Consider the following 126,933-nt stretch of genomic DNA (forward strand, 5'->3'; position numbering starts at 1 on the left):
GGAAGTCCCTAAAATAGACAGCAATCCTGAAAAGCAACCAGCATAGCCTAGGGTAAGGAAAGAGAGATCCCAGAGGAACGTCTAAGAAAGAAGAAGGAGGAGGAGGACTTGGGAGGAAGGGAGGGAAAGCAACAAAACAGCTGCTACGTTACCTGCTTGGAGAAAAGTCCCAGAGATCTGTGGTGAGTCTGAGGGATAAATTATGTTCAGTCAGAAGTCTTACACAAGCACCACTTCACTACAACAAGCTGAAATGATACATTACCAGCAATGGAGGGAAGAGGATGTCAGGCTGCTTGGGGGTGGGGGGGCCCCTTAAGTCTCCATGTCCTCACAGGTGTTCTCAAGGTGATGAAGACATTCTGCTCTGAAGTAACATCCTCCAAGTTGTAAGAAGCTTAAACTGGGCACTCACCATGTCTCTCCTGCCTCCAGCTTGGTCACACTGAAACTCCAACATCATTACTATACCTGATTGCAAAACCACTGTGCAAAAGCCACAGGATCTAACATCCCAGGTGCAGGTACAGTTTCATCATATTACACCACTAGCTCCATCTTGTCCAGAGTTATATTGAAAATGACTCCTTATTACCCAGGTGCAGGTATATTGCAACACTATTGTTACAACACTAACAATATTGTAATAATAGTAGGTACAATTATCTCCAACAGTATATGGCCTGGGTGGTTGTCTTGCCTGAGGGTTTTGCCCCAGGCAAGTTCACAATGGATTCAGTGAAACAGAAATGCTAATGGAACATCCTTGGGGTAAAAGGGCTTATACCCAGCTTTATTCTCACGGCGGTAGGTCAAACACTAGAATCACATCTGTATCCAGCAATCTGCAGGTCTGTAATCCACCTCCATCTCTGCATCTGCGCGGAGCACTGAGAAAAGCCCTTTATATAGCGATTCAGTCAATAATAGCTTACTGCCTATGGGTGTGGGAGCATTACCCTAGCAGCTGGCCAATTATAACATCAAGTAGTTTAGGGTCACGTGAGGATTCTGGGCACAGGAACTTCCATTTTCCCCACAGCGGTTCTGAAGTTCTGTAGGATCTGCCAAAAAGCACAAAGACAATTAAGCAGGAAAAAAAAGGGCAATTACTACCTTCAGGAAAAACAAATGTTGGGCAAAACAGGAAATGTAGTTATAGTACACTACATGGTTTAGCAGTGAGCAATAACTGTATGATCACAATGATATAAATACTGAATATTAGTTTAACCAAAAATTGTGATAACTATATTGAAAGAATGAGAGGAGAGGAGGTAGGGAGGAAAGAGTGTAAGAGAACTAAAATTTCATTCCATTGCAAGAAATTAACAGGTAATGTCTAAAATTGATAAATCAAGAAACAACATAGTATTCCTTTTTTCTTTTCATTTTCTTTCTTCCTTTCTCCCTTCCTTTTTTCTCTCTTTCTTTATCTATGCAGATAAATATCAGAAGACATAACTAATAATTTAAAGTGGTTGCCTCTAGGGAGCAGCAGTGAGACAGGGAAAGAATAGGAGAATGCTATACTTTACTAAAACTTCTAGGATTATTTGTTATTTTAATCATGAGCATTTAAAGCAAGGAGGAGGTGGTAGAAACAAATCAGTGTACCATAAGCCGGAGCGAATCCTCTAAAACAGGGATTGGCAAACGATGGCCTAGGAAAAACGGGTCTACCCTCTGTTGTTATACAGCCCATAAGACAAGAATGTTTTTTTTAATTTTTTAGTATTTCAACGAATATCAAATGAAGAATTATACTTTGTGACACATAAAAAAATTGTATAAAATCCAAACTTTATTTTTTAAACTTAATATATTAAGTCTCATTACAGATCAGTATTAATAGATGAACATTGGCTATCAGTTTTGATGATAGTGGAAACTAAATTTGATCCCCAGTAAGAGAAATGTTACCACCACCAAAATAGAATTCCATCTTCTCATTAGTAGACCTGTATTGACAGAAAAAAAAATGTATTCTATTATTATCATATTCAGAATTCTATTTAAAAAGTTGTGGAAATTTGTTTTCTTTCTTATTACATAAGTACCTACATACTATACTCCATTTCGCCCCTTGGCCCACAAGCCTAAAATATTTACTATCTGGCCCATTACAGAAAAAGTTTTTCAATCTTTACTAATCAAAGTAACAAATGAGGTTTTCTCAGCGCACGTGACAGAGGAACAAGAGCTCAACTGCTTAGGATGAGAGCTTGGAGCAAGACGGGCAGAACGAGTTGGCGTTAGCTATCTTTTGTGGCAGGAATCCTTTTGAGAACCTGCCAACATCAGATGGATTTTCTCAACAGAAATGCACATACACACAAGATGTTCCAGTACCCTGTAGTTTCCAAGTGCCCTAACTGTTCTCAGTGGACCTATAAGTGCCCAAGAAACCAAGGTAAGAAATTCAAAGGAGAAGGAAGGGAGGGAGGGAGGGAGATGAAAACTGCTAGAAATAGCAAAGGTGTCTAAGTGCTTGAGGCTCCTCTGACATGAACTCTCTCCCCTCTAGGCTTGAATGCTCTTCCCCAACCCAAATGAAATGGAAGGAATAATTAGGTGAGGCAGAGAGTGGTATGTTGAGGCCTGGGAGTGGACAAAGGAGTTACTCTATAAAGAGTTGGGTAGACAGGAAGCCCTCCCACCAGGCCCTTCCTGCAGCCCCAGCCTCCTCTGATTGCAGACTTGCAAGGGGCCCCGGAGAGCAGTTAGTCCCCTCTGAGGCTATGGATGGGACAACTGAGTCTCCAACAAGGGGTGTGACATGGGGAGCTCACAATTAATCTGGGCCTGAATCCCTAGAAAAAAAATTAAAAAGAGTTGGGTAGAAGGGCAAGCAAGAGGGTTGCTGAGAACCAGTCCTGAGGAGGCCATAGCTGAATGGCAGTAGGAAGCCAAGAGCTTCCCCCACTGCCACTATTCCTAAAGCCCATATTCCTACAGTGCCTTGGCTGTATCAGTCTCCTGCCCACACAGCAGGTTCTATGCCCTGGTCCACTAACCTCGGATCCCCCAAAGGCCTCTTGATGGGAAGCTTGGCATCCCAAACCAGAGAGCAGCAGCCCCAGCTAAAGGCAACCATGCCCCTGGACCCCAGCTACAGAGATCCCAAGCAGACATGCCCTTGGATGTGATTCCAACCTACAACCACCTCATCACTTCTTTTGCCCTTTGCAGAATGGACTTGGGGCCAAACACATTCAGTCCAACTGTCTTAAGATATTTTTCTACATAATCGGGGTCCAGGGCAATGCCAACTTCATCTATAGCCCCACTACTGGCAGGTGTTTGTGGAAATAAAGCCCAATGGCATCTGGGCATCTCCAAGGATCTACCCAGATGTAAAGAGAGGATCCTCTTCTCTTCAGACCTGTGACTCTGGGCTGTCAGCCAGAGAGTCAGAAAGTATTTCAGCTGTGTCCCTGGGCTTTGACTTACATGAGGGCTTTCCTAGATATGGAGATGGGGCCCTTTCACTTTGCAGCAGCATTAGATCCTGCATCAATACCGTCACCAATGTCTGGCTCTGAGCCTCTGCGTCCACTCTTCTGCCTGGGACCTAAATATACTCTGGGAATAAATATACTCTCTTATAACCTGTCCCCTGAGGGATTTGAATGTTAAGACTCCTTCAGAGTCCCAGAGAAGACAAATAAGCCCTCTGTCCACAAAGAGAAACATAGGAGAAAAGTATGTGCTCAGAAGGACACAGAAGAAACTTGGCCTTGGAGAGGCCACCTGGCTGCCCAGGCACACAGGTGAAAGGATCCCCCGAACTGTCAACCTTTATGCCTTTTGATTTGTGTTTCATATTCAAGTATTAGTAATTTGTCTTTAATGTTTGAAGAACAAAAGTAAATAAAAATTAAATAGAATATTTTGGGGGGAAAACCTGGTTTAGTTCACTTTAAGAATGGAAAACCAAAACCTGAGAATCAGTATTAACTTAAGAAAAGTGTTCAGTGATAACTTCTGACTCTTGTAAACTATTTTTCATTGATAGTTTCAAGGTGATTTCTGCACCCATCTCCATGCCCTGAGTTATCAGATAGATTGCAAGCTTCCTGTGAGAAGACAAGCCTTTTTGTACTTCTAATGTGACCTAGCCTAGTTTCTTGAATAGAGTAGGTATTAAGAACTATTAGATTCTATTCTGAAATAAGTCTTTTAAAATAACTAATACTCGATTGTCACCTTTGTTTATAGGACAGATAGAGACAGGGCTCTTCCCTTCTCTTCCATTTGTTTCTCCCAACCTAGAGTCGTTTTCTTATTTTAGTATTAACAATAAGATCTAACTTTCAATAAGGGCCATCAATGGTACCTAATGATCAAGTAACCAGGTCATCAGTAGTGATCTGTCCTCTAAAAATGAATCTGGGGCTTCAGTGCAAGCCCATGGTTCTATTCCCACCCATCAGAGCAGCAAGCTACTATGTACCAAAGCTCTCTGAATGCATTTATTTGGATATTTATTTTTTCCCAAAAGAAATATGTTTCTCATGCAGCAATCTTAATAAATGCAACTGGGCTCCATTTCTTGGCTTGGAGGTAATGAAAAATTAATTACCATACTTTACAAGTAATAGTTTCCACTCACAGCACTATGGTAGAAGTAAATATATCATAAATAGTTACTATTATACCAATGGCTGGTGGATTGGGCAGCCTGTCCTCCATAAATCCTTTTTCAACAGACATGTTATTTCTTCTGGGGAACAAACAGATTTGTTTTAGATCAGAGAGTCAACTGACAGATGGCCTTTGTAAAAACACACCATTTGTATAAATAAATTATAGTTTTACTCTGGCATTCTGCTATTGTGAATTTGGGAAAATCTATGTCCCCATTCTCTAGAACGGGTCTAAATTGTAAAGAGCAATTTTGTTTGGGTGTGAGGCCACATTGCACAGAGCTCTCAACACAGATGCTAAGGTCCAAACTCTCCAGATGCATGCTGCCACTTCCCATCACAATTGCCACAAAGAGCTCTGCCTGGAGGTAACGGGATGATCTCCCAGAGGGCTCTAGCACCAAACAGAGCGAAATACCAACTGGCACGCTACCCTTAGCTTTGGGTTCTCTTTCCACTAAATTTAATGACACCACGTGCCTTATTTTCCCAACCACAACTTTGCATTATTGGGGCTGACAATGTGTTCTTTTAAAAAACCTGAAACATTTCATTTTCCCTTACAATATAGTTCATCAGTTAAATGTTAAACATTTGGTAGATTCCTTTAAAATCCAAACCAGCGTTAATTCTGAACCTATTGCATTCGCAGTCACTACCCATCTTATAACATATACACATGTACCATATGCATCAAAGACTTGATTATTCATATATAGATGTACATACATAATCATCTATGCACACAACATACCCATTCATGTAAATCTCCTTTCCCAGAACCAAAGGGTCAGGACTTAAGTACCAAAAAGAACATATTTTGTTGTTGTTTTTAAGAACCAGGGGTATTAAAATGTTTCTTTTGTTAGGAGATGAAGATGCTCATTTCATCCAGACATGTTAAAAGAATGGCTTTACTGACATAATGATCGCCTATGTGTCCTTCCTTTAAGGATATTATTCCCTTCCATAAATGATTAAGACCCTAAAGTCACCAGTTCTGATCAAGGAAATAAGTGCTTAACACTAATCATGTTCACTATTCAAAACGTAACAACAGGAAAGACTGCATATTTGTAGCTAATAAAAAATTTTAAGTCAGATTGCCAGGTTATAAGGTACATTTAGAAGCTGTATTTATTTTTTAGAATATGGGTTAGTGTATAGCTTGGTACTTTGTCTGCATTCATTACCTCAGGCCCCAAAGTTGCTCTTTTGAGTTATGCCAGGTGGTGCCTTGATAGAACTCATACAGCATCTAGAACTGCCTAACTTACATTCCAAGAAGAGCTTAAATCAATGATTTCCGTCTATTTTAATGACACTCCCAAGGAATCTCAGGTTACTTCAAAGGATATCAGAAATTCTCAAATGAAATTAATCTGGATATATCTTATACTCATGCTTACATGTGTCTGATATAAATATACACCTACATGACGTGGTTCTCCTGGAAGCGGTGAGGGTCAGGAAATGAACAGGGTAATTGCATACCAAGATCTCAAAAGGGTAAAATGATCACAGATTATCATGTGTCATAAACCAGATTAGAATTAATCATGGAAAATAACCCACTCAATTCACACATCATAAATTAGGCTGAGAAAATAAAAAGAGTTTGGGGGCAAAACTGATGAAGCTATTTTTACAGTGGATGATTTTTGTGGGTGATTTTGTAGACTTAAAAGAATACAAATCCAGTTGCATGGAGACTTTTTTTTTCCATCTCTAAATCATGCTACATTAAATGCGTGTCTGTAGGTGGAGAAGCAATTTATCCTGCATCTCAATAAAACATTTTCTAGACATACTTGTCGTTAATGGAGTCAACTCACAATCAATACATTAATTCATAATACTATGCACACATACAGGTCAAAGGTTAAGAAAATATTTTCAGTGCAATGGTAATCAACTAAACCATCTGAAGGCTTTTCACTGACTCCTTAAGGATATGTATTGGAAATGGTCAGAGACTTTTGATTATGTGACCAATTGCAAAATTCTTTTGCTAAAGCAAATTCATACATCCATACTACCAGATTACGGCAGGGATTAAGAGCATGAGCCTGCTGCTTCTGAACTCTGTAACTGTGGGCAAGTTTCTCATTCACTCTCTGCCTCATTTTCTCCACCAGTAAAAAGGAGAAAATAGTGCCCACCCCACAGAGGTTGTGAGAATTAAATGAGTAAAGGTAAAGAGTAGTGCACATAGTAAGCATTCAATAAGTGCAAACACTTATTATCACTATTTACTATTCACCTTATTAGAGGTTTCCTGAGCTGGAGGCGACTGCAGAACTCAAGATTACTGATGAATTTATAATCATGTTGACTAATCTAAATATATTTTAGCTACATGATATTCTCTGGGTTTCGTTCATGTGTTAAATGTCCTATATTAAATATATGTAATTTAGTTATATCTGCTTCAGAGGTTGCCTATTTGTCCCCTGTACATTCTGAGAAGCTTGGTGTTGTTGGAGACCACGTTAGCTGGGTATTTGGAAATGCACTGGAGTCTCGGCCTCTAAAGAACCCCGTGACCTTAGCTGAGTCACTTCACCCACCGGAATACCAAATTTCTTCCTATAACAAAAAGCTTGATCAGTTGAACTCTATGAACCATTTTCTTTTAAGAACAAGAGTATTATGAATCTGACATTCCTCTTGATTCTCTGAGTTGCACCTGCCCCGTCTATTTGAAGAAACCACCCAGTAGGAAATGGGAGAAGGCTGACTAGTCAATTTCTTAGCCCCTGCCTTTCTTAGGATACCCATAACAAAAAGCTAGGATGAACCACTTACATTAAATGCACATAAGAATGAACACACATAACATTTTATGGGGAAGTTACAGGGAGAATGTGAATCTAATATATATTGATGAATTATTCAACTATATCTCAGTGAGCCTGGCTGATTGGGTCACAGGGTAGGAGTATTTTTCAAGCACTCCCAGAAGGCTCCTGAACTTTCTTGAATATTGGCCTGGAGGTTATTTCTGATCAAGAATGGACACCAGAAATCTATATAAGAAGGGAGAGAGGTGCTTCCTTTAAGAAAGGGAAATCGAAACCATTATGAGATGCCCCAGGAGATCATTTGAAAACTTTTAAATGTATGTCTTGGTAAAAGAGGACTTGATCCCAACTAGATTTCTGACCTGGAAAGTACCTTCAAAGACCGAGAACAGGGAGGTCACACAAAGAGAAAGTAAAAGAATTAGGAAAAGTGAAGGAAGTCCCAATAAACTGAGACTATTGGGTCCAGGAGAGTTTGAGAAACCCTATGAAATTTAAACAAAGAGGTTTATCTATACCTTTATGGTACATGCATGATCTTTTGGAAAGTCAACTGATTTCTCAGCAAAATACTTGTTTAAAATGCACATGGTCTAAAGCACAATCTACTAACTCCACCAACAGCCCTGGCTAACCAGTACAAAATTCAGAAGGCAGTGGGCATTTGGGTTCTTCCCACTCTGGCCAACTGGGCTCTCAGTCACCCCAAAGTTCCCATTGATTAAATATTTTCAAGTTTATAGGGGTTATATAAAGAAGGTTATCAAATGGGAAAGGCTTTGAAAAGTATCCATTTGAAGAATGCAGAAGGACTGTGTTTTCCTACGAGTTTCTCTTTTTTGAAGAGATCAAAATTTTGCCTCACAGTCCTTTGACTCATCAGGGAGAAATCAAAGGAAGCATGGATGGCTCATATCAAGTTGGCGTTTCCCACTTAAATAAACAAATTCCTTTGACTCAAGCCCGCCCTATAGCCATGGAGCCCTGGCCAACATCTTGGGTTACAAAGGACAGCACTGACTTCCAGTAGAACAGACCAATTTATGAATCCCATTTTCACACGTGATAATGTCCACCACATCCCTAAAAAATTGTATTTTCTAGAAACTAATAAAATGTGGTCAAGACAATGGCCTCGTGCTAATCTTAATATCTGCTGCAATATTACAAATTAACACACTGTAAGGCAATCAAATTAAAATATTATGTCAACGCACAGTCTTACCCACCAAAACGTACATCTGCTACTCCAAACATAATGCAATTTTGGATTCTAAATCGGCCTTAATTTATAAAAAGCCAACAGGCATGGATATATACATTCTTAGTTCTTGTGGCTGTGGCCACCCCGTGTTATCGTGCCAGTGGTGGACACAGCCATTAATGTAACACTTAAGAACACGAGACCATCGAAGGTGGCATTTTTCGCGTTCACCTTCCAAGCCTTGCCCGAGAACTGGCCGATGAACGCCCACGCCGTCCTCTTCCACCAAAGGTGGATCCTGCTAACAGGAGACTGTGGATCGTGACCGTAGCGCCTCTGTACCCAGCTCTGGGAAGCCTCATCTTAGCCAGTGGCCCTCGGTGCATCCTGCAGATCCGCCAGCGACGCGGAGGCCGCGCGGTCTCATCATTAATGGTCCTGAAGGACAATAGCTCATCAAGCCCCACCGAAAGCCCCCGGACCCGTCGCGGAGCCTGGGCTGGCGGGGGATGAGGCTGAGCGACTCCTCCTAGAGGTGGTTATGTGGAGAAGGAGCAACCCCTTCTCCCTCCTCCTCCTCCTCCCCCCGCTACTATCCGCGGCCCGGAGAACTGCCGCTTGCCGCCATTGACAAGCACAGATAGAACCCAAAGAAAGGCAAAGAGTCCTGCCCGGCACCGGAGCCGCGCGGGCCGAACCTGTGCCCGGGGAGCGGCGCGCGGAGGGCACCAGGCGCCCGGAGCAGGCGGCGCAGCACCAGGTGAGCCCGCCATGGCGATGGCATTATTGTTCAGGGGGCTTCGGGGTCTGGAAACAAAACGCGCCGCTGGGGCAGTGCAGGGGCCGGAGAGAACCCCCTGCCTCTATCCGCCGCCCAACCCCTACGGGCGCACCCCCACTAGCCTACCCTCCCCTCAAAAAAAAGGGAGAGAATTTCATAAATCCAGCTGCCCAACTTGCTTCCTCGGGAAATAAAGGGGGGTGCTAAAGAAGCGGTAAAATTCCTGCGGCCGGCGAGGAGCCGAGGGCATCTTGGCGATGAGGGAGGGAGGAGGAGGGACGCGGGGTCCGGCGGCCGCCCGCGGGCTAGGCTAGCCCAGGAGGGAGCGGCGGGCTCCTGGGGATGCGGAGTTTGGGGCGCAGAGGAGGGAGGAGGGAGGCGCCCGGCCGCCGAGGGGTCTGGCCCGGGGGCGGTGGGCTGCGCGGGGCCGGGGCTGGGCGCCGGCTGCTCGGGCTGACAATGGAAGGGTGCGGAGGCGCCGGGCGGAGGGAAGGGACCAGGGTCCGGGGGCGGGCCGCGCCGGCGAAGGTCAGGCCGGGGACGCGGGCGGCGGAGGCGAGGGCCGGGGGCTGCTGCGCGGCGGGCCGGGCGCCGCGGACGACCGTGAGCCCCGGGCCGGCGCGGAGGAGGGCTCGGGGCCGGGCACTCCCCTCCGGTTCCCTTTCCGGGGCGCTCGGTGCCGACGCGCGCTGCGCTTCCCCCGAGAAATGGCGGCCCCTACGCGGCTCGCTTGGGCAGTCCCGGGTGCCCGCTTTGCGCGGGAAAAAATAATAATAATAAGGAAAAAGGGAATAAAAGTAAAGTGGCTGAGACGAAGGAAAGGGCTGTGCCGAGAGCCAGGCGCGGTACGAATCGCGCGCGGGGCGCGGCGCCGGGGACCGGCCCTGCCTTCCCGCCCGCTCTCCCGGAGCACCCTGATTCCAGCCTCGCCCGCCTCCTGAAGCTCGCCTGTGGTGCCTTTCCCCGCCTTTCCTCGCGGGGGCGCCCTCCGCTCTTGCCCTCTTTGTTCTCACGACAATGGCCAAAAGGGCCAAATGTGATTCCTCCGTGCCCTTCCGTCGCTGACTGTTCCTGGCGTGAAATGGGCCACCGCGGGCCTGATTTCGGCCAGGTCACTGATTGGGTTATTGGCAGTGGCCCCAGGGTGGGCGAAAGGATGACGTGGGTGAGAAGAAATGTGCTGAGAAACCAAAGCGCGGGTCCGTGTGTTTGAAGGCTGCAGTGTGAACCACGACCCCACTACCCAGATGGCAAAGGCAGTTTACGCATTCCAGCGGCGCTGATGAACTGAGGTATCTGTCCAGCCTGTGTCCAGCTCCAGGGAATTCAAAACAGGGCCTAGGTCAAAGCCCCCCAGACTTCAGGGGCCCATTCCCCTAGAGGCAATCAGTCCACCGTGGCAAATGGCTTCCTCACTTTCTTCATTTGTGTTCGTGTAGAAATAGAATTGTACCCTCACCGGGCTGCGCAGTTGCTATTGAGACGGTTCACTAGGTGAGAGGAAAAGAAACATTAAGAGCAAAATGCGTCTTCGTTTATGGTGTTTCTTATTTAGGGTCAGTTTCTCTTTGAAACACAAATTAAGCTATGCGTAATTCTCAACTCTATAGTACTTAACTGAAAGTTCTCTTTTACCCCTTTAGAAAACTCTTTTCAAATAAATGTTCAGCCCACAAGATCTGGAACCATTCTCTTGGATTTTTAGAATTGCTTTAGTCCAAGATTATCATATAAACAAATACAGGCTCTGCCTGGAGGAAAAATTTACCTTCTTTCGAATAATTCACACCTTTATAACCTCTTTTCTGTATCCAAAATTCCTTTAAAAACATGCCCAGTTCCCCACTCCACTCTTCCTATCCTGTCACAGTTTCTCCTCACCTGGATCCATTTATTGCCATGCTTTAGACATTATTAATGGTTTCCTCTATTTCAAAACTCTGTAGAAGAATTTACCCCTTGGATCCAGAATGTTCCAAAGAGTTTGACCCATTCCATCTTGTATGTAGTTCCCAGGGAAGTTGAGGCACCTTTGGTTGGCTGTCTTCTAGTGGGTGGAACACCCTGGTAGCTATTGTCTGAGACAACTATGTCTGTGTTCACTACCTCCTGCCAGCAAAGCAGGAAGGAATCCTGTCTCAAGCAACTTTAAATGCAAGATAGCTGTAATTTGTTCAGGGGAAAGGATGTGCAAAAATTCAAACCACCTTCTTAAGAATGTTTTTCATTCTTAAGAATTAAACTCAAAGTTAGAGGCGATCTTGGGAAATACTTTTTGCACAGAAACGAACAAAGAACTTATGGTTAGAGATCATTCAAGAAGCATTCATTGAGCTCCATTATTAAACACCTCTGAATGGGGGAAGAAACTCAAATATAAACAAGTCATAGGCCCTGCTCTCAGACAGCTTGCAACCCTAAGCCTAGGAGTAAAATATATGGGCAAGTAAAACAAGGTAAGAAGTGATTAACATTGGTAAGCTCGTGGGAAGTAGGTACTTTCTTATTTTACTGACCAGTGTGTAAATTAACATAGCCAATACAGAGAGCAGTTTGACACTGTTGAAATGAATAATGTGTACATTCTGTGACCCAGCAATTCCATTTCTTGGTATGTATCTTGGAGAGGCAGGCACATTATGTTAATTCCCTTCCATTGTGGAGTTTTGGTAGTTCTAAATTGCAAATACCTAATAACCATCATAGGGAACAGCTAAATAAAATCTGGTACATCTGTCTTCTGGAAAATTAGGTAGTAGTTAAATAGAATGAAGTATGAAGTAAGTCTATTTATACTGAGACAAAAAGGTCACCAAAACATATCATTACTGAAAAAAGCAAATTGCAGCATAATACATGCTGTATGGTACCATTTATGTAAAAACAAAGCTATGCATTTCTATAAGTAAAAATGCACACATAAATGGATAGGAAAGGCATACACAAGAGCACTAAAAGAGACAAGAATTTGAGGAATTGTCCAGGAGTTTATAGTTATACTATTCACACCCATCCATAACCATTATTATAATATTTGAAATTTTACAACTTGAATTTATACATGGCTTAGATAACTAAATACAATTAACAATTTAAGAGTGATTGATAATGTGTAATAAAAGCCACAAATAAAATGCTACAACAATTTTTAAGGGGATAATAGAATTCTAGGCTGAGAGGGAGGGATTGGGCAAGGCTTCACAGAGAATGCAGTAGAATTTGGAGGGCAAAGGGTAAAAGGGGATAGGGCAAGTAGGAGGAACCCTGCTGCAGACGCAGAGCTCCAGGCAGCTCCTCCTCTTTCCTCAGTGTGATTGTGTCCATTTGTTTGCATGGCTGAGTCCTGCCCTGCCCTGCCAATGCTCAGGTTCAGGAGTGAACTAAATGAACAGTTCACAATTTCTTTCACTGCTATGGTCCTATGAATATCTTAAATAAGATTTAGAAGAAGAAAATGAGCCAGTAGAGGATATGAGTTCTAACAATGATATTGGAAGGTGGTATTTTTAAGAGGCATTTAGTGAAAACCTGAGAAAGTGGGATTTTTTTTCTCCTGGATCTACACTGAAATGTATATTGGGAATTAAGTTGGAAGGAAAGATAAGTGGTTGAGAAAATAATTCATTTCCTCCCCCAAATCACAAAAGGAACCCAAAAATGCCTTTGAAACCAATGTTTAATTAAGGCCAGTTTCACTTATTCACTCATTTAAGGAAGAGTTACTGAATGCTGAATGTGTACCTAACACTATGCTAGGTGCCATAGAGAGAAACATGCAATGGACTGTAAGATAAACAGCCCCAGACCAGGGTTCCAGAAATGGGAGGAAAGGGGCTGGTTCTAGGGCTGGGCTCACACAGACTTCATGGTCATGGGCAAGCTGTTTAATGACCACTGCCTCCTCCCAGGCCACACTTTTTATTGTGACCAAAATTAGGGGGTTTTACCAAAAGTGACTGATCACTCAAGTCCCTTTCAGTCTTGAATCATGATTTTGTCAGATCCTATGACTCTAACGTTGTGATGATTGTGAACTCTCAGGCAGATGGAATTTGGGCAATATGAGATCAGACTAGTAGTCGGAGGGGCCCAAAAGTGCCCAGCCTTGTGGAAAAACAAAAGTATTCCCTGCTGTGAGGGTTCTCAGAGATTATGTACCTCTCAGAGTTTCCCCAGGGTTAAAATTTCATTATCTGGCCTTAATACTGGCTCCTAAAATAAAAGGGGAAATAGAAAAATGTTGCTGAGTTTTCAGCCTCATATTCTGCACAGAATATCAAGCACTATGGTATTATAATACTATATAGTATTACAGCTTTTGAAATAGAGGGGAAATGTTAGTCTTCAGTCTGTGAAATCAGTTCTCTAAAACTATTTCTTTTGTGGAAATAAGTCATAAGAGCTAATGTTTATTAATTGCCTTCCTACCTGCCAGGAACTGTTCCAGGCACTTCATATGTATTAACTCATTTCATTCCTAAACAGCCTATAGGTAGGTACTATTATTATACCCATCTTGCAGGAAAGAAAAGAGAAGTTAAAAACGTGCTCACAGCTGGTGAGTGGTATTAGGACTGTAGCCCAGACAGCCTCACTACACAGCCCCACATCCTTAAATCCAGTGGAGAACAAGGAGCTGCTAGCGTTCCAGTGATTCTTGGATGTTCATTTTAATATTGGTGTATGCAAATTTGTATTTAAAACTCCTTATTTGCATCTCTGTTTTACCTATGTCAAAGGAAAGATAAAGGGTATCAGATTGAGCCACATAAAGCTGTACTTTAAACCGTCTTGTCACAAAGTCTTAAATAAGATAAATTTGGTGGTTCCTCTGAAGCCCTTACTGTTCATTTATCCATTTCATAATCCATCATACTTTGCCCGATTTATTTGACTGGCATTGCCAATTTGGACTTAGAATGAAGTAAATAATTCAAGTCAGAATTCGCATGCTTTGACAAAAATGTGTGTGGAAACGTACGTAGGACCACCAGCCCAGTTCAGGGACTTCTACTTCAGCTACTCGTGATGTCAGAGGAATTAGATAGTGTGACCATACTGTTACACCCAAAATGGCAACACATGATCTGATCAAAGATTTGGGGGATTGTGTCTGGATTAAAGAGGCAGTCCAGATAATACAGTTTAGATGCCTGAATTTGGGGTGTTGCCATAACAATAGGACACAGATATTATAAAATAGAATCAAACGTATCCTGGGAAATTCAGATCCTGTGTCGACTAGCCTGGCACTACTAACAGTGTATATACACAGAATGATGTAACTTGTACTTTTGCTTCTTCACTGTTCAATAAAGCCATTCATATTAAATGGTGATGGTAGACTACAAAAAGGTAAATTACAGTAGCTTATACAAGATGCAACCTAAACTTTTTTTTTTTTTGAGAGGGTATCTCTCATATTTATTGATCATATGGCAACCTAAACTTTTAGACAGACAATAATTCACTGGGTTCCCCACCAGAGTGCTAGACTTCCAAATTCATCAGTGCTGAATTTCAACGAAATGGCAATCAACTCAAGTGTTGTCCCCTTGCTACTAAACTGGATATTCACCCCAGCTGTTGTTTAGTAAACAGTGTAGGTTATTGTCTTGGGCTGGAGAAGAGGCAGTCCTGTAAACAAAGTAAAGTAGACTTTTCAGGTCCAGTTTCCTTTGCTGTGGTTATCGTGGGTGATGAAGTAGTGACTTCAGAGGAAGTGGACCTAGAGGGTATTATACTGCGTGGAATAAGCCTGGCAAACAAAGACGAATATTGTATGATTTCACTTATATGTGGAATCTAAAAAACAAAACAAATGAAAAAAATCAACGAATCAGAAATAGACTCAGGTGACAAAGCAGAGACTGGTGGCTGTCACTGGAGAGGGTGGTCAAGGGGTAGGTGAAGTGGATGAAGGGGATAAAGAAGTGCAGGCTTCCAATTATTAAGTAAATTAGTCACTGGGATAAAAGTATAGCCTGGGGAATATAGTCAATAATATCATAATAACTTTGTATGGTGACATATGGTGACTACACTTACCACGGTGAGCATTTCATAATGTATATAACTGTCAAATCACTAAGTTGTACTCCTAAAACCAATGTAATGTTGTATGTCAACTATACTTCAATTTTTTTTAAAAAAGAAAAGAAAAGATCACCTGGATGTGACTTAATTCTACCTGGTTGTTCCGTCTCTATGGATGTAAGTAAACCCAAAGGAGAGGTCCGAAGGAGTGACATTTTGAGCATTAGCAGCATTTTTCCAGTGGGGAAAGGACCTCAGAGGTGAGCTGGTGCAGTGGTTCCCAGACAACACTCCATAGAGCCCCGAGTTCCTTGGAGACCCAAGGCAGGAAAGGTAGGAACCCAACCGGCAAGGTTCCCAGGCACCTCCCACTCCAGCCAGGTTGGTCCCCTTCCTTCCATCTGTTTTCTGTATCAAGAGAACTTGGGGTGGGGGTGAAAAATCAGCTACGTAACGGCCACAGCTGGTCAGTGCAGGGCTGGAGTCCCCCACATACACCCTCTGACCCACTGTACCTTCCATCCCACCACCGTGATGCTCCCTAGGGGTCTCGCTCAATCCTCCCAGATGGGATGGCACCATATGGCTGCTGGTCACCCTTACCCGGCATGGTTTATGTACCATGCCAGGACCCAGGGACTATGTGGAACCCACACAGCCATGGCCAGGGGGCACCACTGCTTGTCACCAGCATTTAACACTGGAGCCATGGCCCCCAACCACTTGTCCATTGCAGTGTGGCCACTGCCTGAAAACTGACAGTAAGGAAAATAGGGTAGGGAGGAACAGGCAAGGGAAGGGACAGAGAAGGGGGGTTCTGGGGCAGTTGCCTCTGCTTACAGCACAGGCAGTTCTAGCTTTGAGAGCCCACAGCTGGCCCCACCTATGTACTTGCTGCAGGCAGTCCTGGGTGTCTGTGGAAGCCTTTCCGCTGTTATGGTACACTCCCTCCCACCCCCAAAGGGAGCCCCCACACCCCCTCCATTCCATCTAAGAAGCTCATCTCAGCTTAGACAAGCCAGTCTCCTGCTCAGAGAAGCAACAGAAGGCACTGTTTGTTTATAACAATAAACTTCATACTAATTTTAAACTATTAGATTTTTTAAGGAAACGGGGTAACTTGCCCACTGCTCCCAGTTGTCAATTCTCAAAGCAAAATGGAAACCAGGCCAGACCCAGTGAAGGGTTTTGTTTTTATATTGTTTTCCATGAATAAATAGATTCAGGAAGGCAAATGGGCGCATTTTCTTCAGGCGTACATTACTAAGATCCAAAGAGAACTAGAATCATTTTTACTCATTCATTTGTATTCATTTCTTATCCAACTAATACCATATTTATATTAGAAAATAACAGAAGGCTATTAATGAAAAAACCCAGTGTATATCAACAACTTGTACTTTTCTCTTTAAGCAAAAACTTGAGCTCAGGTTGAACAAAGACAGCAATAGCAGCAGGTAGCCTAAATCCACCCCTGTCTGCCCCCACCCCATCCTCCCTGCTTTGTTCTCTCCCTTCTCCCCATCCCCTCTAGAATGCCTGAGATGGGCACAGTCTCTGCCTCTGAATTATAAAGACTGTGCTGGCAGTTAAAAGTTTCCCCTAGATTATTCCAGGACATGACCTGAAATACTTTTTTAAAAGGGAATGACTTGTAATCCGATAATATAATTTTTAAAAATTGGGTTAATGCTTGGTTCTAACATTCATCATTGGTTAATTTGGTGAATTTGATCTGTGTGTCATTTTGATGAAATTGCATTTGATATAGCTCTTTATGTTATAAATTGTTAATGTACTTTAACATATATGATGATAAAATTATTGACTATTCTCATTCACTTAAAGGTGGCCTTGAAAGAAAATGGTTTGAAAAGTATTACTTGTGCAATAATGATTTGCCCTTGGAGTTCATAAATGGAAGTGTAATAGAGCAAGTGATTTAGCTAGTCTTACTGAAAATGGTTTTTACAGCTCCAAATAATACTAACAAACTAGTATTATTTTAATACAGTATTTAGGATGAGAATTCTATTAGGCTGAGAGTTTTTTACATACCTTTTAAAAATATACTTCTACATATAGTTAATACATTTACATTGAATTCCCTTATTCCTCCTTAGTTCTATTTCATCTCATCTTATTCTCCCAAAGGATAGTTTTGAACTGACAGAGTAAAGATGCTATATGGCATTGTTTGCTTCATTTTTCCATAAATATTTACAAAATAAAATATTCTGAAGCACAATACTACAAATGAGGGAAATATCATGGGGACTAAAAAATGAATAAATTGAATAAATTTCAGCAATTTTAAAACAGTACACAAATCTATTAGGGGATGGCACCATCAATTTCATGTTCTTGAACATTTCAGAAAGCAGTATTTAAAGTTTTTTAAAAATTCATTTCTATCATTAAAAAGCTGTAAGACCTCCTGTTTCTAGATTTAAAATAATGTATATGAAAGCATTTTGATTTGTATACTTCTGAAGAAAATGATCTCAAAAGAGTGCTTTAAAATAAGCTGTCTTAAAATCCCAGGTCCTTTATCAGGCTGGTTTATTGGCCCAACCAAACCTCACCTGTGACACGCTGGCCTGTGGTTTTTGCCCACAGTCCCAAGTGACTGACTGCCCTCTCTTCTCAGAAGCTGCTTTGCAGAAGCTTAACTGCAGAAAAATGGTCATTTAAATCAAGATATCTGGTGGTTTATAACACCATCTTGCTGATTCAGTAGAGTTTGTCATGTTCCTCGCCAGCTTCCATATCAAAAAAATTTCAAGAAGTTGTTTGAAGCATAAAAAATCAGTTACTCTTTATCAGCTCCTTATGCTTGAGAAAGAACTTACTTAAATTAAAAGAAAATACTGGTTTAAAGAAATCAGACTATTGTGTCTTTTCATGAAGGCAGTCAGTGTATTAAGTAAAATTTGTTCTCCACGAAAAGGAATTCATTCAAAAAGTGCAAATGCTTAGGATTTTTCCTTTCTTTGTTCTCTTCCCTTCTGGAATTACAGTATAATTCTAAATACTGTTTATAGGAATTCCATATACTATCATCAGACAAATATAGACAAACTGAATTTGATTCTATTATATTAATGAGTCTTATATAATCACTTAATGTAAAATTTTATATTCTTCAATTATCTCAAGACCAGTTAGTTTCTAATGACTCACCTGGTGATGTAAGTGATCTAAATTTTTCAATATGACATTATTACTCAGTTATAAAACAGTTGAGCTTTTTCTCCTTACCAACACACTCATTTCTAGGCTAATTTCCAAATGATGTTTGTTAAAATGCTAAATTAAATAACACTTTCAGTTTCCAGTTCAAAATGATCGCCTGGGCACATGTGCTTTCCTTCGCTATAGAGAGCCCACAAGAATAATGGTAAAGAATTTCTAAGAAAGTAAACACTTAACAAAGGAGCAGGGGTTGGTGTTGGTCATCAGCAGATGGCAGATTGCAGCAAATTTCTGAAACACTGAAAGTGCACAGGACCATGTGGACAACATCACAGGGAAAACCACAACTAAGAGTGAAAGCAAGAGGTTGCTGTACAGAAGGTGGGTAGGATTAGAAAGGGGCAATCATTGAAAATCTGTTTCCAGAACAGCTGCGTGAACTGGCCTCTCTCCTCGCTCCCCTACACCTAGTCCAGTTTCTGGAAATCTCTGGAAATCTGGCATTTACTCCCTCCACCACCACCCCCAAAAAAAACACTAAAACAGGTTTTTATCTCTAAAGAAATTGAACAACTACTGGGCAGGTCTAGAATTTCTAGGATGGATAAAGCTCCACAAAGTAAAGCTCCCCAACTCTAGCATTGTGGGCTCTCAGTTCCTAAGTGGGCACTCTAAGGGCAAGCCTGCTAATTTACATACCCTGCATATGAACCCAGAGTTCCCAGACAGGAACCATGCCTACCAAACAATAAATGAGGAAAGCTTTTCTATCTGCTTATAATAATCAACTTAGCCTTTCATTCTTAAATATGAATGCATGAACAGAGATCACCAGACATTTAAGGAAAGCCAACATAAAAGAGAAAGATTAAAATAGAAACCTAGGACAACTGACTGGATATAATTACAGAACAGAAGTTGACATAAACACGTCCTAACTAGTTTCAGAGAGATTTGAAGATATGGTGCATTCATGAAAGAACAGGATGCTATGAAAAAGGAACAGTCAAAAAACCAAAAAGGGTTCTTAGAAATTACAAATAGGATTACCAAACTTGGATATTAAAGGGAGTGAAAAAATAGAAGGAAAAGGACAAGAGACTTGGAGCGGCAATCCAGGAGGTCCAACACCTGGTTTACAGGCATCCCAGTAAGAGACAAGAAAAGGGAGAAGTGGGAGAAATAGAGATGGGAGAAAATAACCAAATACATAACAGAAAATTCCCAGATATAAAACAAATGAGTCTTCTGATTGAATGGGCTTATTGCCAAGTGCTAAGCAGGATGAATGGGGTGGGGGAGGATGCATACCTGAACACATCCTTGTGAGATTTTACAACATAAAGAGAAAATCTAAAAGCTTGGGTGGGGGGTGCCAAACTTATCTTTGACAGTGGATGCTAAAAATGATGGATCAATGGCTTCAAAATGTTGAAGCAAAATGATCTTGTTGCTAAAAATTATGTACCCCACCAAATGATAATCCAAAGATCATTCAATAAAGACAATTAGATTTGTGTAAGAAAAGAAAATTTACTTCATTGTACTGTCTCCGAAGAGCTCCATGAGACAGAAACAAGAAAACAGGGAGAAAGCCAAGAAAGAGGAAGTTGTGGGATCAGGGATGAGCCAGGAAGACAGTCCCAGGATGACTGCTGGGCAAAACCATCATTTCAAACTGGAGCCTGAGGTCATAGGGCTTCAGGATAAATGTCTCTGGGAAGAAAGTGGCCCCTGCAAAGAACAGTATGATTGAGAGGCTGGGTGGTTTTTAGGATATGGTAAAGGCACATTTCTCTTTCTTTTCTGTCAACAAGAACAAAGGAAAGTACAGTTGGTCCTCATTATTCATGGATTCCGTATTTGCAAATTCACCTATTCACTAAAATTTATTTGTAACCCCAAAATCAGTACTCATGCACTTTTTCAATCATTCAAGGACACACAAAGAGCAGCAAAAAATTTGAGCCATCCATCATATACTTCCCATCTAAGGTCAAGAAAACTCCATGCTCTGCCTTCTTGTTTCATCTCTCACACTGTAAACTGGTGTCCTTTTCATGTTCTGTTTAGTGCCACAGTTTTCATATTCTTATGCTTTCTATTGGGGATTGCACTATTTAAAATGGCCCCCGAGCCTAGTCCTGAGGCACAGTCTGGTGTTCCTAAGCACAAGAAGGTTGCAATGTGCCTGCTGGAGAAAATTCATGTTAGGGTTCATTCAGGGCTAAGTTGTAGTGCTATTTGCTGTGAGTTCAATGTTAATGAATCAACAGTACTTATTAAATAAGGTGTTTTTAAACTGAAACACACATAAAACAAGGTTATGAACTGATGTGTCAATAAAAACATGACCAGTGGCTCGTATCAGCCTACTCCTGGTTTCCCTAGGAGCAGTACATAGTTCACTGGTCACTAACCCAGTGTTCCTGGTTTCTTTATGAACAGAACTACTGCACCTAACAAAATTTGACTGTAGTTAGTAACTTTGGGATTGGAGGGAAGCTATACAAGAAAGATATGCTCCAAATGTGAAGCCAAGTGAAATGTGGAATGATTTTGAACAACATATTTTTCAGAACAGAGAGAAGCCATTTCTTGATAGTAAGACCCTGGTCCTGGGTTTGGACCTCAGAGAAGGAACTATGAGGCTAGCACCCCACTCAGTCCTACAGGGAACAATATTTCCAAAGTCTTCATCATATAAATGCTGCTGATGGGCTCTCTGCTTTCAAAACAAACCAGAGAGAAAAGGACAATTTCATTTGTGATTACAGAGCAAAATAGAAATGTTACAAATTGGGACCATGGAAAGTATGGAAGACAGAGGTAGAAATAGAGAGGTTAGCAGAGAGGAGTGGACCAGGACAGGCTAATCCTCATCTTACCTCACAGTGACGCAAAAGGTAACACTTAAAGTTGGAGTCAGAAATAGAGATTGAATTGTGTTACTTAGAGTTTCCAAGGTAATCAGTGGAAGAGAGAAAAATGAAAATATAATGTCAATAATTGGAAAGGGGGAGAGAAGGGTGAGTTCTCGTCCTTCTTAAATAGGCATTGATAGAGACTGTCTAAAAGTGAAAATAAATGGAGAAGTAGAGGTATAAACATTAGTTGTGAAGGTAACCAGCAGAACTAAGATTAACATTGGTTATCTGGAATGCCTCTGGAAGTGACATTGGGGTAAAAAGAGCAGAGTGGGCGACTGTTGCTTTTCATTTATGCATTTCTTTACCTGTGTGCTTTATTTTACTATGTGCAAGTACTACTTAGGTTTAAAAGTAAACTCAAAATTTTAAATAAAATTTCTTTAACTTTCTTGTTTTCCTTGCTTTAAAGTGACCTTGAGGAAGTCACAATTCTGTGTTTCAGCCTGTTGGTGAAGAGTCCTAACAGAAGTTCCCAAACTTTCTCAGTTCACAGAGAAGTTCCCAAACTTTCTCAGTTCACAGAGAACTTAGTGTCTTATTTTTTTCTCAGAGCCCCTAGGCCAAAAGAAATGCCCATCAGTTCCATTATTAAGTGTTTAGGTCCAAACAACTTAATAAGTATTTATGTCCTAACAATGTTTGAAAAATATATAAATGCATGAATTAGAATAAAAAAAGAATATTTTTATCTCATTCTTAAATAACCACACTGAATTACAAATAGGATGTGTGCACCTGGTGGGCACCGCACAACTTCCCAAACCTTAGAATCAGATTGAATACCACCACTGTCATTTGCTGTTCCACATTGATTTTTTTTTACCAGAAACTTGCTTTTAATCACAGCAACAGCCAAAACTCAGCTTTGCAGAGATGCATCATCAAAAAAGGAAGCCAGTGCAATCTACAGTGAATCACTGGTAGAACCACTGTGAGCCAGTAGTTGTGGGATCCAACAGAGACTGAATATCACTGTATTGCCCTGGAACGTGTAAACATTTGCTGCCGTGACCCAGGGTGCCTTAGTGCACAGTTTGGGAACCATGTCCCCAGCATCTATTTGAAACTTTATTATTATGGTTTATCTTGCAACTTCATTGGAAAATATTTGAGATCAAAGACCATGTATATTTCACATCTAATGTAGTTTCTTGTTCAATAATAAGTACACCATAAATATTGTCTATCACTGAATCTATGATGTCATAGATTGCAAGATGCATACTGATTCTACAGATAGTAAAATGTAAAAAAAGAATTTGTAAAAAGCAACATAAAATCAATGAAATACAGTAGTGGGCTGGTGTAAATGTATTGCCTTTATCTAAGTCATTGCTGCAATTTAATATTTACCCTTGTGATATCTGTAAAATCTAGCTCACCGGTGTCCTTATGGGCTTGAAACCCCATCATAGAAGAAATCATAAAACAACATAGTCCGAATATGCCCTTTTCCCCAGCACATGCAAAATCAGTTTTGTTCTTGCAACTGCTGTCCTCTGGGAGGTAAAAGGACGCAAGAAAGCAGCCCTGCATTCTCCCCTCTTCCCTGAGTTTTGAGTTTTATTTTCCTGTAGCCCGCTATTACCATGCTTATTAAAACTGCCCCATTGACTTAAAAGACTTTATATGTTGGCTTTTTTGGGTCTCTCGGATATGAAGGGACAGGTATACTGCAGATCCAGGTGTCTGGCCTGGTTCCCAGTTCTCTTGAATAGCCGAGAAGGGCCTGGAGGATGGCCCACCTGAGTATGGCCACATGGCCTCCAGAGGACGCCCACATATGCCTATAACCACTTGAAGAGCTTCATTCAGCCATATTTTTTCTTCAAACATGTAAACAAACAATGTACTAATGTCCGTAAGTTTTGCCTAATTAGAGCAAAATTTGTTTAGAGCAGAAGGTAAATAAATGTAAACATGTAAGTATTAGTCTCATGGAAACATTTCACATTGCAATAGTTCTTTGCTCTTTAGATGAGAGGCCCTATGCAGAGTTTCAGATTCACAGGAAGTAGACGAACACCTGTTCAAGTTTTTAATTCCTGATTTTAATTCCTGGATAGAATCAGGGGAAGGGGTGGCCTGGAAAAGAAGAAAGTTAGGGGTTATTATTTCTCACAACTCCAGGCAAAGGCCAGCAAGGCTGGAGTCAGGGCTGGTCTTTAGAAAGAAGGGTCTTCTCTGGAGTGGTCCCAGGAGGCACAGCACTTCCTGCCCAATGTGGGTTCTGGAAGGCATGACATGTCAGCTCCCTTCAGCCTTCTCCCCGCTTCTCTAAGGGGTCCTGGGTATGCTCTGATTCTTAGAATGTACAGGGGCCTACCAGGCCTTGGAACCCAGAAACTAGGTGCCCGCCTGCTTAAACTCAGCACAGTGCCTGAAAAATGGGTTCTCCGGGCACAAATAACTGTCCAGCCCCATTAAAGCACATACGATGGTCAGTCTCACACTTAGATTTCAAATGAAGCTGCATCCCCAGCTCTGTCTGAAGCCCTAAACTTAAAGGAAAGTCTGGAAACCAGAGAAAGAAAGTCATCACAAAAATGCTGTTAGATGATCCCTACATTATACAATATTCAGCTGGGCTGTTTCTTCATTTAATCTAACCCTGGTCTTCCTTACTTGGCTATTTTATCCTCAAGAGTGTTTTAGGCATCAGTTCCCTAAAGTCACCTGTTTTCTTCTCCTGCCAGTCCTGATTGCCAATTTTGGGGGAAATTTGTGACTCCTTTGGCTGACATTGGGCAAGTCCCTGAGTGGCTTTATCATGCATACCTACTCATTCTCTGGCTATTTTCATTTGAGAAAAATGTGGTGGGGGTTTGGGGTAGATAAAGGGATCCTGCCCTTGTGGCATTTGTGCTCCATGCAGCCTTCTCTCTGTTGGCAAGGGAGTTCATGACCATCCAGCTTGCACTTCATCCACAGGGCATTGTCCACCCTGGGTGGGCTTTTGGGTGGTTTCCTTGGCAACCAGACCTACCAATCCTTCCTCTTCCCCCACTCGCCAGTAACTGAAAAAAGCACATAATTGGCTTAGTGGAGTCACCAATACTAATACATCTTCATGAACTGGCACAGGCTCTTAACTCTTTAGAACTCATTTCCTAAAGGGACTAAGCTTCTTTCCAGAACCATTTGAAAGTGCATTTCACAAAAAATTGAAATGTTTAACACCAGAAGGACCTTCAGGATCAGTTTGTTACCTCCCTATTTTACAGGCTCACTCCAATGAAACACAGAGCTCACATAGCTAGTTATGTAGAAATGGGACCACGCCCAGGGCCTCCTGCTCCTGGCCTAGCTCTTTCCACGATACTAGGAGCCACCTCCACTCTGAATACTACCACCAGCTAGCGAACATGCGTGGTGTAGGTCTCTGAGGGTGGGAACCTTCTCACACTGCATGTGTCCCCTGTCCCGTGGGACAGTGATGACAAACTGCCGGTTCTCCAGACATTTACCAATGCCTTACCTACATTTCCTTAACTTGGATGGTTATAATCCTAACATGCAGTTGCATGCTTCTTCAGACAGGACATCTGTGAGTGGATGTATTAGAGTCAGCAGCCTCCGACATCAGAAGCACGGAAAATGTGCAAGTTCTAAAAATGGTGTTATTGTTTTATTCTTGTGCCTTACTGTGAAAGAAAAATATTCTTAGGCTATTTGCTCATCTTTGCCTGTACTTAACTCTGATGAATACCTACATCTTTTAGTGGCAAACAAAACATAAAATTGGAGCATAGTAAGTATGTATGAGCACTTTAAAATAATGTACGTGAAGTATGTAATAAAATGCCTCAAACTCACATCATTCATCTCAGGGATAGAAGGGTGTTGAGAATGGGGTTTATTGCTAATTTCTTAGTTTTTATATAAAACTCAGTCATAACTAAGTAATCAGATACTTTAGAAAATTGAACTCTGTTCATTCCTCTACCCAGATTAAATATATCCCAGTTTTGGATCTGTCGTATTAACCCTGCATTCACTTTCTTCCATCATATTTCCAGTCACTTTCTTAGGCCTTTTCTTTGCCATCTTGGCTGTTGGTAAACTGGCCGAGCCAGAACTGGAGACAGCTGCCTCAACAGATAGAACCAATGTCAGTTTGTTTTTGACTTTCTCACTTTCCATCCCCAAATGAAATGGCCACCGAGAATGGCATTGCCCTTGGAGCAGAGAGCTTTGATTCATTAGTACATTTCCAGAATTTTCTGTTTCCTTTTCTTTGGTCCTGCTAACTTGTCCTTTGTATTTTGCTTTTACTTAATCTGGATTGTATCCCAGTTTTTGGTCACCATAATCCCTCAACCAACAAGTTGAGCTCTGATACAATTCTCTAAACTAGTTTTAGCCTTACAAAGACTTTCAGAAGTATATGATATTTTTTTATATCATTAATGTACAATTACTTGAACATTATGGTTACTAGACTCCCCCTATTATCAAGTCCCCCCCAACATACCCCATTACAGTCACTGTCCACAAGCATAGTAAAATGCTATAGAATCATTACTTGTCTTCTCTGTATATACTGCCTTTCCCATGTCCCCCCTGCCCCCAGCTACATTATGTGTGCTAATCATGATGCCCCTTTTCCCCCTTATCCCTCCCTTCCCACCCATCCTCCCCAGTCCCTTTCCCTTTGGTAACTGTTAGTCCATTCTTGGGTTCTGTGAGTCTGCTGCTGTTTTGTTCCTTCAGTTTTTTCTTTGTTGTTATACTCCACAGATGAGTGAAATCATTTGATCCTTGTCTTTCTCCACCTGGCTTATTTCACTGAGCATAATACCCTCTAGCTCCATCCATGTTGTTGCAAATGGTAGGATTTGTTTTCTTCTTATGGCTGAATAATATTCCATTGTGTATATGTACCACATCTTCTTTATCCATTCATCTACTGATGGACACTTAGGTTGCTTCCATGTCTTGGCTATTGTAAATAGTGCTGCGATAAACATAGGGGTGCATCTGTCTTTTTCAAACTGGGCTGCTGCATTCTTAGGGTAAATTCCTAGGAGTGGAATTCCTGGGTCAAATGGTATTTCTATTTTGAGCTTTTTGAGGAACCTCCATACTGCTTTCCACAATGGTTGAACTAATTTACATTCCCACCAGCAGTGTAGGAGGGTTCCCCTTTCTCCACATTCTCGCCAACATTTGTTGTTGTTTGTCTTTTGGATGTTGGCCATCCTAACTGGTGTGAGGTGATATCTCATTGTGGTTTTAATTTTCATTTCTCTGATGATTAGCAATGTGGAGCATCTTTTCATGTGCCTGTTGGCCATCTGAATTTCTTCTTTGGAGAAGTGTCTGTCTGTTCAGCAACTCTGCCCATTTTTTAATTGCTTGTTTGCTTTTTGTTTGATGAGGTGTCTGAGCTCTTTATATAATTTGAATATCAACCCCTTGTCAGATATGTCATTTATGAATATATTCTCCCATACTGTAGGATGTCTTTTTGTTCTACTGATGGTATCCTTTGCTGTACAGAAGCTTTTTAGTTTGATATAGTCCCACTTGTTCATTTTTGCTTTTGCTTCCGTTGCCCAGGGAGATATGTTCATGAAGAAGTTGCTCATGTTTATGTCCAAGAGATTTTTGCCTATATTTTTTTCTAAGAGTTTTATGGTTTCATGACTTACATTCAGGTCTTTGATCCATTTTGAGTTTACTTTTGTGTATGGGGTTAGACAATGATCCAATTTCATTCTCTTACATGTAGCTGTCCAGTTTTGCCAGCACCATCTGTTGAAGAGACTGTAATTTCCCCATTGTATATCCGAGGCTCCTTTATCATATATATTAATTGACCATATATGCTTGGGTTTATATCTGGACTCTCTATTCTGTTCCACTGGTTTATGGGTCTGTTCTTGTGCCAGTACCAAGTTGTCTTGATTACTGTGACTTTGTAGTAGAGCTTGAAGTCAGGCAGTGTAATTTCCCTGCTTTTTTCTTTCTTCTCAGGTTTGCTTTGGCTATTTGGGGTCTTTTGTCTTTCCATATAAATTTTAGAACTGTTTGCTCTAGTCCATAGTTAAAGTTTGGAAAACTTAAAGGAGGAAGGTCTTTCACTTCCTTGGTTAGGTTTATTCCTAGGTATTTTATTCTTTTTGATGCAATTGTGAATGGAATTGTTTTCCTGATTTCTCTTTCTGCTAGTTCATCGTTAGTGTATAGGAATGCAACAGATTTCTTTGTATTAATTTTGTATCCCGCAACTTTGCTGAATTCAGATATTAGACTTAGTAGTTTTGGAGGGGATTCTTAAGGGTTTTTAATGTACAATATTATGACATCTGCAAACAAGGACAGTTTAACTTCTTCCTTGCCAATCTGGATGCCTTTTATTTCTTTGTGTTTTCAGATTGCCATGGCAAGGACCTCCAGTACTATGTTGAATAAAAGTGGGGAGAGTGGGCATCCTTGTCTTGTTCCCAATCTTAAAGGAAAAGCTTTCAGCTTCTCGCTGTTAAGTATAATGTTGGCTGTGGGTTTGTTATATATGGCCTTTATTATGTTGAGGTACTTGCCCTCTATACCCATTTTGTTGAGAGTTTTTACCATAAATGGATATTGAATTTTGTCAAATGCTTTTTCAGCATCTATGGAGATGATCATGTGGTTTTTGTCCTTTTTATTGATGTGGTGGATGATGTTGATGGATTTTTGAATGCTGTACTGTCCTTGCATCCCTGGGATGAATCACACTTGATCATGATGGATGATCTTTTTGATGTATTTTTGAATTCGGTTTGGTAATATTCTGTTGAGTATTTTCACATCTGTGTTCATCAGGGATACTGGTCTGTAATTTTCTTTTTTTGTGGTGTCTTTGCCTGCTTTTGGTATCAGAGTGATGTTGGCCTTGTAGAATGAGTTTGGGAGTATTCCCTCCTCTTCTACATTTTGGAAAACTTTAAGGAGGATGGTTATTAGGTCTTCACTAAATGTTTGATAAAATTCAGCAGTGAAACCATCTGGTACAGGGGTTTTGTTCTGAGGTAGTTTTTTGATCATCAATTCAATTTCTTTGCTGGTAATTGGTCTATTCAGATTTTCTGTTTCTTCCTGGGTCAGCCTTGGAAGGTTGTATTTTTCTAGAAAGTTGTCCATTACATCTAGATTATCCAGTTTATTACCATATAATTTTTCATAGTGTTCTCTAATACTTCTTTGTATTTCTGTGGTGTCAGTAGTGATTTTTCCTTTCTCATTTCTGATTCAGTTTATGTGTGTAGACTCTCTTTTTTTCTTGATAAGTCTGGCTAGGGGTTTATCTCTTTTGTTTATTTTCTTGAAGAACCAGCTCCTGCTTTCATTGATTCTTTCAATTGTTTAATTCTTCTCAATATTATTTATTTCTGCTTTAATCTTTATTATGTCCCTCCTTCTACTGACTTTGGGCCTCATTTGTTCTTCCTTTTCTAGTTTCATTAATTGTGAGTTTAGACTGTTCATTTGGGATAGTTCTTCTTTCCTGAGGTAGGCCTGTATTGCAGTATATTTCCCTGTTAGCATGGCCTTCGCTGCATCCCACAGATTTTGTGTTGTTGAATTATTGTTGTCATATGTCTCCATATATTGCTTGATCTCTGTTTTTATTTGGTCATTGATCCATTGATTATTTAGGAGCATGTTATTAAGCCTCCATGTGTTTGTGGGCTTTTTCATTTTCTTTGTGTAATTTATTTCTAGTTTCATACCTCTGTGATCTGAGAAGCTTGTTGGTACAATTTCAATCTTTTTTAATTTACTGAGGTTCTTTTTGTGGCCTAGTATATGATCTATTCTTGAAACTGTTCCGTGTGCACTTGAGAAGAATGTGTATCCTGTTGCTTTTGGATGGAGTGCTCTGTAGATATCTGTTAGGTCCATCTGTTCTAATATGTTGTTCAGTGCCTCTGTCTCTTATTTTCTGTCTGGTTGATCTGTCCTTTGGAGTGAGTGGTGTGTTGAAGTCTCCTAAGATGAATGTATTGCATTCTATTTCCCCCTTTAATTCTGTTAGTATTTGTTTCACATATGTAGGTGAGCCTGTGTTGGGTGCATAGATATTTATAATAGTTATATCCTCTTGTTGGACTGACCCCTTTATCATTATGTAATGTCCTTCTTTGTCTCTTATTATTTTCTTTGTTTTAAGTCTGTTGTGTCTGATACAAGTACTGCAACTCCTGCTTTTTTCTCCCTGTTAGTTGCATGAAATATCTTTTTCCATCCCTTGACTTTCAGTCTGTATATGTCTTTGGGTTTGAAGTGAGTTTCTTGTAGGCAGCATATAGACGGGTCTTGTTTTTTAATCCACTCAGTGACTCTATGTCTTTTGATTGGTGCATTCAGACCATTTACATTTAGGGTGATTATCAATAGGTATGTACTTATTTCCTTTGCGGGCTTTAGATTCGTGGTTACCAAAGGTTCAAGGGTAGTTCCCTTACTATCTAACAGTCTAATTTAACTCACTTAATGTGCTATTGCAAACACAACCTAAAGGTTCTTTTTTTTTTTCCTCCTTTTTCTTCCTCTTCCATTCTTTGTATGTTATGAATCATACTCTGTACTCTGTGTATCCCTTGGGTGACATCTATTTAGCCTTAGGAATACTTCCATCTATAGTAGGCCTTCCAAAATGCACCGTGACGGTGGTTTGTGGTAGATAAATTCTCTCAACTTTTTCTTATCTGAAAATTGTTTACTCCCTCCTTCAAATTTAAATAACCTTGCTGGGTAGAGTATTCTTGGTTCAAGGCCCTCCTGCTTCATTGCATTAAATATATCATGCCACTCCCTTCTGTCCTGTAAGGTTTCTGCTGAGAAATCTGATGATAGCCTGATGGGTTTTCCTTTGTATGTGATCTTTTTTCTCTCTCTGGCTGCTTTTAAAAGTCTGCCTTTATCCTTTATCTTTGACATTTTAATTATATGTCTTGATGTTGTCTTCCTTGGGTCCCTTGTGTTGGGAGATCTGTGGATCTCCATGGCCTGAGAGACTATCTCCTTCCCCAGATTGGGGAAGTTTTCAGCAATTACCTCCTCAATGACACTTTATATCCCTTTTTCTCTCTCTTCTTCTGGGACCCCTATTACGTGAATATTGTTCCGTTTGGATTGGTCACATAGTTCTCTCAATATTCTTTCATTCTTAGAGATTCTTTTTTCTCTCTGTGCCTCAGCTTCTTTGTATTCCTCTTCTCTAATTTCTATTCTATTTACTGTCTCTTCTACTACATCTAATCTGCTTTTAAATCCCTTCATTGTATGTTTCATTTCAGATATGGAATTTCTTAATTATTGAATCTCCGACTTAAATTTGTTCCTGAGTTTTTGAATATTTTTTTGTACCTCCATAACCATGTTTATGATTTTTATTTTGAACTCTCTTTCAGGCAGATTGGTGAGTTCAGATTCATTTGGTCATTTTTCTGGGGTTTGTGAGATTTTGGTCTGAACCATGTTTTTTTGACGTTTCATATTTCTGTGTGGTGCCCACTAATGCCCAGAAGCTCCAAGCTCGGGTGTTGCTCAGGCCATAGAGTGAGGTTGGGGGACGCAGGGGAGCAGAGCTGGTGCCTGGGGGGAGGAAAGATCTGTTTCCTGATTCCCGTCTGCGGCGCCTGTCTCCAGTGTCAGGGCCAGTGGGCCAAGCACACAGGTGTTATCCTCTGTGCTTTTTGGCTCTAGGTGTTGTAGGTGGGGCCTTCCTCTGGCTGGCCTGATGGCAGCGCAGTGACAGCCGGTTTGTGAACCGTTTGTGAACTGGTGCTGGCAGGGCAGGAGGAAGGCTCCGCAGGCTGCATGTCACAGTGGGGGCCTCGGGGCTGAGCAGCCAGCCAGGGGGATGGAGCGCCTGAAGCGCCTCAAAGTTCCCAATCTGCCTGGCAGAGCTCGCTCAGCCAGCCTTGTCCAGCTCTCCCCTCCCCCGCGCACCAAGCTCCGTGTAAGCCCCGCCCCTTCAGCAGTCCTCTCGCTGCTGCTCGGAAGCCTCTCAGACCGCCTGCCTTTCCTCCATCACAGAGCGGCTGGACGAGGATCCCGTCCTCCACAAACGGCCGGAATGTCAGTCTCTCAAGCACTCCGCCTGTCTGAGCTCCCTAACGTCCAGAGCACCACACAGCGTAGGTTTCTGCTCGCAAAGCAGGTCTCCAGGGCAGGGAGTTCCGCAGTCCCAGGCCTCCACCCCCTCCCCTGCTCCGTTTCTCTTCCTCCTGCCACTGAGCTGAGGTGGGGGAAGGGCTCGGGTCCCGCCGGATCAAGGCCTTTGTATGTTACCCTGTTTCGGGAGGTCCGCTCTGTTCCTAAGGTCTGTAGGCAGTCAGTTAGCTCTCTTTCTTGTTGCTGTTTTAAGGTTAATTGTATCAGTTAACTACATTTTCATCTTATTTGTGGTTTTGGTTGGCATTCTCCGTCTCACCTCTCATGCCGCCATCTTTAATCTCCATATATGATGTTATTTTATCTTCACACAAAAGATAGCTTCCTGAAATAAAAATGGATTATATACATGTGTCTCTATTCATTGTACCACAGTTGCTGCTTCATAGTGATGCCGTTTTTTCCCCAAATCAACCTGTATTACCCATTCTAAGCAGCAGAAACTTGGGCTGCATTATAGCTTTTAATCTGCTATGTTCGGTTACTCTGCATTAACATAGTCAATAAAACTGCCTCTTCAGGCATGTGTCTCTTTTTAAGAATGCTACATTATTGGAGAATCTAGGAAAGTGTTTCCATCTGAGAGGTCACATTAACTCTGAGCTGTTGGCCACAGCTAACCATTATAATAGGCCTGGTCATATTAACTAAGTAGGATGCATTAAAAGAGGCTGAAGTAAATCAGGGCAAAGAGGAACTGGATTAATTTTCTTGTTGCTGCTCTAAGAAATTACCCCAAGATGTTGAGGCTTAAAATAATACAACTTTATACTTTTTACAGTTCAGAGGTCAGAAGCAGAAAATTAATTTATCTAGGCTAAAGCAAGCTTGTCCGCAGGGCTGTCTCCTTCTGGAGGCTGCAAGCAGAGAATCCATTCCCTTCCATCATCACATCTCTGACTACTTGCCCTCATCTCCTGCCTCCCTGTTATGAGGACCCTTGTGTTTACATTAAGCCCACCTAAATAATCCAGGATAATTTTCCCATCTCAAAATTCTTAATCGTATCTGCAAAGTGTCTTTTGCCATTTAAGGTAACATATCCCCAGGTTCTGGGGATGAGAAAGGGGACATCTTTGGGGGCCATTGTCCTGCTGGCTATATGACCATGATCTCTCTCTAGTGCCAGTTTCTTTGACTTTCCTGTTGAAATGGAACTGGCTGATGGGGTGGAGAGATGTTGGTGGGTGAGCCTGCTGATGTCCTGCCAAGACCCCACGCCCCCTCCCTGCCTGTGGCACCTTGTGGGTGGCAGCCAACTCTCAGCTGCCTCCCCGGGCTACCAGGTGTGCCACATATTGCCCAGAGCCACACCACTTTTCCCAAGATGTTTGCCAACCACCCTTCTTCACCCTGCCTTCTTTCCTTCTCAGGATTGTGTTAGTGCCGGGAGGACGCTGTGTCAGCAAGCTGCGAGGGAAACTGAGGCAAGATGTCGGGCCGGAGCGGGAAGAAGAAAATGTCCAAGCTGTCCCGATCAGCCAGGGCCGGCGTCATCTTCCCAGTGGGGAGACTGATGCGTTACCTGAAGAAAGGGACGTTCAAGTACCGGATCAGCGTGGGTGCTCCCGTCTACATGGCAGCCGTCATCGAGTACCTGGCAGGTAGTGAACTCACAGGGCAGGTGACAGCCTCCCAGAGCCCACCCTCCCTGCTGCCCCCGTGCTTCGCTTCACCCTGTGGCTGTCTCAGGGCTACCTGAGGTTTCAGCTTGCCTGCTTGGCCAAAATTCATTTCTGCAGGGAGGAAAGAGGCATAAAGACAGAGGATGAGGAGGGAAGGAAGAGAGCCCACAGTAAAGTGGCTTTTTCTAGATCAGCTCTGGAAAAAGTGTCTTGCTTTAGGCAAAGATCGTATGTAAAAATCTAGGTTCCCACAGAAGAGAAACTAACAGGGAGGAGGGGGTTGCTGTTCATTTTCTAACAGGGGTCTTCACTTTACTTCAGGGCCTTCATGAAGCACCTGTTCTCCGGGTATATTGAAACTAGGACTCGCTGTCCATAAACAACAGTGACCAGAACATCAAAAACATCTTGAGTCGGCTCCACGAAGCCGCTAATGTTCTAATCTTGCTCCTCTTCACAGAGGTGGTTCTCTGTGTACAATGGGTACAAGGGAAATAGTTTCCCATATTGGTTGCTAAAATTATTTTTCTACTAAAAGATGAGGTTTATTTGCTGTGTGTACTTTATATGTTTGAGTAACTTTCTGTTTCACTTTTTTATTATTCTTTTATGTCATAGTTAAACAGAAAACAGACCTCACAACTTCAAAAATACTTTAAAAAAAAATATATATATATATATATATATATATACACATATACAAAAAATATATAAATAAATTGGATTAGTTCCTTGAGGGGTCAGTTTGGCCATGAGCAACAACACCTCTGACTTTGCCCAGGGTTAATACGTTCCCCAGACACCGATTCAGATCCCTTGGGAAGTGCCCTAGGTAAAGGAAACCTCCCCAAACTGTCTACTTCAGCCGCTGAGCCCTTGCAGCCACTGGGCGTGGTGTGAAAACCCCTGGGCGTGGCAGGCTGGACCCAGTTTCTGTTCCCAAGCCCTTCTTCCCCTCCTGGTTCTCCCTCAAAAGCAATCTCTCTCTTCTCTTTAGATGCTCCATCCTGTTCTGCCCTCTTGGTCCCCCATCAATCACCAGGCAACATTCCCAAAGAAAAGTTTGCCTTGATCCACCTGTGGAAACCTGCTCCCCTTGGGGGTTCCCTCAGGCATACCTTTAGCCTTCCCCTTATTGTGGGATGAAAGGCTTGTTACTGGGCTAAATGTTTTTCTGGGGGATCCTTTAGAAAGTTGGAGAGAGGGGCTAGAGTGCTCTGAACATCAGTCCCGTCAAGTGTGATACAGCACTGCTTTTCAAAGTATGACACTCAGGAATCTTGTTGACAGGGTCTGGGGGTGGAGCCTGAGACTCTGCATTTCTAATACACTCCTAGGTGTTGCACCACTACTAGTCCAGGGGTCACTCAGAGGAGCAAGACTGTAGCCTGTCCTTCAGCAGCAGGCCTAAAGGCTTTTGGGATGCTTGTGTAAAATGCAGATTCTTGGCTACACCCCTCCCCACCACCATGATTTGATTCACTGGATCTGGGGTGGGACCCAGAAGTCAGATAGAAAAATCTGCTGACTGGGGAGGGAAAGGAGAGACTTTGAGAAAGGTGAATGCAGCTTTCAAACAACTGCTAGGTCCCTATAACCCACTGAGACTGGAAGACACTTAAGTAACCCAGGGATCCCACAGCCTCCAAGCAGGGAGCGGCGGTTCCCCAAGCTCTTTCGGCCAGAAGCCATTCACTTTCTGCCCCACTGCACTGCCCCATTATAATGTTTGTATGATCCAAATGATTAAGTACTGCCTATGCCTCCAGTTAGCAAAAGTCTAAACTTTGTGCATAACAGAACAGTTTGACCTTTTGGATCACTGGCATCTCTATTACTCTTTAGTTCAGATAAAACTTACATTTTCCTACTCGTTCATTCAACAAATATTTGTTAAGCTCTACATGTCTGAGCACACAATATTTAAACTATTTCCTGGTAATAGAATTCAGCCACTGATATGATTTCTAATTCAACTTAGTCTAGAGCTACCAACCCCATAGCAACGTACACTATAGCCTGAACATCACATTCTGGACTCAGAGCCAGCACATCTTTAAAGATTTATAGTGCCTCCCGAAGTAGAATGTCACCCTATTTCTCACATTGGTTCTTAGAATCTTCCATTCAGTCCACAAACATTTATTGAACACCTGCTCTACGCCAGGTGTTCTAGATGCTGTACGTACCACAGAGACCAAGACAGCCAGGGATCCCTGTCCTCAAGCAGCATGCATTCTGGAGGGGAAAACCAGCCAGTGAGTAAGTGAGGTGCGCATGGCACATCAGACAGTGAAAGTGCAGGGAGGAAAAGCAGGAAAGGACAGAGGGCATTCCAGGAGGTGGGGAGCTATCAGTAGAGCTGCTCTGTGAGGGCCCCGTTGAGGGCAGCAGCTGAAGGGAGCCGGGGAGTGGGCATGTGGACTGGGGCAGGAGGGTGGGTGCTGGAAGTGCTCTGGGAGCAGCAGTGGGCCAGAGGGCTGAAGCTGAGGCACGGCTTGGACTGCATGTGCGGCCTGAGGGAGAACGGGCTCGGGGGTATGAGTGCCTGTCATGGTGCTCTGGAGGGTTTTGAGCAGAGGCAGAAATTATTCGCCCTGGGGGCTAGGGAGGGTGGACAAGGGTGGACACAGGGAAAGCAGCAGGCAGCAGGAAGGCTAATTACTGCAGAGGGTCGGTGAGACACACGCGGCTGGAAACTAGACAGTGAATGCACTGAGAAGTGGTCAGAGTGCTGACACATTTTGAAGGCAAAGCCAGCAGGATTGGTTGATGGGCTGGTTAAGGAACAGGGGAAAGGATGAGTGCCTGGAAGCATGCCGTTGCCAGTGGTAACCCCCGCACATATACCCAGCCAGCACAGTGCTGGGTCACATGGAGAAGGTGAAGTGGGTTTTCTGAGGCCCAGGCTTGTCTCTTCTGTGTCCTTTCCTTCCCTCCCTTCTGTACTTTTTGTCCCCTCCAAACTCAGGCTGGAGTTGAGAGAGCACAGCTTAGGTATATGTCAGTTTAAATCTGCTGTGTCAGTTTTACCAGCTCTGTGATCTTGGGCTAATTCCTGAACCTCTCTGAGCTTTACGTGTTTCCAGAGCCGGCTCACTGAACTCTATCAAATGAGCTAACATATATAAAATACCTGATGCATTCCTGCACTCAAGAAGCAGGCCCTCTTTTCATCTCCCTTCTCTTGAGAGCTGATGAAATCATTCAGGGGCAGTATAATGACTAATTCTGTTGAGGTGTTATAATTTTGGGCTATATTTATATTTTAATGAGACAAGGAGCTTTAAGCCAAAGAAGTGAGTCATTATTAGTGGAATTGCAGGCCATTGCTGAACAAGTTAAAGGGGATTTTTTTTTTTGAAGGGAGCACCAGTTGATTTTGTTTTGGAAAGGGAGTTTGAAAGAGTGAAAGCCTCCTGTCACCCTTGAAATGACCTTCAACATTCATCACATAAATATTGACTGAGTTACTCCTTTAGACCAGGCCTTGAAGATACAGCAGAAAACAAACAGCTGTGGTCCTGCATTCAGGGGCTTACATTCTAGCAGGGTGGACATGCACTGAACACATCACAATAAGATGACATGCATGTTGGAGAGGGAAGTTAGAGGAGTTGTGGGAAACGTCGGGGGCAGTGGGGGCTATTATAAAGCAAGGACTGATTTTCAACCCTGGTTTTTCTCAAGTTGATTGATTTTAAAATCCTGATGCTGCTTACATCTCATCCCCAGAAATTCTGGAGTATGTTCTGGGCATCAGGATTTTTTAAAACTCCTCCCAAATGATTCTGAGGACAGCCAGAGTGGGAATTAGTAGGAATCAACTAGATCCAGATGGGGAGTTGAGCTGGGGGCGATGAAGCTGAGCCATCCCCTTCACCTTGGGAGGGGGGTGAAAACCCAAAGTTTAGAGGAAGTGTGTGGCCCCTTCCGGATTGGAGGCCGTTCTGTGTACCTGCGGCCAGGTTGGGAAATGGGGGAACTGGGAGTGAGAGGAGATGAGGGGGCAGATGGGTCCTTGAGGGCCATGTGAGAATGTGTACATTTTGTATGTGTGCGTACACACACACATGCCAGGGGAAGGCACTGAAGGGAGGAGGGGGCATTTGGGGGCATCACTTGGGCTTTGAATGGAGAACGGTTGGCAGGAAGATCAGAGTCCAGGAAACCACTGGGGGCTGTTTAGTGTCACATTTGAGAATTGACAGTGGCCAGGACTAGGGGTGCAGAGTGGGGATAAGAAATGGACAGATTTGTGAGGTATCTGAGGGTCAGTCCGCTCTGCTCAGTGATGGATTGGATAGGGTGGGAGCATGAAGGACTGCATGAACCCTTCCTCCTTGGGCCGACTTCTCTCTTTCAAGTCAAGCTACCTGGTGAGGGGTGGAGATGTGGGCTTTACTCCAAGAGGATTAAAAAATTCATATAAGGAGTCTGGCCAAGAGGAAGAGAGGAAAGTACTGTGGCTGGTGTGTGGAGAATGGTGCCTGGAGCTGAAGTAAGAAACAATGGAAGAGAAACAAGAGGCAGGGTGAGAAGCTCAGTTGGGGACCTGAAGGGTTTTGGAGTCTACAAGATGCCCAGGAGGGCAGGGCGGCTAGGAACACTGGATTCTGGTTCTGCCACTTACCAGCCAAGAACCGTTGGGCATGTCCACTTTAGTATCCCACTGTCATTGTGGGAACTACGTAAGAGAATGAATGATAAGTGCTTAGTGTCACTCCAGGCGCTGAGAGCTGATGTCCTAGGAGCCACTGGCCATGACTGGTGATTTCCTCTGGCCGGCTTACTTCTCTTGGATTCATGTCTGTAGTCTCTGAAGGGCGTCTCTCCCCTTTACTGCCTCTGAAGGGGAACCTGGGCCACAGGAATGGCCAGTAAGAGAAGGCTGGGGGCTACTTAGCCAAAAAGAAAGTTGCACAAATTTTCAGCAACTCTGGATGAGAGCCTTGCCTGATTTCTCTGGACCAGCTGCCTGGCAGGGCCCACGTTCGCAGATCATTGTGATGTTAGAGCTACACAGTGTTTCCAGTCCCAACCTGTTGGAGGAGTTTGCACAATCTGGCAACGAATGCATGCCGAACTGCTCATCTAGAATGTCCTTAGGAGGTCCTGAGACATCCTCAAGCCTCCCAGAATGGCCATCACACTCATACTTCAGTTTATCAATCTGTAAATATTGGTCCAGTTCCCGTCTCCAGTGCAAGTGAGGAAAAATGGGCTGAAAAAGCAAACCCCAAATTCTGGAAAATAATTTTGTGTCATCAACAATAGAAATAATATAAATGTAACATATTGAGAATGAATTTTTAAGATCATTTTTATGATGACAAAGTGTTCTGAAATGTATTTTTAATTGACAGGACAAACAGGTCTTTAAAAAGAGTGGAATTTCAGGACATCTCATTAAGTCATTGAGTAATATAGAGGCCCATCATTTACATACCATTTCCAGACAATTGGGTCTACCCATTTAATACCAAGCATTTTTTTATCTAATGATTTTCATTTGTTACATTTGAGTTTTGAAAAGATCACTTTGGCAGCCAAGGACACGTGTATCATTGTGTAGGTTGTACACTGCGCAAGGACACGCATTTAATGGAGTATCATTCACATCAGACCTCAACAATTTGTTATTTATTTCGAGCATTTCCAGCAGATGGCAGTAAACAGTGTTGCTCTAATGAAATCAGAGAAGTAAAATGTCTTGAGGAAGAGATGTCTTTTTCTAATTAGCACAGAGGTACCTATGGGCCAGAGGTGGTCTTGTTAGCATGAATCTAGAGGACAAAACTGAGGGTGGAAACCAGCCATTACAATGATGTGGGGTTGAAGACAGGTAGCCTTAGCACAGTAATGGCAACAGGCATGGAGAAGAGGGGCAAAGGGATGTGAGATTGGTGAGACCATCCGGAGGTGGACAGAGGAAGAAGGAAGGGTAGGGAGTGACTCCCAGGTAGGAGCTGGGTGTGATTGGAACTGCCAGGCCCCAAAATGAAATCACTTTGGGGGGAGTGATTTCAATTTGGGAATGTGGTAAGTTTGATTTACCTGTGAAGTGACCAGGTGAGGCTATCCAGGTGACATTACAGCAGGGTTGGAGGCACAGAACTAGTAGCATGGGCAGGTGGGTGGGAGCTGGAGCCATGAATGAATGGGGTTTCCCCAGAATACAGCATGGCCTCAGCAGAACAGAGGGCCCATATAGACCTCCAGGGGTACCGTCATCCTGTGGGCAAATGGTCTAGCAGGGAGGAGCTGGGGAGGAGACAGCCCTGAAGGAGTGGCCACTCCATGCCCTCTGTCCCAGCCCTGCATTTCCGGTGGCATTTCCCATCTCCTGTGGGCTGCGATATTCAGTGTTGGCTTAGATTTGTGTACAAAATAATGTGAACGATGACCTTTCTAACATCCCTTCTGGCTACAGAAATCAGTGTTTTTACTACTAGATTCTCAACTATATTGCAGATGGAAGTGGCTTCTGCGAAGTGAGGGATTTGCTATAAAAGGTGTGGACTTCATACAAGTCTCCACCACTTAACAGAATAATGATCTTCCCACACCATTTGCAGTGAAACAAATGGGTGCTGAATAAGTCCATTTTTCCTACTGATTGCCAAAGATACTTGTGTTCCCAAGATCAATAAAATCACTCAAGAATGTAACAAACTTTTATAGTTTGTGTGGATATATTTATCATTATATCATTTGAAAATATTAATATTATTTCAAACATTTAAACAGTGAAGTCCCTGGGATAGATGTTCAGACTGACCATCCAACAGAGAACAAGACCGCCTTGGTCTAAATGTTCTGTTGTGTATTAAGAAGATTTCACTTTATAAAAAAAAATTTATATCTCTGCTTTTGCACTAGAGCACATAATCAATATTTTCTTTCTTTTAACTTAGATCAGAAGGGCTAGTCCAAGAGCCCAGTCACATGCAGGCTGAGCCTCACCCCTGTGCCTGCATCGTGCCACCTGCCTGTATTACTACCCTTTGTCTCTTCTGCTGCATTTGATTTTGGCAGATTTTCCATCTGTGAATCCAGTTTCTGCACATCCATCTGTCAAGCTGAAAATAACCTGATCTCAGGGCCTTTCTGAAGGCTCCAGGCATGTGGGGCTTCCCATTAGCTCTGCCTTTCACGCTGGCAGCTGATGGGAGGATGGACCTGGGAGGATGCTTAACTTCTTCCTCTAAATGCAGAGGACAGAGTCAGGAAAGTGGTAGTCCAAGATGCTAAATGAAATTCAGTTGCTCAGAAGCTTAAAGTTAAGGGGCTCCTTGATAACCCCCACCCATCTAGAAAAAGGGGTGAGTGGGGTGCTCCTTCCTCCTGTGTGGGGCCCCCAAGACGAGGAGGTACAGGAAGCTCCTTTTTATTGTGCAAAATGGGGAACTGCATATTTTAATCTACAGACATAAAGCAAGCCTCTTGGTGAAAACTTTATGACTACCCTTCTGATGGGTACCCCCCTTTTCCAGAGAAAGAAAGGGCTGGGCAGCAGGCTGAATGGAGTAAACGAGATTATCTAAGATGGCATTACTTACAAACACTATCCCATGGCCCCAGCAAGTATGTTCATACTTCTCAAACTGCAGTGCCTGATCTTTGATTCAGGAAATACAGTCTCTGTATAAATGAATTGTTGGTACACGCATATTCATTGCTTAATAACCTGGAAAAGATGTTGTGAGAATGAATTTGCAGTGATTTAGCACTTTTCATTATGGAAATGCCATATAAATATTTAACTCTAATGCTTATTTTATTCTAATTTTTTGTTAATCACATTTGCTTAGTTAAATGGCATACTTACGACAAGTTTTTTTCATTGCCCTAGATTTTATGAGCGATGGCAATTTCAAGTGCTGTTTATTTGAAATAAGGTTGATTGTAAAGACTCATACGGAATCACCTGTTGATTTTAGAGCTTAGTGTTCATGCCATTGTACCAGCAAATCCCCCAGCACACGCACATACGCTTTTTGCCCCCACATTATCAGTGAAACAACACATTGGCACATTGCCTCTAGCTTTCTGCAGGAAGGAATTTTTCTTTAAAGGATCATTCATATTTTTGAAGGCAGACAAATTTGGTTTAGCAGAACATCCTTCTAAAATTGAGGAAGAAAGAAAAATAACAAAATAAGACAGAGACGGAAGGGGAAAGCATACAGATGGTATAAACCAATTCTATAGTTTTTTTTTAATTTTTGCCTCAGAAATTTTGATAGCATGTGAAACAGTTTTAGGAAAATATTTTTTTATCATTTCTTTCACATTTGCCACACAACATGTTTGTTAAAGTCAGAGCCATGTTTGGGTCCTGAGGGAGATGTGGAGAACCCCTGGACCCCAGATACCTTCCTTCCTGGGTCTCACAGGTGTGCCTGTTGGGAATTCACTTTGTGGCTCAGGCATTTCTTTATCCCACAGTATAAGTTAGCAATTCCCATCCACTTTCTTTTAGGACAGGAGGGACCTGGGACATCAAGTGAAGAGGAGAAGGCAATTCTGAAAGGGGTTCCAAGTGGGTACCGAAGGCAGACTTTATCTTTATCACTATTCTTTTCAGAGATGGCCTTGCTCTCTAGACTGAGAGAAGCTCAGGTCTTGTGTTAGGGTCTTGTGTTAGTAAGGGTTAACTTCTGCTGACAGTGGCTTAAATAAGACAGTATATTTCTCTCTCATGCATAAGAAATTTGTAGAAAACAGTCTAGGTGAGTAAGGAGGTTCCACCATCATAAAGAGACTCTGGTTCCTTCTCTCTTGTTGCTCTATCATCCACAACTTCTGCCTCAAAGACCATTTCCAGAGAAAACCTTTAGAAAAGTCAGACTGCATTCTGTGATGCCTATTAACTCCCCCTTGTAATTTCAGCGGAAATTCTAGAATTGGCTGGGAATGCAGCAAGGGACAACAAAAAGGCCCGGATAGCCCCAAGACACATCCTGCTGGCAGTTGCCAATGACGAGGAGCTCAATCAGGTATGTCTGAAGCCTTGAGACAAGCCATGGAATGGGTTTGCCAAACACACTACTGCGTGTGCACCTGGCTGGTACAGATCATTTCTGCTACAGTTCCCAATCACATGAATATAAAAAAAGAGTCAGATCATATAAGAGAACAAATTCTGCTAGGTGTATCATTCAGAATGAAAATGAGATTGCCTCTGGAATAGATCCCGTTATATATTCGGGGTCTTAGCAGACCCTTTTTCCTGTTTAAAAGCCAGCTCTCTGTGTTGCTGGGAAAGGTACAGTGCAAATAGTCATTCTCATCAGTTTCTTCACCTTAACTTTGTTGATGATTCATTCTGATGAAGGGGTATTTTTGATACATTAGAACTGACCCTTTATATTTTAGAAGTGACTCCAAAGTGGAGTCAGTACCTACCCCAGGAAATGCAAGATGGCAGATAGAGAGTAGAAGAGTTTTTACTTTCTAATCTCATTCTTCTCAAACTATCTGTGGTGAAGTGAAGAATGAGTTCTTATTTCTAATTCATCATGGACTGATTATTTTTAAAAATACAAATCAAAATAATTACTAGAAAAAGTTAAAAAACCAAAACATGCAAACTACAAACCACAATTTTTTGTTATTAGACCCACTAGAGATAACACTACCTGTCAGTTTGCTTTAACAGTTTCTAGACTCTTCCTCACGATTTCCATATCTCTCTTGCCACAGGCACTGACTGCCCGTCAGTGGACCAGTCCTGGCTGCAGACCATACAGGGGGGCCAGTGTGGCTCTAGGATGTGCAGACTATTATTAGTGTAGTAGTACATGTCAGTTATTTACAAAGTAAACAGATACTGATTGATTAAATATATTTTCCTGATGGAATGTATGATAAAAAGAGTATAAAGATCCCTGGTCTGTTGTTAACTGGGTCTAGCTCTACCACTGACCTCAGAATCTAGTTTTGTCAAGCTATGCGCCCCACGTGCGAAGCTCTTAATCCTCTGTTACGTCTGGAATTCCAGAGCTCTGGGCAACATCCCTGGTTTCAACCTCTATCCCCTTTCATTACAATTGCTTGTTTTGCTTTCTGTACAAGATCATAGGATGCCTCAACAGCTACAGAGAAGTGCTCCACCAGTGAAACATGGGAAGGCCAGTTAAACCATGGATCACACAATGTCTTTGGGAAAGCAAAGACCAGATTTAATACTTGTTTCGACAACATTTAGAACTGTATTAATCCAGACCCAGCAAGCTCTTTGCTGTCTGAGCTCATGCATTTCTCTCTTCAGCTGCTAAAAGGAGTGACCATCGCCAGTGGAGGCGTCCTGCCCAGAATCCATCCCGAACTGCTGGCCAAAAAGCGAGGGACCAAAGGCAAGTCAGAAACTATCCTCTCCCCTCCCCCAGAGAAGAGAGGAAGGAAGGCAACGTCAGGCAAGAAGGGGGGCAAGAAATCCAAGGCTGCCAAACCACGGACATCCAAAAAGGTGAGCCCGGGTGCATCTGTGAGCCAGGGACTCTCAGAGAATAGGAGGAAACTGAGTGATCAGAAGACAAGGGCCTAGCCGTCAGCACTGAAGGACACAGGCCTCTGCACAGTTTGGCACTGGAGAAAATGACAAGAATGTGTGTGTAGAAGAATGAAGAGACTTTGAGACTAGGGCTCAAATCATCAAGCAGGGTCTACTAGGGGTTTCCAAACCCAAAGCACGGGTGGTTTTCATGTTTCCTGATCCTTTACACAGCCCCCACCGAAATCTTAAATGAGTGAGGATAACTGGAAGTCTACTTTTCATTTCTCCCCAGAACTCAGTGCGTACTAAAAAGTCTCTACTCTCCCATGGATAGTCACCTGAGTTCAGCCAGTGGGATTTCAGGAGTTTGGGATAGCCTGATACGTTGAGTAGCTCTAGCTCAGAGATGGCCATTTGTAGAGTAATGCTTTCATATACAGCCCAGGATAGTAACCACTAGCCACATGTAGCTATTTTAATTTGAATTTAAATTAATTAAAATGAAATAAAATAAAAAACTCAGTTCCTTGGTTGCACCAGCCACATTTCAAGTACCAGTCTGCACTAAGCTGTGCAGACACAGAACACATCCACAACCGCCGGCAGTTCTGTCAGACAGGGCAGCTTCAGGAGGCATCAAATTTTCAATCCACAGACCTCCATGAAAACATAAAAGATTATATATATATAAGAGTTTATGCCACTGCCGCTATGCCCCAGGGAGGTTGAGCAGTGTGCTGCGCATGATCCCACTTGGTTCTGACGCTTGTCTTCATAAACTGGACGCATTGCAGAGTCAGAATAACATACCTGGTGCATGTGAACCCCTTTAACACTTCATTTAAGGCAGCACTGTTTTCTCTCCCTACCATTGCTGCCCCTTGCTTCCCTCGGTCGAGACCGTAACACCTCACTGCTTCCTTTCATAGCCAAGTTGGTGGTCGCCATGGGAAGAACTTAATAAAGCCACTTTGGGCTTTTTCTGGATTATTTCTCATCTGTCCTCCTGATTTCTACCAACAGTCCAAACCAAAAGACAGTGATAAAGAAGGTACTTCAAATTCCACTTCTGAAGATGGCCCAGGGGATGGATTCACCATCCTGTCTTCTAAGAGCCTTGTTCTAGGGCAGAAGGTAATAAAGAGAATTGTAATATGTGTAGTGAAATACAATTGCATTTTTATAACCTACTGTTTACAAGCAATGATGCCTCCTTCATCCCTTGCTCCCCTAATAACAACTCTCACTCTGGTCTTGAATTATTCATTTTTAAGTGAAAGAGCTATGGCAATGTCTGCATTGTAACAGTAAACATGCTTTTTAGTGCTGAGAATTGTTCGTGCTGACTTCGGCCAGCCAGAAGCAGGCATAGCCATCTTTCTGGTCAGTAGGTAGGAGGCATTACTGATTGTGCTGGGAATTCCCCAGGCCCCAGTGATTTCTGTGCCCACCAAAAAAGTCCGCAGCTAGCTCTCCCAACCACCTCTAGGAGGCCCGCTTCACATGGTTCAATGTAATTTATTGAAGAAAGAAAATACAAATATATGCTTCCTGAATATCCCTAGTGTTAGAAGTGAATTATTTGCCAATAATTCAGTCTGCCTGCCTCTGTAGACTGCAGAAAGAAAACCAACAGGGCTATACATTTGAACACTCTTCAGCAGCATAACAGCAGCCCAGCCAGACATGCAAATCATTCATTCCCGCAGCCATAAACTTTATGGAACAATTTATCGACCAAGTCAACCAGGGCTGAAATAAGTTACACACAGAAACAGTTAACCGTATCTCTGGTAGCTGATTGTTTGCAGCCTGATGATAGTCTGAACCTCTTTTGACGCAGCTGGAAAGAGCATGTTACAAGAAGAGCAAAACATGGCGGGTTCCTAATTCATCCCCGAGGAAAGCAGGGAGGCCAAGAGGTGGAATTTATGTCCCCTCTAGAGGCTGTCCATAGTTACAGGATGATCAGCTTTCTCTCACTTATCTAGGGGGACATAAAGTCCTTGCTCACGTGGGGAGACCATGGAGAGCACCCCTCATGCCACTCAGCTATGAGCACATAGGCCAGCATTTCACAAACGTAGCGAATGTGGTCCCCAAAGGCAGCGTGGCCAGGCATAGGCCGGTCAGAAGCCCAGAGCCTGCTGCTTCCCTCAGGTAAAGTTGTGGGCTTCACGTCCCTGACCCTGGAGGTCTGTGCCGCTCTGGGAAGCATCCAGGGCACAGTGGGGAGAAGAGAGAGCAAGCCTGGCTTCCCTTGCAGGAGGGACTCACAGAACACCCCCGCCCCCGCCCTGAACACCAAGGCCACCCAGATTGGGAAACGCAGGCATAAGCTAAGGAGAAAGAAAGGGGTGGGGAGGGCCATCCTGCTCCTAGGAGAGGAGGCAGGTTCGCTGCATGCCGCTGGCCTCGTACGGAAAATCAAACCCGCTGAGTTCAAAGAGCCTTTGAAAACAACACCTGGGAAACTGAGGTGGCTGCTCCATGTATGACCCCTTTATGTTGACACTCAGTGTAAATAACTGAGAGGATTAACAGATGTGAGATAAAAGAGGAAGATTTTAGTAAGATTGGCTCTTTCCCACATTCTCCATCCTTTCTTCCCAATGCAGCTGTCGCTGACACAGAGTGACATCAGCCATATTGGCTCCATGAGAGTGGAGGGCATCGTCCACCCAACCACAGCCGAAATTGACCTCAAGGAAGATATAGGTAAGGCCCTGAGACTTCCTGATGAGTTGGTCCTTGTCAATTGGACATCCTCTGCTTGGGGGGCCACGTCCCACTCCACCATTGTAGGTAATTGAACAGCACTACTAGAGAGGAACTCATTTTGTTTTTAATCTGCATATGTATCTGGAATTTTTATTGAAGTATTATATAAAAACTGATCCATTAATGCACAGCTGATGAATGTTTTGAATGGTTCTCAGGTGAACACAACCGTATAGCCAGCCCCTTGCTCATGAAGCAGAAACTTGCCGGCACCCCACAGGCCCCCTACTGTCTCCTCCCGGTCACCATTCCCCCCAAGAGTTACCACTGTCCTGTCTTCTAACAGCATAGATGGGTGTCGTCTGTTTCGGAGTTCATGTAAATGACATCATACAGTATGTCTTTTTCTGTGTGTGGTTCCTGTGCTCGACTTGGTGTTTGAGCAGTCCACCCGTATTGTGGGGTGTGGTTGTGCTCATGCATTTTCTCTGCTGTTTTGTATCCCACTGTAGGAATGTACCTCCATTTGTTGATCTGGTCTAGCATGGGTGGCATTTGGGTGGTTCCCAGTTGGGGCTGTCGTGAGTTGTGCTGCTGTCCATGATGTGGTTAAAACTCTACTTATATTTTAAGCTTAAGTATTAAGAACACCATTGGTAAAAATAAAATGGCCATCTGGAAGGTTGTCTGTGGGGCCATACACTGAGCTCTTTTGCCAGTGGATCGCCACCTGTCCCACAAGTGGTGGCACAGCTGTTCCCAGGCTCGGTGGAGGCACTGTGGAGGGCAAGCTAGCAAGGGCACTAGAAATAATAGCACACTAAAGGGTCACCATCTCATCCATTTTCACAAGAAAGAAGTGTCCTAAACTCTCCATTGAAAGAGTGAAGTAAGCAAGGAAAGGGCTTTGTCCCTGGGGAACAGAGCTTGCTTCTGAGGCAGGTGGTCTGAGGCAGTTGGGAGGAGCTCAGCCCTGGGTGGTGGCCCTGGGGCCCCAGGCTGCTGGGCTCAACTTACGTTCCCCATGGCATCAGAGGCCACTTGCTTTGCTGAAAAGGAGATAAGACGGCATTGGGGGGGGGAAGGGGGGAGCAGGTGGGGACACTGCAGAGAAACAGGACTTTTCTTGCACATAGAGTCCATAAAAATTCTTCTTCACCCTTCACATGCAGCCCAGGACGAACCAGCTGCCCTTAGCCCCTCTGTGGAAAGCTCCCCCTAGTAGCCTTAATCTTGAGCTCTATTTTGAAGTGTGTCCTAGCTTCTCATGAAAAAGCAAGTAGCACTGTCCTACTTTATCATTTCTATAGTTTGCATTTTTATAACAGGGAAACAATGAAGATACTGGTATTTTTTAAAGTGCCAGGGTGGTGATTGAATAAAAAAAGCACTGGTATTGGAGCAAAAACTCAAGCTCAGATCCCAGCAGTGAGGGTTCTGGAGTCAGTATGGATCTCTGTCCTGGATTTTACAAATCACTTCCTAGGTGTGTGACTTCAGGCGGGTTTCCTAAGCTCTCTGAACCTGTTTCCTCACCTGTAAGTGAGGGTAACAGTTGTACCTGTCTCACAGGGGTGCTGTGAAGACTAAGTAAGATAACATATAGATGAGGCTTAGTCCAGTGCTGGGGTCATATGCACTTGATAAATGATAGCTTTTATATTGCTGTGTTGTTGGAAGGGGTTCCCCCATCATGATTCCATTCTCCACTACTGTCACCCAAACCAGTCATCCCATGCAGATAAGGCCCTGATTTATTCTTTTTAGAACATAATATGTTACTACAAGGTCGAGCATACACAAAAACAGCAGAAGAGTGTGATGAAACTATACACTGAGATGCAATAACCATCAGCCCGTGTCCAAGTTAGTTTGGGCTCTACCCCCACCCACATCCTCCCAGGCTTCCTATTATCTTCTCTATGAATAGTTCAGAATGATAAGGGCTGTTTTTTTAGCAGCATAACCACAATACCATTATCACAACTAAAACAATATCATCAAATATCAGTGTTCAAATTCCAATTGCATCTTAAATATCGATATATGTTTTATATGTATTTATTTGGTCCAGGATCCAAATAAGTCCACACATTGCAATTGGTTGATAAGTCTCTTATAACCCGTGGGTTCCCCCTTCATCTGTCACTCCTTTCCTCTCTCTTTATTTTTGCAATTTATTGGCAGAGGAAGCTGGGCCCTTTGTACTGAAAGGTGTCCTGCAGTCTGGATTTTGTTGATTGCAACCTCCTGGTGTTGTTAAACATGTTTCTTCTCTGTTTTTCTTAACAAATTGGCAGTCAGATCTAGAGGCTTAATGAGATTCAGGCTCAAAATTTTTGGCAAAACTACTTGGTCAGTGATGGAATGTTCTTCCATCAGGAGGCACATAACGCCCCATTGTCCCCCACTAATGCTCCTCTAGGTTTGCCCATTTGCTAGGGGGGTGCAAAGTGGGGATATTCTAATTCTAGTATTCTTTCTTCACTGGACCACTTCCACAGAGAGCAAGGCCCCTCATCAACTTTCTAGGCTGCTTTATTCTTAGAAGTCTTCAGGGAAGAGGGTTTTCACACATTCCCATCTGGCCCCTGAACTGAATGCAAATACAGCAGTTTAGGCCTATTTCCCCTGCTTCTCAGCATGAACGACACTTCAGCTTGGTTACCTGGCCCTCTCCAGGCTTCTGTGACCCAGCAGATCAACACTGCCCAGGAGTCTGAGGGCCAGAAAGGCTAGAGGCATTTGGCGTGGCCCACAATCACCATTTCCCAATTGTATGGTTGAAACACAAGCACATTAATGAAGAAACCCCCTCCCCACCCCCACCCCAAAGGAGAGTGACTGCTAGAATAGACATTTTCCCGAAATAATATGATGACATACTGTGGCTCTCCAAACATACTTGAGTGTCTGAGTGTGGAGTGGGGAAGCTCCCTCATCCAGCTTCTAGGAAAGCCTCTGAACTGAATAATAACTGTAAAGAGAGAGCTGAGACCTGCCCCTAACACCCAGATAGCCAGATTTCCATTAAAAGGTGAAAGTACGTGACCTGCCCCCGAGAGCAGCAGCAGTCATTCTAGCCTGCACCAAACACCCGTATGTCCTTCCAGAAGCCTGAAGACTGGTGCACACGGCTGAGGCTCCTGTGGGGCCCCTGCCTTGCCACTTCTTGAGGGCTCCCTGGAGACGGCCTCTATGGAAATACAATCCTGAAATACTGAGCAGAGAATTGTCCTAATAGCAAAGACTCAAGGGATCTCCTATCAGGAATGTCCTTAGAGATGAGGAGTGTCCTCAGATCTCTGCATTTTTCCATTGCAAATCAAGACCCATATAGGAGGACAGCATGTCAGGCTGCCCTGAGCCTGTCCTGTGACCCCCAAAGGACTTACAACACATAGGTGGTGGTGAGACAGGACCCCAGAGCTGTCCACCCAGAGGCTCCTGCTGAGCCATCTGTCATCGGGACTGGGCCCCCCATTGTGGCTACATCTCCAAATGTGACTCTGCAACCAGGCTCAGTAGCTAATGACAAGAGGCAGGGTGCAGGGACTGTGAGGTGGCCCCCAGTGTGGGGTGCTGCCCTCTAATCACAGAACATGGCTACTAAACCCAGAGGTCAGAACACTGGGGCCTCAATTTTTTTAAAAATACCACCTTTAGGATTCATGTCATGAGACTGCTTGAAGGCCAAATCATCTGCTAAAAAGGTCCTTTTAAAAGATTTTGCTCCAATCTAACTCCTGCTGGACAGAAGCCCAGAGACTTCTGCCACTGGTGACCACTGGCAACCAGGATTTCAGTAGCAAAGTGATTCTGACTTTTAAAGGATTTTGTTTGTTTTTCCTGGCCTACTAAAATATGTCAAACAGTATAGTTAATGACATTGAAAAAGACAACCACAATGGCTTCCCATTGTTTGTCTTCACAGGTAAGGCCTTGGAAAAGGCTGGGGGGAAGGAGTTCTTGGAAACAGTAAAGGAGCTTCGCAAATCCCAAGGCCCCTTGGAAGTTGCTGAAGGTGAGTGTGGAATTGGGCCCAGATTCCCAGCACAGCCTCACCGCCTTCCTCTCCAGCATTAGATGCTTCATGCATATTCCATTTGCAAAACAAAATATGCTATAATTAATCAGAGAGCTTTTTAGCATCTCCTAGATAATTTGCACAGGCCCATGTTGATCATTTTATATGGTTTGGGGGCCATAAAGTGTCTGGATGGTTCAAGTCGATTTGCATCAAATCACGCAAAAATGAAGCTATTGGGTAATTTTGTGGGTGTGGGTGTGTGTGGTAAAACACACATAACATAAAATGTACTATTGTAACCACTTAAAACACTCATCATGTTGTTCTACCATCACCATGGTCTGCTTGCAGAACTTTCTATCACCTCCAGTGGAAACCCTGAGCGCGTTAAGCAGCTACGCCCCTCGCACCGCCTGGCAACCACTAGTCTGCCTGTTCTGGATGTCTCGTGTAAATGGGATCTTATAATGTGTGATCTTGTGTGTCTGGCTTCTTTCACTTAACATCAGTTTTTTCGAGGCTCACCCATGCATCCGTACTTCATTCCCTTTTATGGCTGAGTAATACTCCATTTTGTTTATCCCTTTCATCTGTTGGGTTGTCTCCATCTTTGAGTACTATGACTAGAGCCGCTATGAACACTGTGCACAAGTTTTTGCTTGAATACCTGTTCTCAAGGATATTGGGTAGCTTAACTTCAGATCTGTGTCCCTCCATCCCCATGCCACTTCTAGGGACCATCTAGTCAGTCCAAGTGCTGCCCTGCACTGGGGCTCCAAAGACAAGCATACCCACTCCTACCCTCAAACACTGGACAGTCTAGGAGGAAAGACAGGTGCAGAAGCAGGGCTCAGAGAGGGGCCACACCCTCTGCTTGGGGGAACTGGAGAGGCTTTGGCGAGGACGTAGGACCACTTGGGGGCAGGGACATTACGGGCAGTAAGGGCACTGGTGCGTGAAGCCATGGGTTATGAGCCAGCAAGGAGTTGGCAAGTAGAAAATTCTGTATAAACAAGAGAGGCACCTTTGAAAGTTTAAGCTGGGGACTGTCATGATCAGATTTGATTGCTAGAATAGTACTGGAGGCTTCCGGTTAAGAAAAAATATGAGTCCACTCTTTACGATGTGCACATACCACTCCCCAGATACATAGCAATGATAGATAGGATTTCTTTTTTTAAATTGTAAAACAGAGCCACACTGAAATATAAGCCAAACATACACATGGACAGGGATAGTACAGCTGCATGAATGCAGCAGGCCACTTGGCTCCAAGTCTGGTAATACGCAGAGCCATCAGGAGGTCCACACTTACATAGTGATGGGACCAGAAGTACCTCGTACTTGGAAGGGACCAGAGCCAGGCCCATTACTCAAAGCAAGAGCTGGATAAAACTCCCACAGACCTATATATTTCTTGTGTGAAATCCATTTTCCAGGATAGCAGAAGGGAACAGACAGCCCCTCTCCCATGCCCGGGGTCACATTGCCCCGTGGCTCAATGTCAGGATCTCCCACATCCCCTGTGTGACCATGAGACAGAACCCTGCATCAGCCATCTAAGACAGGACCCTGCCTGGGGGCTTGAGGGTGGCACCCAGCAAACAGCCTATGGGCAGGAAGGAGAGAAAACTAGCTGCTCTACGTAGAAAGAGAGGCACCAACATGCTGAAAACAGTTCCAGAGGCAGAAAATAGAAGGTAGAGAAACAGCCTTTGAAAAGATCATGGCTGAGAATTTGCCAGAATGAAACCCATGAGTCATCAGGTTGAATAGTGAGTAAAATAAATGAAAATAAATCCCAACCCTGGGCAATCATGATAACACTTCACACGTTCAAAATCAAGAGAAACTCAAAAGCAACCCAACAAAGTACATCATTTGTAAAGACAGTTCTGACAGCAGACTTCTCATCAGCTAGCAAAGGATAGTTGGAAATGGGAAAGGAGTATCTTCAAAGCGTGGAGAGGAAAAGGTGTCCACCAGGAGTTCCACATGCTGCTGTCTTACAAGAGGGAGTACAAAAGAGGCACAGTTTCAGACACACACAGAAGTTGAGAGTCAGAACTCCACGGGTCCTCGCTGAAGGGGCTATAGGAGATCTCACAGAAAGAAACAGAAGTGAATCCAGAAGGAAGGAGAGGGCTGCCCAAAACAACCATGAGCTAAGAAACTGGTGGAGATAAGTTAGGTCTGAGCATCCGGGGCCGGGGGCCAGTCAGCAGTAGCTACCGGGGAAGAGGGGGTTGGCGACCATGATTCTGGAAAAGAGAGACAGTTCTTCAGGTTCTAACACATATTTCACTTAGTTTGTAAACTCCATCACTTGTAAGACATTCCCTTATTGTATAGACCATTAAAAAAGAATACATTTCCAAGATGGGGTACCTAATAGGAGACCCACATAAAGCCAAGACACAGTCAGTTTACAGCAAGCAAGAAAGGAACCCACCAAGGGCAACAGGTGTGTGTCCCAAGCTGGTTTGCCCACAGATTCGCAGCCCAACCCAGGGTGGCCCAGACGCCTCAGGCAGGCAGGCAGTGGGACAGGAGCTCGGTTTGGCAGTGTGCCCGAGTGATGAGACACAAATGCAACTGCCCTCGGGAAGAACTCCGTTCAATCCAGGCCGACAGTGACTGTAAGGTGCATCCCGATTTCAGCCAGGAAGCTGGATGGGGCTGGGGTGGGAGGGGGCGATGGAAATGAAGCAGACGTGCCTGGAATGAGACCAGGCCGAGGAGCAGAGATGGAGAAAGGGGAATCAGGTTTAGGGCGTGAATGATGACTTTGTTGGGCACACAGTTAACCTGGGGCAGCAGAAAGGTCACTAAGGTGCAGGGCACTGTAAATGATTGTTAAAAGCGGAGGAGGAAAATGGTTTGCAGGTGGTCGGAACTGAGCACCTGAGATCTGGGTGCCAAAGGGCAGGAGAAGAGAGGCTGTTGCCAGAAACCAAGGCGGGAAAGCCACAGTGTCCCAGAGACTAAGGATTATCAGTAGCAGCTTCCCTGCAGGGCAGGGGCTACCCTGCGAAGGTGTCAGGTCTTCAGCAGTGTGATGCTTCACCTGAGGGAAGGTTCTGGAGGCTCCCTGCAGCAGCCTGCCACCCTCAGCACAGGTCTTCACCCGGTGGCACCACATCAGATAAAAGAGTATTGGTAGGGGCTTCTACCAAATGTCAGTGTCCCAGTCCCGGAGATAACTCGACCCTTGACCTTGGCACCTTTGGGGAACTTTATAAATTACAGTTACCAGCCATTTCCAATTGCCATGGAAGTACTTTGTTGCAGGCTGTCGTGTTATCATGGGTGAACTTCAAAGTCTAGTGTCATCAAGGCCTTCAAAACGATGAGGAGTCGTGCCATTTTTAACTGATCAAATGTTTGACTCAACACTGCCTTTAGAAGCATATTTCCTTTTAAAATACTTTACATTAAAAAGATACCATTCAGCTGGAACATGATTTATTTTAAACATATATATAAAATAAATCAACCCAGCTGGTGAAGAGCCAGAATCTCTCCAGCCTATGAGAGCAGTAAGGGCCTCGGGAACTGGCCACGAGGGGGCAGGACTGATGCCCAGGCTGCCGGGTACTTGGCAAAGCAGCCCTCAGACTCCGAGGCCAACAGGGGCAGGCCACTCCTAGGGTACAGATGTACGTGGTCAGCCCACTCATCCCTGCCTTGTTCAGGTTTATGTTGACTGATTTGTTCACTCCATCATTTAGTGTTAGCACCCAGCGAGACACGAAGGCACAGGGTTGACAGCCTTGGATGGCAGACTGGGGATGTCCCTTGCATGTCGTCCACACACACGAGTGCAGTCGTGAGTTTGCCAACACTGTGGATGTCCCTAGGAAACACTTCACATAAACTAGGTGGGCATGATGTACTTCAAATAAATCTTTCAAACCAACCCACTCCCTGCTCCAGGATGCAGCAGACACACGTTCATGTCATAAGCATGGTCCCTCGCAGGTGTTGCTGCCCAAACTGCCCCAGGCCCCCAAGCTGGCCACTCCAGGAGGGCCAGGGACCTTTGCTGTCCCGGTTCCTTGAGGGGCTGGAGATGTTAGTGGATCGACAGACCCCTCCTCTGGGGATGGAGGCCACAGGGACTTCCCCTGGGCTCCTCAGCGCCCACAGTGCTTCTCCACTCTTCACTGACAGAAGAGGTCTGAGGGAGAAAAATGCGTGAAGGAGTAGGAACTGGAATTATGAGGCGAGGCTGGCATCATCCACTTCACAACCCATCTTGAAACTCTGCTTCCAGGACACAGGCTCCTTGGGCATAAGGATCAAAAGACAACCCGTCCGAGGGCGCACACAACACAGGCGGCAGTCCTACAAGTCCTCCGCCAGACCTCCTAAGTCAGGATCGGGGGGGTGGGATGGTTAATTTAAAAACTAAGTAGACTTTTAACATCTATTTGTTAAAAGCCTCTGTATTCCTTTCCTATGGTTGCTCTAACAAATTACCACAAACTTAGTGGCTTCAAACGACACAAATTTCTTAAGCACTCTGGAGGCCAGAAGTCCATAATCAGCACTAAAAGCTAAAACAAAGTTGTTGGCAGGGCCGGTTCCTTCTCAGAGGTGTTCACACCTGGGCTCTTCCAGCTTCTAGGCTGGGACTCCCTCAGGCTCCTGGCCACGTCACTCCAATTCTACCCCAACGTCACATCGCTGCCTCCTACCTTTGACTTTCCTGCCTCCCTCTTTGTAAGGACCCATGTGATTAAACTTCAGCCTTACCGGATAATCCAGGATAATCTCTCCATCTTGCAGTCCTTCACTTAGTCACACCTGCAAAGTCCCTCTTGCCAAGTAAGGCAACATTCACAGGTTCCAGGGATTCGGACGTGGGCCTTTTGGGAGGCCATTCCTCAGCCTCCCATGGCTACCAGAGATGATTCTGATGTGTACCTTTGATTGGAACCATCATGTAGGTAGCCTAACCTAGTGACTGGTTGGCAGACCATGTGACAGTCACATGCTGTCACATCAGCATTAAATGCATTTATCAAAGCTTGTGCCAGCTGTCCAAAGCAATTCTGATGTGGCTCCTGCTCTCTGGTAAGCATACACTCCCCACTGGAAGCATGGAACATTGTCCAGCCAACTTCTCTCTGCTTCCTTGTCCCCCGTGCATCTAAGAGGTACACGTGGGGTTCGGCCTAACCCCCTGGCTTAAGGTGAAGACAGGAATAACCTGCAGCATTTCTCTCTCACACCCCAGCTGCCGTCAGCCAATCCAGTGGACTTGCAGCCAAATTTGTCATCCACTGTCACATCCCTCAGTGGGGCTCTGACAAATGTGAAGAGCAGCTGGAAGAGACCATCAAAAACTGCCTGTCAGCAGCAGAGGACAAAAAGCTAAAGTCTGTGGCGTTCCCACCCTTTCCCAGCGGCAGGTAAGACGGGCTTCTCCAGGCAGGGGAGAGGTGGCTAAGCCTACCCTTGCAGCCTCCTCCAGGGGACCAGCTGCCAGCACAGCCAAGCATGTTGACCAGGGGACAGGGCAAGAAACCCAGTTTCCATCCTTCAGAACACAGGAAGAAGGGTGGCTTCAAAAAGGACTGGGAGGCAGAATCAAAGCCCACATTCCCACCAGCTGTCCCTGTCTAGAATGCACAGTCCGAAAACACCATGCTCAGAGGCCTTGCTGCTCAGGGTGGGGTTTGAAGACCAGCAGCGGCAGCCCCGCAGAGTTGGAATGCAGGATCTCAGGCCTACTGTGCTGCCCTGGGGGGGCTCTGACAAACACATCCAGAGAAGTGAAGGGCTCTTGCCCAGAGTTTGCTTCGCGGGGTTGGGAGAAATGATTGTTCTAATGGTCACAGACCCCAACCAGGTACGAAAGCGGTATTTCAGGTAAATAAGGAGGATGTCTGTCCTCACAAGAAGCGTGCCTGCTCCGTTCACATGCATAGCCAAAGCAAGCTGTGCTTTAACACCCTCTCTCTGAGAGATGCCCCTCTGTACAGAGATATGATTTACACTCTAAAAACTTTGTTATAGTTGAGTCATGGGAAGGCTATGAGGAAAATAATGAAGCCTAGCTTCCTGCTATAATTCCATCAACATAAGCAAACAGTACTGGGTCTCCAGAGCCAGGCCCAAAGCCACTATGGGTTGAATTCTTTGCATAGCTGGGCCCACATGCCATGATGTTCTGAACCTGGACACTACATCTGAAGGAGAAGAGTTCATATTGGGCTGGCCTATACTGGACCTGCCCAAGGGGTGAGGTGGTTGACCCCAAATGACCACAGTGGCTGTGCCCCTGGAGGCTGGTGCCATGGGCCCAGCCGGGCAGACAGCTCTGCCATGGCTTCCTGGTGCCTGGGGCCCTGCCCAGTCACCACTACTGGAATTACGTCGTCATGTCCATACAGGTTACTGAAGAGGAATGTTAAGTGCATAAAAAGGAATTATGAAGATGCACTGTTGAGTACACATTTTTGCCCTTTAATAAACAATCTTTAGCATGTAAACCAGTTTTGAGGGAACTAACAGAACCTATATATGCTTTTTTGAAGACAAGGTTATTTCAAATGCTAAATTGGTAATATTTTTAAAGCCTGGCTCGACTAGAGTCAGATAAAATATATTCAAGCCCAGGACACTGCTCACCGGCCAGCACGATGACCTTGGATAAAACCACTGGCTTCTCTGAGCCAGCATGACACCTGTAAAGTGGGGACAGACCCCTCTGCCTGTCCTTCTCCCAGGCTTTCCCTCTGACTAGGGTCCAAGTAAATCATGCATGGACCAACCTGCACACAGTGAGACCTGGTGAGATAGCAACAAGGGTCTGGTGCCAAGAAAGGAAGGAACCACAATACTCCCACCCCAGGCTGAGGCAGTTACCCCGTGGGTCCCAGGGACCAAAGTGATGCTGGCTCCTCTTTTCCTTTGGCACAGAAACTGCTTCCCCAAACAGACAGCAGCCCAGGTGACCCTCAAAGCCATCTCGGCCCACTTTGACGACTCGAGCGCATCCTCACTGAAGAATGTCTACTTCTTGCTCTTCGACAGCGAGAGCATCGGCATCTATGTGCAGGAGATGGCCAAGCTTGACACCAAGTAGCTGCCCTGTGCCCAGCCGCACTTACCAACAGGAATCAGAGAAGGATCGCAGTCACAGGAGTGGGGTTTTATTTTTTAAAAGGAGAGCAGAAGGGTGACGGCAGGGGAATGGAAGGCGGCTAAAGGGAAGCGGGTAGCAGAGGCTGCAGGAGCAGGTCCTGCCCAGGAGCCCTCTGCATTTTATATTCTCGTTAAAGAGCCTCAGTCCGTAATTAACCAGGTCTCCACCAGGGGTTTCTTTCCATGTGTTTTCTTCCTGTTGTTTTAGAACTTTTTTAAAAAACAGACTTCGTTTTAGATTTATAGCATTGACTTTTACACACACACAAAAAAAATCCTTTCAAAATTCTTAAAATCTTTTGTTTCTCCTTTTGCAAGGGAAGAGGGCATACAAGGGACTTGGGCTTTGTTGGCTGTACTCAGAGAGGAGAGAAGAAAATGAGAAAGGCATCCCACTGGTGCTTTGCTTTTCTGTCTAGTGCCCCCACCTCTACCCCTGTAATATCTGTACTACACCTCAAAATGTTTGCTTCAGGCTTTTTTTGTTGTTGTTTGGTTTTTTTAAAGAAAATGAAAGGAGAAAATAAAAGATCCAGTGTCTTTCTTACAACATATTCTTTTATTGCAACATTTTCCTCACTTCAGAAGTCTGTATCCCCATGGGTGGAACACCTCTAAAATGTTATAAATAGAATAAGGCTTCTCACTAATGGGCAGAGACTCCCACCATGCTAAGCCCAGGGCGGACAGCACAGAATGGCCTGTGTTTCTCAGGCAGCAGGTCCTGCTTCCAGACGGAGAGCCTGGTTGGCCTTGGTGCACAGGAACGAAGCCTCCAAGGGGTTAGCCATCCTTTGAGAGAGGCACACGTCTAACTTAGGCCTGGGCAAAATGGAACAGACCTGGGCCATAGCCCAGATGGGATGGACCGAGAAACCCAGTGAGACTGAGGTCCCAGGGACTCTGGCCAACTACCTAGTGGCCACCGTTAAAAGTGGGCAGGGAGGGACAGCATGGGTGGGCAGGGGCAGAGCCTGAATGTATTCAGATGAACTCATCAACCACTTCTGCTATAGAGTTAAACTGTGTGATCCAAAATTGGCTCCTTTCAATTGGAAGTTCTCATCCAAGTAGTGGAGTCACTTATATATTGAACATTGCGAGGGGCAGGCATTATTGCCACATGGCTAGTCTTCCAGGTAAGTGACATCAGGGTTGGTCAGGAAACCAGAGCAGAAAACCACAGAGTTTCCACAGGGTCTCCTGCCCTCAGCACCAGCTGGAGTTTTGTCACAGATTTGCCCATGACAGCAGCCTGGAAGCACACAGGGGTTTATCTGCTGAGCCTCCCTGTTCCCTGAATGTCAGCCAGATGACAACCCACTCAAGGGTCACACTAGCTTGGCTGCCTTTCCTTAAACACCTCAAGCAGCTGGCAGACTAGACTCCAGTCTTAACCCCTGTTAGTTTTACAAAAACTCACTCTGTTAGAATATACTAACCAGGAGGGAAATTTTATCTAACTCTTTCTTCTTAATGTAACCTATGGTATATAATCAAAAATGGAAGTATAGAAAGCTTCATAAAGACTGTAGGAACTAATAATTTTAAATTAAGCTTCTATTAACAACGTTGGAGTTGCAGAATATATGGCTTCCCACCCCTCAGCAGGATGGGAAAGGTTCAGGGTATAGGCCCTCTCTCCACCCCAGCTCCCCTTGGCTGGTCTCACTTTGCAGGCTCTCCTTCCTGCTCTACCAGGCAGGATGCCAGCCTCCAGGACGCCCAGCTCTCTCCTACTCTGAGAGTTCTGAATCACACACAACACACACATCCAAGAGGAGCCTGGGTAGAAAAGGCCGGCTGAACCTTCCCCAGAACCAGGGAACCATTCAGCCAGCACAACTGCAAATCCACCTTTCCAGACCCAGAATGAATCCTCTAGGGGGAGCCTTTTTTAATCCTCTCGGAGGTCTCTTCCTTTCTGTCTCTCTGTCTCTCCCAGTTTTTGGTTTTCTATAAGGTGTGTTTCTGGTCAATATATCACTGGCATCTTACTCTAGAAAAAGAGCTTTGCCCTTTGGCATTTGTCAGGCAGGTACCACTTGCCAAGCAATCTGTTCAGCCAGTGGTGGCAGTACCTCCCTTCCCACACAGTGTCCCCATCAGGGTGGAGACTGCCGCATGGTTTTCCAACTTGTGGACACAAATAGGTCCCGGCTCTTGGCCAGCCGAACCATGAATCGCCCCACATAGAAGCCGCTGATCTGGCCCACGCCGTCATTTCTCCCCATGGCCAGGAGGAACGTCAGTGCACCTGTAGAGCAGAGACACATGCACAAGCTAGAATCCCACTCACTATTCATGGGCCTACAGTTCTCAAGGACAGACCCTTTGCAGGCCTTCAGTCTGAGGTTAGAGAAATGTGTAAGACTTTTAGGAATGTGGGTGAGTCCCTGATTTATTTTTAAAGAGCTCTAGAGGGACGTTTCTGTCACCAGCTTTGAAGGTTTGTACTAGCAGTCAGTCCACACAGCCTTCTCCGGGTCTAATCTCAACTCTTAAAACTGTGATGTGCATGAGGCTTTCTCACCTGGCTTGTAGGCCTTGAGGGGCCTGTGTTTCCTGGAGTTGATGATATTGGCCACGGCAATGTTGGCATGAAGGCCGGCATGATAAGCTGTCTTGGGCTCCTTCACGTTGGCACAGTCGCCGATGGCATAGATGTGGCTGCAGCCCTCCACCTGGAGATACTGGTTCACTCTCAGAGCACCGTTGCCGGCCAGCTGACTCTCTGCTAGGCAAAACCAAGATCCTGAGCTCTCATGTTAAGGGGCCACCAGAACGTGGTAAAGACAAGCTCTGGCGCTGGTCAAACCAGCCTCCAAAGATACATCTCAAAAGTCAAGCCTCCCTCCGAAATGATTGCTGCCTGAGGTCCTCAGAGCCCTTCCTGCAAAGGCAAGGTCACTATTCCAGGGTGGAAGCTGGTCAGAGGGACAGCAGGTGTCCTTTTATACAATGCATAGAACTCTATAAGTTACTACAGTTAACAGTGACCAACTTACTATGATTAAGTTACAATTTAGCCAAGTCTTGAATTTCCTTTTGAATGTGAATCAGATTTTTAAAGTGCAGGGTTTTAATAAATGATTACATTTTATTTTTAAGGGACTTAGAAGAATCTTTGAAAATACATTAGGACAATTCAATGTTAAATTCTGGGATCTCTGACCATGCTAAGCCTCCAGGCCCACCCCCACGCATGGCCTAGGCTAGCTTCCTTCTGGGATTGGATAATTCTTTTCTGTGGTACATAAAACGAGCTTCTTGTCCAGGAAGGGTATTCAGAAGTAAATGATGGGGATCTGGGGTCACAGCAACCACAGAGCATGAGAAGGAATCACTGAGTCTCCAGCATGTACATGGTGGCCGTCAAGTCCACCTCCCCCACCTCCAGTTAGCTAGATAGTTCAACACTGAACTTCACAGCATAAGGCCACATTATTTCCCCTGCTCCCCAAATGGTCACTCCAAGCTCAAGCAGCCAAAAGCCTGGGTCAGGGTTTGGGGAGAGCAGAGCACATGTGAACAGAGTAAGGCCTGACCTGGTAATTTCCTCCGAATCTGTGTTTCAAGGAAAGTAACAGGAAGCAAGATCTTTGTCTCAGAAACCTGTTCTCATCTCTCACCACTAAGGGGTGGGCCCTGATTGTAGACAATACTGGTCACTTAGGCCACCTTGGGCTGTCATCAACATAGCATGAGTGGACCCAAACTTTGATTTCAAGTTTGATGTCACCATGTCGCCATCCAGGCAAAACCAAATGAGCTGTTAGGATGGAGGGGGAAGGTAGGGAGGGACGGGTTCCTGGGGGAGAGGCCTACAGGGACTTCTTGGGCAGCTAGAAAGTGAGGAAGCAGCCTGGGGAGCGGGGCCTCCTGCTTACCAAACACACTGCGGTAGGCAGAGCTGTTGACCTTGATACCATTGCAGACAATCACCAGGTTGGTGGCCACCTCCGTGTCTTTGTCTGTCTGCACCCTGATGCACTCTCGATGTTCATTGGGAGACAGCTCCTCCAGGTTGCTCACCCGCTCACCTGTCAAGGGAGGTCCATGACCAGGAGGCTGGCAGAGGGTGGGCACATCACTGGGGCTGGGGCCCATGCCAGGGCTGACCTGGGGAAGGCTGGAGACCTGTGGAGGCCTGGGTAAGGCCTGGACCACTGTTGTGGCCCAACTAGGCAGTCACTCCACTCCCACCTTCCCTCCCTGCCTCTCTCCAAGTCTACCCTGCTGCCCCAAGAAGCAGGATCTGGACATGTGGATCCAATGGGAGGAAAGTTCCCAGAAGCAACCTGGGGAAGTGAGGCTGAGTTTCCCAAGAAACTCTGGGAAAAGCTAGTTAAGGAAGGCCTCAACTGTGACTGTCAGCTACACCATCCTAACCAGGCAGGAGGTGCAAGCAAACCACCAACAAAGGTTAAAGCAAGAAAGTCAAGAAACCGGACTACTCCCTCACTGTGTAAAGGGAAGGTGGTCACAGAACTGCATAGCCAGTTACAGTAAGCCTGAGGCCGCAGGGACTTTGGCTGAGCAGAGACCTCACCCCTCTCCTAAAACAGAGGAGGCTGGGCCTCATGAATGGGGAGAGGGTGGGGTCACAGCCACAGGGTTAGAGCCCCAGGCGCTAACAAGCTGGTGGTGGTTCTCTTCCCTCCTGCTCTGGACAAAAGCCACACTCCTCACCACCACCACCCTCAAAATACAAACCAAAAATACTATTCTCTCCACCACAGAGATGTCATAATCCAGGTCAAATCCTTTAGATGACTTTTTTAAAAATCATTCAACAAATACTACCGGCACTGTTTCCAAAGCAATAGCCAGGAGAGTGCTGCCTCCGTGGTATGGAAATCCCGAGAGCCCAGAGGCTCCACAATCCACAGCTGGACATCAAGGCCCAAACTGGCTTTGACACAGAGACAGCTGGGAATGAGCACAGCCACCTTCCAGCCGGGGGCAGTGACCAAGCCTCTAGGCCAGGAGAGGGACAGGGGCTGGGGCACTGGCACATACTCAGCAGCAGGTTCACGCCTTTCTGGAGCAGGATCTCCTTTGCTTCCTGACGGACACAGGGCAGGAGCTCCTTGTCAGCGAGGGCTATTTGGGAGTGAATGAGAGTGACCTGGGGACAAATGACCACAGGGCAGAAAAGGAGCCACTGAGTCTCTGGCTCACATGAAGAGGCTCACAAACACCTCAGCCTGTGTCTCCCACCTCCTCCCCCACTCCAGCTTACAGGTGAGGAGACTGAGGCCCCAGAGAAGTAAATCTGGCCCCCACACCAGCCATGACATTCTAACTGTAAAGCAGGCTGACATTCACATTAAAACTGTTTCAAAACTGGCGCCTCCAGGCATGTTTACTTGCTGTCTGGGCCAGCACAGGGAAGTGGGATGCGCCTGGAATGATGTTCTAAACTTGGGCTTTGAAATCAGACTGCCTGGGTTGAAATCTCATCTTGAACAGTCACTCGGACACCTCGTGACTCAGTAGGATGGGGATCACAGTCCCACCCACAGGAACTTTGTAACCATGAAATGAGAAAACATGGATAAAGCACATAGCTCAGCACATACTGAGTCCTTCATAGAGGGTGGCTACTATCACTCTCATCTGTCTACTGATCATAAACATGGAAGTTACACTGGTTACTTCCTACTTCAGACTGGTCTTTACCCCATAAATCAAAATTGACAAACTTTTACATCAGTGAGCCAAACTAATTTGCAACAATTCATCAGAAAGCATCCATATAATTCAATCAGCCCATATTAACCTTACTTTTCAAAACCAACCTGGCTTTCCCTAAGGAAAAAGAACCCTCCATGAGCTCTGTGGGGGCTCTCAGAAGCTGGTCTGGCATCAGCTGCAAGCAAGCTCTTGACTCAAGGACTCATAATGATCATCAATTGGTGCTCAGCTGAGCCTTGTGGTTGGCCAGGGTGTTCTCTCTAGATGCCAGGCAGGTTCTCTATCCCTCCATCATTACATGGGAACAGGGCTACCCTCCCGTAGGCAGGCACAGTGCTGGCCAGTCCCTCCCCAGAGGGGCTGCACCGCAGGCTCCCCATGCGTGGCTGTCCAGGACAGGGCTACCATCTCCTCAATATCAGAAAAACCACTGCTTGCCCCAGACCAAGACTAACTGAGGAGGTCTTTGACCAAGCTAGTTGTCAGCAAAGAGAGGTAGTCAAAGTCTACATTTATATCATGAAGGCCAGAACACTGCAGGGGACACAGGAGTTAACCTTCTGTAAGGTATCTCCACTGGGTTAGATCCTCTTGGTTGGACCAGAGGGCAGGACCCCCCCTGAACTAGGACCCACCTGGCTCCCCAGGGAAAAGTGTCCAGCAGAATGGGACTTTAGGGGACTTCCCAATGCAGAGAGCAGGACATGGAGATGCACACTCACACTTTATGTTGATGGACCTGAGCAAATTCCTTGTGTTCATTAGACAAGGCACAAAAAAGCCCACCACTGAGAGTTCAAAGCCAAGGCCACTTGCCCACCTCTTTCTGGGGGTATTCTGTTTTAATCTCTGCCGCCATCTCCACTCCTGCAGAGCCTCCTCCCACCACCACGATGGACTGTGAGCGCTGGACCTGGAGAAGCAGGAAATGTATAAAGGCACCTTCAAGTTCACACCACCTCGTGGTTCAGCCTGCAGTGGGGGTTCCTTAGCCAAAGAAGAGTATAGAATCCTTTCCAAATTCAGGGTCCAATGTGCTTCCGGGGGACCAGGCCCTTGCTGAGTGTCTCCTGCATTTTCTCACTTAATTCTCACAGCAGCCCTGAGAGGCAGGTATCACTACCTGCCCACCTTTCAGGTGCCCATGGCCCACATCTGTCTGAATTCAAAGATGGGATCCCAAGCTCCACAATAACATTTGCTCATTACTATGCAAGAGGCTCCCTGGGCTTCTCAGAAGCTTTGCAGAAGGGGAAAGACCTAGCCTTAGTCACCTAGCCACACTCACCTTGGGGTTCTTCTCTGGGTCTCCATTCCTCCATCTGTTCAATGGTGATAGACCCCATCCCCCCACCTCCCAGTATCCCTGCAAAAACTGCCTGAGATGGTGGATCCAAGCCTGCTCTGCAAAACACAGTGCTGTGCAAATGGGAGCCCCAAGAGAGATGAGTTGAGGACACACAATCGCTACAAGAGCGGGTCTGGGGTGCTCATGTCCAGACTTCGATGACAGTGGCAAAGGTCTTCTCCCAGGAATCTCTTCCTAGGAACTGTCCATCTTGCAGCTGGAGGCATCACCACAGCTGTTGCCCTCTCCCAGGAACGCACTTGGTCTGCCCTAATGCCCACTCCAGGCAGCAGGCAGCTCACCTGCCTCACCAGGTCCTCGTAGGCCTGGATGGCGGCCTGCTGGCTGGAAACCTGGTTAAACTTGCCCGGGAAGAGCCCAGTGCTCCCTGTGGCCAGGATAAGATGTGAGAAGGGCAGAGCCTGCAAAGGGCAAGGAAAAACGGGTGAGGGCAGGCGTGGGCTTCTTCATCCAGCCCCAGGCCCCAGGCAAGCACGAGGGAGGAGAGGCCCTCTGGTGTGCTCAGGTAGCCCTCCTCTGAGGGCAGCATCACACAGGGTAGGCCAAGGGGTGGCCCAGAACCTGGGAAATACCTAAGAAAGCAGATCGTACCTCCTGCCAGAGCCACCCAACACGGAAATAGGAGGCAGAGAGCAGGGAACAGGAAAGTACCTGTAAGGGAGAAGCAGGATTCCAGCTTCCAAGGTGGAGTTAGTTTAGAATCTCCTAAGTAGGTAAGAAGAAAGCCCCTCCCCCCACAAAAGAAGGAAGAGAAATCCTGTTTGGAGCATAAATATATAAAAATGACAACACCAGAGCTGCTCTGATAGAGGCGCTGGAGGGTCTAAGGCTCAGCCACCGCTCCCCCTGGGAAGGCCTGGGGAGGCCCCCACGGGCCCTTCCAGGACTCTGAGAAGCAGAGCCCAACACCACAGCACAAGGAGACTCTCAGTAATCTTTCCAACGGGAAGTCTCCCCAGCCCTAAAGTTGAAGGAGGATTGATCCACATAAAAGCAATAGATTCACACCAAATACTCAGTGAGGACAGGAACTGTGTCCTCTTCTCTCAGTCCCCCCTTAGCTTTGAGTAGAGTGGAGGCCAGGCTGGAGGGGACCCTCAATACAATGAGCGGGCTGGTGGCAGCTCAGTGATGGAGCTCAAGTCACCCCAGGTATATACCCGGCACGGTGCTCTACGCCAGGGCTGAGGTATGCCAAGACAAGTGGAGAAAACTTCTGCCCCCAGTGACTTCCCAGTCCAGGGGCTGGGGGATCATCTGTGGGCTACCCTTTGGTTCTGGAAAGAAAGGAGGCCCTCTGGGCTGGTCCAGGATACTGGCTTTCAGAGAATGGGCTCTGGGGTAAAACTACTTGGATCCAAGTCCCGGCTGCGTCTCTTACCAGATGTGGGATCCTGGGCAAGGCACCAAACTAGGTAAAGTGAGGCCATGCCAGCTCCCTTACGGAGCCATGACAGGCATTAAATGAGATTGTGAAAGGCTTAAGACAGTGCCTGGCACACAGGAAAGGCTCAGGAAATGTCTGCCACCACACTCTTGTGGCTGCTGTGGCCCAATGTTCGCTCATGAGGAATCTGCCATCTGCCCAGCACCAGGTAGAACTTGGGGGCCACAGAACTCTCTTGACTCTTGAGGAGACCCAGCCAGGTCTCCTCCTCCTGGCAGCTGTGTCGTCAGGGCCCCCCTGAAGCCAGCTGATGGACAGGCCAGCTCCAGCTGTGCTCACCTCGCCGCCCTCGAGCAGCACGGTCTGGTCCTCCAGGTCTATCTCAACCACCAGGCCCTGCCGGAAATTCTCCTTGAAGGTCACCGCATAGGAAATGAATGTCTTTTTGGCAAACCCTAAGGAATGCACAGAGAGGAGATCATAATGTAAAAGTGAGCTGCCCACAGGAGGCCAGAATACCTCAGAACCTTCTTGCACAGAACACCAACAGGGGGGCCCTTGGTCAAAGAGCTGAGCCAGTGGTATACGTAGGGTACCCAGTGCCCCCTAAAGTGCCAGTCTGGGCTCAAGCTTTTACTTCTGGGCCCTTGATATAGTAGCTGTTTAAGACCACTATAACCTTAAGATTCTGCAGAATTTATCTAGTGGAAGAAGGATCGGGTGGGAGGTCCTCCCCAGCACCTGGGACAGAAAAGCTGCCATCCATGAGTGTCTGCAGAGGATGGAGGGCCAGGTCTGTGGAAGAAATCACCCCTAACCCGCAGCAGTGACCAAGCCACTCTCACAAAGAAAGTCCCAGAGGGGAGCCTATTACCACTTTCCACGGAGGCCCGGAGGGCTGCCACGTTGTGATGGAAGGAGTCCTTCATATCCACCAGCGTGAATGGGATGTTCAGAGCCTGCAGCTGGCTGGCGGCCGCAATCCCGCCAAAGCCACCACCCACAATCACCACCTGCACTGCTTCCATTTCCATCGAGACCTGGGACCCCATCTTGAGCCAGGCACTGCTGGGATAGGAGAGACCACATCAGTCAGGGGGCTCAAGGGTTGGAAGGGCAAGGGTGGGCCCACAGTGAGAAAGACCTCAAATGCCAAGACTTGATCTGTTTAAATTATGTAATCATCTATTAATTAAATTCCAATTTTATACAATTTTAATTAAATTCCAAAGGAACAAGTGGTATCCTAATTTCCTCCTATCCTTCAGCCACCCAGATCCCTCCTATAAGGCATCAACTGTCAAAAAGTTTATATGAGTTCTTCCTGAGTTCTTCTGTGCACCTACAATCATGAATATTTTTTGCACACATTAAACTTTTTTTCACTCAATTCAAAAGCATACATTGAGCTCCTGCTCTTTGCTGTGCTCTGTACTGTGGGTGTTGTAGTCAGAGAAACACAGACAGACAGACATGGTCTCTATTCTGGTAAAGGCAGGACTTGCAAAATCAAAGGGCGAATGGATGATGTAGATGGGGGATTCTGGGCAGGCATGCAGTAACAAGACAGGGTGGGCACACCCCTGGGGACAGGCAGGCACAGGCCACATGAAAGGGACCAAACAAATATCTCCTTCAGGGGCTGCATTAAGCAAACTCTGTGACCAGATTCTGCCCAGCTCACAGGTCACCAGCCTGAGCCCCAGGTCTAAGGAGATCAATGAATAGTTTATGACAATCATCCTGCAAAACTGGATGTGGTGTGACTAAGGTCATGACAGTTGCAGGGGCAGGAATGAGGGCCTGCAGTGGGCTGATCATTCCTCCAAGCATTCCTGAGATGTGCACGGAGACTGCTAGGGAACATCCCCCAGGAGACAGGGGCAGGAAGAAATGGCTGCTGGGAGAAAGAACAGTGCTGGTCCGGGCCACTGGAAAGAAAGAGGGTGGGGGAGAAATGCTGAGCATGCAGGCTCCAGTGACGGATCAGGTGGGAGGTCCTCCCCAGTGTCTGGGACAGAAAAGCTGCCATCCATGAGTGTCTGCAGAGGGTGGAGGGCCAGGTCTGCAAGCCAGGTGCGCCCCACGCTCATGCTCACATGTTGACTTTGGCAGCCTGAGAATTGAGAACAAACTTTGGTTGAGTCCCCGAGGAGCTAAAATTCAAGAACCTTTGGCCCAGAGCCAACTGCTAGAGAACATCTGAGGCAGAGGACACCACTGGGCCAGGCCACTAGACAGTGAACCACTGAGTACAGAGGGAAAAGGAGAAGGTGGCAAAGTTTACCTGGGCTCCTCTAGCCAACCTGGGAGGCTGTCTGCAAGGTTCACCCTCTAAAGGGCCTGGCTCACCTGGTGCATCCCAGAGTCTGCTCCTGGGAGGCTGAGGGGCTGCCTGGGGCTGTAGCCAGGGACTTTGTCCCCAGCCCAAACTAACCCCAGAGAAGGATGCACAACGTGCAGGCCTCAGGCCTCTCTAGTGTGGGAGTCCGCTATCTGAGGAGCAACCCTGACTGCAGCTGAGATCCTGAGAGCAGGTGAAGGGTTGGGAGACGCTGGCCAGGTTGGAGGTAGGATGGGGTCACAGGTATCAGACCTCGTCCTGGCCTGGGCCAGGCTCTAAGGAGAGGCAGAAATAAACCAGACTGCCAGGGAGAGATGCTAAGGAGAGAGACAAAGGTCACACTGCACAGAAAGCAGCAAAAGAGACCCAGCAGCTGCTGCGGGCCACAGGGAGGGTATTGGCAGGGTAGGGCAAGGCAGGAGGAAGTGGTCTCAGGTCAGCCTTGGTGGACAGACAGCAAGCTCAATGGGAAGCATGTTCCAGCTCATCTGGGATCCTCTCAGGCAGCTAGAAGGTCACCACTCAGTCCTGCATCATCTGTGTGGCCTGGGACACCAACCCTCCCTACTCTGGGTCTCCATTTAGCCCCTTAATGGGAGGGGACACTGAGATGTCCTTGCACATACAGGTTTCCAAGACATGGTGGGTTCGGCCGTCCAGGCGCTGTTCTCACTGGTATCCGAATGCCCACTGCCTAATTCCTCCCCTGGAGGAGGAAGAGCCTGAGCAAGAGAGGGGAGATCTGTCACAGGAGAATGGAGGGGATTTAACCTTTTGGCTAAATGGTCCCCAGTGCACTGAGGCTTGTGAATTCTACCCACTTCACAGAGGAAGACACCAAGCCGGGCTCAGACCAGGACAAGTGCCCAGCAGGCAGTACCACCTCCACTGCTCCAGGCCCTCAGAAAGGCTGTCCAGAGCTGGTCCTCTGAGTGTGCTTCAGGCTGAATCTGCCAACTGGACCAGAAGGAGAATGTCTCCTGAGGGCCTGGACCCAAGAGGGCCCAAGGCCCAGCCAGAGGTCTGGAGTGAACACTAGGAGCTAAGCAGGGCCTGGGAATGCGGCGGCAAGGGAACAGGCTGTGGAAGGGCTGTGTTTCACCTGCCCCCTTTAGCGTGGCCCCCTCTGTGCCAGCCTGCCCCCTTGGGGCCTACGGCCAGCAAGGAGGTCAGGGAAACACCCAGAGCTCTGTTTCCAAGCTGGCTGGGCACAGGCCTGAGAGGCTACACCGCTTGTTGGGGAGAGGAGTCCCACCATGGGCCAGGTCACACTGGACCACCCAGGAATGCTCAAGGAGCCTTGAAAAACAGATGAGGCCAAGGTCCTTCTCCAGAGAGGGAACAGCTTAGGCCAACAAATTCAGGGCCAGGAAGGGAGGTGTGGGAGGAGCTCAGGGAGCCAGGCGGGCAGTGACAGGGCCTTCATACACAGAGGGCCTGTTATGCGACAGTGTTTGGGCCGACATACTTACCAGCTCTAACCAGCAGGCCTGCCCTGGGTCCCTCACAGGGTCTCCATTCCTGCAAAAGGAAGCCCACTGACCACAGCACAGGCTTGACAGGCAGCGGGTTGGCGAAAGGGGTTGAACCCCTGTTCCCTCAGCCTCCCAGGATCGCCAGCTGGCTTCTGCAAAGAGCAAACCCTGGCCTCACCCAACCAGTGCACCCTCACTGAAGGCAAACTGCTTCTCTGGGGGTCCCCCTGGTGGGTCTGGGGCCTGAGGGCACACCCAGAACCCTGAGGGGCTGCTGTGGCTGGGTCAGGGAGGGAGGCGCTTCCATATCCCACACTGCCTGGGGCCTCTCCTGGAATCTGCTCTACTCTCTCCTCTACTGACCTCTGACATTCCCACTCGGGGAGGGACTGGCGGCTCTCCAGCCGATTCTTCCCTTCCTCCTCATCTGCCCCCTTGCCCAACATTCCTGGACACCCAACTCTTTCTTGGTTGCCAATTCTTGCCTGGCTCCTGAGGACAACTGGACTCCCCTCTGCTCAAACACAGCAAACAGCCTCTGTCAGTGGGAGACTCCATCCAGTGGAGGCCTCCGTCAATGGGAGACTATAGGATACACTATTAAACACCCATACAATGGAATATTCTGGAGCCATTTGTTTTTAGAGTGGATGTTTTTTTTACATGAGAAGCTTGTCCATGATTTGTCTACACCCACAGAATGTAAAGACCCAAAGTAAACCATAATGTAAACTATGGACAGTGTAAGTTCATCAACTGTAATAAAGGTACCAGTCTGGTGAGTGATGTAGATAATGGGGGAGGCCATGCACGCATGAGAGCAGGAGACACATGGGAAATCTCTTCCTTTCAATTTTGCTGTGAACCTAAAACTACTCTAAAAGCATGAAGTCTTAAGAAACAGTTCATGAAAAAGTCAGGTAATAGAATACCACATGGAGCCTAAACCCATCTCTGAGCAATCAGACCCATGCACCTAGTTACATACGCACATACCCGTCATGATTCCAACAGCCAGTACTCACTGCACTTCTAAATCAGTGCATTGAATAAATGTGGGGTTTTCTCTCCATTTTGGAAAGAAGTTCAGTAACTTACCCAAGTTCAATCCTCTCGAGCCTGACCGGAAGTACACTCTAAACCAAACTGCTAATGGGGTTGCCAAATGGTGTTTTTACTTTCCTCTATGAGTTTTTGTATTGTTCAAATTTTTTTTAATGAGTGTGTCATTTTTACAGAAATAAAGCATTAAAAATAAGACAGGCCTCCTACCATCTAATTTTTTCTAATTGAGATATGATTTGTGTATTATAAAATTCACTAAAAGTATACAATTAAGTGGCTTCTAATACATTCATAAAGTCGTGCGACCATCACCATGATTTATTACCAGGACATTCTCATCACCTCCCCAAAAACCCTCACATCCATCAGCGGTCACTTCCCATTCCCTCCTCCCCCGGACTCTGACAACCCCACGAATCCGCTTTCTGTCCTTATAGATGGCCTATTCCATACCTTTTGTGCCTGGCTGCTTTTCCTTAGCATTCATCCAAGCTGTAGCATGTGCCAGTATTTCATCCCTTTTTACGGCTGAGTGACATTCCATTGCGTTCTGTTTATCCATTCTCCAGGACTTTGGGGTTGTTTTCTACCTTTTGGCTCTTGTGACTAATGCTGCTTCAAACATTGTGTACAGGATTTTTGTGTGAACATGTGTCTTTAATTCTCTTGAGTATAAGACTAGGAGTGGAATTGCTGGGTCCTATGGTAACTACAGATTTAACTTTCTGAGGAACTGCCAAACCCACCATCTGATTGTGAAATGAACAAGCCAAGGGAGAGGGCACAGAGAATCTTAACTACATCTGCCTAGATTCAGAACGTCGGCGTAAAGAAGGCCCAAGAGAACAAATCCTAACTGTCCATCAACTCCAAATAATTTTACCTCACCCCACCTCAACACACATATACACAATCTGGTTTACAGTTAAATTTTCTCAATAAATCCTGTTTCCTCTGCCAAGGATACCCAGCCTGATCCCAAAGAGATTCTTCTCTAATAAGACAGACAAGAAGCTCTTAGGAATCAACTGAAAGAAGAGGAAGTTTTATGCCAAAGCTGTTGAGAGGTCACGCCTCAGTAGACGTACAGCAGGAACATCTACTGTGGGCTCTGATCAGAACAAGGATGTCCCCTCAGCATTGCTTCATAGAGATTACAAATAAAATGCACAGCTTTTTGAGTCATCCCCAGCTATACCAAAGGTAGATTTCCACACCATGTTTCCAGAGTGGCTGTCCTGGATGAGGGCCACTGGAGTGTGACTCAAAAGCACCACGAATGTCCCCTCTCCATCTGGGGTGGGTGGGGAGAGAGGGGTGGGCTGCCTCCCTCACTGGACACCAGGGACCAGGCTGAGAGTGGGCATTCCATGGCCAGCCCCCCACCCCACCCAGGGAACACATGCTGAATATACTGCAAAAAAGACCAATTTCTGAAAGGGACTCAAAATCTAAAGAGGGAACTGTCCTTTCCTGCCACAGGAGAGGGCAGCTCTAGGCAGACAGACTCATTCGAGCGTCACATACAGTCCTGTACAGAAAACTTTCGCCATGAAACTTGTTCATCCTCCTGGGAACCAGTCACTTTGTGGTTCCCTGAACACCCCGAGGTCTGTTCATGCCTGTCTAGACCCTGGCTTCCTCATTTCACCACCAGACAATCAGACTGGCCCTGGAGTACCTTCATTCTGTCCAGCGGCATGGCGAAACCCCTGGGTGGTCCTGAACAAGGCCCAGCCCAACTAGGCCTCAGTCTCCTTCCCCAAAATGGAGGCCTTCGGGTGTGGGGTTACACACAGTGCTCCTCACAGGGCTCCTCTCTAGGTGCTGGAATGAGGGCAGGCGGGAGGCTGAGAGCTTGGCACATACCTGTGCGCGCATACCTATCAGCTCTCAAGCACCGCGCTCCGCCCCGCCACCCTTCTCCTGCCCCACCTCACCGTGCATCCGAAAGTCAAAGTAACTTGTTGGAGGGGAGGGCGGGTGCGTTCAGTGGGTGGCGGTGGAGAAAGCACAGCACCACGCACTAAAAGTAGCTTCCGGTGGGTTTCAGGCGTCCTGGGCTTCCCCAGCCCCATCTGAGTTCTGAGACTTCTGGCCTTTGTCCGCATGGAACCTAGGGTTTCGTGGAGGGGACCTCCTAGTGCACCCTGGAGCCTACAGCACTGGGTAACCGCAGGTAATTTCCCTCCTAGAGACAGAGGCTTTCCCCCTGCCCCGTGACACCAGCTTCCACCCAGCGGCGGCCCTCGGAGAACTCCCAGGATTGGGGCGGGGAGCGCGCAGAGCGGGGACGCCTTACGCGGACGGACTCAGCGGAGAACTCGGCGCGCGGACGCGGAGGGGGGAGCTTGCCCTGCCCACGCCGGGAATAAACCTCCCCGTTTTGGGTTTTGAGGGACGCGGGGTGGTGCAGGCCTGAGCCCTGTCTCCTAGACGACCGCCCTCTCCTCCTAAAGCCACAATTCCGGTGATCTGACTTGTCTACTTAGTCCGCTTGCGTCTCCCCGGCCCCAGCGAGCCCCGCTGCCGGGCAGACGACTGTGGGACCCTGCGGACGCGGGGGCTCGAGAGCGCACCGCTCACCTGCCGGTCGCCTCCTGCCGCCGCTGGGGCTCCGGCCCGCAGCTCCTTGGCTGCCGCGGGCCCAGGCCTTCCCGGACCAGCGTGACTGGGCGCGCGCCGTCCCGACCGCCGGGTGGCTACGCCCTCAGCGGATTCCCCGGGAACTGCAGCCGCCGAGCTGCCAGCCCGCCCCTCCAGGAGGCGGGGGATGCCCTGGACTGCGAGCCCGCTGCCCCAACTGGTCAAACAGTTGACCCCTAAGACCGACGCCGCCCCGGCCCTGCACGAGCCCCTAGAAGCCAGAAACGCCTTCACGGACAGCTCCAAGTTCCGCCCGACTTTCTGCTAGACAGACGCCTTTAAAGCGAGGGCTCCCCAGCCCTGGCTATGCCACCTTGGGCAGATTACCAACCTCCAGCCTTTATGCATATAAGTAATAATTCCGTTCCCAGTTGGGCAGGCACTCATTGAATGCCTGGCACTGGGGGATAAAATGGAGAACAAAATAGTCCTGGTTTCTGCTTTCCATCCAGGTAATAGTCTGGGGAAAGGCAGGTATCAAACAAACAAGAACATTTATCACCAATTGCAGTAAGAAAAATTGGGGGCAAAGGAAGGGTGCCAAGGCCTCTCTACAAGGATGAGAAGGAATTAGCCCTGGGCAGAGAGGAGAATAGTGTGCTCTTGGTGTGCAAAGATCCAGAGGCAGGATAAAGATGAGAGCAGGGACATTGCAGAGGCAGCCAGAGCACACAGAGCGGTCAAAGTGGTACAGAATACAGTGGCCAAGTGTGGGCAGGGTGGACAGACCTCCAGGCCCTGGTGAAGACTGTCCCTATCATCTCACAGGTAATGGGATGCCACTGCAGGCCTTCAAGCAGAGGAGTGACAGGTCTGAGTTCCATTCTATGGTGAAAGGGTGGAATGGGAGGGCTGCCTGAAATGGGAGGAACTAGTGAGAGAGGTAGTCCAGGGAGAAAAAGGATCCTCGAGTAGGATCTACAGAGAAATGGGTAGATTCAAGCTACCACCTGGCAGTAGGGTCAAGCTAACTTGGTGACAGATAAGCCATCTTCATCTATTTAATGCAAATATTAGCACTTACCCTAAGATTCATGGATGAGATTTAATGAGATCATGTATGTGAATTGTTTCAGCATGGTGCCTGACACACAGCAGCAACAAATACACTGTGGCCAAATATTGCAGTATTTATGGGCAGGTTAGCTTGCTCAAGGCTATGCAGTACATTGACAGCTTCCTGGCTCCCAGGCCAGTTCTACTGTAAATACTGCCAATTGCCTTCCCAGTTCTCTTGAAATGTTCACACTAGAAGTGTCCTGTTCAGTAACTTTTCCAAAAGCTGTAGTCAAAGACCTTGTAGCCACTACCCCTGGTAAAGGGAATGCTGTCATCAATTTCATCTGGAAGACATCTGTGCCCAGAATGATCTTGAGCTGAGAGGGAAGCTGGTGTCCTCCCATGAGCATCCCACCCTTGTTATTAGCCCACCTAGCCCAAGCTCTACCTTCCCTGGGAATCCTTGCCTCCTCCTATTCTGGCTAGCATCCTGCCCCATGAATGCAGGCTGAAGGAGGGAATATAGTTAGAGGTGTGGGAGTCTCACCTCCTTCCCTCAGCCCCCGGAGTCAAAGACAAGCAACCATGCCCGAGTGTGGGTACAGAGTGCCGGTGGCCCTGCCTATCCTAATCCTGCCCCACAGGGCACAGCCAGAGAACCCAGGGTGTGAGCAGCAGGCCTTCCATTTGTCCTAGACTTTGCACATTTCCCAGTAGCTTTTATCTCCTTTTTTCCCTCCTGAAACCCATACAGGAAAGTAGGGCAGGAGTTAAACTCTGACTGAAGAATACAACGACCTTTGACCAGCTCTTTGGGGCAGAGACCTTGCTTTGAGGACTCTGGCACTGACCCCAGCACCTGGTTCCTTAGGAGTTCACTAATGTTTACTTAAATGAATTATTTTTTTAAATTAAGGTATAATTCACATACTGTAAAACTCAGTCCTCTAAGTGTGTAATTTAGTGGTGTGAAGGTTGCCCAGCTATCACTACTACTTAGCTCCGGGACATTTCCATCACTCCAAAGAAACCCCATGTATATTAGCAGTCTCTCCGCTTCTCCCTCCACCTCGTCCCCTGATAACCAGAATGATCCATATGAAACAATCCTACCAGTACTCTTAGAAAAACAATAGCTAATATTTATTGAACACAAGCTGAGTGCTTTGGATAGCTTCTCAAATGTACTTTTCACATGGGTCCTCCAAAGTAACTTTAATAAAAGATTAATAAAAATACATTGAGGATAATGGAACCATGTTTCTGACAGAAGGGAGGTACAAATGTGAAAGAGGAGAGCCAGAATGAACCTTATAGAACTGAATTCAAATTGGAACTATTCCTGTTAACTCATGGCTTAGGAGGGGATAAATAGAAAGATAGCTGCCCAAACTCTGCCCCCAGTAGGGGGTCCCATGTGAAGACAGCAAAGGCTTTGCAGGGAGAAAACTTCTTATCTGGATCAGGCCAGACCGGTCCCAACCAGATCCCAAGGTGGACATAATCAGAACAGAACTGCCCAAACCACAGATCATCGTGGGAAAGGACATGCTCACTGAGAGGGATGAGCCTGTGAATCAAATAATCCCCACCTAGCCAGTCAAAGAGGTGCCTCCTAGCCAGAATGTAACATAAAGGCCCCCCAACTAATGGATCAGGGCCTTTGTCTACCTTGACTCTGGCCCACTCCTCGCTTGGAGTATATTCAAATAAAAACTTTCGCTCTGCTTTGCTATTTTGTCTCCGCCTCTCACTTCTTTGTTATGGTGGAGACAAGAACTGAGGAGTACAAACTCAGCCCAATAACCAGGAGATACCAAAGGAACACAAAACTAGTGTGAAGGACCTCTCACCAGCCAGCATTGGACAATTTGAGCATCAAAATGAATAATAATAATGATAGATCATAATCCATTGGATAAAATATGAATCTGCTAGGCAGAAAAATAAACGTGAGCGGGTGAAGGGAGAATAAGGCCAGAAAAGCCCACTGAAAGGGACTCCAAAGAGTTAACCAGATAAAACTCGAGGGCCAGAAAGGACTCCCAGAGTTAGTGAGTTAATCTGTTAACTCCAAAGGTCAGGAGTTACTTGGAAAGTCCAGATATTCCCCAGATAAGAAAAGTATCTGAGCACAGCCCAGTGCCTTCACTGTGTCTATTAGATCATGCCATTGTAAAATTTACTTTAGCCTACTGAAAGGCCCAGCTTATTCTTTAATTTAACCTATATGCTGTGTTTTCCTCTTTCTCCAGCTCTTAATTCAAGTAACTTTGTAACCAGGGCAGAAGACAGACTTAGAAGTGTAAATAAACCTATGTGGACAAAGAATGCTGACATCCCAAACCAACATAGTGACCTAAGTTATGAATCACCTGTATACATCGTGCTTTATGCTGACCCTTACCCAAAAAGGCCCTATAAAACCCCAGACCCCAAACCCTTAAGCGCACCTCCTCTGAGGTTGCTCACACTCCCCTTTCTTTGAGTGTGTCACTCTGTCCTACTTCAGATAACTAGGGAGGGGCTGCTGAGAGCTCTGATTTGGGGTTGCAAGTGCTGGTCACCTGGGTGACCCAGACGGGACTGCAGCTATTCAATCATGCTCCTTAGAAGTCTGCCTGAAAATTTCTTTTCTTTGCCTTTGGAATTCTCAGAACATAATGTCACTCCATCCAGTGCTCTGAGGCTCCCCCAAATCCTGGGGTGGTGGGGCATAGGTCCCACACTGTGCAGATCTGAGCCGACACTGGATGCCAGGTGACGCGAACTTTAGGAGTTGGCAAGGGATTATGCCCTTATGCTGGGCAGCAGTTCAATGAGCTGCTTTTTCCTCCCTCTATTTTTCCTTATTCTCTGCTTTATTCAGGTAAACCTTCCTTTGCCTGTTTTGACTCTAGCCCACTCCTCCTTTGGAATGTAATCAAACAAACCTGCCTTTGGAGTGTAATCAAATAAACCTTGACTCTGGTCCACTCCTCTCTCGAAGTGCATTCAAATAAATCTTTTACTTTACTTCACTACTGTGTCTCTGCCCTTCAGGTCTTTGTTGCAGCAGGGACAAGAACCAAGGAAAATAAACTCAACTTCCCCAACATATCCACGAAGAATACTTATCAATTACAAAGAAAAAAAGGAACTTCAGAGTGGGGAAACCTAGCAGATACCATCTTACTCAAATTATCAACATTATCATCTGTAGGGGGACAAATCAACACTGTACACCTATCAGTAGGACACAATGATAAGAAGACTGCATCACTAATATAGCCCAGCTAAAGATCCATATCCTGAATCTAATCAAGAGGAAGTATGGACAAACCCAAGCTAAGGCACATTCTATGAAATGACTGCCCTGTTATCTTCTGGAAGGTCAAGGGCATCAAATGCAAGGAAAGACTGAGGTGCTGAAAGTCAAGGGGGAACATAGCCATGGCAAGTGGGTGCAACTCATGATCCCAGATTAGGTCTTTTTGTATTAAAGAACATCTCTGGGGCATTTGGCAAGAAGGGAATGCGGCTGTCTGGGTGAAAGGTGTATGGGCATTCTTGCAGCTTTTCTGTAAGTTTGAAATTACTGAAATAAAATTATTTTTTTTAATGAAGAAAGAATATATTCTCCTCTCTCTCTTCCCCCATCACTAGCCAAGTATAGAGGACCCAGCAGAGGACTCTGAGGTCCCAGACCCAATGACAGCCACGAGAGGGAGGAGCCTGGGTCTCTCACCCACTACTGCTCCCTTCTTTCCCACCAGTACACTACTTTGGACTCGACATGAGTAATAAACTTCCGCTGTCTTCAGCCACTGAGATGGGAGAAGGGGAATCTTTCACTGCATGATCCTAACTCATCCACTTATTCAACACCTGCTGTTCCTGTCTACAGGACCTGCTGTCCTGGGTCCTGAGGTCCCAAAGACACCCCAAGGAAATACCTTGTCCCTAAATGTGTCAGCCACACTGATCATCACCTCACCAGAATCCAGGCACCATCAGGCCTCTCTCTCGCTCTGCCCTGCCCACGTCGGTCAGTCCCTTTTCTGCCACAGCGTGCTCTTCTCCATGCCCACCAGTCCTGTTGTAGCCGAATCTCCCTCACCAGGGCCACCAGGGTTCTCCAGCCTCTGATCTTTTCCCTTTTCAGTTTTCTCTCCACTTGACAGTGCCAGACATGCACGTGGTTTCACACTTAGTTGTCCCAGCTCCTACAACTCTTAGCCTACAACACCATCCCTACTTTCAGTCTGCTCGGTGAACACCTGTCCTTTTAGGCTTGCATCTCATGAGTCACCTTGATGAAGCCTTGCCTGATCCAGCCTCCCTGAGCCCCTGGACAGTCTTCAATTTGGCCAGGACAGAGCCACCCTGCTCGTTGCACTAATGGGCTGACATACCATAACAGCCTGAGCTCCTTAGTACCCCCACATTCTGGAATAAATCCTCCCTCTCCCCTCCCAGAAAAGTCATACCTCAGCCATAACCTCTGCCTCCATTAGTCTACAATGGAGTTTTTCTTAAGCTAATGTTGCCCTCTGGACCCATTTCTAATCTGCAAAGGGAAGAACAACCATCTCAGAAGTGTTTTATGGTTGCCCAGAGGTGGCACTCAGCAAATAGGTGCTAGAAACAAAGTACTCCCAGTGATTCTCTCTGCTTAGAATTACCCCCAAGTCATCCCCACTGGCATTCAACCTGTCAATGATTGAACCATCATTTCTTCAGGGCCTGCAGGTGCAGGGCCCTGGGCACACAGTGTATGTTCCTGATGTACAGGGCTGGTCTTAGCTCCTAGGGCCTCATTTACTTTTGAATTCCCCAGCTCCCACTCACCCTGGGGCCTAGCACATCCCAGGGACTCTGCAAACACTTCCTGCTGGGCCAGGACCACCATCTTCCAGAATCTGCAAGCCCCACGCAGCGCTGACTGGCACTATGACCAGCTATCAGGACAAGTCTGGCTCCAAACTATCCCCTAAGATCAAACCCTGCCAAGAAAGCAGGACAGAAAAGATGTATTTCTGTGCCTGGTGCTTTTCTATTCCTGATCCAACCCCCACAAAGAAAGAAAAGAATCTGATATATAGAAGTATAGAGGTTCTTCCATATGTCCTATTTATTCCCAAACCTCAACCAGACACATTCTACCCAACAGCCCTGAGGCCCATTTCATGGGCTGGAAAATGAAGGCACAGTGTCAGAATGCCCCTGTAGACCAGCAACCCCTGACATGACCCAGGAGTCCGGACTCTCGGGGCTGCCCCTCCCTGTAGGTCTAATAGAACAAGATGCTCTTTGCCTTGTCTCTGGACTTCACAGCTGGCCTTCTCTGCCGAGGTTTTCTGAATAGCCCCCAAGCCCAGTGAAGCAGCTGCTCCAGACCACCAGCAGCCATCAGGAGATGGAACAGATTAGAAACCAGGGCCAGCCCTGCCTTCCAGCCAGTATGTGCCTGTAAGAACCAGGGCTGTGGTGCAGTTGTACTGGGCTCCCCAGAAGGGGACATAACAAGAGCTGGGTCTACTATCAGGGGCAGAGAGAGTAGGGGCTCAGGAAATGCCCTGAAACAGGTTGCTAGGTTGGAGACACAAAGAGAAGTTTGATGCAGACTCCAGAGCTGAACCAGGTGGGTGGTGAAGGGGAGGCAGCCCAGCTGGGGTGTGCCATGCCAGGGTCTTGAAACTTCCAGCCTTGGCACTGCCCGGGCATAAAATGGTTGTTCTTCTCTCCAGAGGAGCGACACAGCCTCAGAGCTTACTCCGTGGAGCCTCTTCCAGGGGCCGCTGCAGCCGCCACACCACCCTCACCGGCTCGGCGGCCTGGTCCAGCTCGCGGAGGCTGCCCAGGTCGCCCGTCTGGCTGTACCGCTGCAGGGCTGGCTGGAGCACTGTGATGGGAATGCTGAAGTTCAGGTGGGGGTAGGTGGCCCCTGTGTTATTGTCCCGGGTGTTGCTAGCAACGATGCCTGTTGAGGAGGCAGAGAGGAAAAGAGGGTGTGAGCCAGATGAGAAGGGAGGGCCATCAACATCCCGGAGGCCCTAGAACACTTGGGAGCTTGAAGCCACCTCACAGGGACTGATGCTGTGTTCCCTTCATGGACGCTGGATCCCCACACCCAAGTCCCCCCTCCCAGCTTTACTTTCTCCTTAATACTGTCAGTGTCTAACACACTACAATTCACTTAATTTGTTATCTTTCTCTCCTACTAGCATCAGCTCCACGAGGACAGGGCTTTTGCATTTTGTCCATGCAGTCTCCCCAGCACCTAGCACTGAGTGGCCCCTCAATAAGCACTGCTGAGGAATGAATAAATGCATCAGACCCACAGTCAAGTTCTTCTCGGCCTGCTCAGTGTATGTGTCTGCATGTATATATCTTGTTTTCAGACAATCTCAGACTTACAGAAGCATTGCCAAAATGGTATATAGAGTTCCTACACACCTTTCATCCAGCTTTTCCTTATGTCACCATAAAACCAAGAAATTCACCTTGGGACACTGCTATTAACTAAAGTACAGAACTCACTTGGACTTCCCCATGGTTCCCATTCATGCTTTTTGTCCCAGGATCCAATCCAGGGTCCCACACAGCATTTAGTTGTCACGTGTCCTAAGTTTCCTCCAATCTGGGTCAGTTCTCCAGTCTTTCCTTGTCTTTCATGGCCTTGACACTTTGAAGAGTACAGGTCAGTTATTCTGTAGAATGTCCCTCCATCTGGATTTTCTCACAGTAAGGTTCAACTTATATATTACTGAGGAAGAGTACCACAGAAGCAACATGTCCTCAGCACATCGCATGAGAAGGGAGGGCCATCACCATCCCAGAGGCCCTAGAACACTTGGGAGCTTGTGTATATGAGGTATATGAGGTCTTTAAGCATTACTTGTGACATTAACCTTGTTCACTTGGCTAAGGTAGTATCTGCCAGATTTCCCCACTGCAGACTTATTATTTTCCCCTTTGTAAGTCCTAAATATTTTTGGATTATGCAAGTATCTTCTACTTAAACTTTAGGATCCACCAGTAGGTCCTATCTGTAGCAATTCCTACTGTGGTGTCCTAACAGTGATTTTCTATTTCCCTCACTTCTTCTATACTTATTAATTGGAATTCTTCTGAAAGGAAGAGCTTTCACCTGTCTCCATTTTAAAATGTATTATTCACTCGTATGTTTCTATCAGTGCATGCAGTCATCCTTTTCTTTGGGTAGCAATCTAACATTATTGCTACTTGTTTTGCAGCTCAAGTTGTTCAAATGGGAGCTTCTTCACGTTGGCTCTTGGTTCTTTCAGCAACTGACACGCTTATAGTCTTGCTGTTGTTACTGGTAGCATCTCCTTCCTTTACAACATCCCAAGGAGCTCCAGGTTCATCTTGGATTTTCCCTGTCCCAGCCCTGGAATCAATTAGTTTCTAGTTCCTTTATTAGAGAATGGCTCTTAGAAACCAAGACCTAGGCTCTCGGTGTACTCACTGCAACTGTGGTGTCCCTGCATCGAGCCCCTCTCAGCATACAGAACTAGGAGATACATGTATTTATCTGTATATATATGGGGGGAAAATGGAATAGAGACTATGACAAACGGATCTAACTGTACTACCCATGAAACACACAACCACACACTAAAGGGAAGAAGAGAAGAGCTGACCTAAGAACCTTCAGGAAACAGTGTTTTGAATGGCCATATTAATGTTAAAGACAAAAAGAAGTGTACACACCCAAACACTATACTCTAGATGATGTGATTCTCACAGGGGTGTGGGTTAGGAATATGAAAGTACTTAATTTGTATAATCTAGTTGAAGAAATAAGTAACTCCCATTGTAGCTAGCAAGAGTAAGACAAGGCTTCTCACTACAGGAGAAAGCAGCCAGAAATAAGAGAAGAAGGACCTTTTGTGCTGGACTGCAGCTGGAGGTGTCCATATGGACTCACAGTTGGCCTTTTTTTTTTTTTTAATAAACTAGTTTAAGACCTGAATTACCAACAAATTTTAATTGAATGACTTAACAACCACATATAAAAGAAGGCAGAGGGGGAGGCTTCTTATGAAAAACTGGAGAATCAGCCAGCACTAGGCCCACATTCCTGTGATGAGGCACAATGTGCTGGAGCTGAATGTTCACCCTAGTTCACCCTTGACCCTCTACTCCCCGCTGACTTTGCTTACTCATTCCCTCACTTTACCTGGCCAGCCTCTGCAGGCTTTTGAGTTTGCAACCCTTGAGCTAATCCACTCCTGAGTTTCACAGGTCAAATTAAGATTGACTTACCTAAAGTGGTGCAGTGTCTTAGTGACAGAGAAGGGACCAGAACTCGGATCTCTTCCCTCCTAGCTCAGCATCCACCCCACTCCAACCTCAGGAGCACACAGCCTGAACACCATGGCTACTACTTCCCAGGCATAATAAGGCCCACCACCTTCCAAAGGTGGCTTCCAGAAGGTGGCTCCTAGGTCTGGTCACTGAGCATTCACTGGAAGGGGCTGAGGCTCTAGCAAAGGGAAGAAGGCTGGGAGAGGGCCAAGGAGTTAGTTACCCAGAAGATCGCCTGAGCTGGTAGAGAAGAGGGGTCCCCCACTGGAGCCACCATGCACAGCACACGTGGTCTGGAGCATCACTGGTGTATTATCCACCTGCACCACAGCCGATAAGATGCCCGAGGTCACTGAGGGCCCGCAGGCCTGGCCGAAGATGCCGAAGCCCACCACACTAACAGTCTCACCTGCCAGGGAGGGAAGCAGGGTGAAGTGGGAGAGCCTCCTCTAACAGGACTCGCGTTCCCTAACCCCATTCCTGCCCTCTCAAACTTCCAAACCCTCTCTGCCCTTTGAGTTTCCACTCAGATCCTCCTGCCCCCAGAGAGCTTTGCAGAGCTCCCCACAACAAGAGGGGGGGACCTCCACTGAGTTCCCGGCACTGGATCTGCTAACCACTCAGCATCAGGCTGTTCTCCAGCCCTCATTCCCCTGCTGCACAGGGGAGTCACTTTTTAGGGTTCCTAGCCACTAGCCAGGTGCTCAGTAAAGGTCTTTGGAATTAACACCCATCTCCTCTTGGGACTATGAAGTCTCTTGGTGAAAAAAAAAAAAAAAAAAGGTGAGGATTACAAAGCAACCACCAACCCCATTTACCAAGTGCTCTGAACACACAAGGCATGAGCTAAGTGTTTTATAGGCAATATCTCACCCATTCTTCACAACACCCAGGAGTAGGCAGCATTAGCCCCATTTTACAGATATGGAAACTGAGGCAGCAACCATTACCTGCCCAAAGACACTGGGCTAGTGACAGAAGAGATGACAACGTGCAGTCTTTGTCATAATAGCACACTGCATTCACAAAGCAAGGCCTCTGCTACTTCTGTGGCAGCACCACAAAGCCTTACTCAAATAATGCCACTTTTCCTCCAAAGTGCAACACCTCTCTGACCAGCCTGCAGCGTGAGCCCCAAGGCTTAGCACTTGCGACACTGCTGCAGGGCCACAGGAAAGCAGCATGCTTTTCCCTCTGCCAGGGATTCCACCTGCCCCCCCCCCACGACCTTGGGCATGCTGGGCACAAGCAGGGAAGCCTCCAAGAGCAACTCCAGGTAACCAGGATGACTTTAGACCAGCTTGATGCCACCCTGACTCCACCCTTACTCCAGCAGGGAGGGGGAAGGCAGCTGGCTTAGGGAACTGGCCCTCATCAACAGGGTTAGAGCACCCAACATTGCTTTTCCTTCCTGGGGTCTGCCCAGACCAGAAGGCCCTTTGTCCTTTACCTTCATGGAAATGCTCAGCAGGCACAGGTATGGGGACATCGCCTAGGTCCTCCTCCAGGCTCACCACTGCTATGTCATAGGGAGATGTCTCCTGGGTGGCAAATACCACATGTCCCCAGATCGTAGCACTCCTGGGAGCAAGGGAAACAAAATGCAGGCTAGCTTTCTGACCCTTTAGCACTGAGAGGCAGCAAGATGAGTGACAGTAAAAGTTGTGGACTTGGGAGTAAAAAAGTTCTAATGTCAGCCCTGAAATATAGTAGGCAGGCAACCCTGGGTGTGTCTTAGTTTTTCTATGGTGTTTCCAAACATGCTTTCCAACGTAGAGTACTTCTCTGTAATGCTTCCTGCACTTCACCATGATCATAAACACCTGACACCTAGTGAGCACTGTGGGCCAGGCCTGGTAATATGTTCTAGCATTTCATTTAGTCCTCACAGCAGCCCTGTGAACTATACACCGGCATTATCTCCACTTTAGATAGTGCATTTGAGACCCAGAGAGATTGAGTAACTTCCCCAAGGTCCACAGTAAGTGGCCAGGGCAAACCAGTGTTTCCCTTCACTGCCTCATTTGATACCAACAATCCTGTCAGTTGATAGGGCATGATATGATTTCACCCCTCTCAGTCTCTGTTTACATATGCTAGGACTTCTATTGCTCTATGTGCCAGGCTCTGTTTCAAGATTACATGTCAGCTCATGCTGAGGCAATTTAGACAAATTAAGTGACTTGCCCAAGATCACACAGGGGCTTCCTGTTAACACACTGCAGGGGTAGCTTCCAGATCTGGTGGGTTCCCTAGGAGCAAGAGTATCGGGGATGCAGAAACAGCAAGTAATTGGGAACCACATACACACACAAGAAAATTCTCATCATCAGTTTTCCATAAAGGCACAGCTGTCCTGTTGGCCAGCAGGGACCTCTATGACAAAGCCAGGCTGAGTTAACATCAAAAATTCAGTAGAGGGATTTAGAAGGGCGTGGGCCACAAGGCTAAGGCTGAGCTAGACACAGGAGGTCCAGAATTAACACCAAGGTGCTATATTGCTTTGGCCTAAGTTAAGTACCTGGGACTCCAGAGTGAAAGCAGAACATATACTAGAGAACCAAGCCAGGAAGCCAAGACTGCTATCCCTACTATCAGAGAAAGTGGAAGGAAAGGAGGCCAACTGTGCTTTTTTCTTCAGAGAGGGAACAAATGACCGTCTGCAGTCCCAGCCTGGTTCCAGGATCACCCAGATTCTTCAAAATGTATCTATTTGCCCAGGCCCCACTCCCATATTCTAACTGGTAAAACCCCACATCTGTCATTTTAATCTAGCCTGTAAGTTCTGGTTAAGATCTAAGAGATCAAGTAACAGTCCCCTTTTATTGGGCCAACAGGGCAGCATCCTGGGCCCCTGGGACTTCACTACCACTTTCAGGGAAGAGAGGACGGGGTTAGGAGGTCTCCTCTCAAAGGACTTAGAGGTGTGTGGGTGCAAGGCTGTGAGACAGAGAAATGGCCCAAAAGGAATCCAGACTGGGAGGTGGAGCTCAACAGTCCGGGATGCTGGGATGCCCCCGAGATCCCAAATCTGGTGTTTCCTGTTATCTTGCCCAAGCCCCATTCACCCCCTACCAGAGGCCCTGAAACGCCCCACCTCCCGCACTGGGGCCTCCGGGGGCCAAGGATGAGGAGAGGGTCCCAGGTCTCTATGTGCACTACACTACTAAAGCATCAGCTTGACACCAGAAGGCCTCCCTAACCCTCAGGATTATGACCTGAGACCCAGACTTGAGACCTGGTGAGGGGGCAGAGTGAGGGCAACCTTGGGGGCCTTACTTGGTGGAGGTGGAGCGCACCAAGACCCTGGCAGCCTCCCGAGGGGCCACATGCCGGCAGGTCACTACGAGGTGGGGCGCCACAGCCACTCCTGACCCCCATATAGTGCCACACTCCACTAGCACCGCCGTGGCTGCCCAAAGGGGCCCGGGGTCTCGGAGAGGCACACCCCATGGGGAACCCATCTCCTGAGGCAGGAGGGCAGCCAGGGCAGCGGTGTCGGGGCGCAGGCGGCCGAGTGCGGCTCTGGCGGCACGGAGCAGAGGGGCTGCAGCGCACAGCAGCGTGAGGCCCACCCATTCGCGGGCCTTCCAGCAGAGGGGCGCCGCCACGAGGGCCACGAGCGCCCCGGCGGGCCGCGCCGCAAACACGCCGCCGCCCTCGGTGCCCGGCAGGCAGCGCGCGTCGGTGAGCAGCAGCGGGCCGGTCGCGTTGCTGAGCACTCCGCGGCTGAGCGTGTTGAGAAAGATGTCCGGGCAGAAGGTCCCGAACGGGGAGCCGCAGGCCAGCAGCGGCGCGCCCTTGGGCACGGCCCCGAGAGGCGCCACGGCCACGGCCGGCCCGCACTCCTCGGCCGCCTCCTCCGGGCCGCGCTGCACGCGCAGCAGAGCGAACCAGCCCAGCGCTCTCAGCTGATCCTCCTCGTCGTCTTCCGACACCTCCTCGTCTGGCGCCGCGCTTGCGAAGCGCCACTGTTCGGCTGCCTCGCCCCCGAAGAGGAGCGCGAAGTGGGCCCGGAAGGCCGGGCAGCTCAGCAGCAGCAGCAGCTCTGCGGGGCGCGGAGGCCGCAGCGGCAGCCCGCGGGCCGGGCTGGGAGGGCCGGGCTCCAGGCCAGCGCACTGGGGCGAGCACAGCCCGCGGCGGCCCCGCTCCGCGCGGCCTGCGGAACTCACGGCCGTTGGGCCCCACTGCACGCTCAGGCGCAGGTCGTCTCCGCAGCTGCCGCCGGGCAGGAAGGCGGCGCCGGCCGCAGTCAGCACGCCGCTGCCGGCCCGCAGGAAGGGGGTGAAGATGCCCCCGTGGCACAGCACCAGGCCTGGGCGGCGGCTCAGGATCACTCCGCTGCAGCTCCACGGGCCCGCCTCGGGCTGCCCGGCCCGGGAGGCGCTCACCACACAGCCCGCCTGCTCGGCCGCCCTTGTGGCGGGCCCCCACTGTCGCCCCATGGCCTCCGGAGAAGCGCACCGGGGCTTCCCCGTGAACTAGGAAACGAGCGGGAGCCCGAGCCGAGGCTGGCAGAGCCCACGCAGAAACACCGAGCCGTAAGCAGGAGGTGCTGGCACTGACTCAGGCCTTCCTCGTGCTCCCGATTGGCCGGGCTTGGGGCCGAGCCCTGATTGGCTGATGCGGCTGACCGCCCCCCTTACCCGACACCCTCACCCCGTCGCCGTTTTTCCAGGCCACCTGCGGGACGGAGAGAGCGGAGCAGCCCGGAGGCTGACCTGGGAGAGCTATCGAGTGGCTTTACTGGGAGATGGGGCGGGAGGGAGACCCTCTGAGCCTAGTCTCTTTGTTCGTTGGTCTGCAGCAAAGTAAATAGAAGTGAGCGCCGACGTGGCTAGAACTTACCCAGGCCTTGAAAGAACCTGTCCGCGTCCGCCCGGGTCAGTTGGCCTCTGACCCCTGGGACATCGACACAAAGAAATCCTTGGTAAATTCAATTTGAAATTTCTTGAGTAAACCCTACATCAGTCCACCAGGGGGCACGTGTCTCACAAGATAACACCTTGGGCCCTTTTATGCCAATGGCCCACACATCTCAGGGAAACTGGGCTTGCTTAAAATTTAAAAAGTGCACTTTAAAACTGATGAGCAGCTCAAGTCAAAGTTTTAGTTAAACAACACTGCATTTGGGAGTATGCACACTGCACAAAATGACATGACCATCACCCAGGACTTATCTAGGTCAGGGACCAAATTCTTTTTCCGTAAAGGGCCCAGCACAGTTCAGATTTTGAGGACCATACATGAATACTCAACTCTGCAGTTGTAATATGCAAAAGCTAAAGGAATGGCATGGCTGTGTCCAATAAAACTTAATGGATATTGAAATTTAAATTTCATATAATTTTCATGTCACAAAATAGCATTCTTTTTTCTCACAGGTCACACAAAAACAGGCAACAGGCCAGACTTGGACAGGCCATGAACCATACTTTGCCATCCTGATTTAAGCTAATATAAAACATCCCTGCTTTTCCAAAGAAGCATCCCTGAGGACAAAGCAGCAAGAACAAGTACAGTTTTTTTGCAGGACTGGGAAGGGTGATTCAGGATATCCCTAAAGCAGTCAACACAAGCTAGACATTTTATGAAGGTCTATTTATCACTATCACTAAAAATACACATTCATTTTTAATAAGATTTCATATATGTCAATAATGAAAAAATACTAAATTACTACTTAAATACACAAACTCTGTCCCATTTTTGAGTGAAACCAATGCTGCTTGGTGGATCCCCAGGACAATATGGGGCAATCCCAAATAATGCTGCCAGAGGCACAAACCTGTTTAAGAATGGGAAACTGTCCAGTATAGTATGAAGCAGGACTGAAGTTAGCAGTCTCTCATATTAGGCACTGTCCTAGTCTTGCCAAGATGTTAATGAGATTTTGTTCAAGTCCACCATGTCCATCCCATTGTAGAGACAAGCACCATTCCTGGGACCACTGCATGTTCCAAGGCTCTCCAACAGTACAGCTTATTACTTCTAGTGTAGTATGTCAACTGGCCTAGCCTCTTCTTTCTTCCTGGCAGCAAAATTTGAAGTCTCTCACATCCACTGTATTTCTTCCCATAAGGAAGAACTTTTGCTCTCTGCCCCCCAACAATAAATGTCATATGTTCAAACTCATAATAAACCAATGCCAAAAAAAAAAAAGGAATGAGATAACAAGTTTAACTTTTTATTAAAATGCTTAGGATACAGATTGACTGTCTTCTGTAAATGACTGAAATAGGACATATATGCACTCTGATAAAACGGAATGAAAAGTATCAATTTATGGAGTTCTGTACAAAAGCTCTGATCTTCACTGTTAGGGGCCAAGCTCCTCACAGCAGCTTCTTTCCACTGTTTTACTATAGGAACAGTGTTTTCTGTGGGGCAAGAAATAGGCTAGTGCCAGCTGACTTTTGAATCTCCTCTTTCTCCAGTGGCCAAAATAAGCCACTTTCACAAAGAGCTGCCCTGTGTAGAATCTAGTTTTCTAGACTGCTACAAAGTGATTAGGGACAAATAGGAAAAAGCACAAAACCAAGAAAACTAACTCGGAAGCCATCATACTTCTCATGTCTCTGGATAAAGAAGTATGGGTTACCTTTAGCCAAAGGAAATTAAAAGTATGCAAATTACCTACCTAGTTCATCCACCATTAGATTTGTTCACTTAATGCTTTAATATTTAACCCCTTTCCAAACTAACAATTTTGTCTTAATCCAGCTATGCTTGCTAATGAATGAAAAGCATGCTCTTCCCAGGTTTATACTTCATTGAGCCTCTGCGTTTGGTGCCTGGCAGTGAAAAAGTATGTTTTCCCAACAGGTCAGTACTGAAGACTAACAATGAGACATCCAACTACAGAACGATACCCTCACCCCCAGAATGTTATCCACACTTCCCCTACCCTCACATTAGAAGCAAGAGTCCACTGAATTTAGTTCAATCCTCTGTAAATAAACACCATCATCACAATTTGCAAATTTGAGGAAATTCAGTTTTGAGGAAATTACCTCTAATCTTCATTTAAAATGAAGACATACTCCCATCTTATCTCTTATCCTTTTATCTTTTACTACAAGGGTAGAATATTGGTTAAGATCATAAAATCCAATTTCAAACATGCATTAAGGAATGCTATAAAAATAATCCTTATCATACTACAGGGGGATTCTGAGGCTTTTATACTGTCCTTACTGACAAGTGATACTGGCTCAAAAGGAATACTTTACACAAAGTTTTTGGACGAGAGTTTCTCCAGCTTATTTCTGGAATGAAGAAAGGCAACTGTATACCAAAAAAAAAAAAAAAAACTGGAAAAGCTACAGATATTAACCTTTACATACCAAAAAAATTGATTACCAATTAAAAAACAGAGCTCATAAACTGTCCAAGAGACCAAATTCTGCAAATGGAAACTTTAAAGCCCAGAGTAAATTTTTCCCCAATTCAAATTCCACAAGTATCAAACTTTTAAGTTCTCAACCCAGAGAATTAAGAGCCCTTCAGCTATTAACTTTGTGACTTTCCTATTCAGAAAAATTTCCCCTAGAATCTGTGCAAAAGTAACTGAGACACACCTGCAGTATATGACAACATGGGAGATGTTCTCAACTCTTATGAGGTTAAAGTCACTTTTATAACTACAGATGAAAAAAGATGCTGCAGGGAGAAATGAAGTTTTATGGCAGTATAAACATAAAGAAATGTGTAACTGTATAAGTAAAATAACAGTAACAACAACCGAGTCCATAATTAACCCCCCTTCTCCATGAACAATCCGCTCTTAACACGCTCTGTGGTGTGGAACGACCCTAGCTTACCACAGTGGGAAACTGCTGCAACTGCAAGGCCAGGGTTCTGCCCTTCCCAGATTCTCTGTGCATGAGGCAGCGCCACCTACTACAGTGCAGGTGGAGAGACGGGAGCGCTTTTCTCACCAACCTGCTCAGCAAGAGTAAGTTTACTTGACTGAGCTCTGGCCTCCAATGTGTGTGCATGATTTTATTATGAAGTATCTAAATGCCATTCAAAAAGTATAGGAAACTCTGGACCAAGTATATTGTGAACTTAGTTATTAGGTGGGACACCAATTACATTAACAACACTTTCTTTAAAAAATAGAATCACTTTCTTTTGAAATCAACCACAGTGGTGAGACGTGTTTTTCTTTTCAGGTGCCCCATGATGGCACACAGCTCTCCCCGGCAAATCCTGCCAGCTTCCAAGTCCCGGGATGCTGACCTGCACCAGCACGTGGGGCAGCATTACCTCCCAACAGTGTGGAGAAGAGCACATGTCACCACTGGGCGATGAGAGAGCTGACAGAGACTCTTGATTTCTCAACACCAGACATGGTTGGAGAGCTTTCCTTGTCCTATTAGAAAAGTTCATGAGGAAGCTGTGAATAGGATCAGTCCAGAGAAGTAAAACTCTTTATTTTCACTGTCCAAACATCAGTCAATATACTGGGAGAGCCAGCGGAAGCCCTCGCCGTAGCCTTGCCTCTTGAGCACACTGCACATGAACACTTCCATGGGACGGGCATTCAGCTCCTTCAGCGTCACATTCCCCTAAGAAGGCAAAACCAAGAAAAGGCCTGTCAGTGTCTCTCTGGTGGGAAAGTTTGCAAGGGTGGTCACAAACATTACTTCCTCCATTTCTCAAAAGCAAATCTAGTAGGGATTAACCATAGCTATGTAGGAGGGCTTCATGCTTTCAGGACAGAATAAGCTGCACAGTTCTACTTCCAGCTTATCTCTGTGAAGAGCTCTTTGAACACCCCAACATTTATCTGGAAAGTTATGACAGCAAGCCAACAAAAAGGCCCCTGGGACCCACAGAACCAGCAAACTCTTTAGTGAACAAAAGAAATCCGGGACTTTTTAGAAGTAAGGATCTCTCATTAACACAAGCATTCAGAAACATACACTAGTAACAGGTTACATGGTATAAATTAAGAATTCATGTGTATGTCACACACATGGAGAAGAGGAGACACTAAATTAAAGGGAGCATTTTTAGAAATAGATAACCAAGAAGAGGCAAGACTAAGGTACCATGTTTAACACTCAGAAAGTTATCACAGATCCCAGAAAAGGAAAAATTTTAAGATTAAATATGCCAAAACCCCAACTGAAAGACCAGGATTCCTATTTAATTATAGCTGATCTACATTTTCTCTCATAAGCATACTTTTCTACAACAGAATTCTCCTTCCAGCTACTGGGCTGGAACTCAGGTTCTATTCCTGGTTTTATCACTGCTGTACAGACCTGAACAAATCACTCTCAGAGTTTTCTCATCTTCAAAATGGGGATAACAGTCCTACCTCCCTCAGCAAGGAGCACTGAGGATAACCCAGTGCTCTGATTTGAATGCTTGATAAGTGACATAAAAAATCACTCTTCTTCATAACTTGAACTCCAGTCCAAAAAGCAATGATTTTTGGCTAAGAAGGGCTCTTTTCAAGAGATTTCTCAAAACTGGATTTGAAAGATGGTTACAAAATTTTATAAATTTTAAGTTCACTTTTTCTGATTTCCTTCATCCTCACATTTCTGAGGAAAATCTCAATTCACAGAAAACACGTAAAAACAGAACATGCTTCTATCTTCAGAGTCTACAAATTACCCATAGTAACACAAATCCTAAGCCCAGTTAAACTTTTGAAAGACAAGTAACAGCTAGATAGCAAAACATGAATGGTTTAAAAGCTGTTATTTTCCTTTATAATAGGTCCTCCGAAGATTTTTCTCTTACCTTTCCTGTGGTCTGTCCATAAAGCCCAAATATCTCACGGAGTTTTTCTTCACTGATTGCATCTGTCCTGTCAATTTTGTTACCCAAAATAAGTATTGGCACATTGGATATTGTTTCATCAGTCATTAAAGCCTAAAGACAAAATTTTTTTTAAGTGAGGAACATTAAGTGAGGAATCTATAAAAGCCCACCAGATCATGAAAACAACTTTGACTTTCACTCGTCTACGAGGTACCAAATGCAAGTGAAAATCGGGTCATCTTTATACCAGAGTAATTAACTAAAAGTTAATCTTGACATTGTGTAATACTTTTAACATTAGGTAAAAAGCCCCTAAAAATTACCTTGAAACTAAGTAAAAATCCCCTATTGGCTTCAGACTAATTGCAACTTGACACTGTGGCTATTTACAAGGCAGCAGAATTGTTCCAACCTTAACTCTGAGCTAAATCACTCAGCCAGACCACCCTTAGGCTATCCACGAAGTACAGTCTTGTCTTAGGAGAATGAGTGCTCTGGCTACAGAGCCTCAAACATGACTATGGGAACTCCCCAAGTGTGCACTGAGTGCCTGATGTGTGCCAAGGGCTGTCTTGGCTGCTGAGAGGGCTACAAAAGGAAGAGTAAGACAAATCTCTGGGACATATCCCTAAAGGGATCTTCATTCTGTGGTCATACATCTGTCGACAAAGCAAGCCAAGTGGATGGTTAAGTGTCACTATGGAGGGGGACAGATTATAAATAATAAAAGACATTCACGCAAGTAAAATGGCAATGTGGGTTTGAGGAAAAGTCGGAGCAAAGATATGGAACCTAAACTGGGCACTGAAGGCGGGGAAGGATTTAAACAGCAGGGAGGAAGAAGGAAGAAAATAAGCAATGGCTTTAGAGTAGGGGAAGAATTCAGAAAACTACATAGAGTGTGGCGTGGCTGGATCAAAGCACTTACGGTCATGTATAGTAAGTAGGATGGGAAAGGATGACCAACATTACGGTGCCAGTTTAACAAGGTCGCTGCAGTAGACCCTAGAGACTCCAAATCCAGAAATTATTGGATAGAATCTATACTTCTGTACAATCAATCCAAATAGTATCCATCTGTGGTGCTCATGTAAAAGATGATAATCTAGCCTAAAATGGCATCACATAATGAATAGCGTAGGAGGCATTTTGGAGAAAGAAGTGAAGAGACTGACATCCAAAGAATAAGACAGACAAAAGAGGAGTCAAAGCTGGCAGAGATTTCAAGTCTGGGAATCCAGTTCTCACTGACAGGAAAAGCTAGGAAAGGAAAGCAGTGTAGAAGGGATGAAGCGGGATATCCTTTGATCATCTTAAGTTCCAGGAAATGTTACACAAAATCAGAGGAAGGCTGTCATTCATTCATTAATATTAACAAAGTGGCAACTACGTGTCTGATGCTTTGCTTTGTGTAGGGGTTTGCCAAGAAATAAGACAAGGTCCCTACCATCTAAGTTCACAGTCTGGTGGGAGCAGTCTAAGAAAACTTACAGACTCTGATAAGGTGGAGAGTCTTACTGTCTGAGAGGTCATCGAGGCCTTTCTACATGTGGTCATACCTGAACTCTAAGATCTCTTTAACAACATTTTGAAATTTAACTTCAAGTAGGGGTAAAGGGCAAGGGGAGAAAGCCAGGCAGGGATAGTGACTTCTGCATACTCAAGGAAGGACAAGGTGTTCTCACTGTTTGGAATGTAGTTCAAGGTAAGCAAGAGGAAATAAGCTGAAGAAATAAACAAAGAAAAGATCATTAAAGATATTTTGTGCTATGTAGAAGATGTGGATTTTATCCCAAAGGTGATAGAGATCTAGTAAAGGGTATTAAGTAGGGCAATGAAAAGGCTGAGAAAGTTCCTTCTAGCATTACAGTACAGGACAGGGTGGTGGTAAAATCTACAGCAAAAGTAATGGTAGGGAGGATCATTGGTAGGTGGAGTTGTCTAGCAGGTATGAGGCTGGAGGTCAAGAGTGGTTTAAAACAAGAGAAATCCAGTTGGGAGTCGCTGGCATGTGGGTGGCAGATGAAGGAGTGGTAGTAGCCTGGACCAACCTGGGACAAAGTATATTCCCTGGGGACACCAAGATTTAAGGGCTAAGCATGGGAACAGGTGCTTGTGAAAGACTCAGAATTATCAGCCAGAGAGAGTACCAAAACCAAGATGTAAAGGGGAGCTCAAAGAAAGTGGTCAGAGCCAAGAGATAAAGAGGATTGCCCTATAGATGATTCTACATAAGACCAGAGCTGTATATTCAAGAAACATACACATAAACTTGAAACAGATTCAAATTGCTAGGAACAGAATGCAGACAGTTATAAATCAAAGAGAAAGAAGAGACTTGGGATGAAGCAGTTTTATAATAAAGGCAACGTTATAAAAATTGTCAAGCCAAAAATCCAATGTTAAGAAAGGAGAAAAACTTGAATCAAGTCCTTAATAGAATCAAATGCTGCACATGACCAAAAGTGACGACTGAGAACAGATCATTAAGGTCTGACAAGTCATTCAGTACAAGGGTGGGCATGCACAACCTGAGAATGCAGATTCAAAAATGTAAAGAACTCTAATATCTCTTTGAAGATTTCAGTATTGCAACACTTCATAAAGAATGACCACACATGATACAAGAAAGGGAAAGACATTAATTATGCTAGGAAAACTGGCATACACTGGGGAGTGTCCTGGGAAAATTGGACATAGAGTCACCCTATGATAGATATAAACAAAGTTATTTTACTCAAGTTCCAGCTGAGTTTCCTTAGCACATTTGAAAGCCATGCCTTAGATTTCAGAACACTTGCTCCCTGTAACTAGGACTTTCATCAAATGTTATCTGGAATGATTAAGTATTGGCACTACTGAGCTACATTCCTTAAAGAAAAAGAAGCCAAGAAAGAGAAAAATATAAACCTACATTAAGCTCAACTTTGGATTCCATGAGGCGAGGATGATCTGCACAATCCACCAGAAAGACAATCCCATTAATTGCTGGGAGATAATTTTTCCAAACCCGACGTGCTAAAAGACAAAGTTTGTGGTTCTATCAATAAAAAAAACATCTATTTTGAAACAAACTAATGGTCTATAAAGTGGGCAAATCTTGGTCATGTTTCAATAGCACTAAACTCCATACGGATTCTCCAAGTCCTAGCCATTATTAAGTCAAAACGAAGTCTGACTTTTGAACTAAGTTTGATTTTTTTAAATTGAAAAATCAAGGTTTTCTGCCTGATTTCTGAAAAAATGCAACATCTGGCATCCCATGTCTACCTACCCACAAGCCAATAATCATCAGGACCTGAGCTGCTCCTTTAACATGATGTCTGGGCTCCCCAGTTTGCCAGTTTCCACCACTCCCTACTGTCTTACACTAGTTGATTTCACCCACTTAAATAACCTACCTTGCCCCTGAGGCCATTTTAGTTTGCAACCTTTGAGTTAACATATCGTGACACAAATTACTGTCCACATAACTTTAGTCCCAAAGTCAGTTCCTAACTAACCAATGTGTAAGTGTACTGACACACTCACCTGCCTCAGCCCTCAGGGATACTGGGCCTGACAGGTGACCGATGATTTCAGGCCAATTACCTCAGTCTCCTGTATTTAACCCAGTGTGCCCTGTTAATTTTATTGTTTATGACATGAAGTGCTAATGGTTTGGAAAGCAATGCTTTAATTATAATTTTTTAGCCATTCTTTTCCAGTCCTTTCAATGGGATAAATACTGAAGCATCTATATCAAACAGTCAAAAATGGTTATCTCTGAAGAGTGAGACTGAGAAAGATAGGTTGGGGGAATTTTCACTTTTACCTTCCATGTTTATATACTGATTGTAGTATACTGAGTTTGTTACATGGAGCCTGGACTACTTCTGTAAGTTAGATTTTTAAAGTTATAAAAAAAAAAAAAGAAAAGAAAAGGAACTTCTAATTGTATAGCAGTTTAGTAGCTTCTGTAAAACAGTAGCTAAGTCACTATGAAAAAAGTTAAGTAAACGCTCCTCAAATATATATACATCAACACATTTCCTTTCTTACCTCTATCAAAACCTGAAAGCTAATTTATCGCACTAAATAACACACATTTCCTAGTTTAGGTGTCTAAAAACACCTACACCTAATTACAACCCTTAAATAGAATTCGTGCCTCATATCAAATTTACCGAGTATCATAATTCTTCCAAGTGGTAAAGATACCTCAAGACAAATGCTGGGCATAGAAGCCACAGGGCATAAATATGCAAAGAAGTAAAAAGCTAACCTTTTTAAACAATAAGGCTTCCCTCTCACTTACCAACTTCACATTTCCCTGTATGGCCCCAGAAGATGACTGGTTAGCCAGAGACGGGTAAGATTCCTCAAGGGAGGAACAACCTAAGACAGGCACAGTCGCAGGGGGGCCATCAGGTGAGAAATTGGGGATCAACAGAGGTGAGGCTTAGAACCTCACCCCCCCTGTTCTGAGAGAAATCTTCTGCATACGTGGATGTTTTATTGCCCTTGTCTAGCTTGGATTAACACATAGTCTACAGGCACACACCTGATCATCTACATTTGCTCTCTTACAATACTAAACTATGTTTTCTACCTTTATCTTGTATCTACCTACCACTTCAGCATTTTATTAAAAATAATAATAATAAAGAGAGAAATGTGGTATCCACATATAAATCGAGTATAAAAACCAAATGAGTATTCATATTTGAACTGTTTAGAGTTCATAATGCATGAGCAAAACCGAAAGTTTCTGTGATGACTCCCCTTGTACTGTTCACTATGTAACTTATTCATTATGTAAGAATTTGTTCTACATGTAAGAACTTGTTTGTTATGCCTCAGAAGATTGGAGACTGACGAAAATTAGGCTTGGGGTGGATTAATGATTGTGCATTGAGCATTGACTCCCCTATACAGAATTTTATTGTCGTTAACAACCATTTGATCAATAAATATGAGAGATGCCCTCACAAAAAAAAAAAAAAAAAAAAGGACAGACTTCCAATGGTAAAATAAATAAGTAACCGGGATGTAATGTATAGCATAAGGAATATAGTCAAGATATTGTAACAGCTTGGTAGGGTGATAGCTGGAACCTAGAATTATGTATATAAATGTTCTACCACTGTGTTGTACACTTGAAACTAATGTAATGTAATACTGTGCGTCAACTACCCTTCAATAAAAAATAATTATTTAAAAAAAAAAAAAAAAAAAACACCTACACATTCTGCATTCTCCAGATGGTCTTGGTTCTGCCTATATATGTATTATCACCGAATTTAAATTTGTAAGCTGTTACAAATCCTTTTGAAAGAACTGAAAAGATACCATACACCCCTCCCTACCCAAATGAAAACAATACAAGCTCATTATAGAAAAAAGTGAACAGGATAACCTATAATTCTCCACCAAAACACATCTACTGCTGATGTTTTTATAAATTGTCTTTTAATCTCTTTTCTGCACAGGTATTTTATGTGTTGTGATCATATTGCATATATGACTTTGTAGGAAATAAATATTAAATGAATTAAATAAATGTAGAATGTTAATGAAATCACTGCCTATAAAATCATTTGGATCACTTCTCAGCCTACTGACTAAAATTATTTGGCTGAATTAACATTACCACTATTTTATTTTTTTAACTATACTTTTGAAAAACTGCATTAGATTCAACCTAATACAATCTTCAAAAAGGAAACTTCTCAACTCAATTTAGTAACAAATAAGTAAATTTGACATAATTCCAACAGTTTTTTTCTACCTTCCCAGAAAATTTATTCCCACATCTTCAATGTTTTACTTCTAAGCCTACTCTTGCCAAATGTAAAGTGAGTGTCCATTAGAAAAAGATGCCCCAATTTGTGTATCTTTAAAACACATACAAGACTCCTGATATGAATCTGAGAACTAAACCTGAGTTTGGCAAAACTGAGTTAAGGCAGAAAGCACTGAGAACAACGTTGAAGACAATGTTCCACCACCTGCCCCAAATGTATAGAATATATAAACTATCAATTTAGAGTGGTCTCAAATAGTCACTACAAGCTTTGACAATGCACCTTTTGAAATTATGTACAAATAATAACAATTTCCTATATAGTCACACTCCACTAAATAAAGGATATAAGAGAAAGATGATTAAATTTGATAAGTGATAGTATACTGGACCTTGTTCAAGAGGAACACAATAAAGCAGGTTATTGAGACAATTAACAAAAAAGAAATATATACTATAGAGTAGATAAAAATAAAACTTCCTGGGTTTGGTAATTATTATGATTATATAAGAGAATATTCTTATCCTTAGGAAATACACATTAAAGAATTAAGGGGTAAAAGAGCAAGATGAACTAAAAAATGTTTCAGGAAAAATAAATATTAATATATATTATATAGAGAGGGAGACATACATCTGGGCAAAAGGTATAAAGAAATGGAATTCTCTGTTCAACTTTTGACAAGTTTGAAATTATTTATATATAGTAAGTGAATAAAACAACTTTATTATAGTAGTAAGATCTCAGTGCTAAATATAAGCAATCTAAAAGGTAAAATGACACAGTGCTTAAAAAAATAAAAAGAGGGGCACAAAATGAACCGTAAGCCAATACCATCTTTTCACTGAATCATCCATCTCTTACCTTGCTCGTGCCCACCAAGATCGAAAGTTGTAAAAGTCATTCCAGCAATTGTCAGCTCTTCTGATGCTGAAAAATTGTCAAAGTAAAGAAATAAGAGTCTCATCCAACAAGGCCCAGCTACCAGTGTAAGCCAATAGAAATGCAAACTTTAATGAAGTTTTCATCTTGTAAAGAAAAGGATACAAGGTTGAAAACATTCTTAAATTATTCTAAAAAGCCCAGTTTCCTTTTCTCCAAGTGTGTGCTGCTTCTTTAGAAGCACATATGAGAGATGTGTCTCTTTACAGGACTAATGAGGACAGACAGTGATGAAGTTCCAGAGGTTTAGATTTATGAGTATGTGACCTGTGTGTGTCATAGAGGGTATGTTTTTCAAGTGAGCTTTTTTGGGACCTCAGTCAATTAAAAAAACCACATCAATTGGGGATTCATCCTCAAACCCTGACATTGACCTTCAAATGGCAAAAGATCACCTGGTATTTTCAAACCTACTCGGATGTAATGTTGGAACGTGTTGGCCCAATCTGTCATCTTTGAGCATGTGTAGAAGAGTGGTTTTGCCTGCATTGTCCAAACCCAAGAATACAAGTTTTCCAGATTTCTTGTAGAGTCCTAAAAGAGAAAAAAATTTTGACATAATTTTGCCCTCCACATATACCAAAGGGTGCTTGTATTTAAATTGTTGGAGGAAATGTACAAAGTTTGACACTTATATATTTCAAGGAAACGGCTTTACCTAGAAACTGGAGCACACTGCTGAAGCCATTGTAGATCCACTCAAAGATGAAAGACATTATTAATGCTCACTACCTGTATGAAATATGAAAGTGGCAAACATTAGCTTTCTGAATGTTAGCACAGTTCTAGGGAAGTTAGCCCTTATTCCCTAGCCCTGATGCACGTGTATTAGTCCCATGTTTTAGGGCGTAAGAAAGCAAAGGATTTTGCAGACAGGAGGGAAGTTTCTGTAGTATTTGTTTAGCCCCCACCCCTTGCATCTTAACTTAAAAAAAGAGTCGATACCACTGTTTTGGAGAGCCACGAAGAAATGAGAATCCTTTCATAATGTGAACAATCAAGCTTAACCCATTTTACAAATATTGGATTTTCTTTAAATATGAATACTAACTCAGGGCATAGCAGTAGGTTCCTAGCCAGACATATACCTTAATTAGTAGTGATATTAACACCACTTTTCCCACTGCTTCCCATAGGGAAAAAAAACAAAAGATGACCCAAAGCTAAAAGGTCTACATACAGTGGTAATAACCAAGAGTACTGGTGACTGAATGAAGTTAAGAAGGTAGGATCTAAAGCCAGTGGTGGATGTTAAGGTTTTTCAGAGTCAATATTTTCTGGTCACACTGAACTTTTGTCTCAGTGTCTCAGATTTATACAGAAAAAAGGACAATTACTCCATTTTCACTCCTCTTCTGTCAATAAGAGCATCTGAACACAAGGGTTTTTATTAGATGTGACCAACCACTATCAAACAAAACTTTCACTAAGTTTTTGTTTTTTAAAAAAGTAAACAAAAGTTTAGTTACTTTTACTAGTGGCCTCTAAAAGTTATCCACAAAAACCTACCTATAGTCTTCATTCAAAGAATGCTAAATGAAGAAGTTGAAAAAGGGAGGGAGTATATTTTAAATTTCCTTTTCGTCCAATTACTAGGGATTTTTAAAATCAGACCTGTGGCCTGACCTATAAACTTTAGGGACTGCATAATGCTTATTTTCTATGGCTCTTACCATGCAGGGCCAAATAAAGTTTGGGAGCTTGGGTAGGAGTGGAGACTGAGGGCAAAAGCTTTTATAGAGAGATAATAAATGAGGGTTTCTGTCCTTTTCATAACATCAAAATATGTTTGGCAGAAAGACATTTAGTGTGATAAAAAATAGTTTTGTCTGGAAATTCAGTCTATACTCTAAAAAGTTCAATTACTTAAGTATACTTACAAAGCTCCTTTGCTTAAGTTTCCATGGTAGGGTAAGTAAAAGAACAATGTTCCTCTTGTCTGCAAACCCCACAACCAGTCATCCTTCCCTACTTTTCTCAGTATACTACTCAGACCCACTCTGATCACTCCTTTAGAACCTAACATATATTTATTTGTACTACACTGGTTTGCAAGTCAGTACTTTACAGACTGTAAAGTTTTAGAAGTATTCATCATTTTAGAAGTATTCCCAATAAGACGAATGCTCTGAAGGTGACAAGGGAAAACTTACTTTCAAGGAATTTTTCATGGAAAGTGAACAACTTTGATTTTCCAATTAATTTTTCCTTGACATTCCTGCTTTAAAAGTCCTATACTTCTTCCCTCCAAAACGATCTATTGAGAGTGCTTGAAGAAACTCTTAAGATGACGTTAAAAAATAATAACCTTATTGGACCCAGAGTTGCACTGTATTGCCACCTAAAGTTAAGGAAATAACTTTTATGGCCTCTTCATCTTTGAGATCTTAGGATTTGTACCCCCTCATGAGTAGTTTTACAGTGCATACAGCGCCTGCACACACATCTCATTTCACCCTCAAACCAACCCTACCCAAGTAGGCGTCCTTGGCTTCAATAACAAGATGAGGATGCTAACACTCACGTTAGCTGGCTTAGCCAACACTGCTCAGCTGAAAAGGTGACAATACCAGGACTTAAACACTCCTCTTATTGTCAAAGACAAGCTCTTCCTGTTAATATATAAAATTCAAATCCAAATCACAATACTGCTTTTAAAGAGATATAACGCCCCCTTTAATCCACCAACCACACAGATGATCATGTCAGAAAGTTTTTTTCCTTACAATCCATTACATCTTTTGAATGATATATTAATAACTAGCATTCTATTTTCTATCTTTGATCCACTCTACAATCTTATGGTACTTAACCACAAATAGAGTACTCTTAAGAGTTAAGGGCTCTAAACTACCAACAAAAACATTGCCGATGTACCCAAAACTAAAATTTGCAAATGTCAGGACTAATTCAAATAAAAGGAAACTAGGCTGATGATCATTAGCCATTAAGAATCTATGCATGACTTCTTATACATACTCAAAACTCAGAGCAACATTGACACACCATTCCACACAGATTTGGGGTAACAGGAGACCGGCTCTTAACTACGAAACCGCTTAGCTGCAGAGTAAATATCAAAGGTGAACTCCACTGCAAAGCTCCATAACCCCGCGGTCACAACCTAAACAGATTGATTGAGATAAAAAAGAAAGAAGACAAGAGCAAGGGAGAATTAGTGCCTACCCTAACAAGTATAATCCTGACCTCTCGACTAAAATCGTGAAGATACCATTAACCCATACCAAATGCAAACTAAGTCTATTTTCTACTCACTTAAGAGGGGGGGAAAAAAGCGAGGGGGGAAGGAGAAAATACGGGGTTCGACCCTAGACACCAGACAACACAGAGCCTGAAGGGGAGAAGGGAGTCCTGGACTAGAAGCCAGGAGAACGAGTCCAACCCTCACACTTGCTGTCTTTGGGGGCTTGGCCAATTCACAGTTCCTTGGCGAGCCTTAGTCCCCGAGTTTGTAAAACAAGGATAATCAAGGTCTCCCACCCACCTCACCGAGGGCTGTGAGGCTCTTCCGAAACAGGGTATGCGAAACCGTTTCGTAAACTGGAGCACACAGTAGAAACAAGAAAACTGTTATTCCGCCCAGCAGCTGCAAAGCCCCAAGCGGAATGCAGATCGACCCAATACCCTAGAGCACAGCAGGAGACGGAGCAGACCCGGTCTTGTCGGCCCGTCCCCGCCCAGACCAGCACCGCGGCCCCACAGAACCGCCTGCGTGTCACTTCCCCCCACAACCCCGCCTGCGCCGGCCTCCGTCCCGACACTCCCCGCCGTCGGCCCCAGCCCCTCCGGCCCCGGCTGGCCCACCGCGGCCCCCTGACTCACACAGCGGTAAAGGTTCCTCCGGCGGCGGCGGGCGGCCTCGACCCTCCCTCAGCGCACACAGCCCAACAGCTCCCGGGACCGCCAGCCACTCGCCGGATATACGTAACAACTCCTCCCCCCTGGACTTCCGGGCAGGTGCTCGGCCCCGCCCCTTCGTAGCGTCAGGGCGCTCTGCAACGCCGGCGCCGCGCTACCAGTAACTCCGGTCGCGGAAGGGCGGTCCTCAGGCGTGACGAGCGCTCGAGAGCGGGCCCGGCCTCGCCTCGCCTCCTCCCATACCTAGAGCAGGACGAATGATACGTGGCAGCGCCGCTGCTCAGATGGTGGGTGTGAGTCTTTGAGTCTCGCGATGGACCCAGACGCTTGGCATCGCAGCTTCTAATCCGGCCGCTTTCCCAAACGCGCGGGGAAAAATCAGGCATGGCGACCAACGGTTAGGCAAGATTCTTGGAAAGACGAGTTAAACATGAAAGCCCTCGACCTAACGTGGATCCCGGCAAGCTTTTTGCTTTAAGTCACATGTCGCTATGATAGCCTGTTTTCTAGAAGAACAGCAAATACTCATTACGCACTTATATTCCAGGCAGTGCACTGAATATTTTGCATGCCTCATCTCATTTGATCTCATTACAGTTCTGTGAAGCAGATAGTATTATCACCAATTTACAAATGGGAGAGACGAACTTAAGAACAGTCTAGTAACCCAGTGACTGTAATGGGGTATGTGGGGGGGACTTGGTAATAGGGGGAGTCTAGTAACCATAATGTTCAAGTAATTGTACATTAACGATATCAAAATAATAAACAGTCTTGTAACCAAGCCCAATTACATATGCTTGGAAGTGGCCAAACACGTTGCCTGCTACTATGCTGTCCTTCACATGCATTTCTCATTCTGAGGACAGCCCTCTGAGACTGGTATTATTACTCCAATTATACAGACAAGAAAACTGAGTCAAATGGAAAGATGAATGATATTTTTGGATGATATTTTGGATCAATATCAAAGATCTCAATTCTCCTTAAAATTATAAATTTAACATAATTCCTATAAAAGTACTAATAGGATTATCAGGTTATATATGTGTTTTTTAAACCACCCTATTTATTCTTAAAATAAATTGGGGAAAATAAACAAGACTAGCTAGGAAACAGTTTCTGAAAAAGAACAAGTGGGGACACTAGCACTATCAGATAGTACAGATCCTCAGTAATAACATGGTTTGGTACTAGAGCATGAAAGCAAGTCAAACCAATGGAACAAAGTACAGAAACAGGCCCCAATACATGCAGAAATAATATTAAAGTGGCACCTGGCAATGCCAGCGCATCAGAGGGGGCTGGATGGGCAAGCTCATGACCACTCCTGCTCCCTTCACTGTGTGTGCCTTCTACATCAAGTCTCATTCCTGCCAGACATAGAAAGGAGTAAGGCCATGTTTTGAGGCTTCCCACCAGCTTTTCCTAAACCAAAGAACTGTCCATAGGGTTTGAAACCCTAGTGTGTGCACTCTGGAGCTGGAGGGCTGCCCCAATACAAGTCCCCTAATGCTTTGGATTGCTGGCCCTCATAGAACCCTGGCTGCTGGGGAGTGACTGGTGTGGGACAAACTACAAGGATTTAGTTCACGGAAGTATTTTACCAGAAATATTTCCTTTGTTAATTGTTTACGACCAAGTTGGCCTCTGGAGTTCCAGGTAGGGTGATCCAGTTTGCCCAGGACCACCAGTTTTAAAAACCAAACTCCTGTACCATGGGAACCACCTCAGTCGCTATTTCTGGGTAAAGTGGACTAGACAAATCCTCCTGCCTAAGCAATCAGGTGACTCAAACAAGCAGGGAAATGTCCCAGAAACTCTATTTCTACCTGCTGTCCAGGGGTAAAATAAGTTTTGATGGGAATGAAATGCCACTGTACAAGCAGAGTTGGGGGATTTAGGGTATGAGTCCTTTGGAGCTAGGGTTATGGATGGTTTGGATTTGCAACACATGTATGTCTTAAAAGTCTAGTCATTGTTAAAATGTTTCAGATGGTTAAAAAAGTCTGCTCATGGAAAAGTTACAGGCTAAAAGTACAGTTGATGTAAAGATGCATCTGTTCACATTACAGAGTTAGCCAAATACCCACAACCTACAATACTGATACTAGTAGTCTAAATTAATAATAATTTCTAATTTACAAGCATTAGTTAAGATCTCTAGCAAACTCAAGAAGCATTGAGAATGCAAAACAGTAAAGCTGTATTTTCTCACATTGCAGAAATCCCAACTACTGTCAAGGAGAAAAGCTTCTTGACATTGGTCTTGACAATGATTTTTCGCATGTGGCACCAAAAGCACAAGCAACAAAAGCAAAAATCAGTAGGTGGGACTACATCAAACTTAAAAGCATCAAAAGAAACAATAAAATAAAAAGGCAACCTATAGAATGGGAGAAAATATTTGCAAATCACATATCTGATAAGGGGTTAATAGCCAAAATATTTGAAGAACCCTATAACTCAATCACAAAAAAAACACAACTGACTAAAAAACTGGGCAGATGAACTGAATATACATTTTTCCAGAGAATACATACATATGGCCAACATTTACATGAAAAGGGGCTTGACATCAGTAGTCATCAGGAAAATGCAAATAAAACCATAATGAGATACTACCTCACTCCTGTTAGAATGGCTACCATCAAAAAGATCAGAAATAGCAAGTGTTGGTGAGGATGTAGAGAAAAGGGAACCCATTTGCACTATTGGTGGGAATGTAAGTGGTACAGCCATGATGGGAAACATTATGAAGTTTACTAAAAAAAATTTAAAATAGAGTTGCCATATGACCCAGCAATCACATTTCTGAGCATATATCCAAAAGAAATTACATCAATACCTTGAGATATCTGTACTCTCATGTTCACTGAAACATCATTTACAACAGCCAAGATAGGGAAACAACCTGAGTGTCCATCAGCAGATGAATGGATAAAGATCGGATCTATATTTACAATGGAATATTATTCAGCCACGAGAAAGAGGGAAATCCTGCCATTTGCAACAACAATGGATGAAACTAGAGGACATTATGCTGAGTGAAATAAATCAGCAAAAAGCTAAGTGAAATAAGAGAAAGACAAATGCTGTATGATAATCACTTAATATGTAGAATCTAAAAAAGCCAAACTCAGAAACAGAGGCATGGTTACCAAGGTCTGAGGGATGGGGAAAATGGGGAGCTGTTGGTTAAAGCATACAAGCTTCCAGTTATAAGATAAGTAAGTTCTGGGATCTAATGTATAGCATGGTGATTATAGTTGGTAATAGTATATTATGTATTTGAAAGTTGTTAAGAGAGTAGATCTTAAATGTTCTCACCACACACAAAAAATGGTGATATGTGACATGACATTGATGGAGGTGTTAGCTTACACCATGATGGTAATCATTTTACAATACACCAGTTTATCACGTCACCATGCACACATCACACTTACACAATGTTATCTGTCAACATTATCTCAATAAAGCTGGAAAAAGAAAAATATTGAGAGAGATGGGTAGGAGGGAGAAATATATGATGGTATTTATAGATTTATGTTAAATTATTACTATTGATGGGGATGTATAAGATTAAAACATTTTTTGAAAATGGGCTCTGGAGTCAGATGCACTGGGTGTGAATCCTAGTTTAATCCCACTTGCTCTCTAATTTTGGGTAATTTATTGAACCTTAATATACATAAAGTAGATAATAATAATGTCTACTTCATTATACTGTCTCTGGTGGCTAGCACAGGTCCTGGCATATAGTAGGTGCTCAATGAATTTTGTCCAATAATTGACTCAATGAAGGAAGTAATGGATTTTATGAAGATCAAATAAGATTATACAATTTTAGTCTGCTAGCATAATCCAAACATTTAGTAAATGTTGAGCATTATCAACATCCTCTTCAGCCTTGGGATTCCTTCCTGTCTCTATGCCTTTGCATGGGTTTATTACCTGTCTGTAGCACCCTTCCTTCTCTCCTGTACCTTGTTGCTCAAGACCCAGGTCAAGTAATCCCCCCACCCCCAACCCTAGTCAGCCTTTCCCATGTGGCCCTTCCCCACATTGTCCCTCTACTTCTTTTCTACTCTAATAGCACCTCTGGTGTTGGTTTACGATGATATTTGGTGTTCTTTTTGGTAATGGCTTTATTGAGATATAATTTACATGTCATAAAATTCACCCATTTAAAGTGTACAATTCAGGGGGTTTTAGTATGTTCACAGAGTTGGGCAGTCATCACCCAATTTTAGAGAATTTTCACCACCCCCAAGAGAAACCCAGTCCATACCTATTGGAATCACTCTCCATCCTCCCCCGTCACTCCAGCCTCTGGTGGTCACTATCTACTCCCTGTCTCAATGGATTTGCCTATTCTAGACTTTCATGTAAATAGAATGATACAATATGTGGCCTTTTGTGCTGGTGTCTTTCACTTAGCATAATGTTCTCTAGCTTCATCCATATTGTAGCAGGTGTCAGTATTTCATCCTTTTCATGGCTAACACCCACTTTATGGATATACATTTTGTTTATCCATTCATCAGTTGATGGACATTTGGGGTATTTACATTTTTTGGATGTTATGAATAATGCTTCTGTAAAGATTTGTGTACATATTTTTGTGTGAATCTATGTTCTCCTGGTTATATACATAGGAATGGAATTGCTAATGATCTATTAATGTTAAACTTTTTGAGGAACTGCCTGTTTTCCAAGTGGCTGCTCCATTTTATATTCCCACCAGCAGTGTATGAGGGGGTCTAATTTCTTCACATCTATAATAATTTTTTAATGTATCTACCAGTGAACTTCTTGAAGGCAAAGAGTGTGAAATTGTAGTATTCCGTTACCCCAGATCATAGCCCAGTGCCAGGGTAGAGTCAGCTTGCAACACATGACTATTAGATATTAGAAGGCATATAAAGTCCACGTTCTGCTAGTGATGATGTGTCTGTCAGTAGGAAGCAATATGCAAAGAGCAGAGTAAGACAGATTACTTAGCACAATCCACAGCACAGAGTAAGGTAGGTTCCACAGGAAAAGTTCAGTTTTCACCATGAATGGAGGAAGTTCCTCCCAGATGCACTGCTCTCCAAAAGTAGTCCACAGACCAGCACTGTCTAGGGACTTGTTATAAACATCTGTTCTTAGCTTTTACCCCAGATCTGTGGAATCAGAATCTCTGGAGATGGAGCCAGCAATCAGTTTTCAAAGCCTTTCAGATGACTGATACACACTGAAATTTGAGAAACCAGAGGTTAGAGAATTCTTTTGAGGATTAAGTAGACCTTACTAGGTGAAAAGAAAAAGTACATTTAATAAGCTAAGAGATATGTTTTATATTCAAACCCTGAAATTTGAGGCACCTCTCATAAGGAGCTGGGAAGAGGGCAAACTTATAAGACCTTTCTGGAGAAGTACACCATCTTAATGAAGCTGCGCTCGGGTCCCAACTTGACACATGACATATCCTGCCATGAAAAAGAGAGAAGCTATGAACATATTCTGACATAGCAAAGGGTCATGGCCATTCTTTGTGATCTGCGAGTTCACAAAGATTCAAGTTCAGAATCATGCAAATGTGAACTGAACCTTAATATCAGTCTCCCAACCACTCACCTAGTCCTCTTCAGTCACAGGATGTTTTTCCCACCTTGTCCCTGCTCTACTGGACTGTAACATAATCACAGAGACAGAACATCTTCCATGTAAAAATGTGTTCAAGGTAGGAGCCCACTACTTTATTATTCAAAATGAGGAAACTGAGTCTCAGAGAGGTAGAAAGATCTGCTGATGTCACACAGAGCCAGAGCTAGAAATCAGGTCTCATGACTCCCAGCACAGAGCTCTTTCCTACAGTGCTCTGCAAACTTTGCCTCTGAATTTACTCCAAAACTAGAGGAGAATTAACTTTAACTTTGCGATTTAGTGGCCTAGCCCCAAGACAAAAGCCACAAGTAGCAAATTGCCCTGCAATAGCATGTTTCTCTTCAAAAGTCCTGGAAAACTAGCATTTAAACCCATGGCATGCCTGTGCCTTTTTGCCCATGAATAACCTGTGATTACTCACACAGCAGTAAAATTGAGGCCTCAGGTCTTTACACAGGGTCTACCTCGCAGCTCTAGAAGCCCTTGGCACAGTTGTTTCCAACCCCCATCTGGAAGGCCAGGCATTGCTCCCCATTGATACCCATTGAAAGCCTCTTCTCTGTGGAAGCAGGCAGTCACCAGCTACTGGCTCTATCAACCTGAGGAGTGCAATGAAGCAGTTATGTTCTGACTGTTTGAAAAGCCACTCAAGAAGCAATCAGAGATCGCTAATCATCAGAGAAATACAAATCAAAACCACATTGAGATATCACCTCACACCAGTAAGAATGGACACCATCCAAAATACAAACAACAAATGTTGGTGAGGATGTGGAGAAAGGGGAGCCCTCCTACACTGCTGGTGGGAATGTAAATTAGTTCAACCATTGTGGAAAGCAGTATGGAGGTTCCTCAAAAAGCTCAAAATAGAAATACCATTTGACCCAGTAATTCCACTCCTAGGAATTTACCCTAAGAATGCAGCAGCCCAGTTTGAAAAAGACAGATGCACCCCTATGTTTATCACAGCACTATTTACAATAGCCAAGATATGGAAGCAACCTAAGTGTCCATCAGTAGATGAATGGATAAAGAAGATGTGGTACATATACACAATGGGATATTATTCAGCCATAAGAAGAAAACAAATCCTACCATTTGCAACAACAAGGATGGAGCTAGAGGGTATTATGTTCAGCAAAATAAGCCAGACAGAGAAAGACAAGTACCAAATGATTTCACTCATCTGTGGAGTATAAGAACAAAGAAAAAATTGAAGGAACAAAGCAGCAGCAGAATCACAGAACCCAAGAATGGACTAACAGTTACCCAAGGGAAAGGGACTGGGGAGGTTGAGTGGGAAAAGAGGGATAAGGGGAAAAAGGGACATTATGATTAGCACACATAATTTAGCAGTGGAGGTGGGCACAGGGAAGGCAGTATAACACAGAGAAGACAAGTAGTGACTCTATAGCATCTTACTATGCTGATGGACAGTGACTGTAATGGGGTATGTGGTGGGGACTTGATAATGGGGGGAATCTAGTAACCACAATGTTGCTCATGTAATTGTATATTAATGATACCAAAATAAAAAATTTTAAAAAAGCAATCAGAGGACTTTTACTGAAATCCCACAATGGTCTGACTCTCTGCTGTACCAGGTGATAAGTCATATTGGACAACATAGTCATATAAACATGCCTATGGCATGGCCTCTGCTGTAAGAAGCCAGTAGGCTGTCTAGAGATCCAAGTTCCTTGCTCGCGATGTATTTTAATGAGCTAGGAGGAGATAGCAATGCTGGGGAAATAGACTTGCAGCCAGAATCCAGGACAGCAGCTCCATCTGCTTCTGCAGAGAAGGACAGGACGGCCAGATGAAGTTGGCTGCAGGTGCAAGTGCAGCCGCCAGGAGCCCATGTCATTTTGGAGCAACCAGACTATGCAAAGTGACAGGGCTGCTTGAGCTGGAGGCATGGGCATCAGAGGTGGAAGAGGCCCTTCAGGAGATCTCGGTCAAGCCTCTCATTCTGCAGCTGTGGAAGTTGTGTCCTGCTGACCCAGCTAATCTCTTGCAGCCACCTCACAAAGTGCAACCAGCATGACATGGCTTGTCAGATGAAAGAAAAGATGAACTCATCACTGCGGCGGAGCGTTGGGCTGGGATGATGCCACTTTAACCTGCATTCCCAGCTCCTGCATGGAACCTGGCCCAAAGAGTAGCTGAGAAACCTCAGGCAGGTCACTTAGCCTCCCTGGCTCAGTGCTACAAGTGAATTAAATGAGATGAAGTAAATAAAGCCCATAGCACAGGGCCTGACACTTAGAAAGTGCTCACAAACGGGAGCATTATAGTTGCTCTGTTGCCATGGTAGACATTTGCTGGATTAGCTCATGATAATTATATTACAACCCACTGAGCAATCTTTTACTGATCTATGAGATTTATGACAAGAGCAGTGTTTTCAAACTTCAAGGTATGTGAGAATCACCCAGGGAACTGGTTAAAAATTATATTCCAGGGCACAGCCCCTCTCAGTTCTAATTCAGCAGGATAGATATGGAGAATATACATATACATACATACATATATATATATATATATATATATTTTTTTTTTTAAATATCTGAGTGATTCAATACTGGTGGTTAAGGGATCACTGGATCACTGGAAGAGAGGCTTTTAGGAAAATAATTCAAAAATTTAAAAACCATTTAAAAAGCACAGAAGCCTATAAAGTAAAGAGAAAACTTCCAGGACCCCACTTCTCCCATGCTAAAATCTACATGCCCACCCCTCTGAGATACTCACTGTTAACTGTGGTTTGCTCTTTATGTCCCCCAAAATTGTCTAAACCCACCCAAACAAATCTGTTAATGAATCTCTTTCTCCCCATGCTCCCTTTGTGAAAAACACAAGTAGGATCACAGGACACATTAGGGGTTGGCAGACATTTAAAGAGTCAAATAGTAAACATCTTTGGCTTTGTAGGCCATATGGTCTGTCCCAACTACTAAACTGACCACTGTAGTTCAGAGGCAACCAAAGAAATTCATAAGTGAATGGGTGTGGCTGTGTTCCAATAAAATTTTATTTACCCACCAGGCAGTAGGCAGAGATCTGGCCCCCAGGTCATAGCTGGCTCCTAAAGAGTGCTACAACTCTTTTTTTTTTCACAGAACAACCATTTATTATCTCACACATTTCTGTGGGTTGATGGGGCTCCAGCTGGGCAGTTTTTGCTTGTCCGTCTTGGTGTCACTTGTGCATTTGCAGTCAGATAGACAGTGGCTGGGGCTGGGGTCCTGGAGGCTCAGCTGGGCTGGAACCTCCAAACAGCTGGCGTCTGTACTCACATGTCTGGTGCCTTGGTGTTCTTCCACGTGACCTTTCTCTCTGCATGCTGTCCCAGACTCCAGGGCCTTTCCGCACAGCCTTTCTCTTTGGGGTATACAGCTCTCTCTTTTCACTTACGTATTTTGAAGATATTTGTCATATCAGCCCATGCAGTGACTTAATTCTTTAGCTGCTATGTGGTACAGATGATACAGTTAGCCATTCCTCAACTGGATAGATCTTTCTCCAGGCTTTACTGTACTGAGCAAAGCTGCCATATAGCATGTGCTTGGTTGGCTATTCTTAGTTAACCAGAATGAATTCTTAGAGTAGAATTGCTGACTCAGAGGGTAGATATGAATTAAAAATTTTGAAAGACTGTCAAATTGCTCAGCCTTTTTCTGAATTTAGATTGCCTCATAACCTTGTGATTTTCATTGCTTAATCTTACTCCTGGTGAATATTTTCTGTTAAAGGTTTTGTAATAACTAAGGGAAAGGTCCCAAAGACAGATAGAGGAAGCAATGAACTATAGTGCAATGGACTCAGGTTTATAACTCTAATACTTACCTACCATGAAGTGATTTGCACAGCATTCTTGTCAATGTAAAAGCAAATTCCCTTCTGCCCAGACTCCCAGAAAGCAGCAGGGGCAGATTTTTCTAAATGTAAAGAACATTCTGTGCAAAAGAACAGTCTAAGCTCTTGATGAGCAAATACGCTGATCAGGGAAGACCTAATTGCCATTACAGCTGCAGCACAGGCAGGTCAAGGCTCAGCAATGGTGAAATTAACTTTGTTCAGTCTGGGTCCTTGTTCAGACCCTTTCCACAACTGAGCCAATACTTCAGATCCCCTTATCTGAAAAAAAAAAAAAATGCATTGATCACACTCAGTGTTGTTGACATTATGAACAACCAACCAATGATCCTGGCACTTCAGCTACATTCCCTGTAAAATGATCATCACCATTTCACAGACGAGAAAACTAATGTTCAAATAGGTTAAGTAATTTAACCATGGTAATACTGTCAGCTCTGTTTGAGCTCAAGGAAAAAGATATAATGATATGCTGTTGAAAACTGGCAAAAACCTTGCAGAAAACAAAAAAAAACCTTGCAGAAAACAAAAAAAAGAGGGACAAAATGTCTGTATTCCATGACCTTGCAATCTACCCCTGGAAATTTATTCTTAGAAAAATCATCCCAAAGGAAAAAAACTATGCCCAAAGATGACAAAGAGCTAAACATTAGAAACAACAAAGATTATCAAAGAGGAATGACTGAGTGAATAACCAGTTTGATGGACTATTAAATGACCATTAATAATGATTGTGAAAGACCGAGAAACAATGTAAAATAGTGGGAAAACCCCTGGTCTCAAAGTCAGATGGCAAGATTTGAGTCCTGCCTCTACCATGTACTATCTGAGAAACCTTGGGCAAGTTACTTAGGTTCTTTGAATCTATTTTTTCTCATAAAAAAAAAAAAAAAAGATTACTCTTCTGTGTATTAAATGAGATGTTTCAAAGTTTTCAGTATTCTCACTAAATATGAAAGGTAAGACTTCATTCCATGGTTAGGCATGACCATGAGGCTTACATTAGCCAATGAAATGAGTACACCTATGGTGTGTCACTTCTGGGCAGAAACATTTAATCACTAGTGCAAGATTCCAACAGTTTCTTCCTTTGGAACAGTGATCAAGATGAGAAGGCACATGTTCCTATGGAAGCATGAGCCTGAGCCATCACACAGGATAGCTGCCCAGAGGCAACAGCCCACTTTGTGTGAGTAATATACTTTTGTTTTCTTAAACCACTGAGATTCAGGGATGGCTGAACAAAACCAACTTATACAGACTACTAGAGTAACCTTGTCTATCTTGCTCAACACTGTATTCCCAGTATCTAAAACAATGCCTGGCACAAAGTCAAATCTCAAGAAATATTTGTAGAGTGGCTGTTTTTCTAGAGGTTAGGATTTCTTTTTGACTTTAGTATGCAGATAGCTTTTGTCCAGAATGGATGATGCAGAGAGCTTTCCAAATACCCAAAGCTTCTCTCCTTGTGAGTTATTAGAGTTAAATTGTATCCCACAAAAATTTATATGTTGAAGTCAATGTGGGGTCCTCAGAATGAGGTTGTTTGGAAATAGGATCATTAATGATTTAATTAGTTCAAAAGAGATAGTGACAGAGTAGGGTGGGCCTCTAATCCAATATGACTGGTGTCCTTATAAGATGGGGAAATTTGTACACAAATAAGCCACATGAGGATTAGAGTTATGCTGCCACAGCCAGAACTACCAGAAGTTGGGAGAGAGGCCTGGGACAGATCCTCCCCTACTGCCCTCAGTGGGAGCATGGCCCTGCCGACTCCTGGATCTCAGGCTTCTGGCCTCTGAACTGTGAGACAACACATTTCTGTCACTTAACCCTGCCAGTTTGTGGTAAGCATCTTGTTCAGGCAACCCCAGTAAGCTGATACAGGAGAGCTATACATGCCCTTGCTTTCACAGAAGTGGCGGCTCTCTATACAGGGTCTTGCACGAGAAACTATCAGTGACTTTTCTTCCTGGTGGTATTCTCTCCCCTTTCCTTTCTAGAAATATGGGTAGGTGATTCCTATCAATTAGACCAACACTTGTGAATTGCATAATCTTTCATTAGAAAACATTATATCTTTCATTAGGAATCTTTCATTAGAAACCATACTTCTTATCGTAACAAATCACTTCAGAAATCACACATTACAATGATTGAGGCAACATTTAGAAAGAGGGATTTGCAATAGGAATAAGAGACATATTTCTAAAATCTGAATGCTGACATTTCTGATTGTGGCCCAGACAATATGGCACAAACCCGTGTTTCCCTGCTCTTCTCCACTAAGCATAGCTATAAACCCTGGAAATGGTAGAGACAACCAAAGGAGAACTCTGAAAAGTGACAGGCTGGTTTGGGGACACTCCCCCACCAAGGACCACAGCACAACACAGCACAGTGGCAGGGGACGTACATCCTACCATCCAACAGGAGAGTCCTTCCCAACCCAGGACCTAGCAACAGAATGCAGATAGGCTCACTCCTCTCTGGTAAAGAATAGGGGTCCCTTTGGTGGGCATGGCAACACCTGCAAGGGGATCTGAGGAGCCCAGCTAGAAATAAGCCACTAGGGAAGGCGCTTTCCATCCCAAGGGCTGAAACTCCCCTTTCCCAACAGGAGTTACCCAGGTGGGTGGGTGGGTGGATGGGATAAGCCTGAGTGAGAAATCCAGCCATAATGGGTGACTGGTTCAGGAAACTTCTTCATTCCTGCAGTCTAAGACTCTCCTCCCCAACTCAGAGATACTAGGTAGCGGGGTGGGGTGGGAGGACCAGTTGGGGGACCCCCACCCTCTGCCACAAAGAGACACCCAGCCCCTCAGGCAGCACCAGCAGGAACAGAAAGCCCAGCACCACCTGAAATCAAGCAGACAAAATAATACTGCAAACCTGCTGAAAACTGAACTACCATTGAAACCAGTCCACCAATGAGGGCCAAAACCCAGGTGCTAACCCTAAATATGCTAAAATGATGCCTGCTAAAATTAGACTTAAATAGGACTTAAAGTCTCCTAACATAATAGACAAAAATGTCTAGGATGCTATTTTTTTTTTTTTTAATAATTATTTTTTATTGAAGGGTAGTTGACACACAGTATTACATTACATGAGTTTCAAGTGTACAACACAGTGGTAGAACATTTATATACATAATTCTAGGTTCCAGCTATCACCCTACCAGGCTGTTACAATATCTTGACTATATTCCTTATGCTATACATTACATCCCGGTTACTAATTTATTTTACCATTGGAAGTCTGTCCTTTTTTTTTTTTTTTTTTTTTTTTGTGAGGGCATCTCTCTTATTTATTGATCAAATGGTTGTTAACGACAATAAAATTCTGTATAGGGGAGTCAATGCTCAATGCACAATCATTATTCCACCCCAAGCCTAATTTTTGTCAGTCTCCAATCTTCTGAGGCATAACAAACAAGTTTTTACATGTAGAACAAATTCTTACATAATGAATAAGTTACATAGTGAACAGTACAAGGGCAGTCATCACAGAAACTTTCGGTTTTGCTCATACATTATGAACTATAAACAGTCAGTTCAAATATGAATACTGATTTGGTTTTTATACTTGATTTATATGTGGATACCACATTTCTCTCTTTATTATTATTATTTTTAATAAAATGCTGAAGTGGTAGGTAGATACAAGATAAAGGTAGAAAACATAGTTTAGTGTTGTAAGAGAGCACATGTAGATGATCAGGTGTGTGCCTGTAGACTATGTGTTAATCCAAGCTAGACCAGGGCAATAAAACATCCACGTATGCAGAAGATTTCTCTCAGAACGGGGGGGTGAGGTTCTAAACCTCACCTCTGTTGATCCCCAATTTCTCACCTGATGGCCCCCCTGCGACTGTGCCTGTCTTAGGTTGTTCCTCCCTTGAGGAATCTTACCCGTCTCTGGCTAACCAGTCATCTTCCGGGGCCATACAGGGAAATGTGAAGTTGGTAAGTGAGAGAGAAGCCTTATTGTTTGAAAAAGTTAGCTTTTTACTTCTTTGCATATTTATGCCCTGTGGCTTCTATGCCCAGCATTTGTCTTGAGGTATCTTTACCACTTGGAAGAATTATGATACTCGGTAAATTTGATATGAGGCACGAATTCTATTTAAGGGTTGTAATTAGGAAGGAAGAAGAAAAGCTATAGAAGTAGCAGGCGGAAGAAAACATGGGAAGATTGATTATTTCTTTGATATATCTTCTTGTAGAGTAACTTCAGCATGTATAGGTTTTAAGCTACTACTTAAATTGCACACACACATTAACATAATAGGAGTATAGTTACATAACCAAAGCATATCTGTAATTACCAGCCATCTGCAGTGAAACCAAGAAAACCAGTTAGGCACCTTAGGCATTTGTGAAAACTTATCTATGATATGGTGGATATTGTCCAAATGAACTTGAACAGTCTGAGAGAAATCAGACAAATTAAAACAACCCATTCCTGGGGACTGTTCACATGCCATATGTTCTTTTAACAATAAATAGTTTGTAGTTGTAAGACGTTGGAGCGCTACAATTTGCACTTCTCCAAATTCTTGGTTGAGTTCCAACAGTAAAGATCCAGTCCAATTTTGTTGTTTTACTGTATGCACAGGCCAGCTTAGATATCTCCTTCCTCATTCCCATGGCAGGTCCAGGAACTGGTGGGATGAGTGCATCTACAGCTGTAGCAGTGCGTGGATCTTTGTTGGGGTTTTTTGATGATCATCTTCTGGCATGAGTCTTCCAGAGGGTGCAGATGTTGGAAGTTCTTTTTCATATCATATCTTAGTTCATTTTCGGGGTAGCCCAATTAGGCTTTGATCCTCTGTATAAACACAAACAGACCCTTTGCCTACACTTTTATATGCCCTTTATACCCTTGTGTAGAACTCGTTGGAGGTTACCACACAGGAACTGCCCTTTTTTTTTTTTTTTTTTTTTTTTTTGCTATCACTAATCTACACTTACATGACGAATATTATGTTTACTAGGCTCTCCCCTATACCAGGTCTCCCCTATAAACCCCTTTATAGTCACTGTCCATCAGCATAGCAAAATGTTGTAGAATCACTACTTGCCTTCTCTGTGTTGTACAGCCCTCCCTTTTCTCCTACCCCCCCATGCATGTTAATCTTAATACCCCCCTACTTCTCCCCCCCTTATCCCTCCCTACCCACCCATCCTCCCCAGTCCCTTTCCCTTTGGTACCTGTTAGTCCATTCTTGAGTTCTGTGATTCTGCTGCTGTTTTGTTCCTTCAGTTTTTCCTTTGTTCTTATATTCCACAGATAAGTGAAATCATTTGGTATTTCTCTTTCTCCGCTTGGCTTGTTTCACTGAGCATAATACCCTCCAGCTCCATCCATGTTGCTGCAAATGATTGGATTTGCCCTTTTCTTATAGCTGAGTAGTATTCCATTGTGTATATGTACCACATCTTCTTTATCCATTCATCTATTGATGGACATTTAGGTTGCTTCCAATTCTTGGCTATTGTAAATAGTGCTGCAATAAACATAGGGGTGCATCTGTATTTCTCAAACTTGATTGCTGCATTCTTAGGGTAAATTCCTAGGAGTGCAATTCCTGGGTCAAATGGTAAGTCTGTTTTGAGCATTTTGATGTACCTCCATACTGCTTTCCACAATGGTTGAACTAACTTACATTCCCACCAGCAGTGTAGGAGGGTTCCCCTTTCTCCACAGCCTCGCCAACATTTGTTGTTGTTTGTCTTTTGGATGGCAGCCATCCTTACTGGTGTGAGGTGATACCTCATTGTAGTTTTAATTTGCATTTCTCTGATAATTAGCGATGTGGAGCATCTTTTCATGTGTCTGTTGGCCATCTGTATTTCTTTTTTGGAGAACTGTCTGTTCAGTTCCTCTGCCCATTTTTTAATTGGGTTATTTGTTTTTTGTTTGTTGAGGCGTGTGAGCTCCTTATATATTCTGGACGTCAAGCCTTTATCGGATGTGTCATTTTCAAATATATTCTCCCATACTGTAGGGATCCTTCTTGTTCTATTGATGGTGTCTTTTGCTGTACAGAAGCTTTTCAGCTTAATATAGTCCCACTTACTCATTTTTGCTGTTGTTTTCCTTGCCCGGGGAGATATGTTCAAGAAGAGGTCACTCATGTTTATGTCTAAGAGGTTTTCGCCTATGTTTTCTTCCAGGATTTTAATGGTTTCATGGCTTACATTCAGGTCTTTGATCCATTTTGAGTTTACTTTTGTATATGGGGTTAGACAATGGTCCAGTTTCATTCTCCTACATGTAGCTGTCCAGTTTTGCCAGCACCACCTGTTGAAGAGACTGTCATTTCGCCATTGTATGTCCATGGCTCCTTTATCAAATATTAATTGACCATATATGTCTGGGTTAATGTCTGGATTCTCTAGTCTGTTCCATTGGTCTGTGGCTCTGCTCTTGTGCCAGTACCAAATTGTCTTGATTACTATGGCTTTATAGTAGAGCTTGAAGTTGGGGAGTGAGATCCCCCCTACTTTATTCTTCTTTCTCAGGATTGCTTTGGCTATTCGGGGTCTTTGGTGTTTCCATATGAATTTTTGAATTATTTGTTCCAGTTCATTGAAGAATGTTGCTGGTAGTTTCATAGGGATTGCATCAAATCTGTATATTGCTTTGGGCAGGATGGCCATTTTAACGATATTAATTCTTCCTAGCCACGAGCATGGGATGAGTTTCCATCTGTTAGTGTCCCCTTTAATTTCTCTTAAGAGTGACTTGTAGTTTTCAGAGTATAAGTCTTTCACTTCTTTGGTTAGGTTTATTCCTAGGTATTTTATTTTTTTTGATGCAATTGTGAATGGAGTTGTTTTCCTGATTTCTCTCTCTGTTGGTTCATTGTTAGTATATAGGAAAGCCACAGATTTCTGTGTGTTGATTTTGTATCCTGCAACTTTGCTGTATTCCGATATCAGTTCTAGTAGTTTTGGGGTGGAGTCTTTAGGGTTTTTTATGTACAGTATCATGTCATCTGCAAATAGTGACAGTTTAACTTCTTCTTTACCAATCTGGATTCCTTGTATTTCTTTATTTTGTCTGATTGCCGTGGCTAGGACCTCCAGTACTATGTTAAATAACAGTGGAGAGAGTGGGCATCCCTGTCTAGTTCCCGATCTCAGAGGAAATGCTTTCAGCTTCTCGCTGTTCAATATAATGTTGGCTGTGGGTTTATCATAGATGGCCTTTATTATGTTGAGGTAGTTGCCCTCTATTCCCATTTTGCTGAGAGTTTTTAACATGAATGGATGTTGAACTTTGTCAAATGCTTTTTCAGCATCTATGGAGATGATCATGTGGTTTTTGTCTTTCTTTTTGTTGATGTGGTGGATGATGTTGATGGACTTTCGAATGTTGTACCATCCTTGCATCCCTGGAATGAATCCCACTTGGTCATGGTGTATGATCCTTTTGATGTATTTTTGAATTCGGTTTGCTAATATTTTGTTGAGTATTTTTGCATCTACGTTCATCAGGGATATTGGTCTGTAGTTTTCTTTTTTGGTGGGGTCTTTGCCTGGTTTTGGTATTAGGGTGATGTTAGCTTCATAGAATGAGTTTGGGAGTATCCCCTCCTCCTCTATTTTTTGGAAAACTTTAAGGAGAATGGGTATTATGTCTTCCCTGTATGTCTGATAGAATTCCGAGGTAAATCCATCTGGCCCGGGGGTTTTGTTCTTTGGTAGTTTTTTGATTACCTCTTCAATTTCGTTGCTGGTAATTGGTCTGTTTAGATTTTCTGTTTCTTCCTGGGTCAATCTTGGAAGGTTATATTTTTCTAGGAAGTTGTCCATTTCTCCTAGGTTTCCCAGCTTGTTAGCATATAGGTTTTCATAGTATTCTCCAATAATTCTTTGCATTTCCGTGGGGTCCGTCGTGATTTTTCCTTTCTCGTTTCTGATACTGTTGATTTGTGTTGACTCTCTTTTCTTCTTAATAAGTCTGGCTAGAGGCTTATCTATTTTGTTTATTTTCTCGAAGAACCAGCTCTTGGTTTCATTGATTTTTGCTATTGTTTTATTCTTCTCAATTTTATTTATTTCTTCTCTGATCTTTATTATGTCCCTCCTTCTGCTGACCTTAGGCCTCATCTGTTCTTCTTTTTCCAATTTCGATAATTGTGACATTAGACCATTCATTTGGGATTGCTCTTCCTTTTTTAAATATGCTTGGATTGCTATATACTTTCCTCTTAAGACTGCTTTTGCTGTGTCCCACAGAAGTTGGGGCTTAGTGTTGTTGTTGTCATTTGTTTCCATATATTGCTGGATCTCCATTTTGATTTGGTCATTGATCCATTGATTATTTAGGAGCGTGTTGTTAAGCCTCCATGTGTTCGTGAGCCTCTTCGCTTTCTTTGTACAGTTTATTTCTAGTTTTATGCCTTTGTGGTCTGAAAAGTTGGTTGGTAGGATTTCAATCTTTTGGAATTTTCTGAGGCTCTTTTTGTGGCCTAGTATGTGGTCTATTCTGGAGAATGTTCCATGTGCACTTGAGAAGAATGTATATCCCGCTGCTTTTGGATGTAGAGTTCTATAGATGTCTATTAGGTCCATCTGCTCTACTGTGTTGTTCAGTGCTTCCGTGTCCTTACTTATTTTCTGCCCAGTGGATCTATCCTTTGGGGTGAGTGGTGTGTTGAAGTCTCCTAGAATGAATGCATTGCAGTCTATATCCCCCTTTAGTTCTGTTAGTATTTGTTTCACATATGCTGGTGCTCCTGTGTTGGGTGCATATATATTTAGAATGGTTATATCCTCTTGTTGGACTGAGCCCTTTATCATTATGTAGTGTCCTTCTTTATCTCTTGTTACTTTCTTTGTTTTGAAGTCTATTTTGTCTGATATTAGTACTGCAACCCCTGCTTTCTTCTCACTGTTGTTTGCTTGAAATATGTTTTTCCATCCCTTGACTTTTAGTCTGTACATGTCTTTGGGTTTGAGGTGAGTTTCTTGTAAGCAGCATATAGATGGGTCTTGCTTTTTTATCCATTCTGTTACTCTGTGTCTTTTGATTGGTGCATTCAACCCATTAACATTTAGGGTGACTATTGAAAGATATGTACTTATTGCCATTGCAGGCTTTAAATTCGTGGTTACCAAAGGTTCAAGGTTAGCCTCTTTAGTATCTTACTGCCTAACTTAGCTCGCTTATTGAGCTGTTATATACACTGTCTGGAGATTCTTTTCTTCTCTCCCTTCTTGTTCCTCCTCCTCGATTCTTCATATGTTGGGTGTTTTGTGCTGTGCTCTTTCTAGGAGTGCTCCCATCTAGAGCAGTCCCTGTAAGATGTTCTGTAGAGGTGGTTTGTGGAAAGCAAATTCCCTCAGCTTTTGTTTGTCTGGGAATTGTTTAATCCCACCGTCATATTTGAATGATAGTCGTGCTGGATACAGTATCCTTGGTTCAAGGCCCTTCTGTTTCATTGTATTAAATATATCATGCCATTCTCTTCTGGCCTGTAGGGTTTCTGTTGAGAAATCTGACGTTAGCCTGATGGGTTTCCCTTTATAGGTGACCTTTTTCTCTCTAGCTGCCTTTAACACTCTTTCCTTGTCCTTGATCTTTGCCATTTTAATTATTATGTGTCTTGGTGTTGCCCTTCTTGGATCCTTTCTGTTGGGGGTTCTGTGTATTTCCGTGGTCTGTTTGATTACTTCCTCCCCCAGTGTGGGGAAGTTTTCAGCAATTATTTCTTCTAAGATACTTTCCATCTCTTTGCCTCTCTCTTCTTCTTCTGGGACCCCTATAATACGGATATTGCTCCTTTTAGATTGGTCACACAGTTCTCTTAATATTGTTTCATTCCTGGAGATCCTTTTGTCTCTCTCTATGTCAGCTTCCATGCGTTCCTGTTCTCTGATTTCAATTCCATCAATGGCCTCTTGCATTCTATCCATTCTGCTTATAAACCCTTCCAGAGTTTGTTTCATTTCTGCGATCTCCTTTCTGGCATCTGTGATCTCCTTCCGGACTTCATCCCATTTCTCTTGCGTATTTCTCTGCATCTCTGTCAGCATGTTTATGATTCTTATTTTGAATTCTTTGTCAGGAAGACTGGTTAGGTCTGTCTCCTTCTCTGGTGTTGTCTCTGTGATCTTTGTCTGCCTGTAGCTTTGCCTTTTCATGGTGATAGGAATAGTCTGCAGAACTGGGACGAGTGACGGCTGGAAGGACTTCCTTTCTTGTTGGTTTGTGGCCCTCCTCTCCTGGGAGAACAGCGGCCTCTAGTGGCTTGTGCTGCGCAGCTGCGCGCAGACAGGGTTTCTGCTTCCTGCCCGGCTGCTATGGAGTTAATCTCCGCTGTTGCTGTGGGCGTGGCCTGGCTCGGGCAACTACTCCAAAATGGTGGAGTCGCGTTGGAGCAGGAGCTGCTGGGAGGCTATTTATCTCCGTAAGGGGCCTCCCTGCTCCCTGCAGCCCAGGGGTTATGGTGCCCAGAGATCCCGGATTCCCTACCTCTGGATTAAGTGGCCCACCCTGCCCCTTTAAGACTTCCAAAAAGCACCCGCCAAAACAAAACGACCACAAAAAAAAAAACAAGAAAAAAAATTTTTTTAATTAAAAAAAAAAAATTTTTTTTAATTAAAAAAAAAAAAAAAGGTGGTCGTTCGTTTTTCTTTATTCTCCGGTGCCAGCCTCAGGCCTCTGCTCACCGGTCTTTCTGCCCTGTTTCCCTAATATTGGGGTCCCTGTCCCTTTAAGACTTCCAAAAAGCGCTCGCCAAAACAAAGCAGCAAAAAAGCAAAAAAAAAAAAATGGTCGCGCGCTTTTCTTATGTCCTCTGTCGCCCAGCCTCCAGTGCCTGCTCACTGTTCTTGCTGCCCTGTTTTCCCAGTATCGAGGGCCCTGCACTCTGGCCCGGATGGCTGGGGCTGGGTGTTCAGCAGTCCTGGGCTCCGTCTCCCTCCCGCTCTGCCTGCTCTTCTCCCGCCGGGAGCTGGGGGGAGGGGCGCTCGGCTCCCGCGGGGCCGGGGCTTGTATCTTACCCCCTTCGCGAGGCGCTGGGTTCTCTCAGGTGCGGATGTGGTCTGGATATTGTCCTGTGTCCTCTGGTCTTTATTCTAGGAAGGGTTGTCTTTGTTATATTTTCATAGATATATGTTGTTTTGGGAGGAGATTTCCGCTGCTCTACTCACGCCGCCATCTTCCGCCCCTTCCTCTAGGATGCTATTAACCACCCATCATACCAAGAACCAAGAAAATCACAGCTTGAATGGGAAAAGACAATTGGTGGATGCCAACACTGAGACGGATCTTGATAAAGATTTTAAAGCAGTCATCTTAAATCTGCAATTAGACTGCCAGTTGGAAATTCCCTGAAATAAGTAAAAAATAGAAGGTCTCAGCAAAGAACTAGAAGTTATAAAAAAAGAACCAAACGGAAATCACTGAACTCAAAAATACAATAACAGAAATTAACTCGCTGGGTTGGTTCACTATTAGAGTGGAGATGACAGGACAGACTCAGTGAACTCGAGGACAGAACAACAGAACTCATTCAGTCTGAAAAAGAGAAAATAGATGTGGAGGTAAGGAGGGATTGAGCCTATGGACCTGTGGGACAATAATGAAAGATCTAGCATTCCTGTCTTCTGAGGCCCAGAAAGAGAGGAGAGTGGGGCTGGGGCTGAAAGAGTATTTGAAGAAGTATGGCTGAAAAATTCTCAAATTTGGTGCAAGACACAAACTAACAGACCCATGAAGCTGGGCACAACCAAAACAGGACAAAGTGCTAACACAGCAATATTTATCTTAAATGTAAATGGTCCAGATATATTAATTAAAAGATACAGAGTGACAGAGTGGATAAAAATACAGCTCAACTGCATGCTACTTATAAGAAACTCACTTCAAGTTCAATATTTGTAGGTTAAAAGTAATGAAAAAGCTACACTATGCAAACACTAATTTTAAAAAAAGAGTGGCTACATCAATATCTAATAGACTACAGAGCAAAGAAAATTACCACAGAGGAACATTCGATGATGATAGAAAGATCAACCCTCCAGGAAGACAAAAAGATCCTAAATGTATACACTCCAGAGCCTCAAACTACATGGAAAAAAACAAACCTGATAAAGCTGAAAGGTGAAATAGATAACTCCAGTTACACTTGAGTGTGGAGGGCTGAAAGTGATATTACCGGAACAGAAATGGCAACACCAGATATGAGATCAGAAGTGACATCATTATGAACTTGTGTATACAAGTGGTGCTCAGAAAACAAACCGCGTCACTTGTCTGCCATCAGTGGTCAGTGAACCTCCTGATCCCAGCTTTGGTTTCCATGTCTTTTATCTTTCTCTGTGTTTTCTTTAATCTCCTCAGCCACTCCTCTCAGGTTCAGCTGGTTTGTGGAGCTGGTCTCCTCCGCACTTGAGTACTTCAATGCTTCTCTTTCAGCAACTGATGAGCCTAATAGAAAATCAGCAAGGATAGGAACATCTAAAAAACACCACTAATAAACAGAATTTACTTGACATAAATAGAATGTTCCCCAACACTACCAAAAATCCACAATTTTTTTCCCAAACTGCCTATGAAACATTGTCCAAGACAGACCACATCCTGGGTGTAAAACCACTCAACAAATTAAAAATAGCTGAAATCATAGTGGTTTCTGACCATAATGGAACCAAACTGGAAATCACTAACAGAAACATATTAGGAAACTAAACACATGGCTAAAATTGATCTATAGGTTTAATGCAATGCCTATCAAAAACCCAGTAAGTTTTTTATAGGCACAGATTATGGACATGGGGAAAATTTACTTTAAAATTTAAATGAAAAGGCATAGGTCCTAGACTACTTAAACAACTGAAAAAGAAAAAAGTGGGAAGAAGTATTCTGTTGGGTAGTAAGGCTTCCCATATAGCTACAGTAACCAAGAAAGTGTGGTAGTGACAGGGAGACACACAGATGAGAAGAACAAAACAGGACCCAGAAATAGACCCACACAAATATGTTTAACTGATATTTGACAAAAGCACAAAACCAATTCGGTGGAGGAAGAATAACCTTTTGACAAGTGGATCCTAGAATAATTTGTCATAGTGAAAAATATGAACCTTGACCTAGTAAAAAATTAACTCAAAATAGATCATAGACTTCAATGTAAAATGTCAAATTATAAACTTCTAGATGAAAACAGAGAAGTTCTTTGGGATCTAGGCAGAGTTCTTAAGCTTGATACCAAAAGCATGATCCATAAAAGGAAAATTTGATAAAGGGGACTTTATCAAAATTAAAAATTATGCTGTATGAAAGCCCATGTAAAGAGAATGAAAAAGCAAGTTACAGAAAATATTTGCAAACTATGTATCTGACAAAGGACCCTCAAAACCTAACAGTAAACAAACAAGCTAATTATAAAATGGGTAAAAGATTTAACTTTTCACCAAAGTGGATATACAGATGGCAAATAAGCACATGGGAAGATGTTAAAGTCATTAGTCATTAGCGAAATGCAAATTAAAGCCATAATGATATCACTGCACATCTAACAGAATGGTTAGAATGAAAAATAATGACAAGCCAAATGCTGGCAAGGATGTAGAGAAACTGAATCACTTATCCATTGTTATTGGAAGTATAAAAACAGTACAGCCACTCTGGAAAACAGTTTGGCAGCTTCTTATAAAACTATGTATCATATGACCTAGCATTACGTGATAGTGACACAAAACATATACAAGAATGTTCATAGCAGCCTTATTTGTAATATCAAAAACTGGAATGAGCCTAGACATCCTTCAACAGGTAAAACAAATGTGGGTACATACATACCATGGACTACTTACTACTCAGCAATAAAAAGGAATAGTTAAAAAGAATAAACTATGATCCATGCAACAACCTAGATGAATCTCCAA

The 126,933-nt window shown here is 44.5% G+C and overlaps 4 protein-coding genes across 11 annotated transcripts; 1 reads left to right on the forward strand and 3 right to left on the reverse strand.

The window, feature by feature from the left end:
• The first annotated feature begins 9,248 nt into the window (after positions 1-9,248).
• Positions 9,249-58,350, forward strand: LOC118933860 (core histone macro-H2A.2). Its single transcript, XM_036928777.2, has 9 exons — positions 9,249-9,417; positions 33,140-33,370; positions 42,287-42,393; positions 43,668-43,865; positions 44,916-45,026; positions 46,511-46,610; positions 50,548-50,637; positions 55,886-56,060; positions 57,574-58,350. Exons 2-9 carry the CDS (start codon positions 33,199-33,201, stop codon positions 57,737-57,739), a joined length of 1,119 nt encoding a protein of 372 aa, XP_036784672.1. The 5' UTR covers positions 9,249-9,417; positions 33,140-33,198; the 3' UTR covers positions 57,740-58,350.
• On the reverse strand, positions 58,339-73,874 carry AIFM2 (apoptosis inducing factor mitochondria associated 2). Of its 4 annotated transcripts, none has more exons than XM_036928771.2 (10): positions 73,725-73,874; positions 67,129-67,322; positions 66,594-66,709; positions 65,459-65,518; positions 65,149-65,268; positions 64,319-64,411; positions 62,821-62,929; positions 61,689-61,841; positions 60,332-60,532; positions 58,339-60,055 (listed from the first exon to the last, which is right to left on the reverse strand). In XM_036928771.2, exons 2-10 carry the CDS (start codon positions 67,304-67,306, stop codon positions 59,904-59,906), a joined length of 1,182 nt encoding a protein of 393 aa, XP_036784666.2. In that variant the 5' UTR covers positions 67,307-67,322; positions 73,725-73,874; the 3' UTR covers positions 58,339-59,903. The 4 variants fall into 4 exon arrangements, with proteins under 4 accessions (XP_036784666.2, XP_036784667.2, XP_036784669.2 ...); XM_036928772.2 differs by having other exon boundaries at positions 67,129-67,319; positions 73,725-73,871; XM_036928774.2 differs by lacking the exon at positions 73,725-73,874 and adding an exon at positions 71,592-72,009 and having other exon boundaries at positions 67,129-67,319.
• A 2,094-nt stretch (positions 73,875-75,968) lies between these two features.
• Positions 75,969-87,670, reverse strand: TYSND1 (trypsin like peroxisomal matrix peptidase 1). Of its 4 annotated transcripts, XM_036928770.2 has the most exons (5): positions 86,672-87,669; positions 85,284-85,348; positions 84,547-84,677; positions 83,320-83,505; positions 75,969-80,745 (listed from the first exon to the last, which is right to left on the reverse strand). In XM_036928770.2, the coding sequence occupies exons 1-5, from the start codon at positions 87,539-87,541 to the stop codon at positions 80,528-80,530; spliced, it is 1,470 nt and encodes a 489-aa protein (XP_036784665.2). In that variant the 5' UTR covers positions 87,542-87,669; the 3' UTR covers positions 75,969-80,527. The 4 variants fall into 4 exon arrangements, 3 of the variants coding, with proteins under 3 accessions (XP_036784665.2, XP_036784663.2, XP_036784664.1); XM_036928768.2 differs by lacking the exon at positions 85,284-85,348 and having other exon boundaries at positions 86,376-87,668; XR_005033257.2 differs by lacking the exon at positions 85,284-85,348 and having other exon boundaries at positions 80,729-80,745; positions 83,320-83,416; positions 86,376-87,670.
• A 1,599-nt stretch (positions 87,671-89,269) lies between these two features.
• Positions 89,270-103,585, reverse strand: SAR1A (secretion associated Ras related GTPase 1A). Of its 2 annotated transcripts, none has more exons than XM_036928703.2 (7): positions 103,453-103,585; positions 100,266-100,339; positions 100,022-100,141; positions 99,530-99,595; positions 95,794-95,897; positions 92,859-92,990; positions 89,270-91,669 (listed from the first exon to the last, which is right to left on the reverse strand). In XM_036928703.2, exons 2-7 carry the CDS (start codon positions 100,321-100,323, stop codon positions 91,553-91,555), a joined length of 597 nt encoding a protein of 198 aa, XP_036784598.1. In that variant the 5' UTR covers positions 100,324-100,339; positions 103,453-103,585; the 3' UTR covers positions 89,270-91,552. The 2 variants fall into 2 exon arrangements, with proteins under 2 accessions (XP_036784598.1, XP_057361920.1); XM_057505937.1 differs by having other exon boundaries at positions 100,003-100,141; positions 103,453-103,554.
• Between the last annotated feature and the right edge of the window lie 23,348 nt (positions 103,586-126,933).

This window comes from Manis pentadactyla, chromosome 8, assembly GCF_030020395.1.
Source record: "Manis pentadactyla isolate mManPen7 chromosome 8, mManPen7.hap1, whole genome shotgun sequence".
Classification (NCBI taxonomy): Eukaryota; Metazoa; Chordata; class Mammalia; order Pholidota; family Manidae; genus Manis; species Manis pentadactyla.

What these genes read in the sequence shown, in the direction of transcription:
- LOC118933860 (XM_036928777.2), top strand. Translation starts at nt 33,199, where the DNA reads ATGTCGGGCCGGAGCGGGAAGAAGAAAATGTCCAAGCTGTCCCGATCA. An exon ending in CGTCATCGAGTACCTGGCAG is followed by an intron (nt 33,371 to 42,286) that starts GTAGTGAACTCA and finishes TTGTAATTTCAG; the next exon opens with CGGAAATTCTAGAATTGGCT. An exon ending in AACCACGGACATCCAAAAAG is followed by an intron (nt 43,866 to 44,915) that starts GTGAGCCCGGGT and finishes TTCTACCAACAG; the next exon opens with TCCAAACCAAAAGACAGTGA.
- AIFM2 (XM_036928771.2), bottom strand. Translation starts at nt 67,306, where the DNA reads ATGGGGTCCCAGGTCTCGATGGAAATGGAAGCAGTGCAGGTGGTGATT. An exon ending in CCGGGCCTCCGTGGAAAGTG is followed by an intron (nt 66,710 to 67,128) that starts GTAATAGGCTCC and finishes TGCATTCCTTAG; the next exon opens with GGTTTGCCAAAAAGACATTC. An exon ending in CAGAATACCCCCAGAAAGAG is followed by an intron (nt 62,930 to 64,318) that starts GTGGGCAAGTGG and finishes ATTTGTCCCCAG; the next exon opens with GTCACTCTCATTCACTCCCA.
- TYSND1 (XM_036928768.2), bottom strand. Translation starts at nt 87,541, where the DNA reads ATGGGGCGACAGTGGGGGCCCGCCACAAGGGCGGCCGAGCAGGCGGGC. An exon ending in GTGCGCTCCACCTCCACCAA is followed by an intron (nt 84,678 to 86,375) that starts GTAAGGCCCCCA and finishes CCTTGCTCCCAG; the next exon opens with GAGTGCTACGATCTGGGGAC. An exon ending in TGCTGAGCATTTCCATGAAG is followed by an intron (nt 83,506 to 84,546) that starts GTAAAGGACAAA and finishes CCTCCCTGGCAG; the next exon opens with GTGAGACTGTTAGTGTGGTG.
- SAR1A (XM_036928703.2), bottom strand. Translation starts at nt 100,323, where the DNA reads ATGTCTTTCATCTTTGAGTGGATCTACAATGGCTTCAGCAGTGTGCTC. An exon ending in TCTTGGTGGGCACGAGCAAG is followed by an intron (nt 95,898 to 99,529) that starts GTAAGAGATGGA and finishes TTTGTCTTTTAG; the next exon opens with CACGTCGGGTTTGGAAAAAT. An exon ending in ATGGACAGACCACAGGAAAG is followed by an intron (nt 91,670 to 92,858) that starts GTAAGAGAAAAA and finishes TTGCCTTCTTAG; the next exon opens with GGGAATGTGACGCTGAAGGA.